The 134086-nt window shown below is 43.6% G+C and overlaps 7 protein-coding genes across 9 annotated transcripts; 6 read left to right on the top strand and 1 right to left on the bottom strand.

Moving 5' to 3' along the window:
- Nucleotides 1-1765: 1765 nt before the first annotated feature.
- On the bottom strand, nt 1766-3181 carry LOC133115258 (retinal cone rhodopsin-sensitive cGMP 3',5'-cyclic phosphodiesterase subunit gamma-like). The gene is made up of 3 exons (XM_061225070.1): nt 3036-3181; nt 2222-2262; nt 1766-1842 (listed from the first exon to the last, which is right to left on the bottom strand). The coding sequence occupies exons 1-3, from the start codon at nt 3179-3181 to the stop codon at nt 1766-1768; spliced, it is 264 nt and encodes an 87-aa protein (XP_061081054.1).
- Nucleotides 3182-23640: 20459 nt separating this feature from the next.
- mgp (matrix Gla protein) lies at nt 23641-27830 on the top strand. Its single transcript, XM_061225226.1, has 5 exons — nt 23641-23770; nt 25795-25870; nt 25977-26006; nt 26820-26886; nt 27232-27830. Exons 2-5 carry the CDS (start codon nt 25810-25812, stop codon nt 27362-27364), a joined length of 291 nt encoding a protein of 96 aa, XP_061081210.1. The 5' UTR covers nt 23641-23770; nt 25795-25809; the 3' UTR covers nt 27365-27830.
- Nucleotides 27831-30570: 2740 nt separating this feature from the next.
- On the top strand, nt 30571-34655 carry bglap (bone gamma-carboxyglutamate (gla) protein). Its single transcript, XM_061225224.1, has 4 exons — nt 30571-32228; nt 32691-32726; nt 33500-33599; nt 33922-34655. The coding sequence occupies exons 1-4, from the start codon at nt 32168-32170 to the stop codon at nt 34022-34024; spliced, it is 300 nt and encodes a 99-aa protein (XP_061081208.1). The 5' UTR covers nt 30571-32167; the 3' UTR covers nt 34025-34655.
- A 1564-nt stretch (nt 34656-36219) lies between these two features.
- LOC133114790 (WW domain-binding protein 11) lies at nt 36220-47045 on the top strand. 2 transcript variants are annotated; one of them, XM_061224442.1, is made up of 12 exons: nt 36220-36360; nt 36992-37078; nt 37205-37236; nt 38365-38458; nt 38820-39016; nt 39614-39747; nt 40680-40846; nt 41382-41615; nt 42608-42733; nt 44644-44940; nt 45214-45399; nt 45949-47045. In XM_061224442.1, the coding sequence occupies exons 2-12, from the start codon at nt 37015-37017 to the stop codon at nt 46557-46559; spliced, it is 2142 nt and encodes a 713-aa protein (XP_061080426.1). In that variant the 5' UTR covers nt 36220-36360; nt 36992-37014; the 3' UTR covers nt 46560-47045. The 2 variants fall into 2 exon arrangements, with proteins under 2 accessions (XP_061080426.1, XP_061080425.1); XM_061224441.1 differs by having other exon boundaries at nt 36223-36457.
- An 873-nt stretch (nt 47046-47918) lies between these two features.
- ddx47 (DEAD (Asp-Glu-Ala-Asp) box polypeptide 47) lies at nt 47919-54158 on the top strand. Its single transcript, XM_061224799.1, has 12 exons — nt 47919-48082; nt 48586-48679; nt 49494-49682; nt 49935-50006; nt 50387-50505; nt 50814-50885; nt 51166-51282; nt 51369-51515; nt 51628-51765; nt 52359-52429; nt 53275-53404; nt 53807-54158. Exons 1-12 carry the CDS (start codon nt 47957-47959, stop codon nt 54044-54046), a joined length of 1515 nt encoding a protein of 504 aa, XP_061080783.1. The 5' UTR covers nt 47919-47956; the 3' UTR covers nt 54047-54158.
- A 1224-nt stretch (nt 54159-55382) lies between these two features.
- LOC133114831 (target of Myb1 membrane trafficking protein-like) lies at nt 55383-69489 on the top strand. Of its 2 annotated transcripts, XM_061224503.1 has the most exons (16): nt 55383-55572; nt 57789-57873; nt 58011-58089; nt 58361-58510; nt 59800-59931; nt 60334-60429; nt 60991-61107; nt 61416-61549; nt 61818-61872; nt 62793-62946; nt 63389-63461; nt 63723-63795; nt 63963-64031; nt 66559-66618; nt 67275-67308; nt 68217-69489. In XM_061224503.1, exons 1-16 carry the CDS (start codon nt 55521-55523, stop codon nt 68357-68359), a joined length of 1506 nt encoding a protein of 501 aa, XP_061080487.1. In that variant the 5' UTR covers nt 55383-55520; the 3' UTR covers nt 68360-69489. The 2 variants fall into 2 exon arrangements, with proteins under 2 accessions (XP_061080487.1, XP_061080488.1); XM_061224504.1 differs by lacking the exon at nt 63963-64031 and having other exon boundaries at nt 55384-55572.
- Nucleotides 69490-91873: 22384 nt separating this feature from the next.
- LOC133114547 (xylosyltransferase 1-like) lies at nt 91874-117507 on the top strand. The gene is made up of 11 exons (XM_061224039.1): nt 91874-92181; nt 99917-100382; nt 101872-102044; nt 102576-102778; nt 104723-104803; nt 104979-105195; nt 105506-105682; nt 107974-108242; nt 110763-110958; nt 111257-111590; nt 114030-117507. The coding sequence occupies exons 1-11, from the start codon at nt 91906-91908 to the stop codon at nt 114350-114352; spliced, it is 2715 nt and encodes a 904-aa protein (XP_061080023.1). The 5' UTR covers nt 91874-91905; the 3' UTR covers nt 114353-117507.
- The last annotated feature ends 16579 nt before the right edge of the window (nt 117508-134086 follow it).

Below are 134086 nucleotides of genomic sequence, written 5' to 3'. Positions count from 1 at the left end.
TTTTTTCAGGAAGAATGGAGGTTGGCAACCACACCATACTCTTCACAGTGTAGGGTCTACATTCACAAGTAATAATATAAATGTGTGCATGATTATTACAGTACATAATATTTGCATATTAAGCTGCAGAATTTGACCAGTGCATCTCCTCTCTTCTGAATGTATCTATTTGTTTATGATATTTTCTCTGTGATGAATTTAACTCAAACCTGGAGTGCTCAGTCATAGTGTGGGCCATGACTGCAGTGCTGTCTTTGGCAAACCAACGTCCCTCAACCGGCATTCACTCCATTCACTGTGCGCTTCACCAGTCCAGGAGTGTGTATGTTCAACAGCCAGCCTACCCTTACAGAGAAGCTAATATATGTGTACGAAAATCTACAAAACCAAACATACTGAGTACATTACATAACTGTATAAAATTTAATAAAACAAATATAAAAGTGTATATTCTATGAAATTGACCAAAAAAACCCCTCAAAATCTGAAGGTTCGTGTTTCACCATGCATCAGCTTGTTTTACTTTATTAAAAGGAGGGAACAAGAAACACATTTGTTTCATTGTAGATTGGAAAAAGAGAGACAAGAGGTCTTATCCTCGAGTAAATCTGTGTTTGGCAAGTTAATGTTGTGATGGCTCAAACTGTGTTTGTGAAGAACGCAGGTCATTAGCTGTTTTAGTAAATCAGACCAAGAGGTAATGCAGATTAGGCCACTTAGCCTGACTAATGTGTTTTCACCTGTGTACTGTCATCAAGGCTGCTCCTCTGTATATTGTACATCACTGTCTTAATTAATGTGTATTAATGTGACACATTAATAGTCCTTAGTAAACGCCGTCAGTCCCTCTGAATAAGATTCAGTACACGGGAAGCAGGATTTAAAGAGACACCCTTTTTAAAACTCACAGAGAAAGAAAGAATGGAAGAATGTTTATATTTACAAAATCATCTTTAATTGACTATAGATCTATAGATAGATAAATGGACATGGACATTCACATGTAATAATATAAATGTGTGCATGATTATTACAGTACATAATATTTGCATATTAAGCTGCAGAATTTGCTGAAGTGTAGTCATGTGAGAAAAAGGGGAGCGCAGAGACAGCTTTTCCTTTGTGCGAGCTCACATTTTCAGTCCATTCTTCTTTTAGTCTTCTCCCTCCCTGTTCCTCAGTACACAGAGGAGCTTTTCGGGCGGAGAAGGAATTTGGCGCAAGGAGAGGAGTGTAGTAAAAAAAAAAAGAAAAAAAAAAAAACTGGTTTGTTTTGCGAATGAGGATTGAAGCTTTATTAACGTTTCCCTACACCTCTATTAGCAAATACAGGCCAGTATCACTTTGACTTAATTAGCAGTGCTGTAGATTAAAGCCATTTCATTTTTTTGGTACATTGCTTTAATTACTCAAACTGTAGCAAGTTTTTCTATTTGCTTTATCTTCGGCTATATATCAGCATGAGGGGGAAGGAAGGGATGGTGTGTGGGACAGGGTGGAAGTGTGTTTGGGGTGCGGGTGTGTGAGGTAACCTATACTGCAGGTTCCTATGTGGGGTAGCCTAAACGCTGCTCATTTGGCAAGATTGTGGTTGCATGCAGCGTTACTGTGGCGATGTCGCGTAGCAGCCTACATGGTGGGACAGCGCAGTACTGTGAAAGGGAGAGGTGCCCGATGGCCACAGGCCGGAGGTCAGAGGTCAGAGGTCAGAGCAGGATGAGCAAAGTGGGCAGAGGGAGGAAAGCACACCTGAAGGGGGAGGGGCTTAGATGATGCCGTATTTGGCCAAATCGCTGAGTTCCATGTCGCCGAAGGCCTCCCATGGGCAAACCACAGTGATGTCTGAGGAGGAAGGAGAGAGGGAGAATTACCACCAGAAACTGCCCCAGAAAGCAGACATGATATAGGCCAGTCAGCAAATGACAACCTACAATGTCAGGTTACATATAAAGGGAGGACACTGCAGCCTGTTATAAAAAGCAATCATGTTCATGACAGCCATAGTAGGGTCCGTCCTCTTTACACTTGTAGTGTTTGAACTGCACTTCGCTGTGCGTCGCTCTGGATAAGAGCGTCTGCTAAATGCCACTTAATGTAATGTAATGTAATGTAGTGTTGTGTGTATCATATTGCACATCACACAACAGATAAAATAGTTGTATATTGTAATTGTATATCGCAATAAAATTGTAATATATTGCTATGTAGTTGTAATAGTTACCTGTGCCAAGACCCTCCATTCCAGGGATGTCATCACCGAATCTGAGTATGAGACAGGAGGTGGACGTGAGTGCATATAAACGCTGTGTAAAAGTTTCCATTGTTATTATCGCTCTGCTCAGTGCATCTACCAAGTTCTTCTCCATAACATCACACTGCCCCCTTCAGGCTTACTGGGGCCCTTACACCATGAGTTTTCATGTTGAACTCTCACTGTGTGAAAGTTTTGCATGAAGAATGGCTGTCGTCATGCAGATATCCAGTAGGTACCCATTGAACACTAATGTTCAAGTCCCATTTATAGGTAAGGGACATTTCAGCTACATCTCCAGCTCTGAATTCAACATTTCACAGCCTCTACTGTGATTAGTCACAGTCATTAATTATTTTGGTGAAATATATTACCAAATAACTGACCGCAGTCAATTCAGTCTCTAAATGTGAGCCCAGATTCAAGCGCAGCTTTCAACATCTCTGTAATATGTATATGTGTATATTTGTGTGTGTGTGTATGCGTGTGTGTGTGTGTGTGTGAGAGTGGGAGTGTCTGTGAGTGTGAGTGTGTGAGTGTGTGAGTGTGTGTGTGTGTGTGAGTGTGTGTGCGTGTGTGTGTGTGTGTGTGTGTGAGTGGGCGTGTCTGTGAGTGTGTGTGTATGCGTGTGTGAGTGTGTGAGTGTGTGAGTGTGTGTGTGTGTGTGTGTGTGTGTGTGTGTGAGTGTGTGTGTGTGTGTGTGTGTGTGTGTGTGTGTGTGTGTGTGTGTGTGTGTGTGTGTGTGTGTGTGCGCGCGCGCGTGTGTGTGTGTCTGAGTACTCACCCCTTCTGTCCAGGTTTGGGGGCCTTGCTCTTGAATGTACGGGTCTGCCTCTGCTTGAATTTGGGGGGTCCCTTCTTGGGGGTGGTGGGTCCTCCACTGCCAGCGGGGGCAGCGAGTGCAGTTCCTGCTGGGGGTCCAGTGTTCATCTTTCCGGAACACTGAGGAAGAGCAGAGCATATGCCGTTACAGGCAGCGTTCACTTGTGCGTTCGTTTTTCACATGACTGCCATTTCTATTCACATCCCTCCCCTCTTCCCTTTCTTTTCTGCTCTTTGCTTCATCCTTCTTTCTCTGTTGGCCTCTGCCTGCTAAGCTCTATGTTCTGTTCCCCTTCTCCCTCTCTCCCTCTCTCCCTCTCTCTCTCACTCTCTGTTAATCCATGCAGACTTTATAGGATTAGGCAAATACAGGGATTAGCCCTAATTCCTTATTAAATGAACTGTCGTATATAATCCCTGGTTAATATGGGATGTCCTCTCTCCAGGTAAAACACACGCATATGCCATGCACTCACACACAAAGCACATCTAATCTGGCTGCACTGGTTTTCCACAGACTGTTATCCAGTGGCAGGAAAGGTAATAGGCCTTTTATTGTTTCTCTCATCCACCTATCCCCCCTTCTGCCCTTCCTTCCCTTGTAGTGTGCTTCTTGAAGCACTCTTTAATCTGATACTCCCTTACATAGAAGTATTTTGACTTTAAAATCTCTTATTTTTGATTGGTCTATTTATCTATGTTTTCATTGTTCTGCAAAACTGGTCGTGTGTGTATTTCCACCGTACTGAGGCTTCAGTAAGTAATAGAGTGCGATGAGTGTGATGGAGGAGTGTGTTGGTGTTACAGCCCCGTGTTCTGACTGCACTGTTGACGTACACCATTGAGTGACACTGCTGTGGCAGTAAGTCAATCAACCATCTACCCCTCCCCCCTCCAAACTTTTCTCCCTGGGGGTCACGCCCTGTTCCTCTGTCCCTGTACCGAGCGAAACCCTAATCCCTCGCTTTTATCATAATCCCTGCGCTTGTTAAGATCGTTAGGCTCATTAAGGTGACTGAGGAATTAGAAGTCAGAGCATATGGGTTCAGGTAGCCTGGTTAAACCCCATGGCTTTGGGGACTGGGATTAGTAACAGGGTTTAGCATCCCTGTTAGACTCCTTGGCTCAGGTACATGGGGTGGGGCCATCTGCTGTCGAGGCTTTGCGGTATCTGTCCCTATGGAGGTCATTCTTTAATCTCAGAGCAAATTCATACTGCTAGCTAGACAAATAGACCAACGCCTATAAATACTGATAGATAAATACGGATGAAACACAGGTAGATATTAATACATGTTCAAGTCTAATCCCAGTAACTACTGCTTGAAACTGGTAAAAACAGTTTAAAGTTTTAAAATACATTGCAATCTGTTTGCTTTGCATTTGCAGTATGGCTTTGTAACATGTAGGCAAATAAACAGTCCCACAGAAAACATTGAAAGCTTAATTGAATTTAAATATTAAATACTGTCTCTTTGAATTCCTTTCAGATATACATATTTAAAACTGCTAACAGCCAAAGTGTACATCTTAATACATATGCATGCCTGCTTATAAAGTACTTGTTTATTACTGTTCTCACTGTTATACCTAATGAGTGGTAACTTGTGCATCGGATATCTTTCTGGTGCCAGTATAAAAGCCCTGAAGGAAATGAAGCTTTTCTCTTACCTGCCCTGCAGTAAGATTCCTATATCCCTTTAGTGACCGTCTCTCCTCGCACAGAGCAGGTCCAAATGAACAGGTGGGCTCAGTAAACTGGCCTTCCAGTTTGGCCCACCCTTTAATACTGCCCCCCGCTTAATCCCCTTTCTCATCTCCTCCAATCACGTTCGGCCTCAAGTTCAGCACCTGCTGTGATTTACCCCCACCCGCAGGCTGCTGAATCCAGGGATGTTTTAATGGATTAACCCCCGCGTGCTTACTGCGCCGCGGACAGTTGATGCTTGACGGTGGGTACGTCATCGTGCGCTGACAGTGCTGGGGGATCTGGTTTTGGGTTTGGTGGATGTACCTGAAGTGGAGGGGTCAGCACTGGATTACAGCCCTGGCCTGGTCCTGCTGGTCCCCATTCATTTTTGCCTCAAATTGTGTGTTGATTTGAATGCTTGGATAACAGACATTGTGATTTAGTTTGTTAATTAACTTTAATTTGTTGTTAGACAACTCTTACAGACTTGGTGCATTGTAGCTAAGGGCTCTGGATAAACAAATATTCTTCTTCTTCTGTTTCTTCTTCTTCTTCTTCTTCTTCTTCTTCTTCTTCTTCTTTTCTTCTTCTTCTTCTTCTTCTTCTTCTTCTTCTGCTTTTGTTTCTTCTTCTTCTGCTGCTTCTTCTGCATGTCCAAGCGGCTGTAAGGTCAAGGCCAAAGGCACAGGACAGCCTGGACCACATGTTGATTTCCCCTGTCCTAGAGTCTAACAGCCAAAAAACCCCAGCTATGGAGACCGCACCTATTGCACCACACCTTTGGAACTAACTGTCTGATCTTCTTCATCTTGCCCAACCCAGTACTCAGTACATTCAAAACTGCCACACAGTTCTAAACACATTTCTATCACATTGGCTTCCCTCATGATCTCAAGTTACACCCTTTCCTGTTTGTGTTTGTTATATCTGAAGTGTTTTACGTAATTTCATTCTGTTTTTGTAATATTGTGTTTCTTTTAGATTTTATGTTCATTGCACTGTTTTTATTGTATATCTTTGTATGACTGATTACAGGTGAAAACAATAATAAGTGTAGTAAAACAATAATATAAAAAAGTGCACTTGCACAAAACATAAATGGCATTTGACCATTTCACTTAAGTATAAAGATTAATTACTGAAGATGAAAAAGATGCGTATTTGAAAAAAGAACTGGGCAATGTGGAACATTGTTAGAATTGTAAGTGATGCGCAGTATGTATTGCTCGTGGGGACTAGAATGAATTGTACATGTTGTTTAAATCCAAAAGGTGCATTTAATAATGTATTAAAACAGGAAATGATGGCAAGCTGTTCAATAGCCGCTTGAAGACTCTTCCAAAAGAGAAAACTGGCCTTGACCAGACTTAAAAAATAACAACGAAGAGTTTACTTATGAATTAGACTGAAAAAATATCCCAATGCTTGCTTCCACAGACCGCAGGTTTGAAGGGCACTGCTATCATAAATTCATATTACTGGAATTCAGGAATAATTTTTTGGAATAAGATCAAAGAACGTGCAAAATAATCTGGCAAGTCTTGTTGTTGTTGTTTCTGGAGTAAAAGCAGACATCTTAAATTTGATTGATGTGTCCTGGCCAAAACAATATTACAGTATAATATAAATGGATAAATTATATTATAGTGCAGATTCAGTAGCATCTTTAATGACAAGAGATCATGACCCCTTCTGAATGCACCAAGTTTTAGCTTGTCGTTCCATGTGATTTTTTTCTCTATATATTTAAACAATATACATTTCGTATTAGATGTTTATATTTTTGTTTACTGCATTGGTGTGTCATTTGAAAAGAGCGGATTTAAGATTTCCAAACATTCATTTTCCAAAAATTCAATGTTACAGAGGATCTTTTGTATTTTGTCAAATAGAGTAACATATTAAGTTATAGACCACTTTTCATATAAACATTTTATTGAGACTGTCTTGGATTATCAAAAAATACCAGAAGCAAGTGAGACAGCCAAAGTCTCCAATATGCTTGGAACAACCTACCAACCAATTTACTTATAAAACAGAAGGACTGTTCACCAAAGAGAACTAATGCAGTTTTAAAGGCAAAGATTGGTCACAACAAATATTGATTTGATTTAGTTTTTAACTGTTTACTGCTCTTTATAGTAATTTCTTTGATATTTAGAAACTTTTCTTTACATGTGCTTACTTTTGCATAGTTCTGTATATGTATATTGACATATTTCATTGTTAAGCTTTATTTATATGTGGTTGCTGACTGAGCACATGTGCTCTTTTACAGCCTAACTTGCATGTCCACACACAAAGGGGATCCAAGGGTAAGCAATGTTTCGTTTTCTAATTCCACAGTAGGCCAATAATATAAACTGTATGGAGGCACAGGCCTATAGTACCTGTGTGTGTGTATATATTTTTAATGTGTGTATTTCTGTCTTTCTGTGTATCTGTGTGTCAGTGTTTGAGTTTTCTGACTTTGTGTTTGCTGAGGTAAACACCTGCAAGGGTTCAGGGTATTACGCAATGGCAGTCTGGAGCACATTACCCAGCAGTCCCTGCTCTATGACCCCAATAAGCAGAGGTGCTCCTGGGACTGTAGAGGGCACACTGAGTAACAGTCACCCAGTGCGTCATGGGACTTTAAAGTGCACCGGGGCCACTCCTCTCAAAAAATCATCCCATTAATTAGTCTATGTAACAGGAGGTGGACTTACATGTTAAACGTGATCAAAATGAACAGGAACATCAGCTCCAGGGATGTGCCAGGGGCTTTTATAAAGAGGATTTATGGGCATGTTGCTTGGGCTTTATTGTTTAAGGAACAGATTTTAGGATTTGGGGGATTTTATATGTGGATTTATATTATATTATAGGGAGTTTTATTCTCTTACTCCTCAGTGTTTAATAAAGAAACCACCCTTTTAGCTCTCATAGCTTTCCCAGATACCAGACATGTACATCCATTCATGTTGACAACCAGAAAGAGGAGGCATTTGATATAAATATAAACCTAAACGTTAGGCTGTACCACCCGATTGCTCTGTTCCTGTTGATTTTGAAAAGGACGGTTGTGCAATGAAAGGGGCACTGTAGCGTAACCACGGTAATTATGGGAGCCCTGGCTGAGCCCGTGACCTGTGGGTTCGGGTTGTGGGTGGAACTCGGCAGGTACACCTGCGTGCTGCACGGCTCTGAAGGTAAACATCCTGCTCCGCAGATAGCCAGGACGCAGGACTGCAGTGCCTGCAGGCTAACCTTCACAAGCATGTTTTCATAAAGTCAAACTTTCATAAAGTCAAACACTTAAACATAATTGAATAGTTTGTTTCTATTGTTTTAAACCAAATTTCAACCTCTGATAAACTATTATTTCAGTAAAGTAATTTAACCTTTACCCAGATGTAAAGGTTAAATTACCTCCGGAACCCCAGAAGAAATGGAGGACTGTGTGGGGATTTCTAATCAAACTGTTTCCAAAACTCCTGTGTTTGATCAGCAAAACCATACTGGCTTTGCCCGGGAGCCTAAGCATGAATTATTCTCCCAGTTTATAATGTTTCTTCAATTGTACTATAATAAATTATTAATTAGTATCAACAATAGAAGATATATTTGCAAAAAAAAGTAGTTTGTTTCATTATAATCCAGTTTTGGGGCATATTTGCAGTAAATGGCAGATGCGAACAATTTGACTCACCTTTAGCCATGCACAAGAAGCATTACGAATAAGTCAACGACTTAAGTTATCGATTGCCTTTCAAAGAATGCTTAATACCACGTTGACCTGCAAACACACGTGAACGCACACATGACGTGTCTAGGTCAATGCCACTGCTTGGTAAGTTAGTTAAGTTTGCCAGGAGAGATTAAACCTGTTTATAGAGTCACCTGTTTGTTCTACACTGAGGTACACCACCAACAATGTGATGGATAAATACTCCCTGGAAGGTTGTGTTGTGGCTGTGTGTGTGTGCAAGAGAGAGAGATGGAGAGAGAGTTGGAGATAGAGAGATTGAGAGAGAGATAGATTGTATCTAAAGATTCTGCTGTGTACCCTTGGCAGTCCAACCCAAATAGATCTCGACTGGTGGAATCAATACAACTTTAGCCTTTTTTTCAGCATTTCAGACTCCAGAATGATTCTGTCTGTCAATCATGCCCAATTTTGCCTTCGGCCCAACTCTTTATGCGGAAAGTTCTGCTCAGCACATTTGACTTATTTCTTCCGTGCACATTAGTCCATACATTTTATAAGAAGCTAAAACCAAAATGAATGGTTTGCTGAATGTGGCCTCATGGTGGCACTATAACAGCTGTCTTTTAAGCTTTGATGTTTTAAACTCCGTGTTACAGAAACACTGTAGGCCACACAGGCCTGAAACATAGTGCAAACATTGTCCACTGCTCATGCATCTCCTCAGGTCTGTCCTGTTTGATTTTATTTTTTATTTTTTGACTTTTTGTAAGAATACTTTCTTCTCCAAGACAATTGTGAAAAGAAACACATCAGATTTCCACATTTTATGATGTAATGTTCAGACTTCCAGACTGTACATATCTGCTATGAACCGTGACTTTTGAACCTGACCCAGACCCACACCAGGGATCCTCTTGTCTGGAAACACCCGCCCCCCCCCCCCCCGTCTGTAATACGATTATAAACCATTACTAAATAGGGCAGCCTGTGCTGGGAAACAAATGCTAACCCTAAAAAACAAACCTCCTGCACAAAAAGCACAAGAGAATGCTGGAGGAATGGAGTTCTCTGATCAGAGAGAGAAGTTTCTAGAAGGAAAGAAAAAGAGTGAAATGGGAGGGAGATAGAAAAGATAATGGAGAGACAGAGGCAATAGGGTTGGTAATCTGGGGTTTGGGAGGAGGGGATTTTCCTGTATTAAAGAGACACACTAATTACATTAGACAGCTCCCATCTCCCTGCCGAGGCTAACTGGATAGGACAGCAGAGAGATGGGATGGGCGGGTGAGTTTCGCATCCAACATAAGCTTTGGCAATACAATTGTACAAATATTTAATGCTAATAAAGGATATTTAATTTAATCTAATTGAATTGAGAGAGGCACGCGCGCGCGCACACACACACACACACATGCACACACACACACACACACACACACACACACACACACACACACATCTGTTACTTCATTAATATTTTGTATATTATCTAGTATTGCCGCTTTTTTGCCATGCTGCTGTGTTCCTCTTTCTCATCCGGCATGCTTTGGCAATACAAATTCTACAAGTCAAATTGTATTGAGAGAATTGAGGAAGAGATACGCATGTAAACACTCCATTAAAATAGCTGTAATCATGCATGACTATAATTTGAATTTGTCTGTGAATGTACAATTATGACAGTGACTTTGTGACTTACCACTTACATCAACTCCTGGTGCTTAAGGAACACTGTAATGGACAAAACTGTTTTCCTAGCGAAGTAAAAAGATTTATATGGAATGACCATATTGTTTTTAATAAGTAGTACAACCCAGCTGGAAATGGGGATAAACCCCTACTTTGTTTCTACCTTAAATCAACAATGAATGTAGACCCAATAAACTATGAGGCGAGTCAATTATGAAATCAACTGTTCATTTAAGTATTGACTAACACCAAAACCACCAGACACTGCATGTGTGACCATGCACCTCCCCAGGGCCAGGGTTTGAGAGCACTGTAGGCAATCCCTTATATATATTGTAGCTAACGTCTGAAGCTCTACTGATTAGATGTTAATGTTTTGAATAAGTGAATGAATCTGTGATACAACTCCCCTCTGTGTGATGCACAGGTTCTGACAGGAATGGACAGGGTCCATGACAAGAAGTACAGACCAGAACCAGAGATTGTTACACTAGAGATAGTCACCTCTGTGAGTATTATGTTCTTCCATATTCTTTACATGTGGGTGCTAGAGCATCTTCATGTCTCTGTACTTGTATAGGAGGACCCACTGCTGTCCATGTAGGTTCAACGATTGCAGTGACATACATTTCCATTTTTATCAGACAGAAATTAATATCTGCTCAGCAAACAGACTGTTCCTGTGGTGCGTTGAAGGTGAAGCAGTTGATGCATCTGAGGAAGGCACTGCGAGAGCAACTGACAGACATGCTATTAGTAGGAGGGCAGCTGGAGTGACAACACACTTTTCCCTCTTCAGACAGCTGAACAATTTTACATTTACATTTTAATCATTTGGCAGACGCTTTTAATCCAAAGCGACTTAAATGGTAAATGGCAGGCATTTATATAGCGCCTTTATCCAAAGCACTGTACAATTGATGCTTCTCCATTCACCCATTCATACACACACTCACACACCGACGGCGATTGGCTGCCATGCAAGGCCCCGACCAGCTCATCAGGAGCATTTGGGGGTTAGGTGTCTTGCTCAGGGACACTTCGACACAGCCCGGGTGGGGGATCAAACCAGCAACCCTCCGACTGCCAGACGACTGGTCTTACTGCCTGAGCCATGTCACCCCCACTTACAAGTGCATAGGTTCTTCGACAAGTTAAAGCAACACATCCATAACTAGTAAAATACACACAAAGTGCTGTTCTAAACGTGCAATTCAAGTGCAATTCAAATTTTTTATTTTATTTTTTTGGTTAGACAAGAGGGATAGGGATATCGGAAAGGGGGGGGAATCAGGAGGTAGGACTAAGGTACAGTTTGAAAAGGTGTGTTTTTAGTCTTTTGCACAGATGATGCTGAATCGACCATGGGTGGGGACAGGGAAGAGGATGAATGGATGAATGTTTGTTTTTGAGTGACAGACGTGGTGTCCATGGAGAGGGCTGAACCCGTTAACCCCACAAGGCTTGGTCCTGTGCTGTATTTATAACTGCATGGTGCCGGGTTTCACTTCTCTTGATCTCGTAGAAACCTAACATTTGGCACATCGCGATTCCATCACCGTGGCGATGGAGAACGGGCACAAATCCCAGAATTTTGAACCCTTATTTTTTTTTGTGTCTGGGGGTGTGCTTGCGGACAGGATATGAGTATGCTGCCGAGGAATTGTGGGATTGGCAAGGTCTCTTGAACCTTGATAAACAAGGGAGAGTGAGGGAGGGAGAGAAAGAAGGAGTGAGACAGACAGCTTTCAAATGTGGTCTGATCTGACCTGCATTGGCCCATCTTGCTGTCTCAGTGTGCAAACCCCCCTGTCCAGTTGGGACCCCTGGGGGGGTCATGGGGAAAGGTCAGGCGGCACACCTGCTGAAAAATGCTGAAAACAACCCTAATCCAACTCTGAGTGTGGTCACAGATCACCACCAGACCTCCAGAAAACCAGACGTGTGGATTCTGGATTAGGCCCAAACCTACGACCAGCTTCAGTGTGGCAAGTTATCCATATGCTGAGCACAAATAGGATTTTATGTGTGTGCGTGTGTGTTTTGTGTGTGTGAGAGTGTTCTGCCCATTTACAGCAGCAGTACTAGTAGCCCCTACCAGGAGTTTAGCATTAGAGCTGAGAACCAGGACACAGACTATACCTCCAGAATAGGACAGGAGAGGATTGTTTAGAAGTAGTCCGAGATTATTCAGAGTTCCACTGCGTTTTCCAGGTTAATGGCACAGTTGTGTCAGCTGTGACTTGGACTACTCAAACTGAATTTTTAGTTGTAACATTATTGCTATTTTAAATGAGCATGGTAACTGTACATTACATACATTGTTGTTCAATCTGTTTATTTTTATTAGGAACAGATGTAGGGCATAAATCCTGCTCTATAAATTAGGAATGCCAAAACAACTCTGAGAAACGTTTATACAATGCCGAGATGTGTATAAACAACACTCAGACACGTTTAAACAATATTGAGATATATTTAAATAATGCTGAGGGATGTTTAAACAACACTGGGATGCAACACGGCAAATATTTAACTAAAATTTATATGTAAAGAAAATAATTTCAAAATTGAAAATAATAACAAAACAGATAAAATACAGTGACCATTTAATTAAAGAATAACACTGAGATGCATGTAAACATTGAGATATGTTTAAACATGGGTAAACCGCACTGGGAATTAATGGGTTTTTACGGCTAACTATATGGCCAAAATATTGACATTTATGGGTTTAGTATTACGTGCACAATGTTGTGTGAGCATGAGTATGATTTTGCTCAGGTGGAATGTGAATTACTATGCTACTGTGCATGTGTGTATGTGTGACTGTGTGTGTGTGCTTCTCAGTCTGTGCTCTGGGCAGTGTCCGTGTTTGGCATGGTCCACTGTCTGTTGCTCTTTGGTGGTTAGATGGATCTGATTCGCTTCACCACATCTGGGAAAGAACGACAGAGACTACAACAGTGGACAGAGAAGACAGTGGCTCACTGGGAGAATATATTGACATACATACAGTATGGTGAAAAAGTCTTAGGCACCTGTATAACCTTCTGTACAGATTCTTTCAAAAATAATTCAATGAAAGGTCCCAAATAAACTATATACTACTATATATACTATACATTTTACATTACACTTTAGTAATTTGGCAGAATAGTTAAAAACCGAATCAAATCAATATTTTTTGTGACCACCCTTCGGCGTTAACACTGCATCACTTCTCTGAGACAGCCAATGCTGTCCTGCAGTTCTCTAAGACACTCAGGACGGAGGATGTTCCAAGCATGTTGGAGAATTTGCCACAGTTCTTCTGCAGACTTTGGTTGGCTCCTTGCTTCTGATCTCAGACAGCATTGATCAAGTTTTTGTATAAAAAGTAGTGTTGAAGTTTGATCAAAATGCCCTTATTGAAAACCAGGAATGATGAAGTTTGATTTCAATACTTTCAGAATCATGTGCAAAAATACCCTTTCCTAAATGTTACTATATATCTATACACTATATTTCAAATGCTGTTTAGTACTACAATGATAAGCCATAATGTTTGAAGAATCATTATTAATTATGTTAAAATGAATAAGTCAGTCATCTTGAGCAATTAGAACTGTGTGTCTGTTAAAACACATTGAGCTGCAAAGTACAGTTTGTTTAATGAAAGTGCAGAGAACACTTAATCAGGTGTTTCCAAACCATGGCATTGGATAGGGCCTGTTTTGACTCTGTGATGCAGTCCAAGCGATGTGGGTCTTTGCGGAAAAATGTTTTGAGTTAGTGATCACCAGCCCAATTTGCCTGCATCATTATAGAGGCGAAGGGTTAAGACAGCTCAGCTTTCATAGAGTGACAGAAAATATTAAGGCGGGTTAAGAGAGACAATGTGATGTTATATGACAAATGATTGGTTAGCTATAATGTATAAAGACTAGGATACTTCCTACTGTTACTTTGGAATTCTCTGATCGCTGGACGTTCTCTGGAGCACACAGACTCCCGAGATTAATCTGTTTTATTTTAAACTAAAGATTTGTAATGAGCACCTACTGACTCTGAATATTTCTTCAACATCATTGCTGCCAAAAAAACTTCACCCACGTAAAAGGGACGAGGAGGTGAAGCGACAAAAAAATATTTCCTCAACAGTAGTCAATTGCTTACAGTAATATATTACTTTTTTTTTTACAAAATTTTCTCTGTAAAATTAAATCTTTTGGAAAATGAATATTTGGAAATCTCAAATGTGTTCTTTTATACTAACACACACAAAAAAAATAAACATATATATAATAAAGTCTAGGGTGCCTAAGACTTCTGCACAGTACTGTACATAAATAATGATATTTGCCCCTTTCCGATGCCATGGTCTCAAGGTAACAAAATGTTATTGAGGACAATATGCCTGTGACACATGGCATATAATTGTGCTAAATTAGCGATAGCATCACCCAAGGAGGGAGGCGTTTACTTGGCTGGTTTATCTCAAGGTGCAAGAATGCCTCCTGTAGTTGATGAAGCACCTGCACTCCGCCTGCACCAGCTGTACAGAAACAGCAGTCTTATCAGGTATGTAGAACAACAGACCCAGTAGTGAGACCAAGGCGTTGCTTTCAGTTCAAAGTCTTTATTGTAAGATAGAGGTTCAATAGCCAGCAAATGGAATCAGCAGGGAATAGGCAGTTTGTTATTAAGTGTCCAGTCAGAGGGTCAATACACCAGCAAACAGACATTAATGGCACTTGGCTGATGCTCTTATCCAGAGAAATGCACAGTTGATTAGACTAAGCAGGAAACAATCCTGCCCTGGAGCAATGCAGGGTTAAGGGCCTTGCTCAAGGGCCCAACGGTAGTGTGGATCTTATTGTGGCTACACCGGAGATTGAACCACCGGCCTTGCGTGTCCCAGTCATGTACCTTAACCACTACGCTACAGGCCGCTACAGGCCGCCCTGAGATATCAAGGATAATCCAAAGCGAAGTTGTACCCACAGGCGAAGGGTCAATAATGAGCGGGCAGAGCAGACAAAGCAGAATCCAAAGACAGAAGTCGAAAAACAAAAACAGATTGATAAACAGCGGTTCAAAACTAGACAGACGGGAAAAGCTAAATGCGGAAGTTGAAAACAAAACAGGTCGTAACGGGTATCAATCAGAATATAATGCTGGAGAGTATGGTCAGGACACATAACAATCTGGCAATGAGTTTGACAAACAGAGTGGTTTAAATACACGGGTAACAAGAGAGAAATGGCAATCAGGTGAGGGGAAACAATCAGGAAGTGAAACACAGGTGAAACGAATGAATGAAGTCACTGAACTGACAGACAGACTACAGTGTGCACAGAGGGTAACAATACATGGAAACGCTAAGTACTTAGACACAGACTAGACAACGAAAAACACAGAGCCTGATAAGTCTACTGTGCAGTGACTGCGCAGCTCAGCAGCAGGGCAGGAGTAAAGAGCAGGGGGACAGACAAAAACACAAAGGACAGAAGCTTAAAACAGAAAGAGGTGGATGACTGACATGCCTGTGGAGAGAGGGAGAGGCTGGGACCCCAAGTGTAGAGTCATAAAGAGGGAAGTAACTCTTAAAGCTTTGAGCAGTTAGGATAATAAGTAGTGTTCTTCAGCCATATGGAAATGTGCTCTGGACTAGAGGAGGGTGAGAGAGAGAAGGAGAGAGATATATTTAAAGACAGTGTGACCATTGCATGGCACCTGCCGTGTCTTGTTTTATGCATTGGTGGCTGCACACTACAATCAGTGCTGGGAGCAGATTTGAGAAAACGTCACCGCAAGGGTGGTAAACTTTGACCGAATGGTGATGTTAATAATCCTCTGGAAACGTACTGTAGCCTTAACTTTGTTTAACTGTTCAGAAAAGCTATAGAAAAATCTTCATGGAAACTCAAATAAAAGCCCTAAAAATACTGCAGTATGGCAACATACATATTTTCAATGTTGTTAAATCCCACAAAAAAAGTTAAAAGTTGGACCCAATAATTAATAAGTACAGTGTCTTAATAAGTCTTAATAATTGGCCTGGTTTTAGGAACATTATTTATCGTACATTGTACTTTTTTAGAACAACATCCTTGAATTTGAATAGCTTATGTTGCAGCGCATTCTTCTTTCAGTCTTCGTAGAAATATGTGTGCTGGCATTGTTGTGTGAATGTGTGTATGCATGTGCAAAAGCATGTCAGCATGTATGAGTGTGTGTTAGAATCTCATTGAGCTGACTGTTGGGCTGTTTTTCGATGGGCTCACAGCAGACTGTTGTCATTGGCTCCAGTTCGATCCGGTTCTGAGATTAATTTAATGAGACAGGCTTGGGGAGGTTCTGCCGCAGGAAGCGCAGACAGAAACAGTTGAGTATGTGGAATGCCGACAGAAAGATGCTGAGACACCCGGACACACCCAGACATGTCCTCAGATGACCTCCAGTGTATACATATACACAAACTCCAACATACACACAATACCAGATGTAGTGACATGGCAATAACTGCAGCACATTGGGATCAGAGTCACAAACTCCATACATACACAGACATATACTGTATACCTACACAGAAGCAGATGTATGTATACACCCACACACACACTCGCAAATGTGCACGCACACACACACACACACACACACATACACACACACACAAATGCGCACACACACACACACACACATACACACACCCACACACACATACTTTTGTATCTTCCTTTGCAGATAACAATGGAGAGAGAGAGGGTTGGAAAAACAGATGGGTATCAGTAAAAGGAGGGACAGACAGAGTTGCATAATGCAGACCAAAACATTATTTTTCCAGTAAATGGAGTAATTCACTTAAATGCAATTCTTACAGTATGTATCAAGACGTGTATTTAAAAAAAAAAAAACTTTAGCAACTGTAGGAATGTTTTAGGATCACAGTACGAGTATTATACAACCATTGTACAGTTGGTGTGATGTTGTGTTGTAGGAGCATTGTAGGAGAGTTATAGGAGTTTAGGAGTTGGTGGGAGCAGGCACAGACAAGGCAGACAAGTCACTTTAAAAACATCTGAAGTCTGACCACACTGGCTATGAATAGCAAACATATACATAATCTATAAATAAACTCCCAGCAAATAACATACACATACACACACATGTAAATAAACTCTCAGCCAGACCAAACAACCATCACAGCTTAAAACTCGGAACACAGAGACACATTATAAACATAATACATACGTTAAACTGCAACTCAGTGCTATATCCATGTGCGTTTTGTACTTCTGGCATGTAAGAATCCTCTCGGATACATCAAACCGTGAAAGTATCTCAAAGGAAGACGTGTAGTCTAACCGCGTGCTACCGGAATGGGATAAATGTAATGTCTTTTTCATCTGACTCCAAAATCGTGTTTTGACCTCTTAAAATGGAAGGAGACTGCAAATGAGGGACTGAAGCTTCTCCCCAGTTGTGTGACTATACGGATCGCTATCTGTCTTGGTAGATGCTATTGGACGCATGCACATTGAGACAACAGAATGATTGCAGTGCACTTTCTAGCAGTTTCTTTATCCAACCTGCTGACGTCCTGACACCACTGCAAACCCAGTCTGTTCCCTCTTGGGTGTCTGATAAAGGACACCCTCCGTAAACCACCCTTCAGACACATTCACATAATCTGTGTGCAACACTGCAAAGTGCCCATCCTAACCAGATCTGGGGGATAGGAAATACCATCATATGGGCTGCTTCCTGCTGGGTAATTTCCTGGCCAACCAAACATTTTGCATTTCCCATAAAGGCACACGCACTCCCAAAAACTTTTCTGATAAAAAATAGAATACAAAAAAGAAAAAAGAATGCCTGCACGCTACTGTATTTGCTGCCAATCCTGATTTATTTGTATGCCGTGAGAAGGCAGCCTTTCGACCAGAAACTGGTCTTCGTAAGGTAGACCTGAGATAGACCTGACAAAGACCAGATTCTGGTTGATTCTGGTCCTGTCATCTCACAGGAAAAAAAATAAATCACCATTCAAGCAAACCTTCCCTGAGACCCCTTTCCCAACAGTCCTTAACATTCCCCTTCAACACTATACCACGATACCAACACTATATAGTAACTAACACATCCAATCAGATACATTGTACATCCGAATTGCTACATTATATATACTGTAGCTCTGCTGTAATTGTGGAGAGAGGTCTAATGTCTCACCTGAGAGACAGGAGCTCCCACAGGACAGACCCTGTTATGACTTTATGGTTTTATTTTGAGAAGAGAGCTCAGAGAAGTAACAAGTGCCTCCTTATCCCTCCCTCCTTCAGTCCATATCTTGATCTCTGCTGTTAGCTTTAATTCCTCCAATTTTACTTGTTTACTTCGATTTTCCCCTCCTCTTCCAATCCCTCTCTCTTTTGCTGCTGCATGGACGTGTGAGTCACAGCTGTTTTCTGGAGTTTTCTGCTTGAACCTTCTGCCAATTTTCCCTCTTACAGATCCTATCTGCTGGTACATATAAATAAACAATATAATTATTGAGATAAACAATTGTGAAATAGTGTACTGTACTTAATGTTTCAATCGAAACAAACAAAATCAAACATTAACAAAAAATAGATTTAACCAAAATCAAAGTTTCATAATTATTGGTTTAGTACTCGGTACATCTACCTCTGGCAAGGACAACATGGAGTATTTTCCCGTGATGCTTGACAAGAACATATTTTGAGGGATTTGGGGCCATTTCTCTGTGCAGATCCTTGCATCATCCTTCACATTCCTGGGTTTGCACTTATCTTCAGTTATCTACCCTCTTCAGTTCAGCCCACAGGTTTTCAACTGGATTAAGGTTTGGTGCCTGAGATGGCCGTTGCAGAACATAGACTTTGCTGTCACAGAACCATTTCTGTTTGGATTGTGAGGTATGCTTTGGGTCATCGTTTTGCACAGATGGATGGAAAGTCCATCTCCAGCCAAATTTCAGCCATATGGTAGAGGCAACCAGATTTTCAGACAACATTGCCTGATAATTGATGGAATCCATTATACCATTGATCTTGACCAGTGCCCCTGAACCTCTGGAATTAAAACAGCCTCAAAACATCACTGACCCACCACCATATTTCACCATTAGTATGAGGTGCCTTTCCGTTTATGGATCTTTTTTTCAACACCAAACATGCCGACGCTGTATACAAACAAACCAATTTGGTTTAATCTGACCACTGCACCTTCGTTCAATCATAATTGAAATGACCAAATGAGACCAAAATAGAATGTTAGAGTATTTAAAAACAAAAACTTTAAAATGACATTTGAAACACATCCACTCCCTTTATATCAACAACGTAATTTTACTTTAGTTAAAACAAGACAACATGCAGACGCTTTCTCTAAAAATGTAAGTGGATCCCATGATTCAGTAGCTCTGTAGAACCGCCATTAACATCAATGACCATAAGTAACTGTTTTCTGTACGGGTTTGACAGTCCCATATATTGCACTGGAGGACTCTGGCCCAATCCTCCTTACAAAACTACTTCAGCCCTTGATATTTTCAGGCATTAATTTATGGATAGCTCTTCTTATGCCCTATGATACCATCTCATAGGGATTGAGGTCTGGGCTTTGTCAACCTAAAACCTGAATCTTCCCCTTAGAGATATATTGATGTGCTTACGATCACTGTCTATTTGCATGATCCACTTTCAGCCAAGCTTTAGCTGCCAGGCAGAGGTTATATGGCACAAAAATTGCAATTAACCATAAGCTACATCCATAGATATACAGGCTTTTGCAAAATTACACCTGAATCAACCACATGACTTTTGGAACACTGTTCTCTGGACATATGAGACCATAGTGGGACTGTTTTGCAAAACCAAATACCACATATAGTGACAAGAACCTCATGCCAACAGAATGGTGGAGGGGGGTTCCTTCACAGCTGTTTGCAGCCACAGGGCCTGGATGTCTCACAATCATTGATTGCACCATGAATTCCTCTCTATACCAACACATTTTTGAGGAATTCATGGTGCAATCAATGATTGTGAAACATCCAGGCCCTGTGGCTGAAAATTCTGCCATTCTGTTGGCATGAGGTTCTCACTATTTGTGGTATTTCGTTTTTCAAACATTTTGACCAAATAGTTCCACTATGGTCTCATATGTCCAGAGAACACTGTTCCAAAAGTCCTCTGGTTGATTCAGGTGTAATTTTACAATCCTAAGCTGAGCTGTAATGCTCTTTTTGGAGGGGGGGCGTTCTCTTGGTTACCTTTCCATACCTCACCATGAAAACAGTTTTTTCCTAATGGTGGCTCATGAACTTACCTTGTTGACACAAACCTGTATATCAATGGATATAGCTTATGGTTCATTGCAATTCTTGTGTCATATTATCTGACCTTGGGGTGAATTTGCTGGGATGCCCTCACCTGTATGGACTGCCAACAGTTTTGATTGTTCTCCTTTTGTAAATTATCTTTTTCACTGTGGAATTTTTCCACTTCATATTGTTTGTAAATGGCTTTATATCCATTCGCAGACTGATAAGCACCAACAATTGCTTCTCTGAGATCATCACATATATAATTTGTCCTTGGCATGCTGTGATTAAAAAGCTTTTAACCTTCCTAAGAGTACTGTTATATCAATTGTAACAAAATGGAAACATATGGCACTGCCCAGGCATGAACAAATTCAGGCTATCTTACCAAATTGAGCAACTGAGCACTGTTCAGAGATCGCCAATCTCCTGCTCTTTACTTTTTTGGAGAGTGGCTAGACAGAAGTAATATTATGTACTATTTTTGAAGCAGCCTTATCAGTGACAGAATACATCTGTGTACTTAGCAGAGAAAGAAAAGGGGGGAAAAACAAGAAAGAATGCACACAGTAGAGCGCAAAAGCACAACAATCTCCCAAATAGACACAGAAAATGTTTTGGCAATCCAGTCATTACTTGTCAAGTTTTCTTTGGCATGATGGTGGCCATGAGGTCATGGGGTCACCAAAATCAATGGGTTGTTTCCTATTGGGAACATTACATTACATTATTGGCATTTGGTAGACGCTCTTATCCAGAGTGACATACAGTTGATTAGACTAAGCAGGAGACAATCCCCCCCTGGAGCAATGCAGGGTTAAGGGCCCAACGGCTGTGCAGATCTTATTGTGGCTACACCAGGATTAGAACTGCCGACCTTGCGTGTCCCAGTCCTTTACCTTAACCACTACACTACAGGCCACCCACATGATGGCAGTCTAGCTACTACTTTTTGAGATATATTGATCACAACTTTAAAGTTGGGCCTGATGAAGGTATGAGATGAAAGGCCATGGGGTCACCAAAATTAATAGGTTTCTTCTGCCCGGGAATATGAATGTGCACAGCAAATCCAGCCATAAGTTTTCCAGATATGTCTGTCATGAGTGGACATTATCATAATCTCCTGGGTGGAGGTTCAAAAAAGTACATTTAATGAAAAGCAGGATACACGCTAAAATAACAAGTCTGCTGTCCTCCAACAAAACTGTTACTGAGGTATGTAATCTCTCAAAGATGATTTTATGAGACTAAAGCATCACCATCCCTACGGTATGGGGCTAGCAACATTATGCTATGGGCTGATTTTCATCTTTAGATACTGCACATTTTAGGGTATCACTACCTTTGTACTTTTCCTACCTTTATTTCTGAGTATTTGCAACATCCATCCATCCATCCATCCATCCATCCATTATCTGAACCCGCTTATCCTGATCAGGGTCGCAGGGGGGCTGGAGCCTATCCCAGCATACATTGGGCGAAAGGCAGGAATGCACCCTGGACAGGTTGCCAGTCCATCGCAGGGCACACGCACCATTCACTCACACACTCATGCCTACGGGCAATTTAGACTCTCCAATCGGCCTAACCTGCATGTCTTTGGACTGTGGGAGGAAACCGGAGTACCCGGAGGAAACCCACGCAGACATGGGGAGAACATGCAAACTCCGCACAGAGAGGCCCCGGCCGACGGGGATTCGAACCCAGGACCTCCTTGCTGTGAGGCGGCAGTGCTACCCACTGCACCATCCGTGCCGCCTATTTGCAACATAAAACACACAAAAACATTTCAAAGTCGAACAATGTAGCCACTGTTCCTGATCCATTCCTATGTAGAACTTGCACATTATGTGTTATTTTGCAATGAATATGTGAGCGTAGTGCCATGACATTTTGTTTCTTTGGTTTGTTTTGGGTTTTGGGTTTCTGGGTTTCTGTGTTTCTGGAAACTGTGTGTGACATATTCAAGATTCATGTGAGAACAATGAACTGATAATCAAACTGTGTTTTGAAAATTTCTTCTGTTCTCTGTTAATAGCATCGATGTCAAGCAGACTATCTTGGCACTGCAGTCAAATTACTGAATGTCAAAGCAATTATCATATTGAGCAACATTTAACACGCAATGGAAATAACAAGCATGTGCATATTCTCTCTCTCCCGACCTCCCTGCTTTCAGTAGATTTTTAATTTAGGAAAGAGCACTTCTATTAATTTGCATTAGACAGCGACGACTGGACCACAGGCTTTCAGCATACAGACCCCAAAACGACCACATCTCCACCTCAGTCTGGCACACAGAGCCAGTGTGGCACAGCTTGTTTCCCATGTTTTCTCTCTCTCTCTCCTTGAATATCTTATTTATCTTGCCTCTGGGCTATATCAGTGGTTCTCTCTGTTTTTGGTCTGTCTGGATCCTCTGTAATTTGTCTATTTCTGTTTGTTTCTGTCGTCAGGTGTTGCTAAGAGTTTGTTATTCTGAGGACCTTCCAATCTTATCTCAGAACAAACGGTCCCCTGGGCTGCACTGGAGCAGTGCAGAGACCGATGCACTTTTATGGAGATACGGAGCTCCAGTGTGCCGATCCAGCTTGAGCGCATTACTGTGGCTCTGGTGGGCAATTCCGGTCTTGGGGGGGCTGGTATTTACACTAGTTAAACGAGCTCAAGGTTTCATATAGGGGCACAAGAACAGTCTTTGGCTGTCATTCATGCACTCATCGAGAAATGTTGCAAAAATGTCAGACGGTGTAAATGGATGTCAGATGGCTAATTATGTCGTTGAGTGTAAATTAAGTCCAGAAGTTGGCGTGAAAACCATAAACCGATGCGGCCCTCGTTGTGCACCTCTGTGCGTTAACGTAGTGTCAGTGTGCTAACGTAGCTCCAGTGCATGACCGCAGCACCAGTGCATGGTCGCAGCTCCAGCGCATTACCGCAGCTCCAATGTGTTATCACAGGTCAGGGAAGTAGGGCCCTCCCTTTCTCTGTTTACTCTGCCTGCTTTCCCCCCTTTCCCTCCCTCCTGTTTCTACAGGGGAGGGAGAAAGCGAGAGACTTAATTGCTCTGTCTGATTGGGTAGGTGGAAAGGGGTGAATGGGGAAGGGAGGAGAGAGGAAAGGGAGAGATGGGAGAGTAGGGGAGAGAGGCGGCGGAGGGGGCAGGGGGAGGTGGGTATAAAAACTTGAGCAGTTGGGATAAAATTGATTCACTGTGATAGGCAGAGACAGACAGAGAAGAGGTGAGAGGAACGCATCAGTGAGAACAGTAACACATCAGCTTGAACCTTTTGGGTGAGTACAGCATACTCATCAATTGGCTGTGTTTTTGAGGACTTCTGAATGCACAGGGCATATATGATGAGGATATTCATTGTTTATTCACAGACAAGCTGCTGGTGGCTTGCTTTGAATGTTATTGGGAGTTTGACTAACCTGATGAGAGTGTTGTGTGTTAGTATTGTACAATGCATGTTTTAGGTAGCATCTCAGTGTTCACAGAGAATACCATAGTGTGTTTTAAGTTAATGTGTCATTAACAGTGTGTAGTGCAGTGTTTATTAGTGAGTTATCATTAGTGGTGGGTAGCAGTAGCATAGTATTGTACAGTATGTTTTGGGTAATGTGTTAGCATTAGCAAAGTATAACCTTATTGTGTGTTGTGTTGTCATTACCAGGCTGTAGCATAGATTAGGAGGCCGCTTCCATAACCCCAAAAAGGAGGATACTTTGTGGGATTCAGCAGAGCCAGAATGAAACCTGAAAATTACCCCCAGACCTATGACACACAACCTATGAGAAACAAAGACTGTAGTGTACTCCCCACATAGCTGAATGTCTATGCGATACTTTTGCCCTTTCCTGGCTGCTTTCAAGAGTATTTCGTTGTGTGAATGTAACCAACAAGGCTAATTTGTTAGGATGCCATATTTTTATTTGACACCACATTCGAGTCCACAAGTTTTAATGGAATGTAGATGCAGTACAAGAAATACTATTCCTTATCCTCAAAAGGAGAAATTGCCTAAGCGTCCGCTTCAAGTCTTCACCAGGGGACAGACAGGGTGTTTCAAAACCAGACGGTTTGGCCACCCTAAGTTTGGTGCAGTGAGTGGCTACTGTGTTAGCATTCGTGGTGTGCATTATAGCATTTGTGCAGTGTACTGTTTGTGTTAGCAATGACTACTGGCTTATTGATTGCTGGGGTATAAAACTATGGATCCCAGAAGACAGTTCTGGGGTTGTTTTGTTGATTTGATACTTCTTTGATTGCATATCTATGAATAAGATAATTAATCTGTAAGGAATGTTTATCTGTAGACGCAGTGCAGAGTTCATGGCCCATACAAGGTTGTCCAACGAAACGCTTTCCATGGTTAAGAGCCCTGTGCTTGGTGTAGGTGTACAAACCACACCCTCCAGCTGGGCCCATTTACCTGCACCTCCTGGCCTTGCAGTGATTGTGGCTCACTGGTGTGATTATGATATTGGTTATTTTAAGCTCCTGAAAGAGGTATATGTTTTATTTTATGCATTGCTTCTTCAATTTTGTTGTTTTGTTGTACATTCAAGCAGCTTCATCTGGTGGGTTGGTAAATATCCCTCATATTTTTTATGGCTAAAAAGTTGGTAAATAAATTCCCCTCTATCTTTCCTTCTCTCTCTTTCCCAAGCCACCGACTCTCTCCCTCTCTCCGTCTCTCCAGCCCTCCCACCCTCCCCATCTCGTTTTGTGGTATTTCCGTCTCCCCTTTCCCCTCCATGTTCTTTGGCAGTTGTCTTGTTTGAAGGCAGTGCTTTTTCATCAAACACATTCCTTCTTGTCACGACATTGGTAACAGGATCAAGGTTGCCAGATATGTGAGGTTTTCTTCACCAAAGTCCCTAAAATGCAATTGACCAGAACGCAATTGTTTTTCTTACAGAATTCTCCCCGCTCCTTCCATGAAAACCCTGCATCTACAATTCATGAACAGACATTATAATTCATGAACATACTGTGCGGATTTTCGATCACATGGTTTCATATGTGAAGATCTTGGGGACATACGAAAAGTCCCTCCAATTTCCCTTTCCTGTTCACTCATGCTATCAACAGAAAACAAAATGATTTACTGACACAGTCCCTGTTTTCTCTCTCTCTCTCTCTCTCTCTCTCTCTCTCTCCTCACATAGTTTCTCCTCTGTTCCGCTGTTTTGTGTTTTTTGCTTTTCCATGTGTTACATATAACTGTTCCCGCAGAACAGTTTAGCCAGTGGACACTGTGAAGTAAAACGGGATGCTATGGAGTTTTGATCTCTGTCTCCTTCTCTCTCAGCAGACAGACAGAAAGATGAAGTTCTCTGTGCAGTGTCTGGTACTGGCTACTCTTGTTGCTCTGTGCCTAAGTTACGGTGTGTATCTCCCAGTTCAGTGTTAACTGCAGAAATCTCTCAATATTTGATTGTTCTCAACAGTAAACTAGAGTCTGACGTCAATTCTCAATCTCTTTTCTTACAGATTCCTCTGAGAGTAATGAATCATATGAAGGTAAATAGGTTTCAGGCTCTTATATAAACACACATTTACTGTCTACTAATGACAAAAGTATATAGAGTATATCTATGCATCTGTTATTGTCCATAGTAAATATCACATATGATGGGATATTCTGTAATAATTCCATAATGGTGTTATATATTTTGTGTGTTCCGATAACTAAATCATTCTGGGGTTTTTCTATGAGACTGAAAGTTGTGAGATCCAGGAAACATGATTGTTTGGCCGTACTAGTTAGTGTAGAGTGAGTGTGTCAAAATAGATCAAGAACAGAACAAGAAAAATAAAGGTCATAGAGTTGAGTGTCTTTGTCAAACTGCACACTTTCTCATTGTTAAATTGAGAAATTTCCCCCAGAAAAACCTAGTTTGTCTCCAGATCCTTAAGGCATACCTATGAGTTTGCAGATGTATTCATTTGAGTTACATATGTTTTCAGTTGGTGGTTCTGCTCAAAATGACTTACATGATCATTAGCGAACAACACCAAGTGCAAATAATCATGATAACTACAAGAACCAGAACAGAACAGAGACAAACTCTTATTGTGAAGCTTCAATAATAGAATTAAAAGGAAACCACTGATTTCAATAACTTTACATTTGTTCCGTACATTTTCATAGACTAAATCATTGCTTTTATTAAATGGTAAACCACACTTTAACTTAATAATACCACAGTCAATTGTTATGCTGGAAAGTAGGCCTTCAGTGAGGCCTACATCTGTGAGCCAGCTGTCTTTTCAGACTGCATTGTCTCGGCTCATAATTTTTTATTATTATTTTTTTCAATATCAAAATTCCAGACTTGTTTATGCATCAGCAGCAAGCCAACTCCTTCATCAACCTTCCAAGAGGAAACGCACCGAGGAGGTACTCTATACACCTTTACATACACATACACAAACATGTAAACATCCATGCGGGTACACATACACCCACAAGCAATGCGCACCCACAAAGATAGATACACACACACACAAACATGAGCTTTTTTAAAATGCCTGACATTCATTGCTATGGTTCTCCTCATTCTACTTGTATCAGTAAACTTGTCAACTCTTATCCTATCTTCTCTCACTCTCTCTCTCTCTCTCTCTCTCTCTCTCTCTCTCTTTCTCTCCCTATCTCTACCCTACCCATTCCCTCCCTCTTTCCCTCACTCTCTTTCTCACCCCCTTTCCCATTGCTGTCCAACTCCCCCCCTCTCTCTCTCAGGGGGGTAAAGTCACCTGCCGAACGTCAGACTGAGATCTGTGAGGATTACTCTCCCTGCCGCTCCTATGCCTACCGCCATGGCTACCAGACGGCCTATAAGAAATACTTTGCAGCACGGACTCGGAGGGCCTGAATTACGCGAGGATTGATTGGACCGAGAGCATGTCAGTCAATCAATGCATCGATACTGACCGCCTTTAAAATATAGCATTCTATCTCACATTTCCATTTGTCTGCTCTTGGTACCTTATTCATTACCATGAAAATAACACTGTATTCTTCAGCATACAGCTGTGATTGTGAAGCCACTTTTACACACCAAACGCATGCTGTGCACTTCACTGAGAGTCTGTACTTTATATCGCATTATACACTCAGTCTCTCTGTATGTCTCTTTCTCCTACTTGCACTCACCTTCAACATGAAAGTGGTGTTTGGGGAGACGGTGCAGTTATAACATTAGTCACCAATTGTGTTATTCTCCATTTTGTTTTTATCATACTTCATGCTTTCTTTATCACCTATCCCACAATCTACGTCTGCTTTTTTCTGTCCATGTCTTTTGAAAAATTAAAATTGATTTTTAAGAAACAAAAAAATGAGAGCCCAGTTCTTTCCCATGCTGTGTTCAAAGGTCAGTGCTCTGAAGATGATCTCACAAACACATCACACTTGGCTTTACCAAACATCTTATCGTTTAGCACACTTTTGCCATTGAACATGCCTGTAATGTGTCAGCTAAATTATACAGAACTAAACAAACATTTGTCGCAAGTTATTTACTTTGCAGCAGATGTCAGTGGAAGCTAAAGATAAAGTCATTGTGGGCTCTCTGTAATTTGAGTATTGACACTGGAGAGAGATGTGAAGAGCTAAACACACGGTGGTTCAGCAGTGGCGGCAGCCCTGGCAGTTGCCGGGACAGCGTGGCATAGTGGTTAAGGTGCTGGGCTTTGCACCAGGAGGTTGCTGGGTTTAGTCCCATGTGGGGTGCTGCCATACTTGCTTTGGTTAGTTTGAGTAAACAGCCAACTGAGGGAGTGTTCCTGGCAGCCTCCCTGGGTCAGGGTACCTGGCAGGCAGAGTCTTACTCTAGCAGGTCCAGCGAAACACTCTGCCAGCGTTTATATTTACGTTATAAACCTCCCAGAGCTGTTTTTATGGAAACTCCACTTTAATATGGGAGTCAGAGTTACTCAGTGACTCAGAGTGATAGACTTATACAGAAGGGTTCATAGTGACCATTACACTTTTTCTGAATGCTTCTCCATGAACCCTTTGGAGCCCGGGAGATCCATCTGGAAGACAATAGCCCCATAAAAATGGATATATTTCGCTTGTGTGTGTGTGTGTGTGTGTGAGAGAGAGAGAGAGTGTGTGTGTGTGCTTGGGTGCATGAGTCTGTGTCAGTCTGTTTGTCTGGGTAAAAGTGCAAACGTAATATACCAAAAAAGATCTCTTATTGACATTTTATACCTGGCATATCATTCATACCATGTTACCATCTTACAAAATGTAATCTTAAACATTTTAAGAATCTTTTGCAATACATACACAGAATTGCATACATGTTTGACAGTGCAAATAATTTACATCCTATATATTTTGACATATATTACCTTTAAATAAGATGCATAATCACAGTGCAGTGTGGAATATGGTATTTGTGTACAGTAGAGTCTGTGCAGGAATATATAGGTCATAGTCTGACTGCCCCAACTTTGACCACAGACCATGGCCCCACATTCTGTATGGCTGTTAAAACATATAAAAACATTTTATTTAACATTATTTATTTAATATTTAACATATTCAAACTGTATTTATATGTTTGATTGCACCTGGCTGCACACACACTTGCAATAGGAAGTGAGATGCGGTTAAAAAGGTTGAATCCATCTGTTATGCTTTTTGAAACCAAAGCAGAGGCCCTTGTGCAAATGGGTTCTTATGTCCTTCCCAAGTGGAAACACATAAACGATACAGACGCTGGCCAGAGTAATTACAGGCTGTTCCACCAAGGCAACATAAATAAGTGAGTGAGAGAAAGAGAGAGGTCATCCTGCAACAGTATACAGTGTAATATATTCTACACAGGATAAATCAACTTTATTATTGAATTAACAGGAATTATAGTCTGCATGATACACTCAGTAAGCACTTTATTAGGTATTTACTAGACTTATTTTTTTAGACTTCTACTCCTGTAGCCTATTCACTTAAAATGATGATGTGTTGTGTGTTCAGAGATGTTCTTCTGCATACCACTGTTGTAATGTGTGGTTATTTTTGTTAGCTGTCAGCTTTGGCCAGTCTGGCCATTCTCCTCTGACATTTCTCATTAACAAGGAGTTTCTTTCTGCAGAAGTGCTGCTCACAGAAGGTTTTTTTTTTTTGCACCATTCTTTGCCAGCTCTAGAGACTAGTGTGCGTAAAAATCCCAGGAGATCAGTAGTTTCTGAGATACTCAAACCAACCTGTCTACCACCAACAATTATTCCTCGGTCAAAGTCACTTAGATCACCCTTTGTTCCCCATTCTCATGGTTGATGTGAACATTATCTGAAGCTCCTGACCTGTATCTACATGATTGTATGCATTGCACTGCTCCCACACAATTAGCTGATTTGATAACCGCATGAACACGTAGGTGTAATAAAGTAAAAATGTTCCTAATAAAGTGCTCGGTGAGTGTATGTATTACATATAAAATATTTTATGTACATATGCATACATACCTGTATATACACGCACCTGTGCGTACAATTTCTGTGAATATACAGTATACAGTATGTGCATCAAATAAATACATTAATAATTAAAAATGAAAAACACCCACTTGCATACACTGAAATACAGAGGGCAATTAGACTGGTCATGATCGTATCGAGCATCATTCCAAATCTTGTTTCCTAATATAGACAAGGGTTGGGGTTTGCTGGAAAATCTCTAATTAAAACTCCAACACATGTCTGGTGGTCTTGCTTGCTTTATCAGTAACACATGGTCTACTGTTCTGTCTTCAGCTTGTGGTCTGCACTCTGAGAAATCCTGACACCTCAAGCCAGATCCAAGTAAATACATGTTTTCTCCCTTGGGGGAAATATGGGAAGATATTTTAAGTTAATTCTTAACTTTTATTGATATTTAATTACATCTCTTATGGTATTGAGCAGTTCTTGGAAATTCTGACAGACATCGGTTTTAAATAGTTTTGTTTTGGAACAAGATATTTCCAATGGTCTGCATTTTGTGTCCTCGATCTATACCCATAGCCTTGGATTATTTCTTATAGTTTTTGTATTTAGAGAGGACCTTTACAATTGTGGGCATCAGGGCATTTGAGGATTTGTAGTCTAAAGCAAGAAAATACATTTCAAGCATTGCAAAAGCAGCAAGAACTATGAAATTATATCTCCAGGAATTGTGCAGGGAAATCTGTGAGTTTTTATTTGCACAGTGACACAATAGGTGTTGTTTTGGCTCTGTAGACAAGCACATTCAATTTGAAACAATAAAACAATGGATATTAAGGTAAAGTGTAGATTTACCACTTGAATTTGATTCATTTGGTATTTACATCCATGTCCAGTGATCTACTCTTCGTATATGCACATTACAGCCCTAGTTCCTCCATTTTAGGGGAGCAAATATAATTGGACAAATTAGCATAATCTGAAATAAAGTCATGATATTTAGTACTTTGCTGCAAATCCTTTGACGGAAATCATCATTAGACATCACCAGATTCTGGGAAGATTCCCTGGTAATGCTCTGTCAGATGATTGACTTGGACAGTCAAAGACATTTCACTATTTCATCCTAAAAAACACCTTGGTTGCTTGCAGTGTGATTGCGCTCATTATCCTGCTACAAGGTTAAGCGCTGTCCAATAGGTTTTGAGGTAGGCTATTTGGTTGGATTTGAGCAGACAAGATGCTTCTGTATATGTCCGCATTCATCCTGCTGCTGCCGTCAGCAGTCACATAATGAATAAAGGCAGTTCTAGTGGCAGCCATACATGCCCAAGCCATAACACTAACTGTGGGGGTCACAAGAAGTAAATGTCTTTCTCCACCTCTCTCTTTCCATCACTTTGGTACTGGCCCTGGACTGGAGGTGGCCCTCAGGTGCTGCACTGTGGCTGCCCACTGCCCCTAAGTACCCAAGTAGCAAATTTTGTTAGTTTGTTGCCAGATTGTCATGTGCTTTTGACATACTCTCCAGCATTTATTTCTGTCTGACTTCCCATGTATGGAGCCGTCTGTTCTGATTTGTTTGTGCTTTTGGTTTTCTGATTCTGTTTATCCACCTGTTTCGAATGCCTTATTGTTTTCGACCCTCTCCCTGTGACCGCGACCATTCTTTGGATTACCTGTATTATTTCTGTTTGCCCGGATCCCGGACCATTGTTTGGTCTTTCGATTACGAACTGCCTAATCAACATTATACCCATTTGGTGGTTTTCAACCCCCGCCTGTCTGATCTGCTGCAAAGCTAATAAAAACTTTAACTTGAACTTCTGTGGTCTTGCTATTGGGTTTGTTGTTCTGGTGCCTGACAAAAAAAAAAAAACTCAAATTGGAATTAAAATATATTGAGGGGAAAATGATATGCTCTGTATAACAATATTGTGTATTTGTTACAGTTGTGTACATTTTGTTATGAGGCTACCCAGTGTAATGTACCATCATAATAAATACTGAGCAGGTAGGTGTGCATACAGTATGTTTATGTGTGTATGGGCATATACCCATGTGTCTGTGTGCGGGTGTGTGTGGGTGTATGTTATATGATTCCCTAACCAATCACACACTGGAGGCATTGTTGGGGAAGAACTATAAACGCAGTGTGTGCTGGAGTGACAGAGGAGATCAGTGGTCAGACTTGTTGGTCAGAGAGAGAGAGAGAGAGAGAGAGAGAGAGAGACGAAAAGATGAAGACTTTAGCTGTTCTCGTCCTTTGTGCTGTGGTGTCTGTCTGTCTGTCTGTCAAAGGTAAGGGGTGAACTGATGTGTATGTGTGTATGTTTCTGTGAGTGTGAGTGCATGTGTGTGTGTGTGTGTGTGTGTGTGTGTGTGTGAAGGTCTTTTACCAGGTGAGTCCCACTCAGATATCCATCTCTTTTTGTGGTGATGGAGATGGGGTGGGGTGGGGTGGGGGCCAGAATAATCTGTCTAAATCACAAAATAGAATAAAATAAAATATATTAATCAGCAATGGCGCAGTTGTAATGCATGTTTTTATATGATTTTCTGTAAACATGAGTGTAAATATCAGTATTAATGGGAGAGTGGAGTTATCAGTGTTACTCTGAGAGTGATATCATCACTGTTATTTCTGACAATGAGTTTATCAGTATTAATGTGGGAGGGATGTGATCAGTCTTGTGAGAATTAGTTAATCAGGATGTATTAAATATGATAATTAATTTCTCTGTATTTCACTTCTGTGTACAGGGCCAGCCCCTTCACCTGACAGACCAAATAATGAGGGTAAGGCACTGCCGTATTTAATCATATGAAATTGAGTGTGTGTGTGTGTGTGTGTGTGTGTGTGTGCGTGAGTGTGTGTGTTTGAGTGTGTGTGCGTGTGGGTGTGTGTGTGATATAAACACAGATTATTTAGACTCACTCAGCTACTGCATTCCTTCCCCCTCCTATGCTTCGTAACTGCTGGAGGTTTCCTTTGCTAACAGGAGTTCACTGTGCTGTATCCAAGAACAGAATATCCATTGCCATAATATTACACTTGGCCATGCCTATTCATGAATGCAACAAGTCCCTTTGGAATGTTTCGAGTTCAATGCTAGCCAGAACTTTCAGTTTTAAGAACATGCACCTAAGTATCTGATTGATTGATAGAATCTGTGATTAAATTTGTCATGAGAGAAATATGAAGTGTTGAATATTGGAAGGGTGTGGTAGAACATGAGTAACTTTCAAACTATCTGACTAACTAATGGTGTATGTGTGTGTGTGTGTGTGTGTGTGTGTGTGTGTGTGTGTGTCTTTGTGTTTGTATCCTGTGTATGTCTATTGTGAATGATGTGTGTGTGTGTGTACTATGTGTCGTGTGTGTTTGCATGCTGTGTATGTGTATTGTATGCTGTGCGTGAATGATGTGTGTGTGTGCTTGCGTGTATGGTGTGTGTGTGTGTGAATGGTGTGTGTGTGTGTCTTTGTGTTTGTACCCTGTGTATGTGCATTACTGCGCATGAATGGTGTGTGTGTGTGCCTGTGTGTGTGCATGTTTGTGTGTGTTTCAGTGTTTGTGAAGAGGGACCTAGCCTCAGCGCTCATGAGGCAGAAGAGAGCCCCTGCCAGAGCTCGTGCTGCCCCTGCCCTGACCCTCACCCAGCTGGAGAGGTACTGTACATATCAGGCCACTGCCTTTGGCACTCAGAGCTTCTCATGCCTCTATTGAAATATTACTGACTACGTGTGAGAGCACAAACCTGTCTGATGTGTCAAACCATATTTTGGCCATGTAATGCAAAATATTTTTACTGGTTCAAATATACAAATTTCACAACACGACACCAGCAGGCACACATCTATGTATGTACGGAGTTCAATTATATTCCTATGCACATTGTGTGCTGTGTGCAAAGTCTAACCTTAAATATCCTTTTTTCTTTCTCTTTTCTTCCTCTCCTCTCACTATCCTCCCTGGCCTGCTCTCGCTCAGTCTGAGAGAGGTGTGTGAGTTGAACTTGGCGTGTGAGCACATGGCAGAGACAGCCGGAATCGTGAGAGCCTACAAAGCCCATTACGGACCATTGCCCTTCTAGAGCGCTGAACCTTCAACCAATCACCTTCAACTTCACGCTGTTCAACCAATCACCTTCACCATCTCCCCTGCTGAGGAGTTTTAAGACAAATCCTTTCCACCGGGTGTTTTTAATCATAGAAACACGGGGAGATACATCACCTCCCGACACCTGAAACGCAATATTTTATATAGAGCATTTCTTTTTTTTCCTTCCTAAACCACTAAGTAAGCTAAATACCTTCAACTTGTGATATGGCTTAATAAAATTCAAAGGAGTCACAACTGAAACAAGTTTTTAAAAGAAGTTCTTAAAGAATAAAGAATAAAGTCAAGAACACGGCTACAGAACAAAACTTTGAGAGAGAAGGAGAGAGAGGGAGGGAGAATGAGATAGACCTATAGGTAAACCATAGAAATAGACAGAGCACTAGAAGGAAAATGATAGGGCATCAGGCAGAAGAGAGCATTGATCACTTAAAATTAAATTTGTTTATGATTCTGTAACCTTACACTTTCTTTGCTTTTCCATTTTTTGTGGATGCTTTTACCTCTCTGTGTGAACTTACTTTGTGGTAGATCTTAATATTGCATCATTTGTATCCTTAATCTTTAGTTTATCGGTAGGGTAATAAAGTTCCCATCATTCACAACATTGTGTCTCAAGTTTCTGCCTGGTATCTGTGTTACTGTCTGGTACGATCACCCTTATTGTTACAATACTCTTCAAAACAATGCAAACTATATCACAAGAAATGCACAACCTCCACATTCCCTGGCATCACCACAGCCAGAATGTACAGAGCATTAAACCTATGGCCTCACACATTCAAACCTTAATTAACACCATGGAAATATTGTGCCGTGGGCATCAAGCCCTATTGAATGCAAATTTTGTGCAGGAAACGTAGGATCAGGAACGTAATGTGTTTGTTTTAAAGCAAGAGTATTTAATAAGCTGTGAGAAAATTGGTCTACACAGCAGAAGCAGTGGGCTTCATTTTAGCATTGGAGTGGATTGGAATTCAACTGGGACACTTTCCAGGTCTGAAGAGATCCTGGATACACAGTGTAACTACTTGTAATTTGTTCAAAAATACATTTTGGGGGACCCTCCCTATGTATTTTGTCCAGGGCCTGAGAATTCATAGCTGTGGCCCTGAGGGCAATCAAAGGACGTGCAGACGGGATGAGGTAATAATGACAAGGCCAAGATTTGGTTGCTTGGAGTTGAACCTCATGTTATTCGGGATAGAGAAACAAGAGACAGGCAATTATGCACAATGTGTGGTGCCAGAAACAGTCCACAGAGTACTGATGTACTGTACAAATTATGTGCCCATTGTGTGCTGACTATGCTGTTCCACTGCCACTGCATGTGAATGCTCAGGTTTGCTCTCTACCATTTTGGAGTATGGTCAGTTCAGGGTCACTCTTGTGGTTGTGCGCACCACTCTCTTCACATATTTTAGTTATGCTGCTATATTATGGTGCCCGGGGGCTTTCCATATTGCAGTTGTTACTCTTCTGATTGTGTATTGAGTCTAGGAGAGCGGGTGTAGAGGGAGGTGATTCTTGGTTATTGGACAAATGGCCAAGTTGAATCACAGAGTTTAGGAACTTAAATGCAGAAGGTCTGGATTGCTGAGTGGGCCAGGGCATCCTAGCAGTTCTGCCTCTCTAGCCAGCAGGGCCAGACATATGCTTAGCAGCCTAACCCAGCTCAAAGTTCAGGGATATAGCACAGACATAGCTTAGCATAGTCTCATTACTGCATTGACAGAGTTAGCCACTGCAGGGTAGGAACATTGATTGAAATTGGGTTGGGGCTTTGGCATACAGACAGTACATTATTTGTACTGATAATTTCTGCAGTGCCTATCCTTCCCCTGCCATGTTTCTTTTTTCCCTGTGGCAGCTGACCTTCCCTTGCCCTGAGTTCACGGACCGCTCCAACCTTGTTGCTTGCTGGTAAAAATGACAAATAAAATTTTAATTTTGATTTAATGTGAAGCGATGAGAGGGCATGTGGGACAATGTAATTGTACACTATGCTGTAAAATAACAATACTGGGGGTAGGGAAGTGAACATTTTGATTTGAAAATGTGTATACTGAGCAATTAAGAAAGGAGGACGTGACGACCTCATATAAACACTTCACACTCCGTTGCAGTAGGTGGCGATATGCCTCTATCAAGTTATAATGACCGTCATTTAAATCAACTGAAGAAGAAAACGGAAGCGTTGTCTGTTTCCGGATGTGATGTAAAATATGGCGGACAACATCAGATTCCAGCGTTTTGTGGATTAGCCGTTATCACAAAATCCTAGGAAAAGGGTAGAGACGCGTTAGAGAAGTAAGTTTCGCTAAAACAAAATCAAAAGGGAAGGTTCAATGAAAAGGAAAGAGATAGGTGGCTAACAACATTGCTTACGACTTTCATCAGGAGAAAGGTAAACGATTGATAGATGTAGTTATAGCTAGCTAACACCTAGCTACCATTATTTATGTCACGTTGCTAGCATTATATGGACTCGCAATTGCTGTGGATAGCTGCAACCAGCATGCCCTGTGTTGATCTTCAATATTAAGCACGTTTTTTAGCTGGTTAACTAGCTCATTAAAAGTTACAATGTTTGCTGTTTTGTGTGTGAGAAACGAATGAAGAGATACGTGGTCCAGGTAGTTCTCGCGCTACCATGTATATAGCACCTGATTGTATCACTTTTGTGTAGAGAATAAAAAAGCTTTAAGCTTGTGTTTTGTGTGTAGAATGTCTGGTAGGTTTGCATGTCAGATTTCGTGTTGCATAATTGTACATGCTGCGAAAGGTGCAGCCTGTATGGGAGATTGCACCATGCAATCAGACGCTACAGTTGTATTCACAGTACGTATTGGGTGTACATTAGTTACATTGCAGTGTTGTTGTGGTTGTGGGGTTGGCTGTTTCAGAGCACTATGCTAATGACCGCTACCTTCTCTTTCAGGGTGACGCAAACTCGGCGTAACCATGGGGAGGCGCTCCACCTCTTCCACCAAGAGTGGGAAGTTCATGAACCCCACAGACCAGGCCAGTAAGTTGCTTGCTGCTGATTATAATGATGGAGATCCATGACAGTAAACTCAAACGACAGTTCTACTTTTTCACTGGTTGATGTGAAGCATCTGATTCACCCCACTCCAACTTTGTGTTTCTCCAGGGAAAGAGGCTCGTAAGAGGGAGCTTAAGAAGGTAAGAGCAGCAGGCCTTGGTGAACTGCGTTACACATTGGCACCATACTGCCCTACACCTACACGGTTTATGTCAGTGCTGGTGTGTTTGTGATTAGCTTTTTACCACACTGGTGTAGTTGGTATTGGCTGTATAACACTCCAGTCTGGTTCTTAACTGAACTTAATACTGATGTATTGTTCACTACTGGTGATTGAAAACAATGGGTTGTAGAACACTGATTTAAACATTTGAAGAAACATTCCAGAAAGTCAAGTCACATTTATTTAAAAATTAATGTACATTTGTCTACTAATTATACTAATTATACTACTAATTATATTTAAACAAAATACACAGCACTGCAATAAGAATACATGAAGATACAAGAACAAAAACAACAACAAAGACAGTTCTTGTCGAATTAAAAGCAAGAGAAAAGCAGCGAGATTTGAAGTTGTATATGGACGGTGCAGACCTGATGGAGAGAGGCAGTTTGTTCCACAGTCTCGGTGCGGCCCCAGCAAAAGCCGTCACCCTTTAGCTTTAGCCGAGACAGAGGAACAGAGAGGAGCAGTTGGGTGGAAGACCTCAGTGACCTAGCTGCAGAATATGGGTGAATGAGATTGGAGAATATGGGGGGGGGGTGCTTTAAAAACAAGACTGAAAAACCAACTCTTCTGAGGCTTAATGCGGAGGTGTGACGGTGACTGTCCGTTTAACCCTCAGAATAAGAAGCAGCACATGTTGGTGTGGCTGTGACTCTGGTTGTGGCTGTGGTTCTGACTGTCTGTTTAACCTGCCGAATGAGAAGCAGCGCATGATGGTGTGGCTGTGGCTGTGGCTGTGGTTCTGACTGTCTGTTTAACCCGCCGAATAAGAAGCAGCGCATGATGGTGTGGCTGTGGCTGTGGCTGTGGTTCTGACTGTCTGTTTAACCCGCCGAATAAGAAGCAGCGCATGATGGTGTGGCTGTGGCTGTGGCTGTGGCTGTGGTTCTGACTGTCTGTTTAACTCGCAGAATAAGAAGCAGCACATGATGGTGTGGCTGTGGCTGTGGTTCTGACTGTCTGTTTAACTCGCAGAATAAGAAGCAGCGCATGATGGTGTGGCTGTGGCTGTGGTTCTGACTGTCTGTTTAACTCGCAGAATAAGAAGCAGCGCATGATGGTGCGCACGGCGGTGCTGAAGATGAAGGACCCGCGGCAGATCATCCGCGACATGGAGAAGCTGGACGAGATGGGTGAGAGTCAAAGCCCAGCTCTTAGTCTGGGTTTAGTTCAGACTTTACTCTTCTTTTCAGGTCTTGTCATGGATAAACCAGCAGGCTCGTTCAAGCTTGACTGAATGCTGAATGCCCTGATTGTGTAGTTAAGTGGGCAAATAAGGCCTGAAAGATTATACAGAAATTGAAATAGTCTCGTCCTGCTCATATGATCATTTTTGTTATTATTATCATGAGCTCCTTTATATTGTTAATGAGAAGATTTGTTTGCGTGCCACGCATGTTGAGTATGTATGGGTGCACGCTCATGCATGTAGGTGCACATGCAGTAGAACGTATGTGTCCGTATGCTGACCCTGGCTTTGCCCCTCGGGGTCAGAGTTCAACCCGGTGCAGGTGCCACTGCTGAACGAGAAGGTTCTGCGCGACAAGAGGAAGAAGCTGCGGGAGACCTTTGAGCGAATCGTGCGGCTCTACGAGCGAGAGAACCCGGAGATGTACAAGGAGCTGCGCAAAATAGAGCTGGACTATGAGAGCAAGCGCGGGCAGCTGGCCCTCTACTTCAACTCCGTCAAGGTGAGCTCACCTCCCGCTCTACTCCCGCTCTCTCAGGGTGAGCTTACCTGCCACTCTACTCCCGCTCTCTCAGAGTGAGCTCACCACCCGCTCTACTCCCGCTCTCTCAGGGTGAGCTCACCTGCCGCTCTACTCCCGCTCTCTCAGAGTGAGCTCACCACCCGCTCTACTCCCGCTCTCTCAGGGTGAGCTCACCACCCGCTCTACTCCCGCTCTCTCAGGGTGAGCTCACCTCCCGCTCTACCAGACCAGGCTCAAATACAACATTGTTTTGGACTCAAGTGTTTTTCTACGCTTTACTGAGCTTTTAGTATTGGAACCTATGAAATACTTTCAAAAAGTTCAAACCCCTCCTTCTGGTCCTCTTGGTTGGCTCAGTTGCACCAGGTAAGAAAAGTATTTGAATACAAAACAATTTGACCCAGGTCTGTTTTTCCAGAGTGCTTACAGGACCTACAATTTTGGGAGTACAAACTGCAAGCCAACTGAATAAACGTAAACTGTGCTAAAAGCCACATATAACGCTATAATGCGTTTCATCCACTTCAGGGTTATTTTAGCTACATCTCATTATCTTCTCCCTCTGTCCTCTCTCAGAATGCTGAGCTGGTGGAAGTGGACAGTATCCCACTCCCCGAAATGCCTCACGCCCCCTCCAGCATCCTCATCCAGGACATCCCCCTGCCCGGAGCCCAGCCCCCGTCCATTCTGAAGAAGACCAGTGCATTTGGGTCAGTAATCACACCATGCCAGAAAGCAGTGCGTTTGGGTCAGTAATTACACCATGCCAGAAAGCAGTGCGTTTGGGTCAGTAATTACACCATGCCAGAAAGCAGTGCATTTGGGTCAGTAATCACACCATGCCAGAAAGCAGTGTTTGGGTCAGTAATTACACCATGCCAGAAAGCAGTGCGTTTGGGTCAGTAATCACACCATGCCAGAAAGCAGTGTGTTTGGGTCAGTAATCACACCATGCCAGAAAGCAGTGCGTTTGGGTCAGTAATCACACCATGCGAGAAAGCAGTGCGTTTGGGTCAGTAATTACACCATGCCAGAAAGCAGTGCGTTTGGGTCAGTAATCACACCATGCCAGAAAGCAGTGCGTTTGGGTCAGTAATTACACCATGCCAGAAAGCAGTGCGTTTGGGTCAGTAATCACACCATGCCAGAAAGCAGTGCGTTTGGGTCAGTAATCACACCATGCCAGAAAGCAGTGTGTTTGGGTCAGTAATCCAGAAAGCAGTGCGTTTGGGTCAGTAATCACACTATGCCAGAAAGCAGTGCGTTTGGGTCAGTAATCCAGAAAGCAGTGCGTTTGGGTCAGTAATCACGCTATGCCAGAAAGCAGTGCGTTTGGGTCAGTAATTACACCATTCCAGAAAGCAGTGCGTTTGGGTCAGTAATTCCACCATTCCAGAAAGCAGTGTGTAAGGGTCAGTAATTACAGTATGCCGAAGAACATTACATTTGGTTCAGCAATTATAATATGCCAAGGAACATTACATTTGGGTCAGTAATTACAATACAAGCCCAGTAAATGTGCGTCAGTTATTTCACTTTACCAAAGAGCTGAGTCAGTAAGTCGCGCTGTGCTGAAGAGCTGTATGTTTGGGTTTCTGCTTTTGGGCCGTGGTCTGTAAGCTCCTCTGTTTCTGTCCCACAGGAAAGGTTCCTTTGTTCCACCCGCTGTGCCCACAGCAGCCGATGTAGCGGGGGTTCCCCGGTTACCCCCAGGCAAAAAGCCCCCTGGCCCCCCCCCAGGGCCCCCGCCCCCCCAGGTCCTGCAGCTGTACGGCTCCCGCAGGGTCCAGCACTACAGCCCCGACACGGGTACAGCTCACCTGACAGCACATGCTAACCCTGTTAGCACATCGCTGAATGAGTGTCTTAGAGCACATGCTAACCAGTTAGCACATCGCTGAATGAGTGTTTTAGAGCACATGCTATAACCTGTTGAGCACATGGTTGAATGGGTGTATTTGAGCATATGCAAACCCAGTTAGTCACCTCTGTATTATGGAGACTATAAGGGTACATGCTTACTCACTAAGCCATATTGGTATGAGTGCTATACCTAACCCAGTTGGCACATGGTGTGGATGTGTTTATTAGAGCAATTGCTAACCCAGTAAGCCACACTTACTCACTTAGCCACTGTTATATGAGCCTGAATGCTAACCCGGTTTGCACATGGTTGTATTGGAGCACATGCTAACCCAGTTAGCCACGCTTACTCACTCACGCCACATTGTTATATTGTTATATGAGCATGAATGCTAACCCGCTTAGCGCATGGTTGTATTGGAGCACATGCTAGCCCAGTTAAGCAGGTTGTTTAGTGTATAAGTGCATTTATTTCCTCCAGGCCTGGCGGACACCGCTGACCCCGCTGACACCGACGCCCCCATGGAGACGCGAGAGAGCGGGAGCGAGAGCGAGGGAGAGGGGGAAGACGGAGAGGAGGACGAGAGCGACTCCGAGGATGACAGCGAGGGAGAGAGGGAGGAGGGAGGAGAGGAAGAGAGGAGGAGGGACCGAGCAGAGGACAGAGGGAGAGAAAGAGATGAAGAGAGGGATATGGCAGTGGACAAACCCACCGGTGAGAAAGAATGGGAGTGCTTTTACACAATTGTCGAATTGATGGTTTTTATAGTTATTGGTCTGCATAAATGTAGAAAAATGTATTTGCATTCCAGCTGAACGCTTTGGTTTTTGATCAAACAAGTGACTGTTAAAGCCAACAATCCCATAGTGCGTTGATCCATTGTATTTACATTACATTACATGGCATTTAGCAGACGCTCTTACCCAGAGCGACGTACAACAAAGTGCAGATCAAACACAAGTATAAGTGCGAAGAGGACTGGGGGGACAGTACAGTTCCGAGTCCTAGTGTAAACACAGATAATCAGAACCCTTGAAGAGTACAATCAACTTCCAAACTAGCACACCACAGTTGGCAGCTAGAATACCCTGAATACAACAATACAACAGCCAATAAAAAACAACAATATCTATACAAGTAACAATATCTATACAATCTATACATAAGTGCCATTACAGTCTAAGGCTAATCATGGTGGTGAGTTAGGGAGGGAAAGGTGTAGCCTGAAGAGATTTATAAACAAAGTTATCAACCTTTTTCAAATCAAATAACAAATAAGTTAAGCTATTTTTTTAAATGACCTTTCTCTGTTTTGAGATCCATGTTTTTTTCTTGTGGGGTATAAAAGTCCCCGGTTTCCTCCCACAGTCCAAAGACATGCAGGTTAGGCCGATTGGAGAGTCTAAATTGCCCGTAGGCATGAGTGTGTGAGTGAATGGTGCGTGTGCCCTGCGATGGACTGGCGACCTGTCCAGGGTGTATTCCTGCCTTTCGCCCAATGTATGCTGGGATAGGCTCCAGCCCCCCTGCGACCCTGATCAGGGTAAGCGGGTTCAGATAATGGATGGATGGATGGATGGATGGATGGGTATAAAATTATTAGATCTAATGTCTTTTCTATTAAAAATGCATATGTACTGAGCACACAATGCCCTCCTAATGTATGAAATAATGAAATACAAATATCTGCATTTTTATTGCTCAAGGTGTGGGGCGCAGTGTGCGGTTTGCCGACATGGGGCCCCCTCCTGCCAGAGAGAGGAGGAAGAAGAGGGTGGTGAAGAAGACCAAAGCCATCACTCCCCTGCAGGCCATGATGCTCAGGATGGCAGGTAAATACAGAATCCTGCTCTGCATTACTCACGTACCGTTACATGTTCCTGCTCTGTAAACATACTCACGTACCGTTACATGTTCCTGCTCTAAACATACTCATGTACCGTTACATGTTCCTGCTCTAAACATACTCACGTACCATTACATGTTCCTGCTCTGTAAACATACTCATGTACCATTACATGTTCCTGCTCTGTAAACATACTCATGTACCGTTACATGTTCCTGCTCTGTAAACATACTCACGTACCATTACATGTTCCTGCTCTAAACATACTCACGTACCATTACATGTTCCTGCTCTAAACATACTCATGTACCGTTACATGTTCCTGCTCTAAACATACTCATGTACCATTACATGTTCCTGCTCTAAACATACTCACGTACCGTTACATGTTCCTGCTCTAAACATACTCATGTACCGTTACATGTTCCTGCTCTAAACATACTCATGTACCATTACATGTTCCTGCTCTAAACATACTCACGTACCATTACATGTTCCTGCTCTAAACATACTCATGTACCGTTACATGTTCCTGCTCTAAACATACTCATGTACCGTTACATGTTCCTGCTCTGTGTACATACTCACGTACCATTACATGTTCCTGCTCTGTAAACATACTCATGTACCATTACATGTTCCTGCTCTAAACATACTCACGTACCATTACATGTTCCTGCTCTGTGTACATACTCACGTACCATTACATGTTCCTGCTCTGTAAACATACTCATGTACCGTTACATGTTCCTGCTCTGTAAACATACTCACGTACCATTACATGTTCCTGCTCTAAACATACTCATGTACCGTTACATGTTCCTGCTCTAAACATACTCATGTACCGTTACATGTTCCTGCTCTAAACATACTCACGTGCCATTACATGTTCCTGCTCTAAACATACTCATGTACCATTACATGTTCCTGCTCTAAACATACCCATGTACCATTACATGTTCCTGCTCTGTAAACATACTCATGTACCGTTACATGTTCCTGCTCTGTAAACATACTCATGTACCGTTTCATGTTCCTGCTCTGTAAACATACTCATGTACCGTTACATGTTCCTGCTCTGTAAACATACTCATGTACCATTACATGTTCCTGCTCTGTAAACATACTCATGTACCGTTACATGTTCCTGCTCTAAACATACTCACGTGCCATTACATGTTCCTGCTCTAAACATACTCATGTACCATTACATGTTCCTGCTCTAAACATACTCATGTACCATTACATGTTCCTGCTCTGTAAACATACTCATGTACCGTTACATGTTCCTGCTCTGTAAACATACTCATGTACCGTTACATGTTCCTGCTCTGTAAACATACTCACGTACCATTACATGTTCCTGCTCTAAACATACTCATGTACCATTACATGTTCCTGCTCTGTAAACATACTCATGTACCGTTACATGTTCCTGCTCTAAACATACTCATGTACCATTACATGATACTCATGTACATGTTTTACTTTTATACCATAGCACCATGGAAGTCATACAGTCTTAAACCTCACACTCATACACACCTTTAAACCTCACGTTCATACACACTCATAAACCTCACACTCATACACACCTTTAAACCTCACGTTCATACACACTCATAAACCTCACATTCATACACACTCATAAACCTCACATTCATACACACTCTTAAACCTCACATTCATACACACTCTTAAACCTCACACTCGTACCCATTATTAAACCTTAGACTCGTACACACTATAAAATCTTACATTCATACACACTATTAAATCTTACATTCATACACGCCATTAGTGTGTACATCAGAACACCTCTGTACTGCAACATAGCTGACAGGATGATGGACTGTTATTTTAACCCCCCCTCCCCCCCCCCCCCTCTCTCCAAAGGCCAGTCTGTGCCTGATGACGAAGAGGAAGATGAAGAAGAGGAAGAGGAGGAGGAAGAGTACACGGATGCCTCGGATGAGTCGGACACTGACGACAAGCCACCTGCCGACAGCCAGCCTCCCCCCCTATTGGCTGGAGCGCGGCTGCTTCCTCAGGCTCCACCAATGGGCACACAGCCGCCTGCCGCTCACATGCAGGCTCCTCCAATCACGGGCCCCCCTCCATTAGGACCGCCTCCAGGTCCTCCAATGAGGCCGCCCGGCCCACCCTCTGGCCCACCCCCTGGACCCCCTCCCGGTTAGTGTCAGAGACACACAAAATCATCAGAATACAATGGATTATTTTACTGTAGTAGTGACAGTTTTTCTCTGTTCCCTTTCATTATAGTTTGTATACCTGGGTATTAGAATGAATCTCATTGAGAATGGCGCATTACCCTAGTGTTAGCTACTGGCATTTATGTATATAAAAGCTATAAGAGCTGTATTATGCATATAGGAGTGTGTTTATGTTTATAAGCTGTATTTATAAACTGTAGTTAAGCTGTGTTATTTCCTGTCTGGCCCCCAGGAGCCCCACCGTTCCTGAGGCCCATGGGAATCCCAGCAGGCCTGCGGGGGCCCCTGCCCCGGCTACTCCCTCCCGGACCTCCCCCAGGACGCCCCCCTGGCCCTCCACCCGGCCCTCCCCCCGGCCTTCCTCCTGGTCCCCCGCCCAGGGGCCCCCCACCACGCCTGCCCCCTCCAGCACCACCAGGTAAGTCCGAGCCCTCTCACAAGATGTCTTGTGCCTGTGGTCTATGCGTATCTGTACCGGTGTATTATTTGGTATTAACTGGAGTGCTAATGACAACTCACCAATTTTAACTGGGCTCCCCTCCCCTTGGAAGAGAACATTCCAGAACCTCTGGAAAGTCTATACTATTACACAGACCATTATATGTCTGCTTATTGAAACCAGTCTCATAGGGAAGTGAGAAGTGTGTGTGGGAGATGTTTTCCGCTGTCAGTGTGTGTCAGTGTTACGATTATTTGTTGAGTAGCTGGATGACCTATCTTTGATGTTGAGTCACATTGTTTACACTGACAGCGGGTTGATAGTTGGGTATGATGCCCAAGGTTTCCTGGATGAGAAAAGGAGGAACCACTATCATGAATTATAATGAATGACTGCATACCAAAACACATTGGTTGGTTCACATCAGTCAGCATATGCTGGCTCATATAGCTTATTTTGGGTTTTGTGAGGACTGTCATTGGCTGATATCGCTCTCACACGCTACTGTCTCTCTCTCTCTCTCTGCAGGCATGCCTCCCCCACCCCCACGTGCAGGCCCCCCGCGTCCCATGGCCCCTCCCCTCTCCATCTTCCCCCCGCCGCTGAACCCCAACGTGCTGAGCGCGCCCCCCAGCATCGTCCCCCGCAAGCCGGCGGGCCCCTCCGAAGGCCTGCAGAACCCCCCCGGCGCCCCGCCCTCCCTCCCCCTGGCCCTGCGCCCGCCGCCCCCTCCGGGCACCGGGCCCGCCTCGGCCAACCCCCCCGCCCACCACCTGGCGCCCACCATCGAGAAACGCGCCAACATCACCTCCGTCGCCGGCGGCAACCCCGCCGCCGGCCCGGCCACGGGCGGGGCCACCATCTCGGCCAAACCGCAGATCATCAACCCCAAAACCGAGGTCACGCGCTTCGTGCCCACCGCCCTGCGGGTGCGGCGTGAGCGCGGGGGAGGGGCCTCCGGGGCTGATAGAGGGGGCCGGAGGGCCGGGGACGAGGGGCCGAAGCAGCAGCCCCCCGGGGCGTCCGTCTCCGTGGCTAACCCCGCGCACGTGGGCGTGACCGCCGCGCCGCAGCCCAGCATGAAGACCAAGGACCAGATGTACGAGGCCTTCATGCGCGAGATGGAGGGACTGTTGTGAGAGCCGCTCTGGAGAAACAGGAGCTAGGAGCCAAGAGTGGGAGGAACAGGAAGGAGGGGGGTTTGGGTTTTGGGTGGAGGGCATTTTGTACAAGTTGAGTCTACTCACTTTCAGGAGTGTTTAGGGGAAGAAAGATGTTCAGCTAATGTGGTTTGCAAACCCCTGAAATAACGGGGGGCTTTCACACACAATATGAAAATGGTGATGACAAGGTTGTGAGGATAGACCCAGAATGGGCTGTACTATTTCCCCCTGCTGCAAAAAGCTTTTATTACAGGCATAGCTGTCAAGTCTGTTTATTCCTGAAAAGTGCAAATTTGTTTGTCCTTTTATTTAATTGCTGGAATGAGAAAAATGGGGAGGCGAGTTGAGTTTTTTTCTTTCTTTTTTTTAAGAGAATAAAATTGTAAAAAAGAATCTGAGAACAATGTTTGTTTGTGTAAAAACGTTTAGATCCCACAAATAAATCATTTCAAACCAGATAAATGCAAGTGTTGCTTTTTCCCCCTGACAAATCCTTTCGGTTTTCATGATATTTGGGCTATTCCCTATTCATTTCAGTCAAAAATTAATCTTGAGTCAAAGTTTTGGAAAACTTGATTGAATACAGACAGGAGACCATGAGGGGATATCATGAAGCAGGGTTACTGACTTTGCTGGATACATTCACAGAGTAAAACCTGGAACTTTCAAAACTGGAACGTGGACTCTGAATTTATCCAGCTAATTTAGTAATCCTGCTTTGTGATATAACCCTCCCTGAGCAAATGAGTGTGTGAATGGGAGCACAGAAGTCTGAGTGAGTGGATTAAATCAGGTGTCGGTGAGTGTCAGGCCTACCTGTGGACTTGTGGGTGCTTGGTGTCTACAAGGCAGCAGACCCATGACAGTGCCTGTAAGAGAGACCGACTGTAGACAAAAATAAAGACTTGGATAATGCTGTGGCACAACCCAAGGTGGGATTGTCAATTACAGATATTGAGACATTAGCAGTTGCACATATTTGTGCCTGCAGCCATACCACCATGTACGTGTGGTACCATACCACCTGCTCAATGGTTGAACGACTTGGATGGGAGACCTCCTGGGGAAACTTGTTGCTGGAAGTGGTGTTGGTGAAAAAAGTAAATGTATAAATGCAAGAAATTAGTCACTATTATTATATTCCTGAGTGAAATATTTAAGTGTAACTAATTGAATATATGTACTAGATTTCATATATGCTCAATAATCTAAACTGCACTCCTTGTTAGGGTATGAAAATGCAGTGAAGGGGTATTTAACCTGTTTAATAGGCTCAGACGGAAACAACAACTCCCAGAAGGCACTGCAGGTTCCATTACACAACTTCCGCACATGCGCTATACGCACATAGTCACACGTTGAGGACAGCCAGCATGGCGGACGTTGAGGGGATGAGCGGTGGTGCTGAAATAAACACAGAGCAAACAACCACGGCTGACAGTGGAGGAGAAGATGCTGGAGAAATCGAGAAGGCGATCCCAAAGAGCTTCAAGGATCTGGTGAGTGAGAAAAACAAAAAGGCACATAGGAGGGGGATAAATAATGAGAGTATTCTCGACCATCAACAAACCTACGTCCTATGGATCTTGCTTGCAAGTTAGCTATGTAGCTACCAGCTGAGTTGTATTCGTTACTACTTTCAGTTCGCTAACAATTGAGGTGATCGATTCAGCTCTATGCAGGCTTTACGTAAAGACGTATTAGCGCATTCCTTTTTTTCTTAACCTCTAGCATGTTGTAGCTAGCAATTAAAATCAGAAGGTACCAGGTAGCCAAGCAAGTTACATTTCTGACTAGCAACCTATCTGGTCACACACATTCCTTCTCATCTATAGAGAATAAAATGATAGTTGATTCTGTATTTGTCCAGTTAATAGAGTGTGTAATTATGACAGTCTTGTATTAGAATACAATAGTTAAGACGTAGCATTAACTCCCTCCTTTAACCTTTTTAGCATTAACCCTAAACCTAGTTTTACCGGCCTGTTTGTTGCATTCTCAGGGGGTGACGGAGGTGCTGTGTGAGGCCTGTGATCAGCTGGGGTGGAAGAGCCCGACGAAGATCCAGGTGGAGGCTATACCTGTGGCCTTGGAAGGTTAGTATGGAGGGATGGTGAATGGTAGAGGGGTGTAACTGGCTTCCCAGTGTGAGTATGGTACTGTTCTGTGCTCTGCAGCTGCAGTTTTAAAATGACATGTTTGTTTCATTGAATGCATCAGAGCAAAGAAGTGCAGAGGAGACCAGAGAGGGCATAGCAATGCCAAGGCTAACTTTCTTGCTTGTTAATGCTAGTTGATATGTCAACTGGTCACAGACTAATTCTTCCTAATTGAAGGATTGCTAGTCTGGGTCTATCAGATTACTGCTAAGGTTGAGCCCTTTATTGGGTATATGCAGTCTGTCAGCTGCACATTTTGGACTAGAATAGAGCACAGTGCAGGCATGACACCTATGAGAATAGCTGGGAATATATTTATGCATTACCTACTTATTCATGTGATTATCTAATCAACCAATTGTGTGGCAGCAGTGCAATGTATACAGTCATGCAGGTATGCAGAGACTATAGAGAGCGAAAAACAAAAAACATCCAGTGAGCAGCAGTTCTGCGGGAAGAAATGCCTTGTAAATGAGAGCGGTCTGGAGCAGAATGGCCAGACTGGTCAAAGCTGACAGGAGGGTGACTGTAACACAAATCACATTGCAACAGTGGTATGCAGAAGAGTATCCCTGAACACACAACACGTCAAGCCTCTAAGTGGATAGAAGCAACAAGACTAAATAAGTGTAAAAAATAAGTCTACTAAATACCTAATAAAGTGCCAACTGAGTGTATATTTACAGGCGCAGCTCTGTGAAGCAGGTCATTTCTGTTCAGGTAGTGGATCTCATGTCCTGTTTCCCCTCAGGGCGCGATGTCATCGGCCTGGCAGAGACCGGTTCGGGGAAGACGGGAGCGTTTGCCCTCCCCATCCTGCAGTCTCTCCTCTCCTCCGCCCAGCGGCTGCACACCCTCGTCCTAACGCCCACTCGGGAGCTGGCCTTCCAGATCGCCGAGCAGTTCGACGCCCTGGGGTCCAGCATCGGCGTCAAAACAGGTCCGTCCGGGCGGCGTGGGAATAAGGACTCCTGATGCACAGCGGCGTGAGCCAGTCCTGGTTTTACACAATGCCAGTTACTGTACTGAGTGTAGATTGTATGCTGGTGGCAGGAATTGAACTGGCTTGAAGCGCTGTGTGTTAAGTGCTGTTAACATTTCTGTCATGAAGCAGAGCTGGCTGAAAGAATCTGTTGTATGAACCTCTCTCTCCCTCTCTCTGTCTCACTCTCTCTCTCCTTCCTCTGTTCAGCTGTGGTAGTTGGGGGAATTGACATGATGTCCCAGTCCTTGGCCCTGGCCAAGAAGCCCCACATTGTCATTGGTGAGTCTCTAATGAGTTGCACACATCTTTAACCATAGCGTCCACAGCACCTTATCTCCGTTTTATAAATATTTTAATTTCCTTGACGAAAAATATAATAAAATATATATATGTGTGTAAAATATAACTAGTCTCCACGTGAGTACATCTGTGTGTTTGTGTTGCATATCGTGCTCTTGATACTAGCTTTTACCAGTGGGGTTCTTCCATGTTTATCCAGAGCAAGTTTTTTGAGATATTTGAAAACATTGCCGTAAGAGGTGGGTGGGGGGAGGGGGGAGGGGGGAGGGGGGAGGGGGCTGGCGGCTGGCGGCTGGCCAAGCAGATGCACACCCAGGGCTTAGTGCCTGTTTGTGATGAGTCACCTCTCCTGTGTGCAGCCACGCCCGGCAGGCTGATCGATCACCTGGAGAACACCAAGGGCTTCACGCTCCGTGCGCTGCGTTTCCTGGTGATGGACGAGGCTGACAGGATCCTCAACATGGACTTTGAGACCGAGGTGTGTGCACACGCACGCGCACACGCATACATACACGCGCACATGCACGCCCACGCACACTCACACGCACGTGCACACGCGCACGCACACTCACACGCACGTGCACACGCGCACGCACACTCACATGCACACGCATACATACGCGCGCACACATACTCACACACTTGCACACATGCAAATGCGTGTTTTACATTATGCATTCGCTCAGCATTGACCATTGATCTAATTCTGTCTTCCGTCTTCTCCTCCTGTCTGGTTGTCTCTGTCTGTGTTTCTGTCTGTGTCTCTCCCTTTCTCTCCTCTCCCAGGTGGATAAGATTCTGAAAGTGATCCCCAGAGACAGGCGAACATTCCTCTTCTCTGCCACCATGACCAAGAAGGTACTGCCTGTTCCCCTGCTAAACGGGGTACCACTTAAAACTGTACTTCCCTCTTGGGTCTCTCACCACACTTGTCCCTGGTTATGGTTATGCACTTCGCTGTACGTCGCTCTGGATAAGAGCGTCTGCCAAATTCCGATAAAGTAATGTAATGGTAGGGTTGGCAAGAGTGGAGGCGGTGCAAGAGTAGGGTATGAACAGGTTCAGGATATACACAGGATATGTGCAGGGTGTGAGTGGGTGCAGGGTCTCAGGTATGTTGTTGGTGTTGTTGTTGCAGGTTCAGAAACTACAGAGGGCAGCTCTGAAGGACCCGGTGAAATGCGCCGTCTCAACCAAGTACTCCACTGTGGACAAACTGCAACAGTACTACATCTTCATCCCCTCCAAATACAAGGTACTGCTGAGCCTGCTGTCTGTGTGTCTGCCTGCCCATCGGGACTCCATTCTCCATTCTAAACCAGCTGTCTGTCTGTCTGGTAGGACTGCTACCTGGTGTCCATCCTGAATGAGCTGGCGGGGAACTCGTTCATGATTTTCTGCAGCACCTGTAATAACGCACAGAGGGTAGCATTACTGCTCAGGAACCTAGGAATCACAGCCATCCCCCTGCACGGCCAGATGAGTCAGGTATACACACGCGGACACACATACACACACACACACACACACACACACACACACGCACACGCACACGCTTTCCTGGATTGAGATGAGACATACACACTCCCATCCCCTTCAGAACAAGCGGCTCGGCGCGCTCAATAAGTTCAAGTCGAAGTCTCGCTCTGTGCTGCTGGCCACGGACGTGGCATCCCGAGGCTTGGACATTCCACATGTTGACTGCGTCATCAACTACGACATCCCAACCCACTCCAAGGTACGTGCCTCCCCTAGGTACACCTCCACTTCTGCAGGTCCCTATGGGGACCCAAGTAACCAGTAACTGTAATAAACTGCTCTAATTGATTAAAGGTACAATGGGTAATTTTGGAACTCTAATGGTCAAGAGAGGAATTGCATCAACAAATACCCTCAAACCACAACACTGTTTATCCCTTGTTGTGAATGCGCTGATGTTGAAACCTTCCCACCCCATTGGCTGTGGCAATTAGAACCAATTTTCAACCAATGAGTTTGAACTATTTTGCAACTGTACAATGTGTTGGTACAGAGTGTCGTTCCGCCAACTGCATATTTTGGAACCTGAATTTAAGAACTATAAACACAGGCAGAGGGTGTCAACATGTCAGTGAACCTTTTTCAATGATAGGAAGGGATTTACAATGGTCTTGTAACAATGTTTTTACACAAAGTTCTTACCTGTTGTACCTTTAAGTGCAGAGTAACAACAAAAAACAAAAGTTTGGTGGCTATCACGGACTAGGGTTGCGGTGTAAGTGTTTGTTTGGTGCTGTGCTCTGCCGTATCTGCCTGGTATCCCGGTAACCCTCCACGCCTGTCGTCTCTCAGGACTACATCCACAGGGTGGGCCGAACTGCAAGAGCGGGGCGCTCTGGGAAATCCATCACTTTCGTCACACAGTGAGTTCCACTCTTCTTCTCTGACTTCATCTCTCTCTCCATCACTCTCCCCCCATCACTGCCAGCAGCTGTACCAGCCCGTAGACTTCTCGTGGCTAAATGCTGAAGCTAAGCAGGTGCGGGCTTGATTAGTTCATGGATGGGAGGCCTGGGAAGGTCCACTTGTTGCTGGACGAGGTGTTAGTGGGCCAGTAGAGGGCACCCTTGGATTTTCATTGACCCAGTGTAAATGTAGTGCTCTTGCATGGTGATGAGGATGCTGTCTTTTGGATGGGAAGTTAAACCGAGGACCTTGCTCACTGTGGTCATTTAAGATCCCGTGACACTTTCTAAAGAGCAGGCCATATTCTAGCTCTCAACAACTGCCTACATCCCCTACATCTGATGGGCCACACAATACCTTAATAACAATACAATAACTTTGATTCCCCCAGTTGTTGCTACAGTAGATAGTTGAGTTCTGAGTTTACCTCCCCCGTTAAATAACGGTTTAGTAAATTATCTTAAATCCTCAGTTCTGCTGCTATTTAGGGGAGCATACAGAGCTTTAATGAATCTGTCTTAGCATCAGTCTATTTCTCCTGGAGAACCTGAGGTGGACATCTTGGTTTAGAAGGCATCTTTGACAGCATTGTTTCTCCATCTCTTCACTGGGCCATTGAGCTTCTCCTTAGTGGCTATGTGCCAGTTAAGAGCTGAGGTAGAGCCTGCACACCAGAACTCCATATACATCTTTTATTGGTATCAAACATCAAACTATGTTTTGATCCATCGTGGTTTGACATCATCGTCAGGTCAAACCAGCCAGCCACATTGATTGACAGGTTGTTTTCCCCCTCCCCCAGGTATGATGTAGAGCTGTTCCAGCGAATTGAAAGCCTGATAGCAAAGAAGCTTCCCGCCTTCCCCATGCAGGAGGAGGAGGTGATGATGTTGGTGGAGAGGGTCAGTGAGGCACAGAGGTTTGCCAGAATTGTGAGTTTACACCGTACACCGTCTCACCAAAGCACAAAGTACATTTGCTCACAGTGATACAGTGTGTATCGTCTCAGCATGGTGTACACCATGTTGCTAAAAAGTACGGACAGTGCTACCTGAACATTATGCACATGGTCTCACCTCAAATTTTACACATTTGAACACTATGTACACATCTCCACGTATTTGTACGCATCTGTATGCTGAACTGTATTGCAGTTATTAAAAGGCGCAGTATTGCTGTCTGGACATGCCTGTTCGTCTTCGCCTGACCCCCTTTCACCAGTATGCTGTGTTCTTTTAGAATAGAGAACACTCCTGCCAATGTCATTTTACCACCTGACCGGTGAGTTGCCGTAGTAACCCCCCGTGTTCTATCCCTCTTTCTCAATCTCTCAGGAGATGAAAGAACAAGGGGAGCTGCACAAGAAGAGGCCGAGAGGGGGAGACGGAGAAGGGGATGACACGGAGCAGTCCAGTGGAGTGCGGAAGAAAGTGAAGGGAGGCGGAGGTCGGGGTGGAAGTGGAGGTGGAGGGGGAGGGCGAGGTGGCGACAGAGGCCGAGGTGGCGGCAGAGGCCGAGGTGGCGGCAGAGGCAGAGGCGGAGGCAGAGGGCGGGGTGGGGGAAGGGGACGCTAGTCAACCCCCCCCCGGTGTTGGTATTGTACAGCAGTAACAGACGTGACTATTATTAAGGTTATCCATAATGTTTCAATCCTTTGTAATAAAATATACGGACATTTTGAAGTAAGACCACTTTCTCCTTGAAGCTGTCATTGACTGGAGCCTTTCCTGTTTGTTTGGACTGAAATGTCCAGCATCTTGGTCTGAATCTAGACCAGAGCTGCCCAACCCTATTCCTGGAGATCTGTCAACCTGTAGGTTTTCACTTCGACCCTGATTTGGCACACCAGATTTGTCTAATTAGCAACTCGGTGAGATCTCTAGCTGTTGAATGAGGTGTGCTTTGTTAGGGCTGGAGTGAAAACATATAGGAAGGTAGCTGTCCAGTCCATGAACTCTCTCGGATAGATGAAGCTGGCTGTCGGGGAGAGGGGAAAGGGGTTACAAATAATGAAAATGTGTAGGGGGATGAGCCAGTTCAGTCATGCCTCCATTCTTCCTCAGTAGCCTACCACATAATGTGATCAACAAAACCTAGTGTATGCAGCCCACCATGCTGGCCATAGGAAGCAGTTAGTTGCAGCCAGTTAGGTGTGGAGGGGAAAAAAACAAAAACACTGGCCTGGGTTGGGCAATTATTTTTACATACAGTATTGAAGTTATTTCATTTAATAGACATTATGCATTAATACTGAACATACAATGTGCTGCATGCAAGCACACAAACGGAAGGAAGTTGCTTGTGAAATATGCTTGCGTATATAAATAGTAATGACTTCCTTATGAAGGCACCCTGACTGCTTGAATATGTTGTGTTAGGCATTCTGGGCTACCCACACTTCTCAGAATGACTTCTATACCAACGGAACGTGGGAATGCATGTCGTACATATCTAGTTGAGCAAGCAGGTTATATTATATTTATCTGCTGGTGTAGTCATGCGTTTCCAATGTTATTTCTTGAAGCTTAAAAATTCTACAACTCGTTAAAATGTTTTTTTCTTTAGCAGTTAAATTCAGTGGTTCTCAATTCGGTGCAGGTGTTCTTATTTTCTTTTGATGGTGATATTTAATAAGACCTAAATTTAGCGTTCACGTTTAAATAAAAAATACAATTTCATTCTTTCGTCCACGTCCTTTAACCTCGCAAACCCACGTGTCTTCCCACATAACCCAAATATGTTTGGTTTTGCATGTGTTGACATACAATGAGATAAAATGTTTTTCTGCTTGCAGTATACATAACGGGCACGGTATCATTGACAAGAATACCGTTTGTGTAAGAGAGTACAGTTCAATAAATATCTATTCTCCGGTCCCGTTCCCTATCCCGTCCCAATCTCCTGCTTTTAACGTGGGCGCGCATCCAAAGGGACTAAAGTGCGCGCTCTAGATCCCGGTCCTTGGAGTGAGCACGGAGAGGGCGTAGGGGTGTTTAACGTTAAGTTTAAGAAAGAGAAAGTAGAAAAGGAAAAAAGAAAGACGGACTGATGGATTTTTTAATAGGGAGCCCATTCGCCACCCCGGTTGGACATCGAATAGGTAAACTGCCTTACTAAAACCTAAAATATATTCTTGCTATCAGGTTAGCTAGCTATCGAGTTAGCTCCAGTATCTTTACAGGACTAAGCTAGCTTGCGTTAGCTAAGTTGGTCAATCATTGCGGCTTAGTGTGTAGCATAGACAAATGCAGTTTGTTCATTAGCTTCTAAGAAAAATAAGAAAAAGGCACTATAAACAAGTTGAGAGAGTGAACAACGAGTTGAGATAAAGGACCATAAAATGGGCTGAATTGAGATGGCAAAATTGTTTGGCTTGTATGTATCTAGGTAATGATTAACTGTGTACGGAAGATATTTTCTGATCGACGCCTCGGTCGTACAATAAGATAATGGGGTGTGCTCACATTGCCATAATCCTGCACTTTATTGGTGGAGCTCTGTAGCTAACGCGTCCGGCCGCATGTCCAGTACTGGGACGAACGAAGGCGTGGTTTGGAAAAGTTGCCGTTCATTTAATCTTTAAGGAAACAATAAAATGCCCAATAAAGAAGTCTTTTTAAATGAACAATATCTAAATCCTCACACATTCCATGCGGTTTTATAACAACCGTGCTTATTCCTAGCAGGCAGGCCAGAAAATAACTGTTGCACTTGCTGTAGAGTACAATTATTGTTCGTTTTAGAAAAATGTATTTGTTCTTGGGTTCTGACCCTAAAATCAGGTCAGATATATTTCCTGATGCTGGTCGGCACACAGCACGAGGAAAAATATTTGAACTGTATATTTTAACGGAATACATTCTTTAGAATCGCGGGCTTTATAATCATTTCAATAATGCATACAACGGAGATTGGCAAACTTCCACAAGACCTATCGGCCTAGCTATAGCTTATTGCTGAATGGAGACTGTTAAATTCATTCTCGGTGAAAACCTCTACTTTATTTTGAGCTAATTACAGGTTGTTCAGACTGCATAATAAAGATTATTGTGAAGTGGATTACTGTCACGCGGTCAGTGGCTGCAGTCAGAAGAGAATAAATAATTTGTGCACGCTGGAGATTCAGCGCTGATGTAGCATAGCGATAAGGTGACGTAAGAGATGGAAAAGGAAAAATCAATCACAGGGAAAAAGTAACATTTGAATGGATCAGTTGTGATTGTCAGTCTACGAATATTGCTTTTGAGACATGTATGTAATGTAGGTTACTCGATTATGATAGATTTGAATAACGAAGCTAAATTAAATAATTTAACAACTATTTACGTGCGTAACACAAAATAAATGGCAGTAGCCTGAAATAATCGACTTCAGTGTAATGTTTCTTGTACTTGTCCAACACGTTTTAAATGAGGAAAGATAACATATCTGTCATAAGGGAGACCTTTTGCGAGTGATATTCAACTGAGTTTAAGTTACTGCGATAGTCCAATACTTGTCCTTCGTAATTTTATCATGGTGTGCATCTCTACAACTTGTACTACTCGTTAATATTGGCATCGCATTGCATTCCCGAAATGCCATTCTGCTTATCCTTGCCTGGATAAACAGAATCCCATGAGGACGGTGATTCAATTTATCCATGCCAAGTGAAGCAGAATCGCAGGAGGAAGGTAATCGTACGTAGCATACCTATGACATCTGAGACATCAGTAGGGGTAACGACCTCAGTTGTGTGTCAGACTTTAGACTTCAGGATAAAGGTGAATGAAGTAAGAAGAAACGGGCTCTAAGCCAGCAGGGAAATATCCTGGCAGATCTGGCGAAACCTGTTTATAAAGGGACTTTGATCGCTAATATTTGCAGGGATACAATATTTTGAAATTTCTCCCCTTATCGATCTTATCTTGCACCACCACCTGGGGCCCAGACATGCGCCTTAGCCACAAGGCGACAGGCTAGTAATGTAGATATGACAACAAAGTCATTGAGTCATGCTAATTTACCCAAACTTTGTTAGCGTGTATCTTTCTGAATAATGATCTGCGACAAGTGTAATTTTGGTTCCAAGGGTTTCTCATAAATTCTAATGAGCATACCACTGTGACAGCGTAGGTTGTGTTGTTGATGTTATGATATGTAGGTTGTGTGTGTGAGTGTGTGACAGTGTAGGTTGTGTTGTAGATGTTGCATTATGTAGGTTGTGCGTGTGTGACAGTGTAGTTTCTGTTGTTGGAGATGTTGCGTTATGTATGTTCTGCGTGTGTGACAGTGTAGTTTGTCAGAGTGCATAGCTGTTTTCTCTCTGGCTGGTAGAACGTGCCACAAGTTCCTCCCTGCAGTCCGAGGACTGGGGTCTCAACATGGAGATCTGTGACATCATCAACGAGACAGAAGAGGGGTATGAAATCTTACTCTTTAAATGCAATCATCGAAAACTATAGATGGCATTATTTGTTGTTTCTCTTTATCAGCTCAAAGTTTTTATCGCAGTCTTTGTCTGCTACAGTATCTCCCATTTTGCTGTTGTGATTTTAGGCCGAAAGATGCAGCCAGAGCCATAAAGAAGAGGATTGCAGGAAACAAGAACTTCAGAGAGGTCATGTTGGCTCTGACCGTGAGTACATTGCTGCATGTCTGGCTGCCTATATGCTCCTCTTCTCCTGTCCCTCCCTTTCGCTCCCTCTTTTCCCTCCTGTCTTTCTCACTCTCCTCTATCCCTCGCTTTCTCTCACTTCCCCCCCTGTATTTCTCTTATTGTCAAAATTACTCTTTATCAGTCTTCATCTTAATCCTGCACCTGTAGAATATTAATATGATGTGACATCCTGCTTTTTTGGGTATATTCATTTAATTATTTAAAAACTTCCCCTTGGCTTGAGTCTCAGGTTCTGGAGACATGTGTAAAGAACTGCGGCCACAGGTTCCACGTGCTGGTGTCGACCCGCGGGTTTGTAGAGGGAGTCCTGGTCCGAGCCATCATGCCCAAACACAACCCCCCCATGGTGCTCCAGGACCGGGTTCTGAGTCTCATACAGGTGATTGGGGCTGTCCTTCTGTCTGTCTGTTCCAATCCCTCTGCCGTCCCTTTTTTTCTGTTGTTCTGTCCCATTTCTCTCTGTTTTTCCAGTGTTTGTATATGTATGTATGTATTTTGAGTATGTGTTGTGCTACATAGGTATGTGTAGAGGTGTATAGTTGTGTGTAGCATTGTTATTATCATTAGCTTGTTTAGCATAATTACTTTGCATAGTTAACATAAACATTCACACTAGAACTGAGCGATATCATCACTATATCATTAGAGGTCTGGCAGTGTTGTGGCTCTCACTCATGTGAATGCACTTATGTTGTCCAGTTGCTCTGTGTAAGAACATCTGCTAATTGAGTGTAATAATGACAGTAAGTGTAATGAGAATAGGATATGTGTGTGTGTGTGTGTGTGTGTGTGTGTGTGTGTGTGTGAGTGTGTGAGTGTGTGAGTGTGTGAGTGTGTGAGTGAGTGTGTGAGTGAGTGAGTGAGTGAGTGAGTGAGTGAGTGAGTGAGTGAGTGAGTGAGTGAGTGTGTTACTCTCTCCCCTCTACAGTGAGTGTAATGAGAATAGGATATGTGTGTGTGTGTGTGTGTGAGTGTGTGTGTGTGTTACTCTCTCCCCTCTACAGTGAGTGTAATGAGAATAGGATGTGTGTGTGTGTGAGTGAGAGTGAGTGTGTTACTCTCTCCCCTCATTACAGTGAGTGTCATGAGAATAGGATATGTGTGTGTGTGTGAGTGTGTGAGTGTGTTACTCTCTCCCCTCTACAGTGAGTGTAATGAGAATAGGATGTGTGTGTGTGTGTGTGTGTGTGTGTGTGTGAGAGTGTGTTACTCTCTCCCCTCATTACAGTGAGCGTAATGGGAATAGGATATGTGGGTGTGAGTGTGTGAGTGTGTGAGTGTGTTACTCTCTCCCCTCTACAGTGAGTGTAATGAGAATAGGATGTGTGTGTGTGTGTGTGTGTGTGTTTGTGTGCGTGAGAGTGTGTTACTCTCTCCCCTCATTACAGTGAGCGTAATGAGAGTAGGATATGTGTGTGTGAGTGTGTGAGTGTGTGAGTGTGTGAGTGTGTGAGTGTGTGAGTGTGTGAGTGTGTGAGTGTGTGAGTGTGTGAGTGTGTGTATTGCTCTCTCCCCGAATTACAGTGAGCGTAATGAGAATAGGATATTTGGGTGTGTGTGTGAGTGTGTGAGTGAGTGTGTTACTCTCTCCCCTCATTACAGTGAGCGTAATGAGAATAGGATATTTGGGGGTGTGTGTGTGAGTGTGCTACTCTCTCACCTCTGCAGGCGTGGGCAGATGCGTTCCGCAGCTCTCCCTCTCTGACGGGGGTGGTGTATGTGTATGAGGACCTGAGGAAGAGGGGCCTGGTGTTCCCCACTGCAACAGACACCCTTTCTCCCATTCACACTCCACGCAAGGTATCTCTCTCTGACTCTCTCAGCAGCTGGATATGCAGCTGTTATAGGCTTTTTTTGGTCAAAAACACCATCTATGGAAATATCATGAATGTAAAATTATGAAAAATGTATTTGATCTTCATCTTTGAATTTTTAATTATTTGTGTCTATTTATACTACACATACTGACACTGTACATATTTCATTGTGACCCTTTATTATTTAAAAATTTGTGGAAAATACATTGATACATCCTTCAGTAGCGATCTTAGCCATAAGTTTTTTTTACGGTCACTATTGTGACCGACGGGATTAAATGGGTTAATGTGAAATTATTCTAAATGTATTTGGTCTTGGATTTGTAATTATTTGAAGAATTTGAATTTGTCTTGTGGCCCTCTACTTCCCCTCCCCCCTTCACAGGAGGAAGTCAGGTCGGCTGTCGACGTCTCTGCCCCGCCCCAACGCCCCGCGGCCTCCCCCCACCGCAGGGGTGTGCCCACCACCTCTCCTGATCAGGTGAACATGAGTCTCTGTAATGGCACTTTAAAATGGAGTCACTGTTTCACTTCCCTTCTACACCATTCACTCACCCTACCTCCAGCCATGAAGTGCCTATGTCTTTTCATTTTCAGTTATAATGTATAATAATAATAATAACAATAATAATAATAATATAGTGAAAGAATGGGCAGTTACCCACTTAGCACAAAGCTGCCTGTTTAGTATTATCTACATGCGCTGCATGGACATTACTGAATTTGTTATACCTTTTAGCTTATTAGAAAAATGGCTACAGTCAGCAAACAGGTCTCTCTGCTTCATATCATAATAATACAAGCTGCATCACTATTGTTAGTCATGAGCTTGGCCCAGGCTGCTGGTTGGTTGTGTTTGAAAATGCTTTAGCTGGGCTGGTCAGGCTCAGGCCACCTGGGAATCATAGCGACAGCCAATAGGCTGCAGACATTCACCTGAGCCTGATTGGATAAGCTCTCAGTGATGTGTGTTTGTAATCCTGATTTCCGGTTCGTAATGCTGATTGGCCGTGTGCATGGGTGTTCATTTCATTAATCTCAGGTGGAGAAGCTGCGGTCTGACCTGGAAGTGGTTCGGGGGAACATGACCGTGATGTCAGAGATGATGAACCAGATGGAACCGGGTCAAGCCCAGCAGTCTGACATTGAGCTCTTAGAGGTTTGAGTCCCCTGTTTCAGTTTGGGAATGTAATGTATAAATAATACATAACACAACAATCAAATATTATGCTAAACCATAGTGACTTTAATTAATTCAGTGTTTTTCTGTTATGTGCATAAAATGACACGTGAAGTGCTAATTATTGTGAAGCTTTGTTTGTTTGCTTGTTTGTGTGTGTCTCTACAGTGTATTGTCCTGAAATCTGGGATTAAAGTGTGCATGCACCATTTATCCAGAAGAGACCACGTACAAACATCTAATTTCTCTCTCCCCCTCTCTCCCTCCCTCTCCCTCTCTCTCAGTAGCAGTTGTACACGGTGTGTAAGTCTATGCAGGACAGGGTGGTGGAGCTGATCCCCAGACTCAGTGAGGAGGGTTTGATAGAGGAGCTGCTGGCCATCAATGACGAGTTCAACACCACCTTCATCTGCTACCACAGGTGTGTAATCGCAGCACTGCTGCTGAGACGGGTACACCACTGCAGCCCCACCGCGATTATCACAGGTGCATGACCACAGCCCAAATGCTACCACAGGTACACAACTTTAACACAACTACAAACTCGGGTGCACGACCGTAATGTAACCGCTACCACAGGTACCCAATTGCAATGCAAATGTTGAAATGGCTACACAACTGCGGCACAACCACGTATGCAGGCATGCTTCCTCTCCCTCCTCTCTCAAACTCTTTTCTCCCTCTCCCAGTTTTGAGGAACACTGCAGAGGACAGAAGTCGCAGGACCCTCCTGAAGAGGTCCAGGTTAATGTGCAGTCCTTCCCATCCCAGCCTGGTCCTGCTCTACGTATCTGTATCTGTATCTGTATCTGTTTATGAGGAAAAATTATGGTCTGGGTTATTTGGTTAATAAAGCTAGCAGAAACGTCAATCCAATACTCCATACCTTCCTATGATTCAGTAATAAGTGTTTCTCTCACTATGGTGGTGTAGTTTCTCTCTCGATGGTGGGGTAGTTTCCATGTCTATGGTGGTGTGGTTTCTCTCTCTATGGTGATGTAGTTTTATCTCTCTATGGTGGTGTAGTTTTATCTCTCTATGGTGGTGTAGTCTTATCTCTCTATGGTGGTATAGTTTTATCTCTATGGTGGTGTAGTTTTATCTCTATGGTGGTGTAGTTTAGCTCTCTATGGTGGTGTTGTTTCTCTCTCTATGGTGGTGTTGTTTCTCTCGATGGTGGTGTAGTTTCTCGATGGTGATGTGGTTTCTCTCTCTGGTGGTGGTGTGGTTTTTCTCTGTGGTGCTGTAGTTTCTCTCTCTGTGGTGATGTAGTTTCTCTATGGTGCTGTAGTTTCTCTCTCTGTGGTGCTGTAGTTTCTCTCTCTGTGGTGCTGTAGTTTATCTCTCTATGGTGGTGTAGTTTATCTCTCTATGGTGGTGTAGTTTTATCTCTCTATGGTGGTGTTGTTACTCTCTCTATGGTGGTATAGTTTCTCTCTCTATGGTGGTATAGTTTCTCTCTCTGTGGTGCTGTAGTTTCTCTCTCTGTGGTGATGTAGTTTCTCTATGGTGATGTAGGTTCCCTCTCTATGGTGCTGTAGTTTATCTCTCTATGGTGGTATTGTTTCTCTCTCTATGGTGGTGTAGTTTCTCTCTCTATGGTGCTGTAGTTTATCTCTCTATGGTGCTGTAGTTTATGTTCTGTATCTGTTTCTGGCCCTCAGGCCCAGGCTGCAGACCCCACCTGTGCTAACCTGATCGACCTCTCCCCCGACACCCCTCCTGTCAGTCAACCAGTCCTACCTGCTGTTCCCGCCCAAGAGCCCCTCCTCAGCCAATCACCTGTTAACACTCTCTCCAATCAGATGGCCGACCTCAGTAAGTGGTTTTAGTGTTGAATCCACCCCTTCACCACTTCTGCTGTATTTCTAACACCTACAGCATCGTGTTGATATTTCGCTGTAGGATGTTTCAGTGCATGGATTCACTGTAATTGGGTAATATCAATATCAATTGATAGCATGCATCGCTTATAGTAACTATGACTGTTTCTGATTCAGTAATAACTGTGACTGGCAGATCTCTTGCAGATTTGGCTATGCTAACTGTGACTAACGGATCTCTTTCTGGTTCAGTACTAGCTGTGACTAACATGTCGCTTCCTGGATCAGTAATAACTGTGTCTAACAGATCTCTTCATGCTTCAGTAATAACTGTAACTAAATGGATCTCCTCCTGGTTCATTAGTAACTGTGACTAACTGGATCTCTTCCTGGTTCAGTAATTACTGTGACTAACCTGATCTCTCTTCCTGGTTCAGGCACGGATGCAGATGACGAGTTTGACATGTTAGCACTGTCGAGAACCAGAGCCCAGGCCCAGAAGAGAAACGGGTAGCGTACCACTCGCTCACTCACGCAGAGACATGAACTGTCACACACACGCTCACGTACGCACCCTAAAGCTCCCACAGACAAACCAGAAACGCATGCATTCACACACAAAGACCTTTAGCCGTTTCTCAGTATTTCAGTATTAATAAGGCATGTATATGTACGTAAGCAATGCAACTCCCTTTCCTCTATCTCCCAAGCACATTTCAATTGCTCTGTGTGTGTGTGTGTGTGTGTGTGTAATGTATTTGTGTCCTTCAGTGTGGAGAGTGGAGAGCAGAGCTCAGAGCCAGATCAGAATGGGGCTGTGGATAGCAGCCAGCAGAACTCAGAGGTCAGTATCTCAGTGTGTTCCTTCACTGTTGCTTTACGTTGCCTTAATATGCAGTATATGTGTACATATGCATGTCTGTCTGTGTCTCTGTGTGTCTCTGTTACCAATGCGTCCATTTACCAATCAGTAAACTGTGCAAATCTGTCTGTCTATCTGTCTGTGCGAAGGACGAAAGCCCAGACTCCACCCCCCTCGGCACCTCGCCTCACAGCGATTGGATGATAGCAAAGGGAATGGTGGGTCTGATTGGCTGGCTCTGCGGCCTTGTTGGGAGTAATTGGCCATCCAGTGTGTTGTGTTTTTTCCCATGCTGCTTTGCTGTACAGTAGCTCATGGCTTGTGTGTGCTGATGCCACCGGTGTGGTACATTGTACACAACCAAATAACCCTTCCCACCATGTCCCCTGTGTCCGTATGCACAAGCGTGTTACATTATGTTATTGGCATTTGGCAGTTGATTAGACTAAGCAGGAGACAATCCTCCCCTGGAGCAATGCAGGGTTAAGTGCCAAGGGCCCAACGGCTGTGTGGATCTTATTGTGACAACACCGGGGATCGAACCACCGACTTTGCGTGTCCCAGTCATTTACCTTAACCACTACGCTACATGCCGCCCTATGTCCTGCATGTGCATCAGTGGAGGCTCCTCCATAGAGGTGGAGGAGGCCTGGCCTCCCCAATAATTTGAGAGAAGAGAGAGATTTAAAAAAAACAATAAATATATTTATTTTATTTATTTATTTTAACAAAAAACATATTTTTTATTTTTTATATTCATATTATTTTAGTTTTGTTCATAAATCTAAATTTTCCCATGGCTAAAACCCAATATTGCAATTGTAAAGCAACAGGCCAGATTTCCCTATCAGTTTGTATTAAGGGAGGCCAGGCCAGGCCAGGCCTCCCCTAGGAAATGAGATTCTCATAGAAGTCAATGTAATGCATTCTCTTTTGCAAACACTTTTGCTTAAAACTACCTCGGAAGTCGGCGAGATTCTAGCGCAATTTGAGATCTTGGGCTGGAGATATGCAGATTCCAGATACTAGGGAGTGAGAATGACATTCAATAGGTCATGTTAGACACCATTTGGGATTTATTGAACAGTTTTATTTTTAATGTAGTCCATTTCGTTTTATTACAAGTCAATTTAATAATCTTCCATATCAAATTACCGAATTGTTGCTCTGTGAGGAAATCCACTCTAAATACGAATAGAGTGCTGCCCTCTAGTGGATAACGTTAACGTTAGATAAAGCCAACTGGAACCATATTTTTTACATATTTTATATTAAATATATTGAATAAAACTACATATGATAAAGAAAGTGTTATCTTATCTTTTTTATATGCTAAACTTGATTAAATTGGTGATTACATGTTGAAGCTGTAGAAGAATGAAAAATGTAAGCTAAACAAAATTGTTTTTAACTACATAATTAAAATTCCTGCCTTTTACACATGTTCACTTGGCATTTATATTACATCCAAATGTCATTTCTCAGCTTAATTATCAGGCAGGCTCATAGACTTACAGCAATGTCATTTCTTCAGGAAGGCACAAGGCTAAGCTCTGCACAATGAATTTCATCAGCCAGAACTTTCTGACTGTAGCTTACACTCCAAATAGTATGCCTTTGGCCAGCACAAAGACAGATAAGAGAACAGGGAACATTCCATCGCGAGTGAAGTGAGCAAGCGGAAAAAAATGGCCTCCTCAATTCTGGAAGTCACCAGCCTCCACTGATGTGCATGTATTATAGTGCTTTGAATGCTTCCTGTTCATTAACACCATATCCATCCCAGTAAAAGAGACACTCAGTCAAGTCCGTTCACCTCAGCTAAAATATAACCATTGGGTCTTCGTCCACAGACAAACATGAGCCCCTGTTTTAGCATCAGGTGAAGTTAAAGCTCCATCTCATGCTGTTTCTAACCGTAATCATGGATGTTCTGCAGCGCACTGTGAGCTTATATCACCCCCTTCCCCCTGAGAACATTGTAAGGTCACAAAGCATGATGGGAGTTATTTGAGTGACAATGCGCTTGTGTGCGGATCGGTATAGTGAGGCATTGGCCATACTGACTACTGCTGCAGTGTGCTCTTATACAGTACATAACATGCATTGCACTGTATATGAAGTGGTATTCCTGTCTGTGTGTGGGGTGGTGAGGGGACTTCCTGTATGTATGTGAGGGGGTGAGAGGACTTCCTGTATGAATGTGAGGTGGGGAGAGAACTTCCTGTCTGTGTGTGAGGTGGTGAGAGGACTTCCTGTCTGTGTGTGAGGTGGGGAGAGGACTTCCTGTCTGTGTGTGAGGTGGGGAGAGGACTTCCTGTATGTGTGTGAGGTGGTGAGAGGACTTCCTGTATGTGTGTGAGGTGGTGAGAGGACTTCCTGTATGTACGTGAGGTGGTGAGAGGACTTCCTGTCTGTCTGTGGTGGGGAGAGGACTTCCTGTCTGTGTATGAGGTGGGGAGAGGACTTCCTGTATGTATGTGAGGTGGGGAGAGGACTTCCTGTCTGTCTGTGGTGGGGAGAGGACTTCCTGTCTGTGTATGAGGTGGGGAGAGGACTTCCTGTCTGTGTGTGGTGGGGAGAGGAATACTGGTGAGTGAGGTCAGCAGAAACCCGATGCACCCCCCCTCGCTCCTCCCCTGGCTGAGCACTGTGCTGCGTGATGTGGTTTTCCTGGAAGGCTGCTGCTGAATGATTATGAAGTACTGCTGACGGGACAGACTTGTTTATTTTTATCTCTCTCAGATCCCTGTCAGTCAGGCCGATGTCATGGATGACATTGAGAAGTGGCTTTCTATCGATGTGGTAAGGTTCTATACCCTGGAGACCTGAGCACGATACATACAATCTCATGACTGTATCACAATCCAGAAACGTATTCAGTGACTAGTTTCAATAATCTGAATCCACATAGGCTAAACTCCCCTCCAGACCAAAATGCCTGTTGCTGCATGGCATTAAATTATGCGTGATTCATTCTTAAAGGCATAGTTCATGTTCTGGTGTTTAAAGCTTTTAGTTTTAGTGTATATTTTCTATTGGTCCAGTTCGTTTTGTGTGCGATGAAGGATATTGTGTATACACTCAGTGAGAACTTCATTAGGTATGTATTAGACTTATTTTTTAGACTTGACCACATCTGCAGCTTTTATGCATTTAGTTGCTGCCACATGATTGGCTGATTAGATATTTGCCTTAACAAGTTACAGGTACAGGTCTGATCACTGAGTGTATTTAGAGACATTACTGATAATGTGCTGGCTTTAAAATGGCTTGTATAAAGGCATTTACAATGTTATAACATTGACAAAACATTCTAGTAACATTGAGAGAACATTTTATCGTAGCTGGGATTATTCCAGAGGTTGTAATTTTGTGGTTATGTTTTATGTGTGAGGGAACTATCTGTTCAAGCCCCTCCCTGCCTCCAGTATGCTAATGGCCTGTGGCTTGTGTTGCAGGAGGATGATCTGAACGATGGCGTGACCAGTGAGGGTGAGTTTTCCTCATGACTTTGACATTTAAAACCTGGAGCCAGTATGGCTGTCCTGTTTTATCTTGTTTCCAGTTTCCAGATCCTTCCTATCCTTCCCGAAACTGCACACAATACTCTGCATGTGGCCCGGGAAAGACATTGCTTAACATCAGTATAACTCTGTTTTATACTCCGTACATTTAACATAAATACACACTTCCAGTTTATGTATTTAATGCTTTGGCACAGTGCCTGGATCGAGGGTCGGCTATCGCAAGCTCCATCTGGCCGCCCATCTCTCCAAATGTGAATGTAAATGCATTATTTACGCACCCGTTTGGCAGACACTTCTGCCCAAACAGGGCCATTATTGTGTACTGCAGTAAGTGAAAGTAACCAGGAGAACTACGAGCCCCAGAACGGATAAGTGCAACTGTAGACAGAGTAAACGCGTCGATGTTAAGTGCATCAGACACAGCCATTACCCATGCAGGTGAAATGAGATACAAGCTGCAGAACGTCACAGAATGCTCTCAGTGCTAACTTACATAAGAGTGTCCCTTTCAGTCAGTCTGGTAGTTCATGAACCGTGTTTGAGTGCCCCAATGGAGGTCATGGTAGGACAAAAAATAAAATCATGTTTTTATGAACTTGGTGGTAATGCAATGTTGCAGAAAGAGCTGGTTAGATAACAAATCAAATGAACGGTGGTCATGAAGAGAATTTGTTATTTCGGGGGTTTTTATTTTTTGTTTTTTTCAGTAGGGGTGGGAGAGTGAAGCTTCATGGACCCTGAAATGGGCGGGGCAACCAGGAGTCATTAGTTGACTTGATTGGGTCACATAAGTCGGTGACTGGCCCTGGTAGCTCCACCCCCCTACTGGCTTCATAAGACTCCGCCTTCAAGGGCCTTTTTTTTCTGTTTCAGAGTTTGACAAGTTTCTGGAGTTGAGAGCGCAGGCAGCAGAACACCTGCCATCAATCAGCGCTGCACGCCCTTCCACAGCCACCCCCCAGGCCCAGTCTGCCCAGCAACAGAGCCAGTCACCTGACCAGATGTCCACTCTCTGAAAGGGCGGCGACTGAAAATGTCCGTGATTGGCTGACTAAAATTCCGAAAATTGTCAGTGTATTGTATAATCCGTGCACATACGCAAACGCACACAGTAGCAGCCTCGTATCACACTGCACTTACTTTAATGTGCCCTGAAAGAGTTGGGGTAGCAATGCTGGTCCTGTACAGGGGAGACTCATTTATGTGAGGTGAGAGGGTGAAAACTGAGTGAGGCACCATGAAGGGGCCGGAACTGTCACTGTGACATCGGTGGATACGCTATTAGTGAGTAATTATATTGGTTTAAGTGTGTCAGCCATTGACAGCCTTGTAGCCCTATCCATTATAGGGCTCTCCCACTGCTACCTGCTAAAAAGGTCATTATTTTCACTATGTTTTTGGCCGTGCTGCTTTAGCTGCCAGTCTAAAGATGAATCATTCCGCCATTTGCTGATTTTGTATGCATAATTCCACCTACCTTTCCCCCCACTTTTATGCCCTCCTCCCCAAAATGGCTGTTAATTGTAATTCTAATAACCATAATAATGGCTATTTGGATTAAGGTTCCAGAGTGATTTCTAATCACTTCCCTATAATAGGAATAAGTAAATGTTGCCCATGTCTGTCTCTTGGATATAATTAATGTTATATAGTCTTTGTGTCTACAGACATCTCTCAGGAAGGTAGTGACCCTTAATTAGTCCTTGATTCCAAATGTAATTGCACATGGGGCTATGGGTGGTCTATCCTGTTTAGTCATAGTTTTAGTGTATGGATGGATGGGCCCCATGGTCTAGAATTGAATGTGGATTGTGCCAGTAATTGCTGCTGGGAAGAGAGGGCTCACGTCAGCTGGGATGACAGCGTCTCCTCACACACTTCTGCCCCTGCTGGTTGATTGGGTGTCTGCAGGCTAGCTGTGGAGATGCACATGAAGAGTCTTCCTCTGACTCATGTCTGTGTGAGGCTGACTTCTCAATAACGGTGTGAAAAGAGACAGAGAGGCTGTCTGCCATCTCAAAATGCTTAATGAAAGCTGTGGCAGTGAGTGCTGGTTGGCGATTCTAAAACTGGGAGAAAAAAGGGATGTACAATGTGGTCCGTAAGTGTTTGGACAGTGAATGTGAAGTGGATCTGTCCATATGGGGGGGGGGGGGATCTGTGTAGGAATTACGTCACTTTTCGTACTGTAGTTCCACCATTTTTGGGGACCAAAATTAATTGGACAGTTCGTTTCACAGCCGTTTCAGATTAGTAAGGAGTATGCAATATTTTTGGTCCTCTAAAATGGGGGGACTGTATAAAAAGGATATAATTCCAATCCGGATCACCCGATATGGATGTAAATCCCCAAAAATGAAAGGTTAACCTAATACTTGTTTGGTATTTGTTTAATTTCAAATCCACTGTGCTCTAGTACAGAGCCAAAATAACAGAAATTGTACCCCTGTCCTAATACTTACGGATTTTACTGTATATATTGGACATGCAGCTTGAGTAGAAAGCCTACACAACAGTGTGGTGTTCAAACAGAAAGGCACCAATTGTCAAGTTTCTGGGGAGTGGTCTTGTAAGACCTTGCTTTCTACAGAGAGTGATACTGTAGTTTAATAATAAAGTGCTTTTTAGACCAGGTTTACGCCCTGTATCCTGGTTTCAGGTCCTGATTGGCCCAGTGTTACTTCCCATTGATGTCAGAGCTGTTTGAACTGCTGCTCGAATGCTGAGATGATTACTTTTTCAGGTCGCCATTTCATGCAAAGCCTGATTAACCTTGATTAACTAGGCTCAGCTGGAGCTAAAACCAGCATATACAGCAGTCAGAAATGCACATAAAAGTAGTTTTCCTTGCTGTCGTTCCGTTCATAACCAGAGGAGGGCAGTGATGGACTGAAATGTCATGTTCGCAATAAAGGCATAGTTCTCTTGCTTCAGTTTGCATTTCTGTTTTAATGTATGTTCTTGATTGGTGCAGATGTTTTTTTGTGTGCTGTGAAAGAGAAATTCCACGTATCCTTTCTCACACACAAAAACACTCTGAGCTAACTTAAAACATACAATAGCAATGAAGTAGTGTTTTAAAATTCTCTTTAAAACAATGATTCAGTGTTCAATTTTGTAAGAGAATTGTTAGCATATTAATTACTCTGTATTTTGTATGTGTATATGTATTTCATGTGCATGTTGTATCGATGGAAAATTAGCGCAAGTTGAGCAGAGAGAAATGAAGACATTGGCATCTTTCTGTTTTAATATGAAGGGTTAATATGAAGGGTACCATTTTTATTATGGGTTGTCATTACTGCTGTGATGAAATATTATAAAACACTTAAATGTTACTGAGAAATTCTTGATTTTTTTTTTCCTGTTTGGATGTGGCTCTCTCTCTTACTCTCTTCATTTGTCTCTCTCTGGTCAGTTTCTTCAGAAAGCTGAAATTTAGTCCTATTTTCATCCATGTGGCCTGCCATAGAAATGGGTGTTTGGTGCCATGTCCTATGCTGATCTTCCAGAATGCAGCTTAACGTTTCCATGGCGACTGATGACGATAATTCAGAATTCTTTTAAGTTCTATTCCAAGGCAAATATTCACCCAAAAGTTAGCCATTTCCCAAAAGGGAGGCTCTGTGCTAAATTGTTTTACTTGTACCACAAAAGAAAAAGATACATTTCGCATTTTCAGTACTCTTCTATGGGCAGTGACGTTACTCTGAGTATACAGCCAGGCATCATAAGCAAATAAATGGTTCTTTAATACCCTTCAGTAAACTCCTTCAGCAAGAAAGTGTGTTAAGACTGCTGTGGCCTACCTGTTGCTAGTTGGATAGACCTCAACAACGATTCATGGACTGCCTGAGATCTTTAGAATTTTGAAGGTGTCGCTTAAGACCTCAATTTTTTTGCCCTTGTCTATATATACTACATAATTTCTCAATTTTAATAAGTTTACCCACCTGTCAACCAATGTAATTTCAGTGTTATGACATGGGTACTTTCCATTGGCACGAGAAAATTGTGATTCCCGAAAGTTGCCACCTTCTCTAAAATGTCTGTACTTGTCATTTTAACCTGTTTATGGTTCTTGTAACAGTAGTGAAGATGCTTTCATTTGAATTAGAATGTTTTTTTTGTTGTTTGTTTTTATACTTTTAGTTTAGTCCTGTATTATGTGATAGGTTTGTTTTGAGCTGCTAGCTTACATTAAGCCATTCCCATTTGTTAAAGGTGTAAAACTGGACGTTCAGGTATTGCATTGGCTAGTCCTGACTTAATGTGGTTTAGGAAGTGTGTTTACTAAGAGCTGTGTTTTATAGTGACAGGATTAAATGTAACGTAACACCCATACGGGAATGTGACATAAAACTGTCTTGCCTGCTTAACAGCCTGAAGCCAGTAATCACCTGTACACAGAGTAGCTTTGGTGTATGTATTTATGATTAATCCACTATGGATATTGCATATAATGAGCTTGTTCAAGCTCTACAATACAAAAGTATTATCATAGATTGAAGGGTTAAAATTAAGACCATGAGAGAAGAAAATGTATGTGTATGTATATGTATAACTGGAATGAAAGCCCATTGCAGAAATTCCTAGTGTTAAATCAATGGTGTATGCAAGTACAGCAGATGATATGTACTCATATTTACTCCATTATTGTTTATTTTACACTGCGCTGATAAAAGTCTGATGGTGCAAATCATCTCTAAAATCATTGCATCCTGAATGTTTTCCATCTTATAACTTACTTCCAAACACAATTTGCTTCACCATAAACTTTAAATTATTTTAAAATTCATATGTCCACTTCTACACTTCATATAGTGCACTTTGAAGGGCAATTGCAGGGCAAAGTAATATATATTTAACATGCTTTTAAGTTCCTATTCTTTACAAATTGTCCTCTCTCCCATACTTTATGGTGACGGGAGAGTCCACTTTGCTGTTATTGGATGTGTGCTGATTTACATCTTACAGATGGCAGCCACATCCTGAAGCACAACCACAGTTTTCATCCTGGCGGTCTACCAAAGCAAATATGAATCTATAAATTGGCTTTGGGATTGCAGCCTAGTTTTGCACGACCAAGCTGACCTTCCTTACGGGCTGTGGCGCGGCGCTGAAAGATTGATATTTTTATGGGAGAATGTCTGCCCTGACCTGCCATGCCAGGAGGACGATGCCTGCAGATTTTGCTAGATGAGAAATATCGTTGCTGTCTTGGGATTTTTGTCTCGAGTGTTCGCAATGGAAATCATTATTTTTTCATATACAATCAAATTGAAAATTTTGATTTTGAAAAACAGAAAAGACTGTTGGAATTGTTGATGCGGAAGTCTAGAAAGGCCTATTGGTTGTTTGTATGTCTACAAACAATGGAATTTGTTCCAAGGGGCACTGGCTGTAGATGGCCTGGGCATTGCCCTGGGTCTGATTGTCAGTTGATCTGTACAGTGCAGAGAGTGATTCAGTTAAAAGCAGAGGACCCCACCTACCATACATCTCATGTCCATGGCTCATTCTCTTTGAATAATTCATATTCACATTCACAGTGTGACAGCCTGATTTATGACATGGTAAAGTTCCCCGCTGACTGTCCCGCCTCTCATCATTGAGAAGGCTGTAGTGGCAGGAGAGATATTAGTTGGCTCTACATTTTAACCATCTGTCTAATTTGAATGGCGTATTTCCTTTAATATTTGGGAAATGTATAGTCTGTTTCCTGGGTGAGATGGAATAACCCTTACAACCTATGCAATCTGTATGAGGCACGAAATCATGTCTGGTGTAAAGGCTTAAGATGTGCTCTGAGAGATTAAAATTTGAGAAAGAGCAAGTCTAGTCATTGGAGTGCTATGCGGGGTTGCTATGTTTCTCTGTACTATTTTGTTTCGCTTTGTATTTTGTCCTTTTTTATAAATAATTTGGATACCGCCCTGTCCAGTATCTCATCGGGGATATCTTAAATAAATCCTTTAGTGGATTATTCATCCCTCTTACATCACATGTTCCAAAGTTTGTTCTTCCCTTGCCTCTGTTTTTGAACCCTCTTCTTCATATAGTTATATTTCAGCTGCAGGCAGAAGGCTTTTTATATGAGGTTCACGCTGAAAGTTTAATTCACCATGCTGCCAATTCCTACCTTTCTCCGCTTCAGCTCAACTCCAGATGTGCAAAGACAGTTTGAATAGTCTTCTTTCAGTCACCCATCATCATGTTCTTTTGAAATATACAAAACGTAAGAACATGAGATATGTTCAGATTTATTTGCAATTGGATATTTGTACAATGTTTATATGCTGTCGCACAGTGGAAGGTTAGCAGTCCATATGGGCTTCTGCATTCCCAGTGAACATGTGGATTTTATTTACTGGTGGTGTGCTAAATGTATTTCAGTGAGTGAATTTGTGATAATATAAGTAAGTTGTGTGTCACGTACCGTACCTGGATCACCTGAGTATAAATGACTGGATGGAGTCATCTTTGTGAGGCAGAATTAGACTTATTTGATTGAAGTATTTATCTACTGCAGAGGATAATTATAACTGCATCCGGCCATTAAATTAACACTGTCTCAGGTGTAGAGCAATCCCATGGAACCGGCTCTCACAGTCTGATCCCTGCTGTGTCATCTCACATATTTAATGGAAAGAGAAAAGGGCTGGTTTCTATGGAGATGGGGTGAGGGGGTTGTCATGGGAACGGGAAAGCCAGCTGTGGCTCCCAGGAGTTAAATGTGGAAAAGGAATTGTTTCAGGCCTGGGAAAGATGATGTTGAAGTCTGCTGATTGGGTTTGGGGTATTCCACCTTACCTTCAATGCATGTGATGTTTATACATCGCTTTGACAACCATGCTGCAGGCATGGAACATTTCTGTACTGCTGTAGTCTCAGCAAATAGTGTGAGGATTACAATTACATGAACTAAGAATATTAGATGCATACATATCTGAGCAGACCTTACCTCTGTTAAAACATTAAACAAAGCTGAAAAATATGAGGCATATATAACTTTACCTGTTTTATGAAATGCATTACATGTACATGTACTCTGTTTTTTGCATCTTCCTTACAATCCTTATTATTTAATCATTTGTCATTGAGATGTGTCAAATATGTGCATACATTTACAAGAAAGAAAGCAACAACCTCGATATCTTTCCAGCTATATGCAGCAAATTCACACATTTTGAAATGAAGAGGGATTGGATTTTGATTTGCATTATATTCATTTAGTCAAGGTTCTTATCCAGGAAAAGAAACTTGCAATGTAGGAGAGCGAAATTGCTTTTTCCTGGGTAATATGAGCACAAATGCCAATCCTGGCTATCAACAAGCTGCCAAGCAAGAACCAAAGTACAAATTCTGAATACATGTAGATTATATCCATAACAAGCCTGAAGAAGAAAAACAAAATAAAAATAAAACATAATAATTCTGAATAGACAGAAATGATAAGAGTGTCAGTGCGGATGAGCATCATGACTCGTGGAGTGTCTGTGGAGGGCGTATCCAGTCGAGCAGAAAGGTCTGGCCGGGGTGTAGGGTTTGAATACTGATTGGAGATATGGTGGAGCTGTTCCATTAACTGGCATGTAGGCTAGTGCCAAGGGTTTAAACCTGATGGGAGCTGTAACAGGCAGCCAATGATGAGAGGTGAGGTGGGGGTGACTTGAACATGCTTTGCACATTAAAAACGAAATCCCTTTTGTCTGGTCTCTCCAGCGATACAGAGCCGTGTACTCCAAGCTTCATTATACATTGGTAAGCCCACATCTCAGAATAGTCATTCTCTGTGCCTGCACTGTACTGGTCAACAGTACAGCGTCATGCTGACTGTCTCATTACCTAGGATCGATTTATACTGTGTATAGAGTGTGGCATAACTATGACATCATCCTTCGTGTTGGTAGACCAATTGGTGTTTCAGAGCACTGCCAGGCAGGGTTCAGTGACTTAGCAATGGGCATGTATCGATCCATATTGATTTGCCCTTCTTTTGCCACTTACATTTAATGCGTGTTGATTGACCCAGAGGCCATGAGCAAGTTTTTAGGTCAGCCAGGGATACTGTGACTCCCCAGAGCCTCTGAATGCTCTGTAAAACACTGACCTCACAGAGAACCAGCAGAGTTCAGTAGAATACGATGTGTGGTTCTTAAAGAGTCAAAATGAAGTGTTAAAATTATGAGGTAAAGTTAATAGGGTGTTGGGTAGGCACCATGTGTCACAGTATGGCCCATGGGAGTCTACCAGCATTTGGAAATCTGCAGAAGCAACATGACACCATGTTTCCATGAAGGTCAATCATCTTAGTGCTTAGTCGATGTAAGTGGAAAACAATGTTTCGTGTCATTTCAGAATATGTGCTTGATTGGGTTCAAATCTGGTAACTGAGAAAGCTATGAAATATGGATAACGCCAGTATCGCGCTTCTCAATCTACAGGGTGTCTGTGAATGAGGGCTTTGTTGTCTTTGAAAAACACCCCTGTCTGCCAGAAAGTAATGAATGGGGGTGAATATGAAGTATCAGTTGTCAATTTGGCATCAGCCTTGTCGTCTTGTCTTCCCAAACCATGCCAGGAAAATGCACCCCTCACCGTTACCCAACCACCAGATAATTTCCCCGATGGAACAGCAAGCCGACTCCGTTTACATTTTTCTTCACTTCTTCTACAGTACCTGGCAAATTGGATCTGTAAGGCTAGGCAGGTTAAGACAACCGAGGTATAAGGTTGCAAACTACCCTGGGTGTCCTGAATGACTCTTTGACTTGTCCATTGGAAAAGAACACTTCCCAGGCACCACCACCAAGAACCATGGATCTGCAGAAGTCAGCACGTCTCCAGGAGATTACCTCTCTCAGAACAGCCCCGGAGTGAGATCAACAGTTAATGCTGCAGGTGGGTCACACGCCCAGTCGTCCCACAACAGCACAAAACCTCCGGCTAAGCCTCTGTTAAGCCGCTAATGGGGCTTGTTTGTTCACTGTTCAGAGGGATTCTTAGCACAGGTCCTGTTAAACCACAAGTTTTCCAACAACTTTGAGAGTGGGCACCAGAAAAGTTATAAGATTGCTGCCATTCTTTGTGAGTATATTCATGCTGGCACTGGTCAAAAAGCGTGCCATATAGCCCCTGTTGATTTGTGAGAATAATACTTTTTCCTGCATTAACAGAACACATGTTATGAGCTCTGCTCAAAAATAGAAGAATGATCTTCTTTATTATTAATGCAGTCATTTATTGAGAAAAGGATGACACTTCTGTAATCTATACTCAGTAAGCACTTTTGTAGTTATTTATTTGACTTAAGTTTTCTGCTGCTGTAACCTGACCACTTAGAGGTTTGATGTGTTGTGTGTTCAGAGATGCTCTTCTGCATACCACTGTTGTAATGCGTGGTTATTTGCATTACTGTCACCTTCCTGTCTGCTTTGACCAGTCTGGCCCTTCTCCTCTGACCTCTCTCATTAACAACACATTACTGCCCACAGAACTGCTGCTCACTGGTTTTTTGTTTGTTTTTCGTGAGTGTTGTACATGAAAATCCCAGAAGATCAGCAGTTTCGGAAATACTCGAACCACCCTGTCTGGCACCAACACAACAATCATTCCACGGTCAATGTCATTTAGATCGCCTTTCTTCCCCATTCTGACATTAAGGTCTGAAAAACAGCTGAACCTTTTGACCATGTCTGCATGCTTTTATGCATTTAGTTGCTGCCATATGATTGGCTGATTAAATATTTGCATTAACAAGCTGGTGTACAGGTCTGCAAAGTGCTCACTGAGTTTTATAGTGTTTATAAAATGTATGTGTATTGGGTGTATTTTGACAGTTCTTTGATACAGACTCTTTCAAGATCCTTCTGCACCCAGAACGCCCTCTCCAATTCAAACCATACAGATGGGAATTGCAGAACTGCCTTCTTGAGGTCAGCTAACCATTTCTTGGTTAATCGGGCTAAGTGTGGTTGTTTCTGTGGGAATCTGGGTGAGAATGGAATCTGTACAAGAGTCAAGGTTATAGTACACCTCTGTTTCACAGCTCTATACCAGCTTTCTATAGTCTCCAAAAGGTCCAAATACTTTGCCTGTTTGCCTTTTGTCACTTAGTGAAAGTGCACCTAGGGTCAGCCTGGGGCACATTAGGAAGTACTGCTACTGAAGCTAGCTGGCTAAGGCACTTTGCTGAATTATTCAGTCACTTCAAGTGCAGATGCAGACACTTTTTTATTTATTTATGTGTGTTTCAGTCACATAAAAAAAAATAAGTGACAAACACACTTAAGAAAAACACATAAGAAATAACAGCATTACTGTGATGCAGAATAAGTGTTACACTGAGAATGTGTCAAGCAGTGCTAGCCGTGGTGTTAGCTGGTAAGCACATTTGCCCTGTATGCTCAGGTGAAGCATCCAATGCACTTTTCCAGGTTAATACCCAGCAGTCAGAGTTATCAGCAGCATCAAGATCTGAATTTTTAAGGATGAATGATTTAAAGCACTGTGAATAGAACAGCTTGGGTTGTGTTAACTGTTTTTAAAGAGCTGAGTGTCATTGTAGTGGAATATACAGTACGTCAGATTAAACCCATAATTCTCTCTCTGACCCCCCCACCCACCTTTGCAAGGAGCTGCAGCATTATTATTGGAAAGATCTACAGTCAAAGCAGGACCATAAACTCCATTCCAGGGGGTGGAATCGCCGCCTTCCAGGTCAAGAGGCATTGACATCTTCTCTAATGACTTAATAGGCCTCACAGATCACATTACTGTCAGCAGTGGGAGGCAGCTGCCATGCACAGGGCACAGTCTCCTCTGGCTCCGGGCGGTTTGATCCTGTTTATGAGGCAGTGAGAGTTCTGTAAGACATAGGGGCCACTGAAGGAGAGGAGTTCTGTGGAGCATAGGGGCCACTAGAATTGGATTTCTGTAGAACATAGGGGCCACTGAAGGAGAGGAGTTCTGTAAGACATAGGGGCCACTGAAGGAGAGGAGTTCTGTGGAGCATAGGGGCCACTGAAGGAGAGGATTTTTGTAGGGCATAGGGGCCACTGAAGGTGAGGAGCCCTGTGGGATATTCGGTCTGCTGATTCTGAGAAGAAGTATTTTTCTTGTTTCTGCAGTTGCGTCAGACAGATATGAGGGGGCAGATGATTGTGGGTATGTCCGTAGGTATCATTCTGGGTTATTCTGGGCTTTCCCGTGACCGGCCCTTGCACAGACACTTACTCACTAAAGCTGGTAATGTGCCAAACAGAAGACCCCTCTTTAGTTTTTCCGAGGTGATCTTATTTTGTGTAGTTTAGTTTGTGCTCACTCTGCAGCCGCAGGTCAGGTACAGAGCCCTTATTCTGTTCCTGATGCTGCAGTTTGAATGATACTTTCACAGTCAGCAGAGGCAATGCCCAGTGTTTATTATTCTTTCTATTATAGTAAGCAGTAGGCTGCTCTATTTTGCTGCGACTGTCACAGCGGGGACATTTACTCTTATAAAGACTTGCTGTTGGACATTACACTCTTTATTAGGATCTATGTAATAAGAATCAGGTTGGAGTATATTTGGCTGCTGGGACAAGTTGACTAGATTGCATTCTCTCAGACAGACTTAAACATAGTGTCCTGCTCTATAGAACATATTTTTTGAAACCTTCCAAAACTTTAAAATGTCTCCCGCCACCCGGCCTCCCCTTAGCAGCACCTGTGGACGCCAGCTGCAATTACCACCATTCCATAATAGTACTTTAGTAAATTAACCAGCAATTATGGTGAACTCAATCACAAGGTGCAATTTACTCAGTTTCAGAGGTCTGTAAGAAAATTTTGACATGGAGATCTCTCTCCCTCTCTCATGCTCTCTGTCTCTCTCACGCTCTCTGTCCTATTCTTCCGATGTACACGTATATGTACTTGAATAAAGTCTCCCTACCCTTGCCTGAGAGAGTGCAATCAGATGAGCTTGTCTGTTAGTCCCTTTAGGAGAGGTACTAGTTGGGTCTGTCCTTTTTGCATAAGTGCTGGTGGACATTTTTCTTTTAGGAGAGGTACTGGTGGGGTTGGCCCTTTTCAGAGAGGTCACGGTAGGGGAGCTGGCTGTCAGGCTGTTCCCTTTCGGTCCCTTTAGAACAGTGGTTCCTAAACCTCTTTTTGGTTACCAAGATGGACCCAGGTAGGCTATTTGATGTGTTCCACCTCAAGCACACCTGATGCAACTAACCCTCCCTAATCAAACCCTCAATTAGTTGCATCAGATGCGCTTGAGGTGGAACTAATCAAATACCTGGATCTGGCTGGGCGTCTCCAAGGAGAGATTTGAGGGGGTTGTGGGGTTTTTCCATGCCTCTGCACTTGATTTTGGCTTGGCATAGTCTACTTGATCACGTCTAATTTTAATTTAGTATCAAATTGTCTCTGTTGCCACACTGGTATTGTCTGTAAGCTAGCTATCTACTGTGTATGCTAACTGCAGCAGTATGGGAAATTGATTCCTGTTACCAAGGTGATGTATTGTCCCTACCTGGCTAATAATAGAGACTGGCTCTTGTTAAAGTTGAAGTTATGCAAGATGTCATTTGTATACAAATATGTGACATGTAATCTGTTGTTTATGTGAGGTATATAAAAGTAATATTTAAAGGCCATTTTATACTTTTGTTGATCTATAGGCTGCATGGGTGGGGTAAGGGGGTCTGGGGAAGGTTTCTGTAGCGTGTGTTGATACTGGAATGAAAATTACAGAGGGAAGTAAGGAAGTTGCGAAACATTGGGGCGTGGCCCAGTGGGATGGGGCATCAGTGGGCTTGATCCTGCCAGTAGTTTGAGCTCATCCTGTTGTCTCGAACCCGCCTGTTTGAGAGAGGCTGCAAGAGCCCGGGCCCCACTAATTACAGCCCTGGCACCTGGAGCCCCTGGCCCAGAACATTCCGTGTCTTTCTCTCAAGCACCAGATTTTTCTGAAGTGTACTCTTTTTGTGGATGTTTGTCCCTTGGTTTTTGGGACAAACTAGCTCAGGAGCAACAACATCTACAGTAATAGGAGGAATCGTTCAGCCTGTGCAACCCATCAGTACAGAGTGTACCTCTCCACCCAGCTCTTTAACCTACAGCTATTGGTTGCCCCTGCACGGATTGCTGCCAGGCTCATAAGCTAATTAAACGAGTGCTTGGAAATTGCTTCCAAAACCGTTCCCTGGCTTTAGCCTGACTTTTTGTCCAGCTGAAACTGCGTCTGGCCTCAGATCAGAATGCATGCGTTCTCGGTTTACACAGAGTCTGACCTATAGACAGTTTGAGTGTGATGCATTCTGGGAAATGTTGGCATATTACATTACATTAATGGCATTTGGCAGACGCTCTTATCCAGAGCGACGTACATATAAATTCTGGGACGCTCAGATTCACACCAGTGGGGCCGCACAAGCTCAACCTATCCATGACCATTTCTCACCTCACTCACTTTTGCTCACTGGCTGGAGCAAAAGCATTTTTCAGGAAAGACTTAAAATCACAGCTGTAATGTTAAACTCATGCTGAGGTTCTTAAGTACATACACATACAAATACTCAATTCATATTTACGGTAATATTTTTTGGGGGTCCTTGCCCGGAAGCTAATTCTCCAGCCCTAATCTGCAGGCCCACACTCTTGCTGGTGGATTCTGTGCCACAGTAGGTTACGGGTAACGGGTCAGCGGCAAAGCAAAGGCAGCTTTTGTATCCTGTGCTTTTCAATATGGCTGCCACATGAGAATGTCCCAGTGTGTTTAGGGATCAAATGAGAACTTGCCCTGAACGGAATATTTCCGGGGCTGGAAGGTTGCCATTAATCACTGGCGGGTAGCGGGCAACTACTCTCAGGGAAGAGCTTCAGCACCGTTCGCACGGCAACTCAGTGGTGAGGTAGTGACATTACCGAGGGAGAGGCTCAGGCAGTTCCTGTGGGTGTCAAACAACAGACAATTTAGCCAAATGTCTTTACATCAACTCCAGCTGAAAGAGAACCCTGCTGTAATATCCAGCTATGAGCTGGTCAAGCTGGTTATACATTCTAGCTGGGTATGAGCAGGTTAACCAGCTAGTGCTGGTAGCATGTCTGAGATGGTAGTTGGTCAAACCATGTCAAGCTGGGGACTGGTCTGAATTGGTCAACCAGCTAAACCGTGTTGAGATGTGAGCTGGTCTGAACTAGTGACCTGCTGTTTCAAAACATAGCTTGAGCTGCTTTTTTTTCAGGGGGGCTCAAAAATAGAAAGGGCACCTGTAATGAACTGGACTGTATAAAATAGCTGCACTTTTGCTGTTTCAGGGCAAGGTGCATACGCTTCAGCATAATTGATGTCTATCTGTGCTTTTTCCAGCAAGGGACTTCAGGTAAATAGTCCTCTCTGCAGAAGGAGTGGTGCTAAGCTCAAAAGACAGACACATATTACACACCTTTGTGTGGCTGCCTTCTAAAGGAAAGACTGCTTTCCTTCAGCTGTTAATAATAGAACTTAGCGGACATTAACACCGTCTGCATTTAACACCTATACATTCAGGGTGTGTTACTGCAGTGTGGACCCATTCTGTCCCACCTAGGATATGAGCCTGCAGCCTGCAGGGCTACAGAGGGCACACTTAAATCAGGTCTATATAGGCTGCATTCCAGCAGTCTATTCCTGCAAAGCCAAGAGCAACCAGGCTTGCAGTATTGGTCTCAGACCCAAGGCCTCAGACCCAAGGCCTGAGACCAGGAAAGGGAAAAAACCTTCCAAATGTCTCTGCCTTGCTTTCATAATGACACAGAATCATAACCACTGTGGGAGTGAACTGCACAGAAGGCGCATTACTAAATATCATACTCCCACAATTATATAACTGTGACAGCCCTAGGGCCCTGGTGGGGGTGCTGGAGAAGCAAGGCTCTGTGAATGTGAAATAAAACTCAGCAGAGCGTTGTCAGTGCACTCTGGAGACACGCACTGTACTTTACAGTGTGTGCATCTGTACTGTAATGCAGTCCTCGATTTCAGTTGCGATTCTGCTTCACCTCACCCCTGTGTTTGATCCTGTTGTCTGCCACATACTCAGGTCTTCTCAATCTCTTCTCTGCAGTGGTGATCTTTGGCACGGTCCTGGCTTGGATTGCATCCTACCTCACTGGATGTTCCTTCCTGATTGCTTGGGTTGGCACATTACCAACACTGTAGCCTTTCTACCGGAGTTCCTCGGGGCTCTGCTCTCGCCCATTTTCTCTCTACACCAAATATTTAGGCCCTGTCATCACTGCTCATAGATTGTCATAGAGTTGCTCAGCCGATGACACTCAGCTCTGTCTTTCATCTGACAAGTATCCACAGGTATATTAACCATGTCTGAATGAAATTTTAAACTGGATGGAAAATCTCCACCTAAAGCTTAGCTGGAAAAGACTGGGATGCAACATGCCTACCATGTCTTTGCCCTATGTGGCCTCTCTCTTGCCCTTGGCAACACTACTCTATCTGATTCTTCTAGTAGCAAGAACCTTGAAGTGGTGCTCAACCACAAACTTAAAGGCATAATAGGTAAGATTTTTGTGTTAAAACATTTTTGCAAGACCACTGTAAGATTCTATACATTCTTATTGACATGGTTTACCATATATTGGTGCACCCAGGGAATGATTGGGGAAGAGAAACAACCTTTGTGTGGCTTGTACAAAGTGATGTGGATTCTACAGCAAATGTGGTGTGAATTTGCAGCATGATGTTCTTTGTAAAATAACCTTGGGGTGCAGAAGGCTCTATGTAAATAGACTCTTTATTATTATTATCATTATTATTTGCAGCGTGATGTGGACTCATGATCCATTACTGGTGGAAGGTGGTAATAGAGTCTCGAGAGCTTTGCCGGGAGGCATCTGCTTCCAAACCCCAGGAAAACAAACCCTCCTCTGTGCATTTCAACACCCGATGCCATCTGTCACGAGAGGAGAGAAAGAGACTTAATCAGTTTTATTTGACCTTATTAAGTCAATAACACTGTGGCAGGCCAGCAATAAAGTCATGCAAGTATGATCAAGTGCTGTGCTTATTATGTTATGTTATGTTTATTAGTGTGGGGCTTCGGCTCACAGCTGTAATGTCTGGGAGAACTGGGGCTGAAGCCTTTATCTGTTTAGAGGAATGTGGTGATAGTGTTTACCCATCACGCCCTCCCCTGCATATAACTTAACCTGCTGTAATGATGCAACATGTTATAACCATTAAGGAATATAGTATATTCATTTAGGTATTATATATTCAGACACCTCATCATTCTCGTTGTAATTGTTGAATGTTTTCCGTCCTGACAGATGGTGTTGTGTGCTAATGTTCAGACTGGAGGGTTTCGAGGGTTTGGAAGTTGCAGCTGTGAACAGGAACAAACACATCCCATGACTCCATCACTACTGTTCGAAAGCAATAATATCTCATTAAAAAGTGAATGCTTGGGCTGCTTGGTGGCTTATTCAGGTAAGCCACTCCGCTGTGGTGCCTGGACAAGCCTTATGGCCAGTAGCTCCATTGAGTGGCGCACAATTGCCAATCAATCGCTTAGGAAATGCGAGGGTTCAGTCAGGTACAGTTCCGCGTGCATCGCTATCTAGAGACACCCTACCGGTTTACTGGGTGGCCATAGATTGCAGTCAAAACCGCACATGAAAGGCCTTCCTCCCAACCTCTTTGCAGGCTAAGCTGTAGGCTGTGGTGTGAAAAGCCGCAGCTGGCCACCTCACGTGTTTTGGAAGAGGACCGTGGATGTGTACACTCCATGCCTGATCAGCAGGGGTGTTTCGGGCGTGTGTGTGTGACAGTTTCAGACAGTTCGCCGTTCCGAAATATTTCATTCGATTTTGTTGGCTTAATCTGCTCATTAAAAACATTCAGGTGTTTACCCTCAAGCAATTTTGTTTGTGAGGTGCTCACCACAAGGTGGAGATATGTTAGCTGACTTCAATATAAAATACCACAAAAGATGACGTCAATTTTCAAAAGTGATAAGAAATTGCCAAGATATCATTGAAAGACAAAAAACATTTAATTAATATGAAGTATGATAAGTTATTAGATACTTCTCATTCATTTCTGTCTGCTACTTTTTTTGAGTGACATGGTTTTGGAGATGTGACAATTTTCGTGTGGGATTTAATTGGCTTGTGATGGGTAAAATCCATAGGAAGCCCAAAGTACTAGGATTCCAACTGTTTCAGTATGCAAAGGCCCAGTGGCAGAATAAAATTGTGGCATGGTAATTAAATTTTCTGGGGAGACAAAATATGTCAGTGTTCAATTTTAGCATTTAAAAATGTACTAGTGGTTTTGGCTGTACGTTATGTTGCGGTATGGTGGCCAGGACACTTCATGTTTCAACCAGTAGTTATCAACTTTGACAACTGCTGAAATGTAATCATTGCCTACAGTCTTTATTGCCTACCAGTAAGGCAACACTCCTGGCCCCTGGTCAAAATTGAACCACTTAAACAATACCAGCTCAGCATGAATACTCAAATGATTCTGACACAACAGCAAGCCATTTAAGTTATGACCAAAGCCAACATTGCAGTTTGAGTCATCATCCCAAAACTAATCACCAGACCAAATGCTAAACATAAGCTATAAAATGAAACTACATTTAACTCACCCGCACATTTATGGCAGTAGCCTAAATTAGAGTTGTGCCATTTTTTAGCTGAATTAAATCCTGACACCTTTTCCGTTCATTCATGTGTACATACTGAGTGTGCAGTTCAAACATGACTAACATCAGACCTGACACCAAGGTGTTTGTGGGGCAGATTTAATTAAATTATTTCTATAGTTATGGAATCATGCAGCGCTGACGTGGAGATCGCATACCAACTTAACGGGGGGCGGGGGAGAAAGATTTTTATCATGGACTGGGGGTGGTTTAGGGCAATCATGTAAGTAGGGTTGTGGTTTTATATGAATATTATCAGATATATTTCTGCTGACACAGCATTCTCAGTGGACAGTTTGTGCCCTCTCTGGCCTACCCATCATGTCAGTCACCCCCGCTCAAAGATCTACAGTCCTGAATTCAGCTCCAGGGCTAGTTCTACTGCTGCTATTATGGTTGATTATTTTAGGTAGCTAGCCATTTTGAATGTGCATTTTTGCCCTTGAGGCAAGCACAATTATTAAAGCGACACTTTGTATTGTGTACTTATGTGGCAGAGGCAGTCTATGTCCATTATATTTGCTCTCTCAAAAATAGATGTGCATAAAACAGTGAAATACTTGTCACTGGGGCGGTACCCTAGGTACATAAAATTTTCCCCCTAGCCAGCAATATACGTACAATTCTTTGCTTGGAAAAGACACACATTTGTACCCACATTTGTACTGTATTTTCACAGTACATTTTGGATATTTGATCCTTGAATAACCACTTTATTTCTGAGTGTGGGAATCGTAGTTCTAAGCCCAGTTCAGATCAAATATGCAGGAAACATGACAGTAACTAACATAAGAACTACTGGGTAGTAGAATGTCAACAGTTGACATCTGAGTCGCTGGAATTTAAAAAAAAGTCCTTGCAATCTTTCTGTTAAGAATGAACAGCCTTAGTTACTGTATGATACATTATTCATTTCACCGTAACCTGGCATTTAGCTTATTTAGTTACCTGCAGTAGCCCCTTTCTCCGGGAGGAGGTCAGGTAAAGCACCTCTTCAGCCTGCCAGCCTGTATATGCTGTGCATTATTCAGCATGCCATGTAAGATTAATGTGTCACCTCAGGAGCCTTATTATAAAACATTGTACCTTATTTAAGGGCACGACCGCCCAGAGCATTCAAACTGTGAATCAAGTATGCAGTAGGCAAACCCAGTGTACCTGAGCAGTCTAGTGCAAACTCGATGTGCCAGTTTACACTCGACTTACCAGCACATAGCTGTCTTATTCTGTATCCACTGGCTATATCTATCGTACTGGGACAGGAAGGGAACACTATTTAAGCACACGTCACTCAGATTGGTGAAAATCTGAGAGTCCAGCAATCTTAATCCTTTTTAAAAATGTTCCATCTTACTTTGGCAAGTTCCTCTTTTCTCTCTGGGTTCATTGGTACACCTGGCTGTGTTGAATAAAAATGTGGAATTAAGCCACATTGAATTCCTGGGAAAAGACCTGGCTACTCTTTCACTGCTGTGTGTTCAAGTTGAAATATCTGTATTTGTCGACACATAGAGAACCAGTCACGTGACAGCAGCCGGAAACTCACCTGGGGTCAAGTGTCAAAGGTCACTAACGGCCCAAATCTTGTACTGTGACTGAAATTCCATAAGAAATGGAAAATCTCCCTGCTGAAGGCTCATTAAATCTTTAAATATGAGGTTCCAAGCAGACCGGCTAAACCCCTTATCTTTTTTTTTTTCAAAGGGAAGGCTCTTACGTCCTCTCCCATCAGGTGAGAGAACCCAGGTCTCTTTCATCACACGCGTGACTTCCATATGCATTTATGTACATGCAGGAGGCAGTTTGTGTGGGCTTGTGTGGGTCAGGATTTTTGGCTTTGGAATACAGAGAATGGTCAGATGGGAAAATCATGGGAAGTTGAAGGATTAACAGCTAAAGTAGCTGCCTGTAGGTGACCCCTGCAGAACTGCGAAGGTCAGACCTCAGTGGGGTGGGGGAGTGAGAGAAACAGAGGGGGAGGGGGGTGCTGGAGGGGAAGAGAGAGGAGAGAGAGAGAGAGGTCATCTCCAAGTCGTTTATTTTGCCCCGGGCCTGCATCTCATCATGAGGGATAGCTGATGCACAGAATTATGGGATTGCCACGGAACGCAGGTCACTGTGGGTTACTGTGCAGGGATTACCTTCTACCAGCCCCAGTTCTGTCAGTGCCATTACTCCTGTGTTAACCAATCAGGCAGGGGAACAATTGCCTACTGGGGGGCGGGACCACATTAACCCTAAAGAAACATTTCAGGAGTGCGAGGCAGTTGTTTTGTTATTGGCAGTAAGGAAATTGAGTTTGAACCTAATGTGTGTTCAGTTGCCTGTGTCCATTTGCTATCAATCCTTAGTGTGTGCCTGGTAGCATGTATTATTGAACTTTAGTTTGCTAGGTTGTATGTATCGACTGACCATCAAACCTTAGTGTGTGCTGGGAAGAATATTATTGAATTTTAGTGTGAGCTGGGTTGCATGTATTCACTACTTGCAAACCTTAGTGTGTGCTGTCTAGCATTCATGTGGTAATATATGCTATTAAACCTTAGTGTCTACTGGGTTGTGTGTCAGCTGGTTATTATTGTACTGCATACCTTAAGATATCCAAATTTCAGCTTTTGTTTCTGGGTATTTTTAAACAACTTTGAGTTGTTAAACAACTTAGAACATATCACCTTTTGTATCAGACCACCCAATTTTTAGGTGAACAAAACTATTGGAACATGTGACTTACAGCTGTTTCTTGTTGCCCAGATGTGTCCTGTTAGATTGATTGGTTAAACAATAAATTGTTCTGAATGTATACTCTTGGTTTTAGCCTTGGGCTTTGCCTGTGAAGTCTGCATTTCTGTTAGAAAAGATAAACCAACATGAAGACCCGAGAGCTGTCTGGAATAAAAGCAAGCCATTTTGAAGCTTAGAAAAGATGATAAATCGTCCAGAGCTTTGTACAAACATTGGGGATAGCTTGTACATCGACTTGGAATGTCTTGAAAGAGAAAGAAACCACTGGTGTACTGAGCAACAGACATCGAACAGGTCGACCAAGGAAAACAACAGCAATTGATGACAGAAACATTGTGAGAGCTGTGAAGAAAAACCCCAAACCATCACAAACATGACATCACAAACAATCTCCACAGGGCAGGGCGAAGGTATCTCAATCAAATGTTCAAAGAAGACATAGAGAGCAGCAATATAGGGGCTATACCACAAGATGCAAACCACTCTTCAGTAGTAAGAATCGGAAGGCGAGATTACAATTTGCAAAGAAGTACAGAGATGAGCCACAAAAGTTCTGGAACAAAGTTTTATAGACTGATGAAACCAAAATTAACCTCTACCAAAGTGATGGAAAGGCTTTTCTCAAAGTGTGGAGAAAGAAGGGATCTGCTCATGATCTAAAACATATGAGCTAATCTGTGAAGCCCGTTGTAGGACGTGTCATGGCTTGGGCTTGCATGTTTGCTTATGGAGTGGGCTCACTAATCATTATTGATGATGTAACTCATGATGGTAGCAGCAGGATGAATTCAGAAGTCTTTGGGTCACATGCTTCATGCAGTTATTGCAAGCAGGGGATATGCCACCTAATATTAAGTGTCATTTACTTTCATTTACTTAAATACTCTCTGTTCCAATACTTTTGCTCACCTAAATATATATATATGTTCTGATACCAAAGTTGCTATGTTCTAAGTAGTTTAACACATCTAGGTGTAAATACCAGGAAATAAATGCTGAAATTCTGAATTTAATTACACTGTATCCATTCACCCTGCCTTGTGTCAGCCATGCAGGCAAGCAGTGGTGTCGTGGTGGTATGGGGAATGTATTCTGGGCACACATTGGGCCCATTAATAGCAATTGAGCATCATTTGAATGCAACAGGATGCCTAAGCATTGTTGCTGAACATATGCATCCCTGCATGGCCACAATCTGCTATTTTCAAATGGATACTCTACCAGCATGATAATATGCCATGTTACAAAGCTTGACAGTAATTAATTTTACTGCAATGGCTTGCACAGTCCCCAGATCTCAGGCCAATACAGTTCCTTTGGGATAAGGTCAAATCCCACAAAACTCTGCAGGAACTTCATGATGCTATCAAGTTGGCAGGAAAAAAAATATATACAAAGCATGTTTTCAGCACCTTTGAATCCATGCTGTATAGAATTTAAGCGCTTCTGGAGGCAAATGAGTGTATGGTAACTAATAAGGTGGCCTCTGATAGTGTGTACACATGTATGTGTATGTGTGTGTGTGTGTGTGTGTGTGTGTGCGGGTGGGTGGGTGTGTATGTGAGTGTGTATGCGTGTGTATGCGTGTGTGTGTGTGTGAGTGTGTGTGCGGATGGGTGCTATATATACGTGTAAATGTAAATGCCTTTGGAATGTGTCAGGCAGTCGAAGCATTTGAGATAGAAATAGAGTAGTGTTCTCTGCTCAGAACACTCTGCCTTGGCGAGTCCTCAATTTGGACGTGGAAGATGTAAGAAAATACGCCTGACTGTTTGAGCAAAGCCATATCAGCTTGCTGCACACATTCAGAATTCGGCATCAGATCTTGTGAAATGAACTAAATGTTTTCTGTGCTAGAGGCAAATGGATCTAAATCAGGAGAATCAACACAACGTCCTTTGTTTTGGAGTAAGCCAGAAAAACAACTTTCGATAAAGTCAAGTCTTTCTCTTTCAGTTGGAGCCATGTCTTTTACTTTGACTTTACTTTTACTTTTAGGCGATCAACAGTGCAGCCCGTTAGTATTTGGACAGTGGTAAAATGTATGTTCTTTTTGCTCTGTCCTCCAGCACATTTGATTTGAAATGAAACAATGACTATGAGGTTAAAGTGCAGAATATCACTTTTAATTTGAATATTGAGTATTTGGTTTTTGGTATTTACATCCATATCATGTAATCATATGGATGTACTCCTCTATTTTAAGGGACTACAAGTAATTGGACAGTTGGCTTCTCAGCTGTTTCTGATCAGTCGAGTGTATTCAATTGCTTCCTTAGTGCATGTGTAAGAAAGCATTCAGTGTCTAGTTTTAATTATATGCTTTTGATTGCCTTTGGAGTCTCTTATTGCCCTTTGTCAATAGTTCAATGAAAGTAAAGGAAGCCATTATGAGGTTGAACAAAAAAAAAACAGTCAGAGACAAAGGCCAAGCAATCGGCTTGAAAAAAACTGCCAGCACCTGTGGCATACATGCCAAAACTATAACGCCCCCACCACCATGTTTCACAGATGAAGAGGGGTGCTTCAGTTCTTGGATAGTTCCTTTTAGCCTCCGCACTTTGCTCTTGCCATCACTCTGGTACAAGTCAACCATGGTCTCATCTGTCCACAAGACCTTTTTACAAACCTCTACAGGCTCCAGTCCTGTTGCGATTGCTGAGCTCACCAGTGCTCTTTCTGCTTAATGATCATCCAAACAGTTGATTTTGGAAGCCTATTGTTCGGCCTATGTCTCTGCCTGTTTTCTCAGTCCCATAATTGCTTCCTTGACTGTCATTGGCATAACTGTTGTCCTCATGTTCATTTTCATTGTTTCCTTTCAAATTCGACGTTCTGGAGTACAGAGCCAAAAGAACAGAAATTGTACTACTGCCAAAATTCTTACTGACTGCGCTGTATATAGAGCTGACCAACCCAGAAGTGTTTTGCCACTCTTAAGCCCAGGGCCTAAAAATATTGGGAGGACCCCCCCCGCCAATATATTTTGTAACAAATTCAAAATAGTAGACCCCATCACGGGCCTGGGACAAAGTGATGCAGTTGCTCCCCCATCTGCGGCCCTAATATGCATATATCTAGTGAAGACAATGGCAGTAAACCAGTCAGTGTTAATATTTTATGTGGAAAGCGTTCTCAGTTTCAGTGCTTGTATTTTATTGCATGAAAAATTTAAACTGATAAAATATTCCTCTGGTTTCACTGTTTCATTTGGCAAAACCAAGAGATGTCTACAACCACACTGTAACCTAAAAGTGGCTAGCTATACACTTTTCAAATACAAAAACACAGAAAATAGAAAATTCTTATGTATTTGTTTGTGTGCTTGTTTATGGGAAACAATGTACAAAAAGATTGTGATTTTGAATTTGGAAATTTCCAATTATCGCTGTAATTGCTCAGACGGATTGGCGTACTGGTGTCAGACTAACTAGGGCTGAAAGCAGTTGGAGCCGTAAACAGTAGCAGCGGGTGGGGGCGGGGGTGCGCTTAAATGTAGTAGCCTAATGGCTAAAGGAAACGTTACAAGGAAAGAAAACACAGTCATTTAAGACCCAAGTGTCAGTTTCAAGGTTGGCATGGGGGGGCTGAAAAGGCCTCAAACTTGGACCAGCGGGACAGAAAATACTTCTAAAAGAGGAACACGGTTGAGAATAGCACAATGAACAGAGATTGTAAACGAGAGAACATTTTTATAAACCTGCTATTTGTCAGGGCATTTTTTTTATTGTAGCTGCTGGCGGCTTTATGCCAATTAATCCTGATGAGTCGGCTTGTTATGCAGTAATATGGCTCCAATAACTCACGGCAGCTTTTTATGGTCCAACTTGTAAATACTTTTTCAGTGCGTCAGAAAACACGAAATTACAGGAATATATCACCTCTGGACTACTGTGTCTATCATAGAACTTTGATGTAGCATATTGCAGTTCACACCGCTCACTCGCAGCCTCTACCACACGGAGGCGCTGTTCCCCACTCTAGCCACTCGTGCGCTCTCGCTTGTGCTTGCTTTCTGCAGCCACCCCTTCCCAACGACGCGCTTCTATCGTGGGTTTCGGTGGCTCTGCTTGCGATAGGCGCTCGGCGGTGCCACAGTAGCTGTAGCGTGAAAGATGGTCGGCGGTCCGTGCGGCCGCAAGCTGGCTCGCCGGTCACGGTCCACCTTGATAGCAGCGCTCACAGTCTTGCTGGTGCAGACGCTCATCGTGTGGAACTTCAGCAGCTTGGACACGCGGGAGGAGAGGGGGAGCGTCGGCTCAAACGCCAGAGAAAAGAGAGACCGGGTCGGGTCCCACAAAGCAGGCACCGGGTACCAGAAAATCGGGGTGCGGAGGCAGCATCACCAGCCTCTGCTTGGAAAGGGGTCGTTTAAACAGAAGCAGCAGTCGGTAAGACTTGTAGGCTATAACTGTCTGTCACCCGGGCTCTTCGGTTCACAAGCTTCTTTCTCACGCCAATACTGGGGCTGCATGGCAGGTAAAGACATTCATGAGTTTATTTTCTAGTGAGTTATTTTCATGCTCATGTTGAGAGCATTTCATGCGTTTGGTTCAGCATGAAACAGTTTCTCACTTACTCTTCAGGTGCGCTGTTACAGTAACGATGCCTTAGGCTATACATGGTCCCGTCTTGCTGTAAGTTTAAGCATCACGACTCGTTTTCCAGATGACATCGCAGGATGCACGTTTCAGTTTCAATATACAACATTATTCTGCTGCGTATGATTGAATGGTATGGTCTAGTGAACTTTCTTGATACTGTACCCTACGCACATGATATGAGCGCGAACACAGATGAGTGTTTTTATTTCATCTTATTGGGTCTAGGAAAGCATCTGCCAGAACTGAAGTAAGTCAAGAATACAGAAGTACCTGTATGTTTGGCTTAAGTGACAGCAGGCTTGCGCGCCTACTGTACATGCGACTTTTTCCATTTAAGCCAACGTCCAAATTAAATGCGTCTGGTGACGATGAAAATGCTTCATTTTCACTTTAGTGGAGAATAACAGCTGCTTCTTGCATGTTTATATTTATGAAGTGATGCTATACAGTGTTCTGTAATATCACCTGTTATCAATCTTTTAGATATCGCAATATTTTGCCATAATTTATATTTGGCAATCTTTTAAAAAAAATGTTATTAAGCTTAGATGGTGCACTGTTAAATTATAATTAAAGTTTTCTATGAGTAGATGTGAGATCACATGTAGGCGAGGCAACCCTATCACTGTTGATTCAAAGCTGACATGTTACTTTGAGGCTAACTCTGAAACCAATAGCTACGTAAAAAAACACGAAAACCATTGCATTCTTTAATATTATTCCTATCAATGTTTTGACGTGGAGAACGGAAACAAGAAAACAAACAATCTGAGGGGGCACATGCGATTGCGGACAGGGGATTCACACTGTAAGAAATGACACCCCTATTTACTCAAAGAAATTAAGCTAAGTTAGATGAAATTGATATAACACGTAATAGTATTCATATTATTCAATCAATCAATAATCAATATCAATAATATTATGATATATTTATTCAACAATAATACTTGTAATCTGTTACCGCAATTTTATTGGGTAGATATTTGGTATATTTTTTGCAGTGTACCTGTGCCACCTCAATTTCAGTTGGCAGGACGCCGCTGTATGCTCACCGCGTGGTAGATCTGATCGCGCGCCTAGTTGGCCCTGGGCAGTGGTTGGAACGCAGTTCCGAGTGCTTTTTAGTCCAGGTGAACGTTTGATATAACCGACATAATATTACAAACAGTTTACACAATATTGTTATGGAATTATCCGATGCTTAGCGGTGTGTGCAATTAGTTAATTGGAGATGATTGTGGCAGTGAGTGTGTGTAGTTTTTTGTGTGTCCTCTGTGTTTGTGCCACAATTATGTGGTTTCAGCATCCTCATGCGCGTGCAGGATGTCGTCGCACAGTGCAAGCTGCTCTGCCTCAACAAATTTGCTGTCTTTGTGGGTCGTTGCCATGGTGAACAAGGGTGACAACATTTAAAAACGGGCCTGCAGCTATGCGGTTATCCCCCCTCTCTCCCCATCGCTCTTTATCTCCTGCTATCCTCTCTCTCCCTCTTCCCCTCTCCTTTCTTTCATTCTCCCTCTTTCCCTCTCTGCTGATATGACTGATGTGGTGTGTGGGTGTGAACAGGGTCTTTAGGATTACACTCACACTCCTCTACATACTGCCAGTGTATCTCTCCTCATCTTCCCTCTGTTACTCTCTCTTCCCTTCTCTAAAGCTCTTGACATTTCTCTCCACTCTTTCTGTCTCACTTCCTCAATTTCCCTTACCCTCACATCAACGCATCTCTCTTTCTCTCTCTCACTCTCTCTCTCTCTCTTTTTCTACAGTACTGAAAACCCCAAGTCCAAGACCTAATGTAGAAAGCAGCAGTGTTTCATTGTGGTGTTGTTGGTGTGTTGTGGTGTGGTGTGGTATACTGGTTAAGGATTGGTTTTTAATTGGACGGTTGCAGGTTTGATAATCTGGATGGAGCTCCAGTCATGTATGTGTCATGGGGGATCTAAACCATGTAAGACTGTGTAATGGCATTTGTAAAACCACACAAACCCAGTCAAGTTCCTCTGGGTGTGGCAACCTGCTTCCCAAAAGTTCCCTGATCGGTTATACTGCTTCAGCGCATGGTCCGGCTTTAGAACATGGTCCAACGGTAAAGGATGTGCCAAAACTAAACTCTAGAGCGCCCCGTCTGGCCAGGGCTGAGCACTCTGCTGTGGCTGTAGTTGTTGGTTTATCTGGGAAGATAAAATGGCGGTTTCTGACTGTGAAAAATATGGAAAGATGGACTGGGTGCTGATGGGTGGAGGTGTTTATTGATGAGAGAAATACAGAGGCAACTAAAGCAGGGCTGTATAAATTGTATCTTATCTGCAATATCACCCAAAAGTTTAAAGGAAAGGCAAGTCTTTGAAGCTTAAAGTGAGCAAGTCAGCACAAGTTTCATTTTCCGCTGTTAGAAAATGAGGTCCAGATTCAGAGCAGTGTGCTATTAACTTTGCTCTGTACTTCAAACAGTATGTGAGTAAATCCACTTTTAGCCTTCCATGGGCCCCGGTTGAGGTGTTCATGTGAGAACTGTGATCATGGAAGATGCATATAAATTAAATCAGGCTTGATGAACCTATCTATAAAAGTGCTGTAATTCATTCTCAGTGGTTGCTTTAATGCAGGATTCTGTGTTTTTTATGCAGAAAAAAGAGGGGGGGAAATATACACTGCATTCTATTAATGTAGATATTCCGAGGTCTTTTTTTAAAGATTACAATGGGCAATGACCCAGACTTGAACCACAACAAAGTAATGACTCCTGTTTCTTTGAGCCAGTCTTCTTTTAATCTCTGATATTTGTGCTGCTTATTTGAGATTCAAAGAGCCTTAATGCGATGTCACCCTCTGCAGTAGTGAGCTTGCTCATCATGAATAAATGAAAATAGAAATCACTCCTAAGGTTTTTTAATATTATTTTTTTATTAATATTAATTATTATTATTTATTTTTTTATATTTTGTGGCAAATATGTTTTGATGGGAACAGCAAAAAATGATACATAGCTTATTTCTTGCAAATCCCAATTTTCTTTCTGCTTCTGGTGTCATTGTCAATTTACAGTATATATATACAGTACATTTATTGTGTCATTATTGTGAGTTGCCATATTTTGGCAGAAATAGTTTATCAGAACACAAGTCCTGCTGTCCACAGATGGGCTAGCCCTGCCGCTGGTTCATGTGTGGATAGTTTGTGATCCGGGGATTGTCGCCTTGTCGCATGTTCGCCATCTGAACATTTGATGCACATTTGATGTGAGGTGATAGGTGGGGTCCTGTGTGGGGTCTCACTTGGGCTCCGCAACCTGTTGATGGCAGAGCGTGGCCTCACCAACCCCAAAACAGGCTGAGCTAATATACTGTATGATATTGGTGACTCACTGATATGAGCCAGTCATTGTGTTTCACTGTGGCGAGCGAATCCGTTCTGTTCAAAAGAGTATGCGATTGACAGGTCATTACAGCCCTGCCATGTTCACAAAACATTGGTCTCCCATCTGCACTGAAAGCTCGTAAGCCCGTTACCCCACTCCTCATCGCTGCGGGCGGAGGTCTGGGAATGCAGTGCGTATCTGGAGCATAACCTCCCCCCATGGCAGCCCCTGGTCCCCACTGAGTCAGTACTGTGTGTGTGTGTGTGTGTGTGTGTGTGTGTGTATGTGTGTATGTGTGTATGTGTATGTGTGTATATGTGTATATGTGTATGTGTGTGTATATGTGTGTGTGTGTATATGTGTGTGTGTGTGTGTATGTGTATATGTGTATATGTGTGTGTATATATATGTGTATATGTGTATGTGTGTATGTGTGTGTATATATATATGTGTGTATGTGTGTGTATATATATATGTGTATATGTGTATGTGTGTATGTGTGTGTATATATATATGTGTGTATGTGCGTGTGTGTATGTGTGTGTATATATATGTGTGTATGTGCGTGTGTGTATGTGTGTGTATATATATATGTGTGTATGTGCGTGTGTGTATGTGTGTGTATATATATGTGTGTATGTGCGTGTGTGTGTATGTGTGTGTATATATATATGTGTGTATGTGCGTGTGTGTATGTGTGTGTATATATATGTGTGTATGTGCGTATGTGTGTGTATATATATGTGTGTATGTGCGTGTGTGTATGTGTGTGTATATATATGTGTGTATGTGTGTATGTGCGTGTGTGCGTGTGTGTATGTGTGTGTATATATATGTGTGTATGTGCGTGTGTGAGGATAGCCCACCCGCATGTCAGAATGAGGTCCATACTCATGGCTGTCACTCTCATTTGAGCAGTTTCATGCACATATTTGTAGAATGTATTTTATGGCAGAGGTCATTTCGCATGTACTGTTGATGTGTAGTTTCTCCCTGTCGCTTGCTCTCACTCTGCTGCCATGACTGATGCATGTGTGCGAACAGACTGCCTGCATTCCTCATCCCACACTCTCTGCCCCTTGTGTCAATCTCTCTCTCTCTCACCCCCCATCTCTCCCCATCTCTCTCTGTCTCTCTCCGTCTCTCTCTGTCTCTCTCCGTCTCTCTCTGTCTCTCTCCATCTCTCTCCATCTCTCTGTCTCTCACTGTCTCTCTCTGTCTCTATCTCTCTCCATCTCTCTCCGTCTGTCTCTCTCTCTCTCTCTCTCTCTCCATCTCTCTCTGTCTCTCTGACTGATGGGATATCCTGCTGAGTCACTGCAGGCTCTGTGCGGTCTTGATTTTGTGACAGATGTGCAGATGTGAGGTGTGTTTGCTTATTCTGGGAGGGGCATGGCCTCTGTGAGGGGCATTGTGTGTGTGTGTGTGTGTGTGTGTGTGTGTGTGTGTGTGTGTGTCGTGTGTGTGAGAGTGAGTGCATGGTTGTGTGTTCGTGTGTGTGTAGGCGTGTGTGTGTGTGTGTGTGTGTGTGAGATTGAGTGCATACATAGATGTTGGTGTGCGAGCATGTCTGTATGAGTGAGCATACGTATGTATGTATTGCGAGTGTGTGGGTGCGTTTGAAATGAACATATGGGTGTGTGAGTGTGTTTGAAATGAACATATGGGTGTGTGAGTGTGTTTGAAATGAACATATGGGTGTGTGCGTGTGTTTATGCTGGTCTGGGTCTGAGCTCGGGGATTGTTGTTTAACGGAAAGGCTCCTATTGATCTTTTTCTCTGTGGCAGGAGGAATGATCACTCCCAGCATGCACTGCACTGTCTGCTGAGCTTCGGGGTCCTTTCCATGATGCCAGACCAAAGCTCTGGGTGTTTATATAACTCTGAGGGGAGCAGGGCTAGTACGTGACCTTTGACCCTGTGTGGAGCATGTGTGTCCCTGCTGGAGTGTGACAGAGAGGATGTGTGGGTAGTGTGTGTGTGTGTGTGTGTGTGTGTGTGTGTGTGTGTGTGTGTGTGTGTGTGTGTGTGTGTGTGTGTGTGTGTGTAAGAGAGATGTGGAGTGTGCATGCGAGAGGGTGTGTGTGTGTTTCCTGTTTACATATGCTTTACACACTGTGGCTGTTTCTCAATACTAAGAACCAATACCAATAGCTGAGCTGAGTCATATAAATGTTTTAGTTAAAGGCTGCGCTTTATGCGTTGTAAGTCAGCTAAGATTTGAAGATTGTGACATATTTCTTGCTTCATTTTTATTCTTAGAGAGATTAGAAAGATTTTAACATTTATTGCAGAAATTGAAAACTAAATAAATAACTTAGTTGTAAGCTCACCTCGCCATCGCGCACCCTCGATAAAAGGGACGGATGAAAAACACATCCGGACATTTTATGTCTTGTTCTTGGTTGCTTGCATTGTTGAGTATTGGAGCCGTACTTGGGCTATGAAAGATGAGGTGAAACCAGTCGAGAACACAAGAACGGACAAGAACAGATATTGAGAATCACCCACAGTGTGTGTGGTTTTATTGCCATCTCCCTGCTAGGGAATCTGGCCTATCTTACTGTACATTACTGCATGTGCTGGTGTAAAGCCCATGTGGAAATTTGAAAGTGTGTTTGTATTTCTGCATGGAACTAAATGTAAACACACTGGGATGTGTGCACTGGGCTTGGCCTCATAAATTGAGTTGTGCGTGTGTGTGTGTGTTGGGGAGGCGAACGAGTGCATGCCTGTGACATACACAGAACAAGGCGAGCGGACCCCATTGCCTATCCTCAGGCCAGTCAGAAATGTCAAACACAAATAGCCTCATTCCTGGCATCCAGTCACAGAGCTGGAACTGCAACGGGCATGTGAGGCTGGGGTCAGAGCAGGGTGTCCAATCACAGACTGGGGTCAGAGCTGGGTCACCAATCACAGACTGGGGTCAGAGCTGGGTCATCAATCACAGACTGGGTTCAGAGTCGGGTCACCAATCACAGACTGGGGGGTCAGAACAGGGTGTCCAATCACAGATTGGGGGCTCACAGCAGGGTGTCCAATCGCATATGTGTGGTTAGCTGGAGCCCATTGAAGGTCTAAAGTACAGATGTTGAATCTTACACTGCTTATAACATGTCACTCTGGATGATAACCACACAGAGGACTCAATACACTCCTTTTCTGCACAAAGCACAGTTTTACATTATAAACTCCATGCCAGTGCCAACTGTGGCCAGTAGTTCCACAGGGTGATGCACACTTGGCCATTGCATGATGAGCGTGGGCATGTACAGTCACCACATTTATACAAAGAGAAAAATGAAGCCCAGAACCCTGGTACTGTAGTGGAGATGTGCAGTCTGTGTGCAGCGCTTCTACAGTCTGTGATACAGCAGGGAGGATGGCCAGTGTTGCAGGTAACACTTCAATTTCTCTTTATTTCTCTGTCTCTCTCATTCCTTGTATCTTCTTATTTATTTGCGGTGTGAGTGGATTGGTGTATCTGTCCAGGTGTCCACCAGGGTGAGGTTGACCTGCAAGCTGGGAAGGAGGGAATATTTATCTGTGTCCTGAATTTCATTGGTCGGTTGGCCGCACTCTGTAACCTGGGAGAGGCGCTGATTGGGGAATATAATCCTATACTTATATCCCAAGCCGGGAGAGACTGCATTCAGTTCAAGATCTCAGTCACTGTGTGTGCATGTCTGTCTGTGTGTGTGTTTGTTCTGGTGTGTATGTGTGTGTGTGTGTGCATGTCTAGGTTGCTGGAACCACACCACTGCAGTTATAGGTCGGCTGCTGCTATTACCAGCACCGTGTACTCAAAACCATAACCTGCAGCCCAACAGCTTTATGAAAACTCATACACACACACACACACACACACACACACACACACATGCGCACACACACGCAGACAGGCACACAGTAATTAGCACTGGGTTCAGGCCTGGATCTCTGTAAAGTTGCTTTGTGACGATAGCCTCTGTAAAAAGCGGTGTGAATTGAATTGAATTGAATTGAATTGAATTGAATTGAATTGAATTGAATTGAATTGAATTGAATTGAATTGAATTGAATTGAATTGAATTGAATTGAATTGAATTGAATTGAATTGAATTGAATTGAATTGACAAGCAGACACACACAGCTTTGTTTCCTCTCTCTCTGAAGGACAGCTTCCGGTCCCAGCGCCTGAGGGAGAAACCTCGCACCGACAGCAACAACAACGAGAACTCCGTGCCCAAAGACTTCGACACCATCGACAACAGCAACTTCGGCGCACGCTCTCAGCCCCACAAGCCCACGCCCAGGGGCGGGGCCCAGGAGGTCCCACCAATCCTGAGCAAGAGCTCCAACGAGGTCATCCAGTACGGCCGCGTCAAGGCGCGCGCGGTAAGGCTAAACCGCACCCACCACGGGGCGGAGCTGACCCCGCGGCCCCGCCCACAGCCCACGGCCGCGCCCGCGCTCCAGTACGAGATGCCGCCGCGATGCGAGATCAACGGCAAGGAGGTGATCTCCGCCCTCTCCCGCGCCAGGACCAGCGAGTGCCGGCAGCACATCGCCCACACGTACTGCCAGCACAAGGAGCGCACGCTGATGCCAGAGAGAGTCACCCGCTACTGCCCCCTGGAGGGTGAGTCTGCCCCTGCGTTTGGATGAGTTTCCCCTTACTCGCACACCAGTCTTATAATTCAGCTGTGGTGTAAAAGATCAGTGCTGTGGGTACCACCGGTCGTGTGAATAGCAACAGAAACATAAGTTGCATGAAGGTGTTGTTGAGCTGTGACCGCGGAATGCATACAATCATTCCACGGTCCAATATATTGGAAACAGGCTTCCTTCCACTTCTGGATTCTGTTTAAATCTTCTTGGATTCCTTTAGTATTTTTAGTAATCATAATCACATGATTACACAATCACACAATCACATAATCACACAATCCCTGCATCAAAATCATCTATTGCAGTCTGGGAAAATTAGGCAAATTAAAATAATGGTTACCTTTCTGTCTAGTGTAAAATTTAAATACAACCAATGTTGGCTTTCCGATGTAAAGTTCTTGCTCTGTCCTGGACGGTCATGTGCACCAGGATACCCCAGGACACCCTGTCTTGCAACTAGCAACACACATTTTAAAAATAGAGTGCAAATTGCAGCTGTTCTTGTATTTTAATGCATCTTCCCTGACTCATTTTCCCATATCATGTCATTAGGGAAAAACACACGGTTTCAGGACAAAATCTAGGCTGCCTGGAAACTGTGCCTAAGGGGAGATGGGCAGAGCATAAAATGTAGCTTTTGGGATACGGTTGGCCTTTTAAATTTAAATTACCCTCCTTGCCAGTAACAGCCTGGCTTGCCCTGTTTGGAAGCTTTTTCACGGCCAGGCAGGCAGCACACGGGCAGCCATTTTGACATATATATAAATACTCTCACATTATATTTATACACACACATATTTACAGAGCCACAAGTGGTTCCACGAGAGCCCTCATTTCCTCCAACTGTGGCCTCCGTGTGAAGCCTAGGGAACGTGGGCCTAGGGGTTTTTTCGGAGGTTTGGAAGATGATGCTCGTACTCACAGAGGGCTGGGTGGAGCTAGTTCAGAAAAGTCCTGTCAACTGTGCTTTTTTTGTGTGAAATTCCACACATTTCAGTGCACATATAAAACTTAGTAATGTATAATTTAAACATTGTATAAGACAACGGTCCTAAGCTGTTCGGGTTTATCCAGTAGCTTATGCATCAGGCATGTGTTTTTTAACTGTTGTGTCCACACTGTGAGGTGCTAATTTCAGTATTTTGAGGGTTTGGCAAGCAATGGCAACCCTCCAAACCCAGGCTTCATATATGCCAACACCAACCAGTCTTTCTATGCACTTGGCCATTCCTTTTAAGTAACTACTTTTCTTATTCTTTTTCTTCGATAATTTCTTCAATTTAATAAAAAAAAACATGAATATTGGAGACGTAAACATTTACCAGTGTAGCACCACTGCTTAGATGTTTATATTTTTTAAATGAGGAAGTATTAGTTTTAATCTAATGTCCTAGTTTTATCGTAGTTCTACTTTAAATCTAATCCTGGTCCCAGTGTAATCTTTCCCCTTCTATGCCCAGGGAAGGCCAGTGTGAATGTCCAGTGGGGGCAGGATTCTGCAGAGACCCCCCCGGCCACGCCTGTCCGAATCGCCTTTGTGCTGGTGGTCCATGGCCGTGCCACCCGTCAGGTCCAGCGCCTCTTCAAAGCCATATACCACTCCTCCCACTTCTACTACATACATGTAGACAAGGTAATATACCACTCCTCCCACCTCTACTACATACATGTAGACAAGGTAATATACCACTCCTCCCACTTCAGCTATCACATAGACAAGGTAATCTACCTCTGACTTCACCCAGTTCTGGTAAATAGACTAAATACTGTACATGTAGACAAGGTGCACTCTCTCTCTCCAGCTCAGAAAGGTCAGAGGTCAGAGAACCAATCTCGTAGGAGACTGAAGTCATACAGCCAATCACATCTGAGAGTGTTCTCTGGCTGCCTGGAGAATCTTTGAGTGTTAATATGAATGGGTTTTATCTTACATACGCGTGTGTGAACACTGGCACTCTCTCTCACACACACACACACAATTACATTTCTGTGGAAGATGACAGAGCTGTATGTGCAGTAAATAACACCTTTTCCTCCAGACCGCAGGTAGCCTGCAGCTTTTACCAATTTTTATTTTAGCTTTCATCGTCTGAACTGGATTGTGACCCCTCCCTCTCACGCCCTCCTTCCCCCCATGCCCCCCTCCTCCTTCTCTCCCCTGTAGCGCTCTAACTACCTGCACAGACAGATGGTGGCGCTGGCGAGTCTGTACCCAAACGTGCGTGTGACGCCCTGGCGCATGGCCACTATCTGGGGCGGGGCTAGCCTGCTCACCATGTACCTGCGCAGCATGGCAGACCTGCTGGCCATGACTGACTGGAGCTGGGACTTCTTCATCAACCTCAGCGCTGCAGACTACCCAATCAGGTGAGACCCTGATACAGGCTAACCAATCAGGGGAGACCCAGATACAGACTAACCAATCAGGAGAGACCCTGATACAGGCTAACCAATCAGGAGAGACCCTGCTACAGGCTAACTAATCAGGGGAGACCCTGATACAGACTAACCAATCAGGTGAGGCCCTCATACACACTAACTAATAAGGGGAGACCCTAATACAGGCTAACCAATAAGGAGAGACCCTGATACAGGCTAACCAATCAGGTGAGACCCTGTGTGTAATTTTGTGTAAATGTGTGTGCGTCTGTGTAATTGTGTGTATTTGTGTGTGTGTGTCACTGTCAGTGTGGAGCAGACGTGTGTGTGGGTGGGCTACATGCACACATTTGCGTGTGGAATGCGTGGGGGGCTTGTGTACATATGTGTGCATTGCTGTACAGCAGGAAGTTGACTACTGGTGTGTCAGATACGTATTTCATTTGCATCTGAAGCACATTTGGAGGAGAAATGAGGGGGAGGGAAAGGGAGATGGGGAAGAGAGATGATGGATAGAGAGGGAGAGGCAGATAGGGGAGGAGAGAAAAGGAGGCAGAGAGAAGTGTGTGCAGTGTGTGGGTGTGCGTGTGTGTGTGTGCATTGTGTGCGTGTGTGTGTCTGTGCAGTGTGTGTGTGCGTGTGTGTGTGTGTGCGTGTGTGGTGCTTACATGTGTGTGTGTGTGTTTGTGCAGTGTGTGTGTGTGTGTGTGGGTGTGTGTGTATGTATGTGTGTGTGCATTGTGTGCGCATGTGTGTTAGTGCAGTGTGCGTGTGTGTGTGTGTGTGTGTGTGCGCAGTGTGCGCTCGTGTGTGGTGCTTACGTGTGTGTGTGTGCGTGCAGTGTGTGTGTGTGTGCGCGCGCATGTGGTGCTTACGTGTGTGTGCACAGTGTGCGTGCTCTTTGAGGCATGAGTTGTTGAGTGTGGTCGCAGGGCCTCGTTCTCAGACAGGAAGTGTAACAGAAAGTGGACTGATGTTCACGCACGTATGTTCTTGGATATCCGCCGTGGCCCCGCCGTTGCCACGGTGCCTGCAGTTTGTCACGTGGGTCTCTGTCCACAGTGGGTGGCAGTGCTGAGTGGCGATAGTGCCAGGCAGCAGAATAATCTTTCCTCATTATTGTCATAATCGCCATCAGCAGCATGTAGAGTGCAGACATGTTTCCTGTGCATTTGTGCAGTGCCGGTATTGTTGCTGAGCTGTGCAGTGCAGTGGCGGGGGGTTGGGCTGGCTGAGCTCTCTCGGTTTGTCTGGTGTCTGGGGAAGTGCGTAGCTAACCGCCGTAAACGCACACAAAGGGGGTTATTAAAAACGGGCTGAGGGTGAAGGATGTTCCTCTCTTTCAACCTCCCTCTTATCTCCTAATGAGTTTATGTAATGGAGATGAAGGTTTATTTTACTCCACGGCGTGTGTGTGTGGGTGTATGTGTGTATGCGGGTGCTGTGTGCTGTGTGTGTGTGTGCTTATGTGTGTGTGAGTATGTGTGTGTGTGCGCTGTGCTTATATGTGTGTGTGCAGTATGTGTGTGCGCTGTGCTTATGTGTGTGTGCAGTGCAGCGTGTGTGTATGTGGGTGGTGTCTGCAGTGTGTGTGTGCTGTGCTTGTGTGTGCAGCGCTTATGTGTGTGTCTGTGTGTGTGTCTGCTCTGCTGATGCGTGTGTTCGTATGCGTGTGTGTGTGTGCGTGCACTGTGCTTCTGCGTGTGTGTTTGTATGTGTGTGTTTGTACGTGTCTGTGCTGTGCCTATGCATGTGTGTGCAGGTGTTTGTGTGTGTGTATCTCTGTGTGTTTGTGTATTCTGTATATGCTTCCTCAGACTGATGCTCTGGTCTCTCTCTCTCTCTCTCTCTCTCTCTCTCTGTCTCTCTCTCTCTCTCTCTCTCTCTCTCTCTCTCTCTCTCTCTGTCTCTCTCTCTCTCTCTCTCTCTCAGGACCAATGAGCAGCTGGTGTCTTTCCTATCACGGCACCAGGGCATGAACTTCATCAAATCACACGGCCGGGACAATGCCCGGTGAGCCCCTCCCCAAACCACCACCCCACCCCACCCCTCCCACCCCCCGTCATGAGTCCTATTGGACGACATTCAGCTCACTTCAGATGCTCAGACTGAAACTACTCTGCAGTTTCTGTGTGCATGTGTGTATATGTATGTACATGTGTGTGTGTGTGTGTGTGTGTGTGTGCAGGTTTATCCGTAAGCAGGGTCTGGATCGGCTCTTCCTGGAGTGCGACACCCATATGTGGCGACTGGGAGACCGGCGGATCCCTGAGGGCATGGCCATAGATGGCGGCTCTGATTGGTTCCTGCTCAGCCGCACGTTTGTGGACTATGTGGTCAACTCCCAGGACGACCTGGTCACCAGCATGAAGCGGTTCTACGCCTACACTCTGCTGCCGGCCGAGGTGAGCCCAGAGTAGATGAGAGTTCAGAGTCTCCCTCCCTCTCCTTCTCTCTCCGTCCGTCTTCCTTCCCTTCTTCCTCTCACATTTGAAAGAGAAAAATGGGAAAGGTTAAAATTACCTGTCACTCACTCTGCCTGTGCTAGTAAGGGGGACAGCGAGTATAGGGGGACACCAAACTTAATTTCCTCTCTCACTCTCTCCCTCTCTGTCTCTCTCTCACTCTCTCACTCTGTCACACTCTCCCTTTCTGTCTCTCACTCTCTCCCTCTCTCTCACTCTCTCTTTCTCTCTCTCTCTCTCCCTCTCTCAGTCGTTCTTCCACACGGTGTTGGGGAACAGTCCTCACTGTGAGAAGGTTGTGGATAATAACCTGCGCATCACTAACTGGAACCGCAAGCTGGGCTGTAAGTGCCAGTACAAGCACATCGTGGACTGGTGCGGCTGCTCTCCCAACGACTTCAAGCCGCCCGACTTCCCCCGCTTCCAGGTGAGCCGCGAGCCGCGAGCCGCCCGTCTACCCAGAGCGCGTTTCAGCCCGCGCCTTTATTCAGCTTCATGGAAAGGTCATGTTTGCCAATGCAAGATGAAACACAAAGGGCCAGATTCACTGACACTGATTGAGATTAGCCCTGGACTAAAGTCTCCATTCAAAATGGAATCTGTGTCCGTGGGGAAAAAAAAGCCAAAATGTTAATCCAATACGTCAGCATATGTCATTTTCATTGAAAGGATTCCAGGCACAGCCACAACACAGATAATTGTGTTCACGCTGGCTTTGCATTCCCTTTGCGTTGCGTTTGCGTTGAGTTCGTGTTTCCAGCCTATCATTATGGACGGCCTCTCGACTGCCTCCAGGCTTGCCTTGTCATAAGTAGTCAAGCGCACCCACGTGACTCACTGCTAAAACGAGCTCGCCCGATCCCGAAACAGGACGCTCTAAAATGGGATCCTGGAAAGTGGGGGGGGGGCATAATTCCCGATCATTTTCCTGGCCTGGCGCATCACATACCCCGTGGTTAATTCCAGCTGTCAATGCAACAGTCATCCCCAGAATAGGCTGGTGCGCAGAGCATTTAGACACTCAACCAACATTAAAAACATTGAAAAAATGACATCAAAAACTATTGATGGCAAGCTCAGCACTTTCTGGTAGACCTCCTGGGTGAATATGCCATATGGACAGGGCTGTTATTATCTGTACAGTGTTCATAAATATATGTCTTACCATGGTTCATATTTCATGCCTTACTGTGGGCTTTTTCTCCTAAAAGCGCTTTTATGTTCGGAAATCACCTGTGAGATCTGTGGGGTTAGACTGATATTAGCGTCGCATCAAACTTCTTCGTGTTGGTAACACAAACCCGTAAATCAAGATTATTTTCTGGGTAATTTCGACAACACTGGCGGTTCTTTTGGCGCCACAGGTGTCCGCTTTGACCAAGTGCTTTCCCTGGGGCCCAGTCATTTCAGTGGGTAACTAAGTGTGTGCGTGTGTGTGTGTCTGAAGGTGGGTGTGTGTTAAGTACAAGCCATCACTGTGGCCATTTTTCCCGCCCTGAATGAGTGTGTTTGTGTGTGGAAGTGTGCGATGACGCCGTGTTTCTGGTGGACTGAGGCTGCACAGGTCTTTATTATCCTCCACATCAGGGACCCGTGGAATGGCGCTCCTGTAAAATAACTCCATTAAATTATGCTGAATTCGCACCCCGCCCGGCTACACAAGAGGGGTGCTGTTTGTGTCCCGGCTGAAAGAGGCTAACAGACCGTCTGTTGAGCTGCTGCTTGCTGACTTGTGGCTGTACTGGAAAACACACAGGACAGAAACAGCCTTATCCCCCCCACTCAAAAATACTCCCTCACACACACATTCACTAATTCCTACACGGATCACCTGATATGGGTGTAAATACCCTCAAATTATAAATGGGATAGCCTGCACTTTAACCTGAGTCGTCGTTTAATTTCAAATCAAATGTGTTGGAGTACGGAGCCAAAAGAACAGAAATTGTACCACTGTCCCAATACTTACGGACTTCACTGTAGACATACACAGCTACTGGGCTTTTTCAGCACATGAATAACCCTTCATCACCATGAGTGTAGAGACAGAAATATGATAGACTCGTTAGTGGGGGGAGTGAGGTGAGAGCTCAGCTTTTGATTTCCTTTCTACCCTGTACTTTTCTGCAGGCTTTTCGAAGACCCTAATCACAGAAACTGACATTAATCTTTTGTTGTTTTGAGCATTTTGATCTCTGGCTGGGTTCACCACCAACTATTTTGGATTTTCTACCGCTTGATGAATTGACTCTATGACCACAGATGAATTTAGATGGCGCCCTCCTCTTATTTCAGCCTGCTGACTGTCGCCGTGTACTGAGAGAGAGGGGGTGTGGGTGAGAAAGAGATAGAGAGAGATAGAGGGAGACTGAGAGAGGGAGAGTGAGAGAGCCATGGAGAGATTGAGCCTACATGCCAGCCCTGCTATGTATCGGGGTTAGCACAACTGTAGGGTGGGACTCACAGTAATGCCGTATATACAGTTAAGGGAGTAAAGATCTCTTTCTCACATCTATATACTGACCTCCCTCCTCTCCCTGAACACATCGCCTCGTCTTTCTTTATATTTATAGGGTTTTAGCTCATAAAACATGTTTATGACCAGCATGTATTGCCCTCCCCTTTCTTTTAGCAAAATAGGAAAAGGTCAGATTTTGAACAAAAAAGAAAATGTATGGAATTTTAAAAATAATTCTCTCCCCCTCCTCTCCGGTGCAGCAAGCTGCCCGGCCCACGTTTTTCGGGAGGAAATTCGAGGCAGTCATCAGTCAGGAGGTGATAAACCAGCTGGATGGCTTCCTGTTCGGCAGTTGGCCGGCGGACACGCCGGGGCTGTCGGCGTACTGGGAGAACGTGTACGACGAGCCGGACGGCACGGCCAGCCTGACGGACACCCAGCTGACCCACTACCACGCCTTCGCCCGGCTGGGCCTGTCCCGCGCTGCCAAAATGGCCGCCGCCCAACCCATTGACGGCAGCGACTGCAGGTCAGTTTTCTTTTCTTTTGTCTTTTTTCCTGGCCAAAATGGCTTAAATAATTTAGGATAAAACAAGTAAAACAAGTCCATACAGTGTCCATTGCATCGCCGATAAGCAGTTTAACATTTTCTAAAGGTCTCAGGGTATTGAGCTTCATTTTCGCTTGTAGCTTCTTCCATGCTGAGGGCGCAGCATAACTGAAAGCTAAATGCTCTGATACTCCACCACCCTGTCCCTGCCCGGGCAGGCATTCTCTAGGGCTGTTTACATGCGGGATGAGTGCAATGAGTGCCCAGCATGGCTTTGGGGGCCACAGTCCTGCAGGTGTTTCCTCTAACCCTACACTACATTACCTGATATCTTTCATTATTTTACCTCCTTGGTTCAGGGAGTAGGTTCATTCGTGAGATCAGGTGCACAGTTGGAGCAAATACGTACATGCAGGCACTGCGACCCTCGGGACATGGAGTTGAGTAGCTGTGATTTACACTCTGCCTCGGGTGCAAAACAGGGGCTGATCTTTTTCGGGATTTTGTATCGAATTCTGCTGTTCTTAAATCAGCTCAATAACATCTTGATCTGACGTTTGTGTAAGCACCAGCTATAGCTGCAGACTGCAACTGTATCCTAAAGATTTCACTGCGGAGTGATCAAACAGGTGTGGAACAGCATAGTTTATAGAGCTCTTAGAAAACTAAAACAGGTAATTGGTTGGAACAAAAACCAGCAAGCAGGTGATACCTCCATGACCACAGTTGTGTGTACCCCTGGTCTGCCGCAATTAAATGGTAGCACTCAGGCACAATACCTGTGTGCAGGTACAGTTCCATTCAAGCATCTGCCTGCAACAGCTACATCTACAGTCAAACTGGGTCACCACTGGGCAGCCTCACTCAGGTCAAATACCTGCACACAGTGCAGTGCAGTCAGGCCCCGGTACCTGTGTGGCCAGGGATCACAGGGCAGAAGGCACAGGGAAGCCCTAGGATTCAGCCATTTTGGCCAAACCCAAACCACTGCAACCTGGTTAGTCTGTTACATCTGCTTCTGCTAATGAGCACTGAAGAGAGAGAGAGTGTGTGTGTGTGTGTGTGTGTGTGTTTGGGAAAGCTCAGTGTGAAATATGAAAGTTTTGTGGAGGGGCCAGTATAGGGGTGGGGATGTTTTCTGTGTGTTTTGGGAATGTGGGGGGAACAGGCTCGTATCTGTATTTTGTAGGCCGTTACTTTTAAGAGCGGTGGTGGGGGTGAATGGGGGCTCTGTGTCTTCCCCCAGGGGAGTGGAAGGGTAAATGTTTGCTGTTAGGTGATGGCCTGAATCACCTAATGATGCAGGGCCTGTCTGTACGTCTTTCTGTCTGTCCTCTATGCAAACTAGCCTGTACTGCAGCCGGCCAACACACTGTGGGCTAGTCTCCGCAGGGCAGGAAACATGTCTGTGCTTGTGTGTGTGTGTGTGAGTGTGCGCATGTATGTGTCTGTGTGTGCGTGTTTCTGTGCGTATGTGTTGGTTTATGTGTGTGTGGAAACTAGCTCTGTGGGCCTCCATTGAATAGTGAAGCAGAAGTGAATGTAGCCGTGGCTGAAACCGGCTGACTACTGCGAATATTCATTCTACAGTCTGTTCACAGATGGCCAGGGAGCAGATTCCACTAAATGGCACCGAATGTGGTTCAGTGAGCACATAAAATCTGGGGACAGCTTTTGATTGGACAAATGATTCAATGGAAATAAGTGCTGTGGGATGGATCTGTTATCAGGTGAAAATTACTGACAGTACCAGGCCATGCCATTCCACCATCCCACCATCTGTAGGGTATAGACTGGAAGTGGTGTCTGTGGTTATCTCATTTGCGTCCCTGCTGGAAAGTTATGTGATAGACAGTCATTTGGTTTGTGCATTAGCACGACAGTGTTCACTGTTCCTGTGACAGGGTGATTAGGGTGCTGTACATTAGCATTAGCATGGCAGTCTTCACTGTTCCTGTGACAGAGTGTTTAGGGTGCTGTTCATTCGCATTAACATAGCAGTGTTCACTGTTCCTGTGACAGAGTGATTAGGGTGCTGTATATTAGCATTAGCATGGCAGTGTTCACCATTCTCTACATCAAACCTGGGTGAAATTCGTAATTGTTTTGAATTCAGTTACTTTTCTGTGCTCGGTTGATTTTGCCTGGTGCAATTCAGCCAACCAAGGTTGGGTTTGTACTTTTTGAGAGTATTTCAAGGGTTCCAATACAATACAGGGATCGCAGGGCAGAAGGCACAGGGAAGCCTGAGATTCAGCCATTTTGGCCAAACCAGCAAACCCAAACCGTAGCAGCCTGGTTAGTCTGTTACATCTGCTTCTGCTAATGAGCACTGAAGAGACAACAAGCTTAGTAAAGTGTAGAAAAGTATTAGCTCTACATTAGAATTAGCTGTTCCTGGATTTAACTCATTAAAAGATCTGTTCAAGCCAGTTAAGTCTAACATCTCAAAATGCTCTGGGCATTGGCTAATTGTTTCTCTCCGTTTGCCTCCCACAGGTATGTCCCCATTGGCCAGCCCGTGGCGGTGCACCTGTACTTCCTGTCAGATGTCTTCCAGGGTTATCTGGTCAAGCATCACGCCACCAATCTGGCAACAGGCCGGCAGGAGACGCTGGAGACGTGGGCCGCCCCAAAAACGGCCTTCAAGCTCGCTGACCCACCCAGCGCCTTCAGCCGGCTAGACTTTGCCCAGGTAATGCAGTACACGTATGGTTTCTACACTGTGTTGTATACTGCATGCATGGTTGAAAACCCCATCTTGTGAAAAGCATTGGAAATGACCATATGCTATAAATGCCGTGATACATCGCATTTGGATTTGTTTTCACGCTAATTTATGTTTAAATGTATCTGTCCCGACATTAAATAATAATAATAAATAAATGCCAGTACTTCCCTGCGTAAATGAATGGCAGATGTTTATGAATACCCTCCCACAGAATATTTCTCTAAATCCCCATTGGTGTGGGTTTTCCCTCTTCCTCCTGCAGATTGGGACGGATTGGGATGGCAAGGAGCGGATTTTCCGAAACTTCGGGAACCTGTTGGGCCCCATGGACGAGCCGGTGGCGATGCAGAGGTGGAGCAAAGGCTCGAACGTCACCATGACGGTGGTGTGGGTCGACCCCACCAACGTGATCGCAGCCACGTACGACATCCTGATCGAGGGCAACGCCGAGTTCACGCACTACCGGCCGCCGCTCAACCTGCCTCTGCGGCCGGGCGTCTGGACTGTGCGCACGCTGTACCACTGGAGCCAGGTGGCCGAAACGCGCTTCCTCGTCACGCCACACGCCTACAGCCAGCGCCAGCCTCTACGCCAGGGTGAGCCGCACACGTCAACCTGCACGCTTTACACGCTCTACACGCCAGGCTACGCTGCATCGATTGCAAAGGATTTGCAACGAAATATTGAATATGATGACTTTATGTGGGTCATTTCACAGTAATGTCAACCTGAACATGAAAAAATAAACGTGCTTACTTCCAAATTAAATTTATTATGTCCCAAACAGTCAGTTGTGACCATTTTGAAATCTGATAAAATGTTGGCTAACAACAGGAAAATGCTTAAAAATGTATATGGTTTTCTCAATGTCTAAACTGACATTCAGGGCAGCACGGATGGTGCAGTGGGTAGCTAAGATCAAAGAAGTCCTGGGTTCAAATCCCTGTCGGCGGGGCCTCTCTGTGCGGAGTTTGCATGTTCTCCCCGTGTCTGCGTGGGTTTCCTCCGGGTACTCTGGTTTCCTCCCACAGTCCAAAGACATGCAGGTTAGGCTGATTGGAGAGTCTAAATTGCCTGTAGGTATGAGTGTGTCAGTGAATGGTGTGTGTGCCCTGCGATGGACTGGCGACCTGTCCAGGGTGTATTCCTGCCTTTCGCCCAATGTATGCTGGGATAGGCTCCAGCCCTCCTGTTCAGGATAAGCGGGTTAAGATAATTAATGAATGAATGAATGATAAACTGACATTCAGACCCATTTCAGATGACAACAAATGTGTTAGGATAAAATTTAATTGGGAAGTAGTTCATCAAACAATGTGCATTTCAGACATGTCACATCCATAACGCTGGCATCTCCTCATATAAATCAAAATGAAGATATAAATATTTTCAAAATTGCTATTTATATTTTCAGCCAAGCCTCCTGAATTTCATGGATATTTTAGAAAGTGTATAGTCTCCCCAAAATACCTATCTTTTTGTGTCACATCCATAACACAAGTTATTTGTCACATTTTTTCTGGCTTAACAATATTTAAAAAGATTGTTTTGGCGCTTCCTCTCAGCCAAGTGGGTGCTATGATAATATGCCTTAACATTTTTTATGATGTAAGAAGAGTAATTTTTCTGAGGGATTTTGTTTGTCATTTTGTGTCCAAATGTCACATCCATAACGCTGGTATTGCCTATTTCAGTTTGTCCGATTACTTTTGGTCCCCTAAAATTGGGGGGACTGTGTATAAAAGGGGCTGTAGTTCCAACAAGGTTCGCCGGATATGGATGTTAATTGAAGCTGGAAGTCTGCACTTTAACCACATAGTGCATGTTTTATTTAAACTGTTTGTTTGCTGCAGTACAGAGCGAAAACTACCAAAATGTGTCACTGTCCAAATACTTACGGACTGCATTGCATACTCCTCTAGTACTGTGTGCCCTGTAGGGTTTAAAATAGCTACTGACTCATGGGGGTTCATGTATTTAGCTACAGAGCTCCCTGTGGGTGACAATGCGGTAACGCAACAGCAATGTTGGAGATTCCTAAGGCAGAGGGGTGGGGGAAGACGGGAGGCTTTTTTTTCCCTAGAGGCAGATATGGGTAATTTCAGAAGCCAACTCTGTTGCAGTAAAAAAAAGTAGCCCATTAAACATGAAGGTAACAATCCTGCGGCTACAAAGCCACTTTTATGAGGCAGTCTCATTCTCGCCTCCGGCAGCGTCCACTTCATTACAAAACGCATGCCCGAGTTTCTGTTCTTGTGCGCGGGGCACATGTGCCCTTCCTACTGGGCCTGGGTACAATTTCAGGAAACGGTGTCAAATCGCTGCAGTCGACACAAAACGGTGCCCTCAATAAATCTTCCCGCCAAGATCGGCAGCAACTGCTGACAGACAGCTCCTGCACCGACCGCAGACGGAGCATCCGGAACATTCTTCCCCTCAGCCTGCTGTTTAATTATATCGGCCGTGAAATGTTTTCACGCTCATGAATTTCATGAGGATGGTAATGAGACATTTCTCAGTATATATTGCTTTATCCAGGAGTTTGTCAGTATTTTAAGTTGGCTTTGATAACGGTTATTGTTGGTGAAATTAACAGCCGAGGTCTGAACTATTCAGCCGGTGAAAGGATGTCTGATTAGAAGATGTTTTTGTTAAGGCGGAGCTCCTCAGCTGCCGTCAGGGCTCTCTGTGGCTCCTGTTTGGGGCAGAGAGCGGGCCTGGAAACTGCCCCACGCTCAGGGCGTGAGGGTAACAGTGATTCCTCTACAGGCCCCACACCTCTCCTCTCTCCTTACCTCCATCTCCTCTCCTACGTTTCTCCTGCCTCTGTCCACCATGATGTTACTGTGTAGTGTTGTTTTTTTGTGTCCTTACGGATCCATGGCAATAGTTTTTAACAATCTATTTAGCACCTGAAGCTTGCTCTGGAAAGGTACTATATACTGCAAGTAAAGTAAGAAAACCCTGTCTCACACGTACAGCGCGTTGGGGCTCTCCCTTTTCGCATTGTATAACGCTTGCTCTCGGTTTTGCAGAGGATGCCGTGCGGTTGCACAGCGGTCCGGCGAAGAACAGCTACATGGAGCAGAGCTTCCACGGGCTGAACCCCGTGCTGAAGATACCGGTGCACCTGGCGCAGGTGGAGGCGGCCGAGCGCCACGCCCGGCTGACGGGGGCCGAGCTGGAGGCCTGGGTGGACGGCCTGGTGGGAGAGATGTGGGTCGGGGCGGGGGTGTGCGCCGTGGGGCCCGGCTCCTGCCCCGCCCTGCCGCACTGCAGAGACACCCGCTGGAGCTCCCTCAGCCCCGACCCCAAGTCCCAGCTGGGCCCGCCCACGGCGAACGGCCGAATCAGGTAGCACCCCTGCTGGCCTGGAGGACGTATTACGACACGACCGTGTTGCTTTTATAGCACAATAATTTATTCAACCTTCTGCCACCATCTCAAAAAAAAAAAAAAGACCTAAATATCTTTCCATTTAACATAATTTTCTTTATTTATTATCCTTTACTTTACCAGGTGAGTCCCATTGAGATCTCAGTCTCTTTTTCAAGGGATCCCTGGCCAAGAGATGCAAGCAGATAAAAGGCATACAGAAATACAGGAATAATCAAATCTGTTTCAAGAAATTGCTCGGTAAGACCCAGGTAGCCCTGTGTCTGCTGGACTTCCTGTCTCCGCTGGACTTCCTGTCTGCGATGGACTACATGCCGGCTTGCTGCTTCGCTCCAAACGCAGCAGCCTGACCGAGAGCCAGTATTTCTGGGCATCGGTCCAGCGACCCGTGTGAGCTGCAGGCCTGGAGCGATTTGTGGCAGGTGTAAGGCGGGAGGACTGGGGTACAGGGCTACGGGGTCCGCACCCTGTGGCCTCTTTAATCTCACCCCAAATCTTGACCATGCTGTTGTTACCTACCCCACCTTTCAACAGGTGCACTATGCATACGGAACACCGCTTCACTGCAGAAAAATCTGGGGTTTTTTTTAAAGTACTTGTTTGAGTGGTTAAGAATGACTATTCAAGAAGGACTTGCTGAAATGTTATTTCCTTTAGAAGGAGAAGTGGAGCGATGCATTCTGAGCTTTCTATGAGGTGAAACGAAGAAAGATTTTTCTAATCCACCCGTTCATTGTCATTGAAACAGAGACCTTCAGCAGAATAGATACCTCATTGTAAAGGTTCGGGTCAGCGTGTTACAGCTTTGATTTTTAGTAGTTAAACTGAGCTCAGTGTGCTCTAAATTTGAGGTCAGCTGAAACAGTCAAATCCTTGAGCCTTTTTTATGAGCGGTATACAGAGAGTCATAAGTGAGTGAGCTATTTATTTATAAGATTATATAACTAGATATTTTAGTCAATGACTAAAGGCTACATGCTGCTTTTGCAGCTGGTGAATCTTTTTTTATATGTGAACAAGCTGCCTTTATTTACAAAGGCCATTGCCCCAAACCTGTACCTTTAATCACAGCAGCTACCAGCTCTGGTGTGCTTCTGCAACAGTCACAGTTTAAAGGTGCAATAGGTCATTTCGGACTTCTAATGGTCAAGAGAGGAATAGCCACAAACACCTTCAAACCACAACACTGTTTATCCCTCCCCCTTCTCTGAAAACACGCTGATGTTGACTGTGGCAATTAGAACCAATTTTCAACCAATGAGCTTGAATTATTGTACATTTATACAGTGTTGGGCTGTCAGCTTTATAATTTGAAACCCAAATTTAAGGACTATAAACACAGGCAGAGGGTGAGTCAACATTTTCAGTGAGGGATTTACAGTAGTCTTGTAACAATGTTTTAACACAAAAAATCTTACCTATTGTACCTTTAAATAATAAAACGTAACTTTATTATTGATTTTGTTTGGGGGGGAGGGGGGGGAGGAAACTGGTAGACAACCCACAGGTGTGTGGTAGCTGTCACTTCAACTGGTGTGAGTGCTGATCTGCTCTGTTCTTGGCTTGTATGGGTCTGGACACACACAGGGGCAGTTTAATTAGCAGTGCAAAGCAGTGCATGAATTGTAATAATAGCGATGGAATGAGTAGTCCACAGCTGGGTGGTAATGAGTCCATTTCACCTAGATCTGGACTTCATCTCCCATCATCCTCTGTGGCTTTTGGGAGTGTGGAAGAATACTGGAACATGTCACATGACAAGGAAGCTTTTGTCTCACCTGACTTTACATGCAGCACAAAAGAGATATTTTTTTTACATTTAGCTGACGCACTTATCCCATACCCATGCATATGGAATCTGAAATTGGATATGGAATATCCAATATGGAATCAGATTGAGTAGGGTATAACATAAGTACCCTGTCTGGGAAGTGAACTTAAAGTTATAAACCCAATTCCCTAATACCACACTGCTTCTCACCTGGCCATAGCAATATTCATAATATAGATCAGATGTATGGCAATCTGTGCACAGCTACAGTATTTGCAATTATCTGATCTGGTGATGGCAGGAACATAAATCTGATCATTTTATGTCGGGTTGTCCACTGCACACAAGGAGAAATGAGCAGAAATTAATTTTCTTGATCTTTGTTCAAAGAAATATTGAACTTTTGATTCACCTTTACTATAATGTACAGAAAAGAGCAAATCGCATTTGCTAAAGCTTTTTCAGGTTGGCTGATGCATGCAAGTGAACCTGATGCTTGTTTCGTACATTATAATAAAGGCAAATCCATAGGCAAATAATTAATTTCTGCTTCTACCTGTGTGTGGTGGACAATTCCTACATTGGAATATAATATATAATATTTATATTCATATTTACAGTGATTTAGCCCAGTCCAGTGTCGGTATTCTCTCTCTCTGTAGCCATAAAACACATTCCTTCATATATTGTTTATTTAAACAAAACAGTGGAAAATGTTTCACTGTGTTTTAGAAAAAAGTCATAGTATGAAGAGGAATATGGAATATATATTTAATATATACACAGATATGGCATATAATGCAAACCATATAAGCTATTACCACTTTCATGTCAGCTAGTGCATATGCTGTAAAATAATCGGTACGTGTAATGAAGAAAAACATGAAATAGGGTATAATTGATATGTTTTGTAAGATTGGATGCATATTTTGTAAGTGAAATAACTATTTTGTTAAAAAATAACATGAGGAAAATGTACATGAGTATTTTGTAATGGATTTAAAAAATAATATATTGTAAATATGAAATTATAAGTAAAGAAAGGAAACACTGGGTCGCTACTAGCTGGAAAATGAATGGTCATTTGCAGATCTTTTCAGGGGTGTGTGGTGATGGAGCTCAGCTCTCTGCTGGAATGCGTTGCTGGACGACCATCGCACAGCTTTTTCCCGATCCTGCCTTTCAAAGGTCAGGCCCGTGCCTTAACGTGTCCCTCACAAGTGGAACTTCCTTCGTTTTCTGCTGTCTGTCTGTGAACAAAGCGGTCTACTTAGAAAAACCAAAACTTACTATGTTATTTTTTGTGTGTGACTGTTGAATTTTTAAATAAAAAAATTGTATATGTAGTAGTCGTTGTTTTACTGAAATGCCCTGAAAGGAGAAGATGTATTACACGAAGCAGTATTGCTTTTGTCGCAGGAATGCCTTGTGCCTGAGGGACTAAAAGAAAATGGCAATGTGCCATTATTTATACGTTTGAAAGCCGGTACATTATCATTTCTGTCACCTTCCCAACACTGAGATGAGATCTGATTACCATATTTTTTAATATACACTGTTAAACTTCATAAAAAGGTTTAAACACATAAATTCCTGAATGTGGAAATTGTTCATTTGTTTTACCCTCATCTGTGGTGTCCTTGAAATGTAGCCTAATCCAGTGGGTGTCTCTGCAGTGACAGTCTAGCTTAAATGTTTCTGCGCATTCCATGTGCCGTGCCTTCTAGAAACTTCCACTGATTACAGGCAGCCTGCTTTGTGGTCAAAGGCACATTCAAATAAAAGGCCACAGCACCAGCCGCTAAAGTGCTAGCCACTAATTCCCCCTTTAGGTTCTATAGCCTGGCCTGGAATAGAACACGGCCTCTTTAATTGACTAACCAACGACAAACTTGCGATTTCGATAAGAGCGAGCCAACCTTCTATCAATTGCTGGCTAGCACATTCTGAATGACATAAATTATGGCTATATGTTGTGTTTTGAACCAAAATATCCATGACACTGGACAGGGTTCAATAGCAAACAGCTTGTTTTATGCAACTAGATGAATGATCTTTGTTGGCTATTTCAAAGATGAACCCAATGAAACTTGTTTCTCTTCTGAGTTGCTCAGGGAGGGAATTTTCCAGGAAACTTTCAAAAATCTGAGATTTTCCTGGAATTTTCAATCTCATGACACATTAAATTCAATCTGAGGAGGAGTGTTCTCGAGGGAAGAATAAGCTAGCTGTGGTCGAGACAGATACAGTATAAGATATACTAAATAAATACAAATAATAAAGCTAGTGCAACCTGTTAATAAGTTTAAGAAGTCAATTGATTTTCCACATGGGTAATATTGGTGTTTGATATCTTATGTGATTATATGAATTAAATAATATTTACAAAAGAAGACTAATCATCCTTTGTCAATTTGAAAATCTAAGAGTTTTGTTTACCTTATTTTAGTCAAAGGATGAAGCTAGTGGACACGTGGGCAAAGAGAGTTTAGGTCGGTTATGTAGAATATTAAGCTTTTGCACCTTACAGTAAGTTATTTCCTGCTTTCAGGGGAATTAAATTCACCCAAGAAAAACCTAAGGGTTAAGAACTAGGCCTGCTAAGACATTTAGGCCAGTCAAAGTAATTAAAAAAAGGCCACAAAAAGACGCATTTATGAAAATTGACTTTTAATATGTATTTTCTTTTGGAGTTTAGGTGGCACCTCTCTCTTTAAGGTGAATGAATTTTTAAAGCTACTAGAAGAAATAATATGAAAAATGTGTGAAAATTCTTTATTTGTTGTAACTCTGTTTTGACTTCATGGTTCAGGACATGTTCAGTAGAACAGAACAGAAAAGAAAATGTAAACATAAAACTATTTTGCATACAGTGGGTTCAGAGAGTATTGAAACCCATTCACCTGGATTTGGGCAGTTTATCGCATTCTTCCTGGCAGATCCTCTCCAACTCCGTCAGATTGGATGGGAAGCGTCTGTGAACTGCCATTTTCAGGTCTCTCCACAGATGTTCTATGGGGTCTGGGCTTTAAGGACAGTAAAAGACTTTGCCCAAAGCCACTCCTGCGTTGTTTTGGCTGTATGCTTTCGGTCATTGTTATGCCGAAAGGTGAACTGGCACCCCAATCTGAGGCTGCAATCATCTGTCCCGCAATTCTGACTTGTCTCCCTGTCACTGCCGCTGTGAAGTGCCCCCATAGCATGATGCTGCCACCACCATGCTTCACCGTAGGGATATTAGCCAGGTAATGAGTAGTGCCTGGTTCCCCAGACATGGTGCCAAATTGTTGTCTCGTCAGACCAGATAATCTTTTTCCTCCTGCTCTCATAGTCGTTTAAAATCCATTTGGCAAACTCAAAGTCGGCTGTCATAACCCTTTTACTCAAGAGTGGCTTCAGTCTAGCCACTCTACTGTGAAGGCCGGATTGATGGAGTGCTGCTGAGATGGTCTGGCTTTGCTTTGTTGCTTTGGCAACATAAACTTTATCTTGTCATGCCAATAAAGCATATGGCTCTGTTACAGTGACCGATGGGTTCTCAGTTACCTCCCTGATGACAAAGACCCTTCATGCCCAGTTACTGAGTTTGGCCGGACGGCCAACTCTAGGAAGAATCTTGGTGGTTCCAATCTTCTTCCATTTCAGTTATTGAGGCCACTGTGCTCCTGGGAACACTCAAAGCTTTAGAAATTTTTATACCCTTGCCCTGATCTATGCCTCGCCACAATTGTATTGCAGTGGTCTGCAGAGAGGTCTTTGGTCTTCACGGCTGCACCTGACCACTATTTGAAGTGCCACAGTAAAGGGTCTGAAGACTTATGTAAAAGAGCAATTTCTGTTTTAGATTTTTAATACATTGGAAAAACATCTTCACTCTGCCATTATGGCTTATTGAGTGTAGATTGATGGGCAATAATGGCAAAAAAAAAATCTATTCACAACGCAATAAGGTGTGCATGGTAAAGTGGTCTGAATACTTTCTGAAGCCACAGTATATGATGAAAATATAAACAGTGACTAATTTTTAATGTGCCATAAATGTTAATGTGCCAAAAAATTAGGCACATTAACACAAAGTCACAAGAATTTGGATTCATGTTTTTTCATTCAAAAAGTTACGCACATGCATTAACGCAAGACTGTAATTGTTTGGTTTACAATAAATCAAATAGATCCAATACACAAAAAAAAAAAGACATACAAACAATTAATGAAAAATATTGTTAACTGTATACGTTCCCAAAAACTCAATCGTCTCTAGCTAAGAAGCAGAAAGGAATAAAGACATACTACGATACGGAATATCCAATGTCACTGTTTTGCCTTTGATAATGCCACTTAATGAATACTTGTAAGATTCACGATTCCTACTGCTAAAGATTCAGGTTTCATCTTTAGCAGTAGGGAGACAATGTTAAAAATGTGGAGTATGGTGTGCGTATAGAGTTTGCTGTAGTGTGACAGTTTACACAGCCCTGGGTTTACACAGCTGATGTAAAAATGCTCGCTATGTCCAACCAGTCGTGTTCTCTGGGTTTCCTGTCCTCATGTAGCTCAGAGGATGAATGATGAAGGACTGGCAGCTCATCAATAAAAAGGGAAGGTAATTACCCTCCTTTTTAAGAGTTGTGTTTGCTTCAAGCTTCCCCCATACAAACAGCTAGGTTCTTATTTCATATTTCATGCACTTTGAAGCTGAACAAGCCTGGAGGAGGGAAGGGAGGGGGGGCGGAAGGCTTGCCTCTGATCTCAGAGTAGGTGAGTCTGCATGCAGGGTGGAGCAGAGCAATGCCAGCAGCCTTTAGAAGATTTACACCTGTGATAGAAAACTGAACATTTTGCTCAAACTTATTTTTTCAATTTAAGATTCTTTTGAGGCGGCATGGATGGTGCAGTGGGTAGCACTGCCGCCTCACAGCAAGGAGGTCCTGGGTTCGAATCCTGGTCGGCCGGGGCCTCTCTGTGTGGAGTTTGCATGTTCTCCCCGTGTTAGTGTGGGTTTCCTCCGGGTACTCCGGTTTCCTCCCACAGTCCAAAGACATGCAGGTTAGGCTGATTGGAGAGTCTAAATTTCCCGTAGGTGTGAGTGTGTGAATGAATGGTGTGTGTGCCCTGCAATGGACTGGCGACCTGTCCAGGGTGTATTCCTGCCTTTCGCCCAATGTATGCTGGGATAGGCTCCAGTTCCCCTGCGACCCAGTTCAGGATAAGCGGGTTAAGATAATGGATGGAAGGATGGATGGATTCTCTTCAGAGAATGATACGGTCAATAGGTTGCTACCAATCAAGCCAAAGTGTCTGATAATTGTGAACACAACAAACATACCAACACCTGTGTGTATACAGTACACACACACACACACACACACACACAGACACAGATACAGACACATACACACACTAGATGTTCATACGTGAGACCTGCAGGAGAAAAACGAAGCTGAAATTAGTAGAACATTAGTCACCTCACAGACCCTTCTCACAACAATAGTAACCAACAGTACTCACCTCCTGACCTTTGACCTATCGAGCCAATGCAACTATACTGCATGAACAGGTGCAATAGTTTGAATATGTTTGCCAGGTCCGTCGTCTAACAGCTGAGCTGAGTCTAGCATTTCTCACATGGCTAATGACTCTTAAATATGTCTGTTATCCTTCTTTATTCAGCAGCTGCACTTTCTGCGCTGTATTAAAGCGCTTATGTGCTTCATCTTGTAAATCACACAGGATAAGTGCCTTTGCTTAATGGTTGTAGAGTAATGCAACGCACAATTTAGACGTTTATTGCAGCTGCACGGCTAATGTAAACTGCATGCCATATCTTACGGTCAGAGGGCGGGTTTGTAGTGGGATGCTGTGAGGATGGAGTATGTGCGATTCGTTTCACAAACAGCCTGAAACGCAGCTGCACGCATGTAGCACATAGCAGGAGCCACATTTACAAACCTGAGGACCTGGAGCTCTTTCCAATCGCTTATTTTTCACCTCCTTATTGAACTCCCTTTCCTTCTTGGTCTCCTTGCTCCCGTCGGGTGGAGGCGTGAAAAAGAAGTCAAGACGGGAACATTGTGAAAACGTGAATGGAATGTTCTCGCTCCTTCAAATGTCAGGTACAGGGGGATGGGTGTAGGAGAGGAAGAAGAGGATATTCTCCTAGTATTAACCCCTTAATAAAGTGAGAGCCAAACCCCTGCAGAGTGAGTGCCCCCCACACACACACATACACACGGGCACAGTCTTACACATGCTTGCATGCACTCTTGTGTGTGCAAACACCCTCAGCAGCGTGAATGCAACACACTCTTAAACACACAGACACACCACGCTTTCACATGTGCATGCTCATGCTGCAAAAACTGAAATTCACCGTAACATAAGTACAGCCTCTTTTAAAGCCATGGTTTTACATACAGAATTAGGGCATAACTAACCATACTCTAGTTCTCACCAAGTCCCACCAGTAGATAGAACGTAACTCATAAAACAAATAGCAAGACAGAATATCTCTCCTAGTGGATTTTGTATGCTGATATATGTCCCTTTCTTCTGTGTATGAAGCCTTGCAGCGTATGATTATAGAGATTCCATAATAAGCTCAGTATTCTATTACATCAACAGCAGGATCACCTCATTAGCATTCTGGCTTTCAGCTTTATGCTCGTATGGTAATTTTAAATTCATTATCTTTATTTCAGAGCTTTAGAGAGACATTTCATTCAAGTAAAAATCCTCTCCTGTACAATCTTCAGGGCCTGGCTTCACGGTATTAATTCTGTTTCACTCGAGTGTGGCATCTTCACCGTTACCTTAGGAATGAAAAAGGGCTGAGTCATCTCCAGATTAAGATGAATTAGACACATTTGTCTGGAATGATGCAAAAGCAACAACAGCTTTGAGGTCTATTCTCACTATGAAACAGTTTACCTCAATTACCATCATTTATCATACTTTTAAAAAATGTTACCCCAGCTAATTAAATTTTGCATTTTTACATCATTTACAGTTCTCAGGATGAAGAAGTTATGCATGATTTTAGGCCTTGATGCATCTACGCCCTCATTCTCAACCTCGCCCGCCAACACCCCCAGGATGATTCTGGCTGTTGCAGACTAGTGTTATAGCATTGAGCTAAGAAAACCACAGTCTAATATGATTCATAAAACATCTGCTTTTGTAGTATCTTTCCACTCTAGCCATTTAGCTAGCTTTTCAACTGACGTTACTCATTGTTGTGGTGATACTTGATTTCAGTCTGCCTCTAGCCTGCCTGGAAGGAGGCACAATTCTGTAAGATAAGCACATATTCTCACAACCACATCAATTCATTCTCACTTTTATTTTTTTATCAGACATCTTAAGTCTTCTGAAAGTCTGCAAGGCGAGGCATAAGCTCCCTGCTCAGGAGAGGAAATAAGCTGGTAGAATCTCATGAAAACATAAGCAGTAGTACTGTGCAGAGGGACCCAGCGATCATGGCCTGCCAGCTGATGTCCAAAACTTAATTTAGCTAGCTAAAAACGGCACCTACCTGCTGTAATGATACCAAACACCAGCCAGCCACCTGCTTAATGGTTAGCCACCAAACCTCTCTTGCAAGCCCAGCTCACCACTGTAATAGCCAATCCATACACATCTTCTCTCGCCTTCCTTCCATTGGATCATAGAACGTATGAGTTCAGCGTATTGGACACATGCTTTTAGATACAGTACAAAAATAAAAAAGGCTCACACCCAGAAGCAGCTCAAGGAGTTTTCTGAATTAAAAAATGAGACACAAGGTATTGGGCAGAAGTGAACACAGGTTGTCAGTGTGTGGTAGTAATGACTGAGCATGATTGTTTTATAATATTTTTAAGGTGAAAATCCTGCACAGTATGCCTTTAAGGATCAGGAAATGAATGTAAAAGCAAAATCATACCTGGACCTCCCAAAGGCTAAAACAGTAGATAGACTTCAGGAAGCTGAACCTCACATCTCTGTGACTGCAATGACCTGGAGTAGCTTATTGATTACCTATTTGGAAACATCAGAACTGGACTCTGTGTATTTTTGAACTGAATAACAAATTATACACAAAAGCTCCTCAAATATGAGTATTAGTGAAATTGTGTTGATTTGAAAATCTGCTGTTGTGGATGTGAAATTATCCACAAACTCACAGCTTTTCTAATGTGTTATCACAGTTTCTCCCTTCATCCTGTCCACAGACGTACACAAGGGACTTACTGAAAGGTTGGTCTTTTCTGTTAGCAGCTCACAGAGTTTGCTTTCATACTGTTGGATCACAGCCCAGGAACGGAACTAATAACTGTCTGGCTTTAGCTGTAGCAGCCCTTGCTACATATATTTCAGATAGAGATGTATGAATCCCATTAGGGGAAAAAGCCAGTCATTCATGCAGAGCTTGTGTCTTTGTGGTTGGGGTTTCTCAAAGGTAAATATAATGATCCCTAAGAATGGAATTTTTTGATAAATTTGTTTGACCATGACCTGGCCTGAGATTGAGTCGTCAGTATAAATTCCTGCCGAAGGTTAGTCTGGTAGAAGAGAAGCTTTCAAGGAGACAGATCGTTGGACTGCTGCAAAAGCATCTGCTTCCCTCAAGTGGTCACTATGAGTATTGCGTTTCCTTTACATTTTGGAAACGTGGGTTTTCACGGCGTCCACAGCAAAATGGTTAAAAGCTAGCGGAACATATCAGGTTAGTTTGTGTTTTTCGGTGCAGGCCTCCGCACCCTGTTGCGCCGGAAGGTCTGAAGAGCTCACGGACGGCTCCTCTCATCCCGCGTGACGCCTGGCCGCCTGTCAGACCTCCGCCGACGCGGCGCCCTAATTAGCGCCATGCCGCTGCTCCTTTCTCCAGCTCGGGACTGGGGTCACCGCCACCCTCTGGGGTGCTGCAGTCCCAGCTGAGGCATTACTCTGCAATGGTTCAGTGAAACACACAGCTGTGTAAACACATAATGGAGGCCTTACTTTCACTGGGGAGAAACAATGCATCTGTGTAATGTTATACACGCTAAATACACAATGCACAATAGTATATATACGCTAAACACAATCACGCAGTAATACATTGGCTGAGTACGTAATACGTAAAAACACGGAGAAATTATTCATACTGATGCACAGGAGCCTACATAAGCCTACATACTGATGTTTACATTACAACCATGGTGAAACCAATGAGTAAAAATGTGTTTAAAGACATTTATGTTGAAAAATGCATTGCATTGGAAAATAGCGATGCCATTTTTGGTAATTTGATAGGGAATAGGATAGGGAACGAGTCAATGAATATAAATGTGTTTGAAGACATTCATGATGAAAAATGCTTTTCAGCGGAAAATGGTAGAATGCATGAGGCTATAGACTTGAGACTTTTTTTCCAAAAACATGGAAAACATTTATGATGGACCTTTTTGATGCAAATGGACAGGAAATAATGTTTACATTACAACCATGGTGGAAACAAATGAAACGAATGAATAAAAATGTGTTTTATGATGAAAAATGCATTTCAGGAGAAAATATGCAGAATATATATAAGGCTCCATAAATGTCTTTTGTCCAAAAATGGTGCTTTGATAGTTTGATACAGGTGGTTAGGGAATGATGTTCACACAACAACCATGGTGAAATCCATTACAATGCATTTCAGTGGAAATCGGCAAGATACATAAGACAAAAATCTTATGTCAAAAATGGTTGAAAAATTGCTCATTTCCATTGTAGTCAAGCAGATATAAGCTAAATATGTGTGTTAAAAATGTTTTCTTTATTTTTCAAACCAAGGTCTAAGATATAAGATATACTTTATTGAATCCTGCATTTGACTCATTATAGTTACCTACAGTAGGAGTGGTGGGCAGCTACAGTGCAGTGCCCGGTGACCAACTCCAGTTCTGAGGCCAGTGCCTTGGTCAAGGGCAATGGCAGGAGCACTCCTAACATGACATGCATGTCTTTGAATGCTTAAATTAAATGTTTAGATTTTTCTAAATGTTTACTTCTGAAACAGAGATATATTATTTAATGAATTTGAATGTGTAGTTTTTGAAAATCAGATTTTACATTGAAATAAAAAATGTAGCCTTTATTTGTCAATTAAATCTCAGAATATGAAATAAAAGGTTTATTTAGCACGTCTCTTAATAAATCTGAGGGGGGAAAAGTCATATTTAGCATAAGAAGGAAATGCTGTATTTCGGCTAAATTTGTACCTGTGCAGTCAAAAAGATCACAAAAATATGTGTTTCCTCTGTAGAACAGAGTGACGAAACACACTCCACATTTTTATCACAGAAAGTAAACAGAATTATAAGCGGAACTAAGCACATTGAAGTTAATATAAATTGTATTAGATTACGTACTGTGAGGGATATAAAGTTGCTGCTAAACATTTCAGGAGCTGCATCTCTGAGCTGTTTTATAAAAATTACCAGAAATTAAAATAATCCGAGCTGTCGGCTCACAAGGCCGCATGCTGAGGCCGGCACAGAACCAGCCACACCTGTTCTCATTGTTTCATCACTCCTCCTAGTGTTCCCATGTGGTTATTTATGGATGAATGTATGCAACGTCTGTGCAAAGGCACCATATTACAGCGTATCGCAACGGACTTGGTTCAGGAACTGAACTGGGCTTGCAGCCAGAAAGTTGCGAGTTTGAATCTGGGTCAGGATGCCGCTGTTACAGCCTCCAGGAAGAAAATACATTTTGGGTACTACACATGTGTACTCTTTTTCTTTTGTTTTAATCATTATCTTAGGGAATAAGCAATTCACAAAGCCTGAAAATCTGATTACATAGTTTGAATGCCACATGGCTTGCACACTGTACATTTAGGCCCTAGTCAACAAAGGCCACGCACATGGAGTGGAACCAACAGAAAATCGTCAAGCAGCGCGAGCTTGACAAACACACATCAAACGTCAGTGGGAGGAGCCGTACCGTACGCTCCATAGGGCAAGCTGTTGCGCTCCGGGAGACGTAATGAAGCGTGAATCAACGGGCGCGTTCGCGGCTCCGTCGCATCGTCATCACCCCGCTACGCAGCCGGGGCTCGCGAAGTGCATCCCCGCAGTCCCACGCCCGCCTCCATCCTCAGAGGTGTCAGCCTTAATCACGGACCAGAATTAGTGTGCGAGCTGCTCCGTGCGGGTGGATAAATCCCGTGCCAAATCCTGTCTCTGAAACAACGAATGTGTGAAGTGACTCATAGTGTTCTCATTCTCAATCATGGGATAGGGGCGTCTGTGTGTCACAGGTTTCTGGCAGACCATCGTAGGAAGGAAGACAGGTAAACCTGTGAAATTGCTGGAAAGAAAATGTGCAAAGATTTGTGTGTTTATAATAGCGTGGAATTCAAAGACAATAGAACTTCAGGCTTATAAAACATTTTATAAGCCTGAAGTTGGAGCTTATCATTACCTCCATTCCAGTAACTATAACTGACCTTTTTTAGATGATGATCAGCATGGCCCCTCTTAAAAATCATATTACAACAAAAGATGAACATTTAAGGGGAGGACAGTGTATTTGTGTCACAAGGTATTTAACATGTTTTTCCTCCTTGAGGATACAAGTATAAGCGTACCGGTCTGAGTTGTCCTCCAATCTGAAGTCTATTTGATGAAAATGATAATGTGTTTCAACCAATAGACACTAAGGGGCAGTAGAACCTTGTTTTCAATCCAATCTGTTCGGCACAGACTGACCCAATCATGCATTTATTTGAGACAAGCAAAGAAAAATAGATGCAATGTGTTGTTCAATTCAATGCATAAGACAATTCTATCTTTATATGAAAAATAAATAACCATTAATGTCTGATTCCATACACTAGCGATGTTCACTCAGATGGGATATTTCAATCAGCATGAGGTGCCCAGGGGAACAACGAACACTGTTTCTGCCAATATCTCACAAAATGATTGTATTATGCGATGGCAAGGTGAAGGTAACTGACATGTCAATATTTTTCACACATTTATTAGTTCCCCTGTGGCAATATAACTTTCCTCAAAAGTCCAATGAAGAATTAATGACAAAAACACTTTGATTTCAGTCTTTCGGATATTTTGGTCGCATCTTCACAAATGCTGTTTGAGTGAACATTAGGTGATCACTTAAAGGTTACATTGAATAAAAGATGAGGGATTTTAGATGTGTTCAATTATTTAAATTATCATTTAAAGATGCATTTTGTGAACTTCTGAATGGACCAGGCAGCCTATCAAACAACATTTCATTACCAAACCATGGTTTCTATATTTTCCTGTTGCATTGTTGTGACAGCACTAGCAATTATACAGCACAAAATTGATTTGAAAAAATCTTGTTACAAAATGAAATTATGCACATAATTATGAGACAGTAGTATTAACTATGAACCATAATTGGCTTGGTCAGGCAGGCACCAGCAGAAGTGCGTAGTGTGTAGAAGGCCCTAGTGCTACAGGACGTATTATATACATGCCATTCATGTATTTCACAAAGCTGTGGGAATTCTATACAAAGTGCAGCTCGGGTTCATAACCATGCATAGGGTTACAGCCTGGAACTCAAACTCCAGATGCACATATATCTGTGAATACATCTAGAGCACAGGTGTCAAACACCAGTCCTGGAGGGCCGTAGTGTCTGCTGGTTTTTGGGGTGTTCTGGGTTCATTCAAGTCGTTGATTGGTTAAAGTATCCACACGCCTTGTTCTCAAGGCCTTAATTGGCCTTAATTGAAACTGATTGGAAGGAACCCACTAAAACCCGCAGACACTGCGGCCCCCTGGGAATTCAGTTTGACACCCCTGATCTAGAGTGAGTATCTTTAGCAAAAGGACACAACGGCTGATTTTTTTCACGGAAGAGTGGTTTCCAGTTTAATTCTACTCAACACATGGTGTATGCAGTTACCCCCCGTCCCCCCCTTTCCGTAATTTGTGCACAGCCCGGTGTGATGTCATCATTTGATATATTGTACTAGATCTAGCGGAGGCAAACTTCACCTGCAGTTCCCGGGCAGGTTAGCATAATAAATGTGGTCTGATAGTAATCATATTATAAAATAATAAGGGATAAATGAGGCTTTACTCAGCCAAGGCACGGCTAGCGGCAGCCATCGCCTGGTGGCACCAGCATATCTGTGTGGTGAAAGGCCTGGCCAGGCCGTTTTTCGGAGGGGCGAAGCGCGTCACGTGGTCTGGGCCCTGGAGCTTCGTGGAGTGGGAGGGACTGAGTCATCTGGCCCTTTCAGAGAGGATAACTGCAAAATAATAATTAAGGCACAACGAGGACGAACTCGGGAACTGGAACGCAATAATGATTTAATGGATGTCGCTGCTGTGTGCCCATTTGCTGGGACAAATCATAAACTTGTTTGCACCCGATTTCCTTTACGCGAATCAGCATATTTCTGTGCGCGACGGCAGCTTGTAATGGGTGAGGTCAGTGTTAACAGCTGTTTCGCTGCCTCTCCTTTTGAGAAGCAGCCAATTAAATCGTGTGTGTTTTCTCTGCCTGTACACGGTGCTAAAACAATGGGTGTAATTATTCAATTTCGTAGTAAGATGTGGAAAAGTTCAGTCTCGGTCTACAGCAAAATAAAAACAGGAATAAAACACACTGGGCCCCTAATGAGGCAGCTGTGGCTGGAACACGGCTATGTACGTAATTAAAGCACACAAGACGAAAACACTTTTTTAAATAAATAACTACACACCCACCCAACTCCATTCAGACTACTGGCTCCTGGGCCTATTGACTGGTAAGGAGACTTACTTTTGCAACCCCGTAGCGGTGGCATGAGCTCAGGAGGTAAGAGCAGCCGTCTTGACGGTTCGGTCCCCCGCCCTGGCTGTGTCGAAGTGTCCCTGAGCAAGACACCTACCCCCCCCAATAGCTCCCGATGTGCTGGTCGGTACCTCGCACGGCCGCCTATCCCCATTGGTGTGTGTGAACGGGCAAACGAGAGGCATCAGTTTTCAAGCACTTCGGATAAAAGTGCTATATACTGCAAATGCAGTCCATTTACCATCGACCATCTACCATAGCTAAGCCCCAGACACCCTTCTCAGTTACAGACATGTACAGACTCAGTCGCTCCCAAGAGCTGCAGGTATGATGAAAAGCTCTACAGTCTCAGGGGAAAAGTGGTGTTTGAGGGAGTTTGAGGCCCGGACGAGGCGCTCTGTTGCTGTGATGGTAGACGGCAGAGCTCCTGTCTAGATTCATTCACCACAGCCAAGCAGCTATAAAGGCAGGAGAGGGAGAGACGTTCCCTTATATATTCTGTATATATTTATACACCATCCTTATAGAAAGGTCCATTTACAGTGAATAAATATGAGAGTATGAGAATTAGTCAAACAGACGGCTGAGGCTGGTGATGGAAATATCTTCATGACACATACACTCAGTGATCACTTTATTCGGTACATCTACACACCAGCTTGTTAGTGCAAATATTTAATCAGCCAACAACTAATTGCATAAAAGAATGCAGATGTGGTCAAGAGGTTCAGCTGTTTTTCAGACCAAATGTCAGAATGAGGAAGAAATGTGATCTAAGTGACTGACTGTGGAATGGTGGTTTGAGTATCTCAGATACTGCTGATCTCCTGGGATTTTCACACACAACAGTTTCTAGGTTTTGCAGAGAATGGTGTGAAAAACTAAAAACATTCAGTGAGCAGCAGTTCTGTGGACAGAAGCACATTGTTAATATGAGAGGTCAGAGGAGAAGGGCCAGACTGGTCAAAGCTGACAGGAAGGTGACAGTAACGCAAATAACCACACATTACAACAGTGGTATGCAGAAGAGCATCTCTGAACAAAAAACGTGTCAAACCTCTAAGTAGAGGTAGAGTAGAGTAGCTCACTGAGTGTATATCCTGGAAAAACTGAGGCAGGATTCACATCACGCACAGACAAGTCCTTACTTCAGGAAAACATGCAATCTACAGCCTGTTTATTCATCCAGATTTACATGTTATAAGAGACTAGAGTTGAGCACCATGCAAAGCAGTGAAAAAGTCATGGAGCCGCTCCATTCGTTTTCAGGATTAGAATGAAAAGCACTCTGTTCCCTGTTATCTAAACTGATGTTCTGTGTTGTTGCCGAGTCTCTTAGAGCCACGACAGTGAAAAACAGGATAATGCAATCTGGACATGCACGCTCTTCTGAGAAAGCCTGCTTTGAAAAGGGGGGAGACGTGCTTCGTGACAACAAAGAGATTGGCTCTCTGAAGAACGCAGATCTCGTTTGATCCCAGATCCAAGCCTAATGTGTTGTGGTGTGTGTGCCAGCGTCACGTGAACAGATGCACACAGCCTGTAGACCGTGGGAGTGTGTGACACACACTCTGTCGTGCGGCGACTGCGTTCCGGGTCTTTAAATGTTTGCTTTTTTAAAAGTGTAAATAATCTATGGTATATGATGTCATTGCAGCACATCTATATATGGGCATAACGTGCATCACGTGACAAACTACATGCTACAATTTCTCACATTTCCTGTGACCCGTTAAAGCTCTGATGCAGCCATTAAGAGGCATGGTGTGTTTAAAATAATAAGCAGTCCAGTTTCGAAAGGTCTTAAACCCAACATTATGTCGGAAATGTACACGCAAAAGGGGCGAGTTGATTGAGGGGCAGCGGAACACATGTGATGCGAGGAAAATGCCTTTTGGACAAAAGAGGTTGTTTGCCATCTGTGTGCAGCTGTGTGATGTCATATCTGGGAGAGAGCGAGTGTAGTTTGAAAGGGCATTTGCACAGAGCCAGAGTAAACAAACTACAATTCAATGATTGGCTGTCATCTCACTCCTGGGTGCCTGTGAACACATTCCGGTCCTGTCCACAGCTGCTCATGAGAACCTTTAAGAGGAGGTGAAAAGCGTGTCACTGTGGGTAGGGTCGGGGAGGAGCGGTGTGGGTTTGTACTGATGTCAGAGCTTTCTACTCCCTCCCAAAGTCTGGGAGGCCTTCGGGAACACGGACAGCCACCTCACCTAAGCCCAGGACAGCTGAGCGTTGATCCCACAGACATCTAAAAGCTAAAAGTGATTGCTTGTCAGCCTTGGTCTAGCTCATTGCTTATTTTTGCTGGGCCTGTACTTTAGGCGAGAGATCTTCATAGACACAGCTGTTGCCTGATTTCACTCTTCCAGACGAAGAAGCAGAAATGGGAAATAACCGCCATTATACAGCCTGCAGCCGGCAAAAAGCAGTAACGGTACTTCATTTTGTGTGTTTTCCAAAATTCTGTTTTTTTCACCACGTTGTTTTTCTGTTCCCCTGACTGGTCGCCTACGTTTCGCCCTCGTTCCTGCTCAATCAGCACCACTCCGCTCCATCTCCACCCTCTTTGAAGGCATGGCTTTAAAAGGGTATGAAAAATACTGTGTGTCACTGCCAAAAACAGGAGCAAAGCCTGCTTCCCTTTGTCCTAAATGGGGTACATGTGCTAATACGGCTCTTAGTTCTGCACTGGTCCAGTGGCTCTTGGCACACTGATGTATTAGGAAGGATGTGGACTGATACTTGCGGGCTTGGTCGCATTAGTCATTGTGTCACCAGAGAACATTACCTGTGCCCAGAACATCAGTTAACGGGGTGTTACTCATTGATATTTGGCAAGCCATTTATATAGCTCCAATTTTGGTTTGCTCTACAGAAGCAATTGAGGTTAAACGTTTTGCTCAAGGGTAACAGAGTCAAACCGGCAGGCCCTGGGCCTGATCTCCAGCTCCACGTCACCGCCCATCTGTGTCAAAGCAGCAGGTGAGACCACGGCGACCCCGTACTGCAAATCACTCCCCCCCATGTCCTGCCACTTCCCCCTTCCGCCTCACCTTACTGTAGCGTGTGTGGTCTCCGGCCAACCTCACCCTACTGTAGCTGGCCTGGTCTGGGACCAGTCTAACCTTACTGTAGCTGGTCTGGTCTGAGACCAGCCTCACCTTACTGTAGCTCTTGTGGTCTGAGACCAGCCTCACCTTACTGTAGGTCTTGTAGTCTGAGCCAACCTCACCTTACTGTAGCTCACCTGGTCTGAGACCAGCCTCACCTTACTGTAGCTGGTCTGGGGCCAGCCTCACTTTACTGTAACTGGGCTGATCTGGGACCAATCTCACCTTACTGTAACTGGGCTGATCTGGGACCAGTCTCACCTTACTGTAACTGGGCTGATCTGGGACCAGTCTCACTTTACTTTCACTGGGATGATCTGGGGCCAGGCTAACCTCACTGTAGCTAGCCTTGTTTGGAACCAGGCTAACCTTACAGTAGCTCGCCTGGTTTGGAACCAGGCTAACCTTACTGTAGCTCACCTGGTTTGGAACCAGGCTACCCTTACTGTAGCTGGCCTGCTTTGGAACCAGGCTAACCTTACAGTAGCTCGCCTGTAGCTCTAAAGCTCTCCAGCAGCGCACTCCTCTCGGGATCAGTGTGCATTAGCGTCTCCCGCGACCCACAGCAGCATGCAGATGAGCTGCCAGCCATGAGCAGCCAGCAGCGCAGAGAGCCTTTTCCCGTCTCCCGGCTGATCGACAGTTGAAAACAAGCACCTGCAGCTGCCGTTTTTTGTTCCCTTTCTCCTTGTGCTTAATAAAAAGGAAAAAAGCCTAATGACCCGGAAAACGAGTGCGCTATAGGCGAGGAGCGGGGAGGTGGGGAGGCTTCTGGGAGCCCGGCGCGGGGAACCGAACCTCCACAAAGCTTGGGTATCTGTAACACATGCCACAGTTCCACTCTTTTGAGAAGGTGCTTGGGTAGGCAAGGTCTTTACTGATCACACTCCTGGCTATATTCAGCACCTTCTCTCCCCCAACCTTTTAGTAACTTGGCTGATGAACATGGATTTATTTCAAGGTACAATAGGTAAGATTTTTGTGTTAAAATATTATTACAAGACCATTGTAA

This window comes from Conger conger, chromosome 16 (assembly GCF_963514075.1).
Source record: "Conger conger chromosome 16, fConCon1.1, whole genome shotgun sequence".
In the NCBI taxonomy this organism is placed as follows: domain Eukaryota; kingdom Metazoa; phylum Chordata; class Actinopteri; order Anguilliformes; family Congridae; genus Conger; species Conger conger.
Note: the sequence above shows the minus strand (reverse complement) of the source record. Positions and strands in the feature narration are given on the sequence as shown.

Bases quoted from the DNA above. Each gene is read 5' to 3' on its own strand.
- LOC133115258 (XM_061225070.1), bottom strand. From the start codon at position 3,181: ATGAACACTGGACCCCCAGCAGGAACTGCACTCGCTGCCCCCGCTGGC. The intron at 2,263-3,035 runs GTGAGTACTCAG...TCTCATACTCAG, and splicing joins CCCAAACCTGGACAGAAGGG to ATTCGGTGATGACATCCCTG. The intron at 1,843-2,221 runs GTAACTATTACA...CTTCCTCCTCAG, and splicing joins AATGGAGGGTCTTGGCACAG to ACATCACTGTGGTTTGCCCA.
- mgp (XM_061225226.1), top strand. From the start codon at position 25,810: ATGAAGTTCTCTGTGCAGTGTCTGGTACTGGCTACTCTTGTTGCTCTG. The intron at 25,871-25,976 runs GTGTGTATCTCC...CTTTTCTTACAG, and splicing joins TGCTCTGTGCCTAAGTTACG to ATTCCTCTGAGAGTAATGAA. The intron at 26,887-27,231 runs GTACTCTATACA...TCTCTCTCTCAG, and splicing joins AGAGGAAACGCACCGAGGAG to GGGGGTAAAGTCACCTGCCG.
- bglap (XM_061225224.1), top strand. From the start codon at position 32,168: ATGAAGACTTTAGCTGTTCTCGTCCTTTGTGCTGTGGTGTCTGTCTGT. The intron at 32,229-32,690 runs GTAAGGGGTGAA...TTCTGTGTACAG, and splicing joins TGTCTGTCTGTCTGTCAAAG to GGCCAGCCCCTTCACCTGAC. The intron at 33,600-33,921 runs GTACTGTACATA...GCTCTCGCTCAG, and splicing joins ACCCTCACCCAGCTGGAGAG to TCTGAGAGAGGTGTGTGAGT.
- LOC133114790 (XM_061224442.1), top strand. From the start codon at position 37,015: ATGGGGAGGCGCTCCACCTCTTCCACCAAGAGTGGGAAGTTCATGAAC. The intron at 37,237-38,364 runs GTAAGAGCAGCA...TTTAACTCGCAG, and splicing joins GTAAGAGGGAGCTTAAGAAG to AATAAGAAGCAGCGCATGAT. The intron at 40,847-41,381 runs GTACAGCTCACC...TATTTCCTCCAG, and splicing joins GCACTACAGCCCCGACACGG to GCCTGGCGGACACCGCTGAC.
- ddx47 (XM_061224799.1), top strand. From the start codon at position 47,957: ATGGCGGACGTTGAGGGGATGAGCGGTGGTGCTGAAATAAACACAGAG. The intron at 48,083-48,585 runs GTGAGTGAGAAA...TTGCATTCTCAG, and splicing joins CAAAGAGCTTCAAGGATCTG to GGGGTGACGGAGGTGCTGTG. The intron at 53,405-53,806 runs GTGAGTTTACAC...TCAATCTCTCAG, and splicing joins CACAGAGGTTTGCCAGAATT to GAGATGAAAGAACAAGGGGA.
- LOC133114831 (XM_061224503.1), top strand. From the start codon at position 55,521: ATGGATTTTTTAATAGGGAGCCCATTCGCCACCCCGGTTGGACATCGA. The intron at 63,462-63,722 runs GTAGCGTACCAC...TGTGTCCTTCAG, and splicing joins CAGGCCCAGAAGAGAAACGG to TGTGGAGAGTGGAGAGCAGA. The intron at 64,032-66,558 runs GTGGGTCTGATT...TATCTCTCTCAG, and splicing joins GGATGATAGCAAAGGGAATG to ATCCCTGTCAGTCAGGCCGA.
- LOC133114547 (XM_061224039.1), top strand. From the start codon at position 91,906: ATGGTCGGCGGTCCGTGCGGCCGCAAGCTGGCTCGCCGGTCACGGTCC. The intron at 105,683-107,973 runs GTGAGCCGCGAG...TCTCCGGTGCAG, and splicing joins CCGACTTCCCCCGCTTCCAG to CAAGCTGCCCGGCCCACGTT. The intron at 110,959-111,256 runs GTAATGCAGTAC...TTCCTCCTGCAG, and splicing joins GCCGGCTAGACTTTGCCCAG to ATTGGGACGGATTGGGATGG.